General features: G+C 44.5%; 2 protein-coding genes across 3 annotated transcripts; both read right to left on the minus strand.

The window, feature by feature from the left end:
• Positions 1-2,527: 2,527 nt before the first annotated feature.
• LOC129703738 (retinol-binding protein 2-like) lies at positions 2,528-40,663 on the minus strand. The gene is made up of 4 exons (XM_055646426.1): positions 40,504-40,663; positions 8,011-8,189; positions 5,368-5,469; positions 2,528-2,678 (listed from the first exon to the last, which is right to left on the minus strand). Exons 1-4 carry the CDS (start codon positions 40,574-40,576, stop codon positions 2,628-2,630), a joined length of 405 nt encoding a protein of 134 aa, XP_055502401.1. The 5' UTR covers positions 40,577-40,663; the 3' UTR covers positions 2,528-2,627.
• A 9,361-nt stretch (positions 40,664-50,024) lies between these two features.
• rbp1.1 (retinol binding protein 1, cellular, tandem duplicate 1) lies at positions 50,025-69,606 on the minus strand. Of its 2 annotated transcripts, XM_055646428.1 has the most exons (4): positions 69,416-69,606; positions 67,776-67,954; positions 58,305-58,406; positions 50,025-53,587 (listed from the first exon to the last, which is right to left on the minus strand). In XM_055646428.1, exons 1-4 carry the CDS (start codon positions 69,486-69,488, stop codon positions 53,534-53,536), a joined length of 408 nt encoding a protein of 135 aa, XP_055502403.1. In that variant the 5' UTR covers positions 69,489-69,606; the 3' UTR covers positions 50,025-53,533. The 2 variants fall into 2 exon arrangements, with proteins under 2 accessions (XP_055502403.1, XP_055502402.1); XM_055646427.1 differs by lacking the exon at positions 50,025-53,587 and having other exon boundaries at positions 57,966-58,406.
• Positions 69,607-127,954: the final 58,348 nt, after the last annotated feature.

A 127,954-nucleotide genomic window follows, 5' to 3' on the forward strand; every position in this document is an offset into this window, starting at 1 on the left:
ACAGTCCTGACATCCCAGATTGTGGAGGGCAGTCAGCCAGAAGTGATACAATCAGAGACAGGGTCAAGGGTTTATTGAAATTGGGGAATATATTGTTTAGCATTAATCATGGCACCAGATCAGCAGTGTATAGAAGTGTAAAGGATTTGAGTATAGGAGTAGGGAGGTTCTACTGCAGTTGTACATGGTCTTGGTGAGACCACACCTGGAGTATTGCGTACAGTTTTGGTCTCCTAATCTGAGGAAAGACATTCTTGCCATAGAGGGAGTGCAGAGAAGGTTCACCAGACTGATTCCTGGGATGTCAGGACTTTCATATGAAGAAAGAGTGGATAGACTCGGCTTGGACTCGCTAGAATTTAGAAGATTGAGGGCGGATCTTATAGAAACGTACAAAATTCTTAAAGGGTTGGACAGGCTAGATGCAGGAAGATTGTTCCCGATGTTGGGGAAGTCCAGAATCAGGGGCCACAGTTTAAGGATAAGGGGGATGTCCTTTAGGACCGAGATGAGAAAAACATTTTTCACACAGAGAGTGGTGAATCTCTGGAATTATTTGCCACAGAAGGTAGTTGAGGCCAGTTCATTGCCTATATTTAAAGAGGGAGTTAGATGTGGCCCTTGTGGCTAAAGGGATCTGGGGGTATAGAGAGAAGGCAGGTACGGGATACTGAGTTGGATGATCAGTCATGATCATATTGAATGGCAGTGCAGGCTCGAAGGGCCGAATGGCCTACTCCTGCACCTAATTTCAATATTTCTATGTTTCTGCACACATATCACCTGATGGCCTTTAATTCCAACAACAAACAAACAAACGCATCTCAAATCCCAACTTCCTCTCCGGATGGACTCCTGGGTTTGTAAGGACAAGGATCAGATTAATTTGTCCAATAACCATTAATCAGATCCAGCTCTGGCTCGTTTGCCTGTGGTTGAGATAGGTGAATACCTCAAAGAAAACAATGTTATACTATTGGGTTGTTGGCTACCTAAGCGGAACATGACAGCTGTTCTTCCAGTTTGAATGTGGCCTCACTCTGGCAAAGGAGGAGAGCAAGGAAAGAAAGGATGATATGAGAATGGGAGATGGAGTGATCAAAGTGGACCTCTGTCTCACCCTGGAGGTCCTCTTGAGGTCCCGGGATGGAAGTAGGTGGTGCGGGGATACCTCCTGAGATTCCTGGGTAAGGCTCTTAGGGGATGAGGGATGTGTGGTGGGGAGGAATGAGGACCTTGTCTCTGTTTCTCACTCCATGTATATGCTGACTTCATTCAGCACTCTTTAGCTTTTTATTCGGTAAAAGTAGGAATGATCTCGTGAAGCAAAAAAGTGCTGGTGGGACTAGAGAGGCTGCTATGGCTTGCTGGGTCTCAAATGCACACAAAATGAGCCAACATCTTGTTTTATTGATCAGTCTGAAGAAGGGTCTCGACCCGAAACGTCACTCTTTTCTTCTCTCCAGAAATGCTGCATGTCCCGCTGTTACACCAGCTCTTTTGTCTATCTTGTTTTATTAAATGTGTTACTGAGCCATTGTTCCTCTTGATCAGAAAAAGCAATTGGTTGAACCCATTGCTTTCACTTCTTTCATTAAGACTTTATCATGACATTTCACCTTACTTAGAAACATAGAAACATAGAAATTAGGTGCAGGAGTAGGCCATTCGGCCCTTCGAGCCTGCACCGCCATTTAATATGATCATGGCTGATCATCCAACTCAGTATCCCGTACCTGCCTTCTCTCCATACCCTCTGATCCCCTTGGCCACAAGGGCCACATCTAACTCCCTCTTAAATATAGCCAATGAACTGGCCTCGACTACCCTCTGTGGCAGAGAGTTGCAGAGATTCACCACTCTCTGTGTGAAAAAAGTTCTCCTCATCTCGGTTTTAAAGGATTTCCCCCTTATCCTTAAGCTGTGACCCCTTGTCCTGGACTTCCCCAACATCGGGAACAATCTTCCTGCATCTAGCCTGTCCAACCCCTTAAGAATTTTGTAAGTTTCTATAAGATCCCCTCTCAATCTCCTAAATTCTAGAGAGTATAAACCAAGTCTATCCAGTCTTTCTTCATAAGACAGTCCTGACATCCCAGGAATCAGTCTGGTGAACCGTCTCTGTACTCCCTCTATGGCAATAATGTCCTTACTTGTTATTAAAAGTTTAATAACTATAGAAAATGGAAACCCAGACATTTGTCCCCTTAAATATTTTTACCTTCCCGAGTTCTCTCTCAATCTCTCCTGACTAAACCACTAGCTCGGAATAAAGAAGACATATTTTTTGAGAGCTCTGATTGAGCTTTTCTCTGAGGAGAAGCCAAAGAGAGAAGTGTTTGCCTCAGGCAAAGGGATAAATCTGAGTCCTGGTGATGCATTATTGACGGCAGAACATTAAAGATAATACACGGTCTCTTTGGAAACAAGCATTGAGGATGAAGGATGGAAGGCTCCTAATGCACTGCTTTTATTTTTACACAATGTACAATACAAATAAATTTAGTCTCATTTGAGTCACCATTCGTACAGTGTGGAAAAATGCCCTTTATTGTGAAAACACAGCGCACATTAGACATGTTGCATACAAGTCCGCATTCAAACAGACTGACTCGTTTGTTCATTGGCTATTTTTTCTTGAAAATTTGATGGCAGACCTGGTCATCGCATGTTAACTCCTGCAAAACAAAAGAACGATAAATTAAAGGACATTCACCTTGTGTGACTGAAATAGTTTATTTGTGGGACCAGGCTGGGCTCTGATGGTGGCAGAGATAGCCGCTAGCATTGTATGAGAGACTTCCATCTAAACAAGGTATTGTAAGACTTCTGGTGTTAACACAACATGATCCTTGGCAAGAAAATAGTTGGGAGAGGAAAATCCAAATATATAAACAACAAAAGAAAAGTTATATATATATAGAGAAGAAGTGGCTCTACTCGTTCAAATATGCACATTTACCACTGATATGGTATGTGCTGGGTCTGGAGAGGGTCCAGAGGAGGTTTACAAGAATGATCCCAGGAATGAGTTGGTTAACCTATGATGAGCGTTTGTCAGCACTGGGCCTGCACACGCTGGAGTTTAGAAGAATGAGGTGGGGGGGGGGGGACCTCATTGAAACGTACAGAATAGTGAAAGGCTTGGATAGAGTGGATGTGGAGAGGATGTTTCCACTAAGGCATTAGCCACAGAATTAAAGGACGGTCTTTTAGAAAGGAGATGAGGAGAAATGTCTTTAGGCAGTGGGTGGTGAATCTGTGGATTTCTTTGCAACAGAAGGCTGTGGAGGCCAAGTCAGTGGATATTTTTAAGGCAGAGATAGGTAGATTATTGATTGGTACAGGTATCAGAGGATATGGGGAGAAGTCAGGAGAATGGGGTTAGAAGGGAGAGATAAATCAGCCATGATTGAATGGCAGAGTAGACTTGATGAGCCGAATGGCCTAATTCTACTCCTATCTCTTATGACCTTATGACTTATATAAACCATATAACCATATAAACCATATAACAATTACAGCACGGAAACAGGCCACCTCGACCCTTCTAGTCCGTGCCGAACACATAATCTCCCTTAGTCCCATATACCTGCGCTCAGACCATAACCCTCCATTCCTTTCCCGTCCATATAACTATCCAATTTATTTTTAAATGATAAAAACGAACTTGCCTCCACCACCTTCACTGGAAGCTCATTCCACACAGCCACCACTCTCTGAGTAAAGAAGTTCCCCCTCATGTTACCCCTAAACTTCTGTCCCTTAATTCTCAAGTCATGTCCCCTTGTTTGAATCTTCCCTATTCTCAGTGGGAAAAGCTTATCCACATCAACTCTGTCTATCCCTCTCATCATTTTAAAGACCTCTATCAAGTCCCCCCTTAACCTTCTGCGCTCCAAAGAATAAAGCCCTAACTTGTTCAACATATTATTGGAAATCTTCAATGCTTCACTGATGAACTCCTATCATTCAGTGCCCCTATCTACAGCATTGATGTCCAATGTATTTAAATGTACAGGACTCCTGCTGACATAGATATGTGCTTTGGTCAACTGAAAAAATGTGATTGAAATGAGTCTGAGGCAAAAGTGCAGTGAGAAAATAACCCATTTTATTTAAGACTCAAGTTCATATTGGCTTCTTCCCAGAGGCCATTAGGACTGTAAACCCCGATCTCACCAGAGACTAACTTTACTGTACCACTACTGCTTTTTTTTTTTTAATTGCTGTTTTTCCCCCTTTCCCTTCCGCCCACATTTAATGTGAAAAAGAATATGTGATTCTATTGCATTCTGTTTGTAGTTTGTCTGGTTGTTTGTTTGTTTGTCTTTTTGCACAAAGTCCACGAGCATCGCCACTTTTCATTTCACTGCACATCTTGTATGTGTATGTGACTTGACTTGACTTGATGGGCAGAATTAAGTCCATTCGGCCCTTCAGGTTTACTCCGCCCTTCAATCATGGTTGATCGATCTGATCAGCTGCAGTGGAGGAGTGCTGGGTGGGAAGGGGGAAAGCATGGCTGGGGAAAAATCCGGACATATTTGGCAGCCTTGCGTTTGATTGCTCACCCGTTGCTGTTCTCAACATGCCAGCGGTCTTCTTGCTTAAACCAATTGTTTGCCGAATGCCGAGATACAAACACTGCATCATATGTGAAACCGGAAGCAGAACATCGGCAGCACACAAAAATGCTGGAGAAACTCAGCGGGTGCAGCAGCATCTATGGAGCGAAGGAAATAGGCAACGTTTCGGGCCAAAACCCGGAAGGAAATAGGCAACGTTTCGGGCCGAAACGTTGCCTATTTCCTTCGCTCCATAGATGCTGCTGCACCCGCTGAGTTTCTCCAGCATTTTTGTGTACCTTCGATTTTCCAGCATCTGCAGTTCCTTCTTAAACAGCAGAACATTGGCGCAGTATTCTATACATTCCCCAGCAGGCAGCAAGCCATTGCGACGGAAAAGGACTCAAAGTGCTGGAGCAACTCAGCGGGTCAAGCAGCATTTCTGGAGAACAGGGACAGGTGACGTATCGGGTCGGGAGCCGATATTCAATCTGAAGAAGTATCACGTCACCTGAAACGTCACCTGTCCATGTTCTCCAGAAATGCTACCTGACCCGCTGAGTTACCCCAGCACTTTGAGTCCTTCTGCTTGCAAACCAGTTCCGTGTTTCTACTGCTGAGACGTGGTGACACCCTGTTGTGTTTCATACTGGAAAAATGAGCAATTGTTCATTCAGATTTCTTGCAATGCAATCAAATTTGCCGTTTTGATTGGCAAAGAGTTAGACCTCAAAGTTTACGTGAATAATCAGGGGCACAACTTTAATGGGAACATCCAACTGCGAAACATTTTTCATACCAAGTGTAGATGATCGCCCTCAATCCAGTGCTTCCAGCCTCTGTTGGGCTTCTCACCCTTCTGAACGCAGATTAACTTGTCCCCATCCCACTGCACCAGTGTCTGCAGGTAAACAAACAAAGATCAAGAGAGAGCCAAGATTCAAGAATGTTTCATCGCCATCTGCACCGAGGACCAGGGGGATGAAAATCTTGCTTGCTGTAATTTTACAGACACATTAAACACAACACAACCAGTAAATATCCAATAAGATATTGGTTATTCTAGGTAAATTCTAGGTTATTTTAGGTTATTCTCAGAAGGTAGTTGGGGAAGTCCAGGACAAGGGTCACAGATTAAGGATAAGGGGGAAATCCTTTAGGACTGAGATGAGAAAAACATTTTTCACACAGAGAGTGGTGAATCTCTGGAACTCTCTGCCACAGAAGGTAGTTGAGGCCAGTTCATTGGCTATATTTAAGAGGGAGTTAGATGTGGCCCTTGTGGCTAAAGGGATCAGGGGGTATGGAGAGAAGGCAGGTACGGGATACTGAGTTGGATGATCAGCCATGATCATACTGAATGGCGGTGCAGGCTCTAAGGGCCAAAAGGCCTATTCCTGCACTTATTTTCTATGTTTCTATGTTTCTAAACCATTGCAAGCCCCAGAATGTAGTGCAACCTAACTGTACTCTCCACCATACCCTTGTAGAAGTTCAATAGAGCATTTGGAGACTTATGGAGTCTCATAGAGTCAGTCATACAGCGTGGGAAGTGGCCCCTTGGCTCAACTTGCTCATGCCAACCAACATGTCCCATCTACATTAGTCCCACCTGCCTGCGTTTGGCCTATATCCCTCTAAACCAGTCCCATCCATGTACAGTACCTGTCTTTTTGAAATCCTGACATTTCCCAATAATTTGAGTTTAATTTAGTTTATTGTCACGTGTCCAGTGTACAGTGAAACGCTTTTATTGCGTGTTAACCAGTCCGCGGAAAGGCACAGTGGTACAGTGGTAGAGTTGCTGCCTTACAGTGCCAGAGACCCGGGTTCGATCCTGACTACGGGTGCTTGTCCGTACGGAGTTTGTACATTCTCTCCGTGACCTGTGTGGGTTTACTCCCACACTCTAAAGACATACATGTTTGTAGGTTTATTATACATGGTATAATTGTAAATTGTCCTGGTGTGTTTAGGAAAGCGTTAGTGTGCAGCAATCACTGATCGGTGCGGACTCAGTGGGCCCAAGGGTCTGTTTCCATGCTGTATCTCCAAACTAAACAAATACACAATTACAATCGAGCCATCCACAGCATAGAGATACACGATAAAGGGAATACAGTGAATAATGTTTAGTGCAAGATAAAGCCAGCAAAGTCCAATCAAAGATAGAACGAGGGTCTCCAATGAGATAGTAGTTCAGGTGTACTGATTTTAATGTGGAACTGTCGCCTTGAAGACTGGCTGCCAAGGACACAGTTGCAAGTTAAGTGCTGCCCCAGTGACATCTTGTGAAGGATCAGTTCAGTGCTGTATGTAACACAGCGATGGGCAAAATGTTTGGCAGATGCAGTATAATGTGGATAAATGTGAGGTTATCCATTTTGGTGGCAAAAACGGGAAAGCAGACTATTATCTCAATGGTGGCCGATTGGGAAAGCGGGAGATGCAGCGAGACCTGGGGTGTCATGGTACACCAGTCATTGAAGGTAGGCATGCAGGTGCAGCAGGCAGTAAAGAAAGCGAATGGTATGTTAGCTTTCATTGCAAAAGGATTTGAGTATAGGAGCAGGGAGGTTCTACTGCAGTTGTACAGGGTCTTGGTGAGACCACACCTGGAGTATTGCGTACAGTTTTGGTCTCCAAATCTGAGGAAGGACATTATTGCCATAGAGGGAGTGCAGAGAAGGTTCACCAGACTGATTCCTGGGATGTCAGGACTGTCTTATGAAGAAAGACTGGATAGACTTGGTTTATACTCTCTAGAATTTAGGAGATTGAGAGGGGATCTTATAGAAACTTACAAAATTCTTAAGGGGTTGGGCAGGCTAGATGCAGGAAAATTGTTCCCGATGTTGGGGAAGTCCAGGACAAGGGGTCACAGCTTAAGGATAAGGGGGAAATCCTTTAAAACCGAGATGAGAAGAACTTTTTTCACACAGAGAGTGGTGAATCTCTGGAACTCTCTGCCACAGAGGGTAGTTGAGGCCAGTTCCTTGGCTATATTTAAGAGGGAGTTAGATGTGGCCCTTGTGGCTAAGGGGATCAGGGGGTATGGAGAGAAGGCAGGTACGGGATACTGAGTTGGATGATCAGCCATGATCATATTGAATGGCGGTGCAGGCTCGAAGGGCCTAATGGCCTACCCCTGCACCTAATTTCTATGTTTCTATGTTTCTATAAGGGTCGGTTCTGGGAAACAGCCAGTTGAAGATTGCAATCCTCGTGGGAGATATAAAACAAATTTCTCAGAATGAATGTGGACATTCCACAGCACAGGCAGCTGATTGAAAGACACTGGTGTCGGGGTGGAATCAAACCCTCCAACCTTCCTTTCAGTTTGAAGCAGTAAGGCCAAGCAAATTAAATGTAAGATGCAGTAGAGAAGAAAAACCCATAGAAATGCAGTGTCTTCGCAGGGAAGAAATCTATTTGCACTTACCTTCACCATCCTATTATCTAAGCCTTTTGTGTTTTCTTCAAATTCTTTTCCAATTGTGTAATCCAGGTTGTAGTTTCTGAAGGTACTCAGAGTTTTTGTGAGAAACACGTCTCCCTCTTGCTTGATTTCTTTTGTCTGTGTGAGATGGTTCGCGATCTTCCTGGTGGCAAAATCTACGTCTGGTGTTGGAGAGAAGAGAGTCACTTCAGCACGAGGATACTAAAGTGTTTTTGTTACAGTTTTATTCAAGCTGATCCACTGCTTGAAATGTTGGTGCTTGTTATCGGGATGAAGCGTTTATTTATTTATTTTTTTTGTTTATTTTATTAGAAGTTAATACAGCACAAAACAGTACAGTGGAACCTAATTTTAGGTGCCAACTATGTAATACCGTAATCCATTCTATGTACAACCTCTAGTTTTATGTTATAAGAAGGAAGTAAGCAAGACAAGAAAAAGAAAACAATAGAAAGAGGAAAAAGTGGAAAAATAGATGGTAGAGAGTAGAAAAACGTGAAGTGTGTATATAAAAAATAAAAAAAAGAAGAGAGAAAGTGGAAAGTAGAAATACAAGAGAAGGCCCCTTAAAAGAGAATTTTTCAAATCTGTATTTGAAGTCAAGTCAAGTCAGGATGAAGCGTTTATGTCGGAGCTTTTACACACGGAGACTTGGCATTATCTAGCAATAAGAATAAGACTTAAGGCCTGCGGAGCCAAGCCTTTCCCCCAGAGGGGAATTATTAAGATTGTACTTGGTGAGAACATCATTACACACTTGATGTCCCATCCGCATAATGGCATGGGCAGTTACAGCTGGAAAATTGTAGTCTAAGCTTTGTTTCATTTTATCTGTGAGTGGGCTGACTGACTGTTCAATAGGATTTTATTTTACCCAGTCTGGCACTGCAATTTCACATTGCAATTCACAACAAAAGCTGCCGGATGGAACTGCTCATGCTGGTTTGCACTGTAGTTGGACACAAAAAGGGCATCAGGGTGGCACAGCGGTAGAGTTGCTGCCTTACAGTGCCTGAGACAGGGGTTTGATCCTGACTACGGGTGCTGTCTTTACGGAGTGTGAACTGTATGGTCTCCCCGTGACCTGCGTGGGTTTTCTTCGAGATCTTCGGTTTCCTCCCACACTCCAAAGATGTACAGGTCTGTAGGTTAATTGGCTTGGCATAAATGTAAATTCTCCCTGGTGTGTAGGATAGCGTTATTGTGTGGGGATCGCTGGTGGGTGCGGACTCAGTCGACTGAAGGGTCCGTTCCTGCGTTGTATCTCTAAACTAAACTAAAAACTAAAAAGCTGTAGTCACTACACTGGTCAGGCAGCATCTCTGTAGAAACATAGAAACATAGAAAATAGGTGCAGGAGTAGGCCATTCCCCCCATCAAGCCTGCACCGCCATTCAATATGATCATGGCTGATCATCCAACTCAGTATCCTGTACCTGCCTTCTCTCCATACCCCTTGATCCCTTTAGCCACAAGGGCCACATCTAACTCCCTCTTAAATGTAGCCAATGAACTGGCCTCAGCTACCTTCTGCGGCAGAGAATTCCAGAGATTCACCACTCCCTGTGTGAAAAAAGTTTTCCTCATCTCAGTCCTAAAAGATTTCCCCCTTATCCTTAAACTGTGACCCCTTGTTCTGGACTTCCCCAACATCGGGAACAATCTTCCTGCATCTAGCCTGTCCAACCCCTTAAGAATTTTGTAAGTTTCTATAAGATTCCCCCTCAATCTTCTAAATTCTAGCGAGTACAAACCGATTGTATCCAGTCTATCCAGAAAAGGAATAGGTGACGTTTCGGGTTGAAATCCTTCTTCAGAATGTGGGTCAGGGGGAAGGGAAACAAGAGATATAGAAGGTAAAGAGAACCAAATGAATGAAAAGGTGCAAAATGTTCTGCTTTAGGGTGTAGATGATATCAAGAAACACAAACTGCCAGAAGTGCTCAGCGGGTCAGGCAGCATCTATAGAGGAAAATGGAAATGCTGGGATCCTTCTTCACAGGGAAATGTCAAAGAGGGTTTACTATGAGGTGATATCGTGGTGGAACAGGAAATTGGGGCACAAGAGACAGCAGAGATGAGGAGAACCTCTTCAAAGTGGACATACATTGAGGAGGAACAAGGGACTGTGGATAGACACAAAATGCTGGAGTAACTCAGTGGGTCAGGCAGAATTTCTGACAACGATACCTCTTCCTTTCTCCAGTGATGTTGCCTATATCGCCCTGCTGAGTTACTCCAGCAATTTTGTGTCTATCTTGGGTTTGAACCAGCAACACGCATTACCTTCCAAAACGATACCTTCCAAAACGAGGGGTAGATATTGTTTTAGAAGGTAGACAAAAATGCTGGAGAAACTCAGCAGGCCGATCAAGTAGCATCTCTTGAAGAACACGGATCGATGATCAATGTACAGTCCTATATGCCGTTTGACGAAGGATAGTGACCCAAAAACGTCAGCTGTCCATGTTCTCCAGAGATGCTGCCTGACTCGCTGAGTTACTCCAGCGCCTGGGGTGATATTTTGTGGTGGGGCAGTAACACGGGGACTTAAGATAGCAGATAAAGAAGGGCCCCGATTCAAAATGGAGTCTGTTCATGTGTTCACAGATGCTGCCTGATCCACGGAGCTCCTTCAGAACTTTGCATTTTGTGCAAGATTCCAACATTTGCAGTTTTTGTGTCCCCATCATCATGCTGATGACAGTCATCAGCAGATGTCAGGCAATTGGCAATAATGAAAAACCACCGTCTTAAATGGTCAGAGTTAATTGTCAATCATACTTAGCACACTAATGGAAGAGTAGAATAATTGGGAATCTTGTGTCTCTGGGTCATTATAATGATTGTTTGCAACTCTCTGCTAATTAACTCACTGCTATTAGTATAACGGAACTGGCAGCATGCTGTGCTGAGTGACAATATTGAGTTGCAGTTACCAATAGACAAAGCAACATTAAAATAAAATTGCCTTGAACTGTTGCCTTGAACGCACTATGGGAACTTCACTCGCCCCCCTGCAGGAACTATACAACAGGAGGTGCAACTCCAGAGCAAATAAAATCATGGGAGACCCCTTCCACCCCTGCAACGGACTGTTCCAGCTGCTACGGTCAGGCAAACGCCTCCGTTGCCATGCGGTGAGAACGGAGAGGTTGAGAAGGAGTTTCTTCCCAGAGGCAATTCGGACTGTAAACGCCTATCTCACCAGGGACTAACTCTACAGAACGTTTTTCCTTCCATTATTTATTATGTAAAAGAATATGTGTGTTATGATTGTGTTTATAGTTTGTTTGGTTGTTTTGTTGTTTGTCTTTTGCACAAAAGTCCGCGAGCATTGCCACTTTCATTTCACTGCACATCTCGTATGTGTATGTGACAAATAAACTTGACTTGACTTGACTTGACTTGTCACTTTTATTTTTAACTGCTATCATAACTAGTATGTCCTATATACATATATATATGTATATAGTGCATATGAAGGAATTGCAGATGCTGGTTTAAACCAAAGGTAGACACAAAATGATGGAGTAACTCAGCGGGGCAGGCAGTACCTCTGAAGAGAAGGAATGGGTGATGTTTCAGGTCGAGACCCTTCTTCAGACTGAAGGATCTCGACACAAAAGGTCACCCATTCTTTCTTTCCACAGATGCTGCCTGTCCCGCTGAGTTACTCCAGCACTTTGTGTGTATATATATATATATATATATATAAAAATATATATATATTTGTGTGTGTAAATATATGCCAATAAATGATTACAAGGCAAGGACCCAAACAATAGAAGTTGATTTTGAGTCATAAGCAACATATATTAGGAAACAGAATATCAACATCTTAAAAGACCTAATCATTCTTCTCCTTAAATTGTTTTAAATCAAGTGTTTTATTTTACATGGTAGTTTTATTATGGTTTAATCAATATTTAGTGTCATTTGATTAGATTAGAATGCGTGACGCTTTCAGGAATTGACAATTGGGTAGGAATGAAGAGAATTCTACCTCCACCTGTCATTTCATATCAGGAAATTCTATTGTAAGTCTATCTCACAGATGAATAAATCATCATCATTTCTGGTTCAGCTGTCAGTAAAATAAAAGATGCTGAAATCCATTGCCTAATTACCGAGAAAGACATTGCTAGTTATTTCAATGTCGTTGATGTGATTTTTGTGTGCGTGTCTGGTAGGTTTTCGATACACAGACAACATAATTGCGTCAGGATGTTTGTTCAATGCAAAATTGGTTGATTCCTTCACTTTGTTGAGACCTTTTGAGCTGTCGTTCAGAGGCTGAAGCCGGTTGATATACAAGTCTTTATTCATAAATAGAAACACATTCTCTTGGAGACTTCTCGGTGAAATCCCCCAAGCTCAAAGTACATCAAGTTTTTATACTGTAAGCTTGTAGATAACAGCGGGTGATTCAATACAATTTCTCTAGCTACGATAATATTGTTGACTTCAGTATTTTTGAGTTTGACAATAGCATTGAACTGCACATCTACAGTGTAGCTGACAAGTCATCTTTGAATGATCTAACAACTTTGCTGCTTCAATTTAATTCATATGGATGGTATAAAAGCCTCTGAGAATGCAAACACCAAATATTAGTGTTAGAGGGACTGACTCTGGATTATATATAAAGTACCAATTATTAATAAACAAACAAATATGCATATGACCGTATATAGGATAGTTTAGAGATATAGCGTGGGAACAGGCCCTTTGGCCCGTCGAGTCCACACCCACCAGAGATCCCCGCACATTGACACCACCCTACATACACTAGGGACAATTGTTTAACATTTGCGCCACCAATTAACCTACAAACCTGTGCGTCTTTGGATTGCGGGAGGAAACCGAAGATCGCGGAGAAAACCCGCGCTGGTCAAGGGGAGAACGTACAAACTCCGTACAGACAAGCACCTGCAGTCAGGATCGAACCCGGGTCTCTGGTGCTGTAAAGGGCCTGTCCCACGAGCATGCGACTGCATGCGGCAAGCGTGACCTAAAGTGATCTCTTGAGCTGTACGGCCTCGCGGGGCCGGTCCCACTTCGATCGCCGGAACCGTATGGAGTTGTGCGGAGCTGATCCCGACATTGCGCGGGGCTCTGGAAAACTGACAGTGTTCAAAAATTCCGCGCGGCAACGGCCTGCCGGCCCGCAGCCGCATTGAGGTTGACGCCGTACGCACCGTCTCGACGCCGACTGTCACGCGCGAACTTCCTGCGGACTTCGCTCGAACTTCACGTCACTCACTCGACCTCTGCGCATCCCCCGCTTCAGGTTTGGTCTCGTTTGCCGCATGCAGTCGCATGTTGGTGGGACCGGCCCTGTACGGGGATCACTCGACCCCCGCGCGGCCCCCACTTCCGGTTTGGTCGCGCTTGCCGCATGCACTCGCATGTTCATGGGACAGGTCCTTAAGGCAGCAACTCTAATGCTGCACCACCATGGGAGTGGGAGAGCCATGAAACAATGAATATCGTATAATTCAAACCCAGATCAAAGTTCCTTCTCACTGTGTTTAAGAAGGAACTGCAGATGCTGGAAGATCGAAGGTAAACAAAAATGCTGGAGAAACTCAGCGGGTGCAGCAGCATCTATGGAGCGAAGGAAATGGGCGACGTTTCGGGCCGAAACCCTTCTTCAGACTGATGGGGGGTGGGGGGGAGAAGGAAGGAAAAAGGGAGGAGGTGGAGCCCGAGGGCGGGGGGATGGGAGGAGACAGCTCGAGGGTTAAGGAAGGGGAGGAGACAGCAAGGGCTAGCAAAACTGGGAGAATTCAACGTTCATGCCATCCGGACGCAAGCAACCCAGGCGGAATATGAGGTGCTGTTCCTCCAATTTCCGGTCTTGCTCACTCTGGCAATGGAGGAGACCCAGGACAGAGAGGTCGGATTGGGAATGGGAGGGGGAGTTGAAGTGCTGAGCCACCGGGAGTTCAGGTAGGTTATTGCGGACTGAGCGGAGGTGTTCGGCGAAACAATCGCCCAACCTCCGCTTAGTCTCCCCGGTTCCTTCTCACTGTTACTCCTTCCCCCTCAGTCAGTATCTTGATGCCCAAATCTAACCCTGTCTAGCTGTGTTTGGAGCATGGAACATAGAACAGTACAGCACAGGAACTGGCCCTTCGGCCCACAATGTTTGTGCTGAACATGATGCCAAGCTTAACTAAACTCGTCAACCTGTACATGATACATATCCCTCTATTCCCTGCACTTCTACCTATCAAAAAGCCTCTTAAATGCCATTGCCGTATCTGCCCCCACCAACACCCCACCCCCGATGTGGCATTCCAGGCCCCCACTACTCTCTGTGTAACAAAAAAAAACTTGCCTCACACTTCTCCATTGAACTTTCCCCCTTTCACCTCCTAGCTGTGCCCTCTAGCATTGGACAATTCTATCCTTGGTCAAAGGACCTCGTCAGATCCCCCGGGACCTTGCTTGTGGCGAGAGAAGGCACGGTGGCGCAGCGGTAGAGTTGCTGCCTTACAGCACCAGAGACCCAGCTTCAACCCTGACAACGGGTGCTGTCTGTACGCAGTTTGTAACCCCCGTAACCGCAAAGTTGTTCCACCGGCGTACAAATTTGTAGGTTAATTTGGCTTCGGTAAAAATGGTAAATTGACCCTAGTGTGTGGGATAGTGTAGGTATACGAGGATTGTTGTTCAACGTGGATCGGACAGGCCAAGGATCCTGTTTCCGCGCTGTATCTCTAAACCAAACTAAACTAAAAGAAGGCTCTGAAGGACCCCGGTTGTCAGATTCTGTAGATATAAAGTTCCCCAACCCCACCCCTCCTAAATCTCTCCCAAAATAAGCCATCCAGAGCCATTAAAATTACCACTCCAACACAGAGAGTTCTTTCCAACCAGATATGCCAGAGTAATCTTCAGCCACACCACAGTGAGAATATATCACTGCTTCACAACATATTCATTTAAAAGCTTGCTCTCTATCTTCCATTTGTCACCACTAGTGATCAGTTCTGTAAACCAATACATTTACTTCTGACCATGAGATGTTAGGACAATTCCTTAAATTGGTGAAAGAGTGGTGATGATTCAGCACAGTGATGTTCTAATACATCTTGTCACAATGTTGACTGAGGGTTTTAAAAACACGGAAAGAAAATGGGAGCCAAGGCATTGGATAGAAAGATAGAATCATAGAAACATAGACAATAGGTGCAGGAGTAGGCCATTTGGCCCTTCGAACCAGCACCGCCATTCAATATGATCATGGCTGATCATCCTAAATCAGTACCCAATTCCTGCTTTCGCCCCATATCCCTTGATTCCCTTAGCCCTAAGAGCTATATCTAACTCTCTCTTGAAAACATCCAGTGAATTAGCCTCCACTGCCTTCTGTGGCAGGGAATTCCACAGATTCACAACTCTCTGGGATGAAATGGTTTTCCTCATTTCAGTCCTAAATGGCCGACCCCTTATTCTTAAAGTGTGACCCCTGGTTCTGGACTCCCCAACATCTGGAACATTGTTCCTCCATCTAGCCTGTCCAATCCCTTATGGATTTTATATGTTTCTATAAGATCCCCTCTCATCTTAAATTCCAGTGAATATAAGCCCAGTCGATCAAGTTTTAATCTTTCTTCTCCCTTCTCCCATAAGGTCACTGTATCTTTGTTGGTGAATGGTTCCACACAGATAGTAAAGGCTTCCTTTATTTTGTCTGTGTAAATACTTTTCAATAATATTTCATAAAAACATAAGGAAAACTCTAAGGCAATACTTCTCACTTGGTGATTTTTTAAGCGAATGCCGGCGTCTTATCAGGGTCGGCAAAAGATTTTGAACATTTCAAAATCCAGCGGCGACAAAAAAAATGTTGCGACACTTGAGGCAACACCGCGCGTCAATATGCCATCATGCCACATCATGCCACGTCACGCTGCATCATGCCACATCATGCCACGTCACGCTGCATCACGCCACATCATGCCACGTCACGCTGCATCACGCCGCAACTTTTTCAGTGACCAGATACATCAGGCAATTATGCCGGCAGTCGCCGAAAACACCGCCAAGTGGGACAGGCCCCAATATGGAGCCAGAGACACGGGTTCGATCCTGACCACGGGTGCTGTCTGTATAGAGTTTGTACGTTCTCTCTGTGACCTGCATGGGTTTTCTCCGGGTGCTCCAGCTTCCTTCCACACTCCAAAGATGTACATGTTTGACGGTTAATTGGCTTTGGTAAAACTGTAATTTGTCCCTATTGTACAGGATAGTGCCATGTTGGCCGATAGACAATAGACAATAGGTGCAGGAGTAGGCCATTCGGCCCTTCGAGCCAGCACCGCCATTCAATGTGATCATGGCTGATCATCCCCAATCAGTACCCTGTTCCTGCCTTCTCCCCATATCGCCTGACTCCGCTATTTTTAAGAGCCCTATCAAGCTCTCACTTGAAAGCATCCAGAGAACCTGCCTCCTCTGAGGCAGAGAATTCCACAGACTCACCACTCTCTGTGAGAAAAAGTGTTTCCTCGTCTCTGTTCTAAATGGCTTACTCCCTATTCTTAAACTGTGGCCCCTGGTTCTGGACTCCCCCAACATCGGGAACACGTTTCTTGCCTCCAAGCCCCTAACAATCTTATATGTTTCAATGAAATATCCTCTCATCCTTCTAAACTCCAGAGTGTACAAGCCCAGCTGCTCCATTCTCTCAGCATATGACAGTCCCGCCATACCGGGAATTAACCTTATAAACCTACGCTGCACTCCCTCAATAGCAAGAATGTCCTTCCTCAAATTAATTGTCTTCCATGATCCAGTCTGGAGAGACAGAAAGGAACCAAAGTTTCCAGTTCAGGGGCTCATGTATAAAAAAATATGATTAATGACGTCCCATGATCAAATCACTCACATTGCCAATGATGTAGAGGCAGAGAAAATAGCTGGTACCTATGGAATCACACTCCAGGGAGGTTGGTTCTAGCTAACCTGGAGGTCGTAAATTTGCTAGATGGGAACTTAAATCACTATCTTTGAAGTGGATCCAGATTACAATTTTTAAAATTAGATTTATTTAAGCTTTCTCAAACGTGGGTAAATCATTCATATAATCCAGTGAATAATATGCTGAGAGACCTGATGGTAGCAGTTCATAAGTTCATAAGTTATTGGAGCAGAATTCAGGTCTACTCCGCCATTCAATCATAGCTGAACTGGAATGGAATGGAATCATTTATTGTCACATGTGACTAGGAGCAGTGAGATTCTTAGCTTGCGTTCCTAATGTATACGAACAGCCGCCACCTTCAGCACTGACAAAGTTACAAAGCATGCTGGCTCCTCCTTTTAGAAACATAGAAACATAGAAATTAGGTGCAGGAGTAGGCCATTCGGCCCTTCGAGCCTGCACCGCCATTCAATATGATCATGGCTGATCATCCAACTCAGTATCCCCTACCTGCCTTCTCTCCATACCCCCTGATCCCCTTAGCCACAAGGGCCACATCTAACTCCCTCTTAAATATAGCCAATGAACTGGCCTCAACTACCCTCTGTGGCAGAGAGTTCCAGAGATTCACCACTCTCTGTGTGAAAAAAGTTCTTCTCATCTCGGTTTTAAAGGATTTCCCCCTTATCCTTAAGCTGTGACCCCTTGTCCTGGACTTCCCCAACATCGGGAACAATCTTCCTGCATCTAGCCTGTCCAACCCCTTAAGAATTTTGTAAGTTTCTATAAGATCCCCTCTCAATCTCCTAAATTCTAGAGAGTATAAACCAAGTATTTGTTCTCTCCCGCCCCCCCCCCCGCCCCCCCCTCCCCAATTGTCCATTGTCGCCCCCCCCACGCTGGGTCCTCCATTGTTCTTCCCCTCCCCCCTCCTCGCTCTCATCGGCTGTCGACCCGCGCGAGGCATTGCAGCCGCCGCCACCGTTTCACCACCGCCAAGGCCTCACCGCTGTCGACGACCCACTTCATGCCCCTTAGGTGCCGACCCGGACCACAGCCGTTGGCCGCTCTGCCGGCCCGGACTCCGACCTATGAGGCCCCGACCTGGGCTTCCACGTGGCGATCCGGAAGGCATCTAGACCGCGATCTCAGTCCACAACCGTGGCACATCGGGAAGCCTTCTTGCCCAGCAGTTACTTGAAAAAGATGGGACCAGCCATAATGATCTGAATTGTTGAGCTCAAGTGTTGAGACCAGAAGAGTAATACAGGCTAATCTTCTTGGATCACTTAAGGAGAACTCCATACCCCCTGTCCCACTTAGGAGAACTAAACAGCAACCGCTGGTGACCTTGCCCGCCACCCATGGGGTCACCGGAGGTTTTGGTCACTCTCCCTAATGGTCGAAAGTGGTTTCCGCGTGGTAGAGGCTTCATCTAGGTTGCTGCTAGTTTTTCATCATGTTTAAAACCGGCCTCGACTAAAAGTACGTTGCCACTTTAAAAATCGATCATTTTTTAATTAATAATAATAATAATCTTATTTATATAGCACATTTTTAGTCAACTTGCATTGACCCCAAAGTGCTTCACATAATTACATTACATTTACACACAGGCAAAGGTGGGTGAAGTGTCTTGCCCCAAGGACACAGGGATTGCAAATCAGTGTGGACTCGGTGGGCCGAAGGTCCTGTTTCCATGCTGGATTTCTAAAACACTATATTTATAACAAAACAATTGCAACTCGAATTTAACTTTTTAACTTTTAACGCAGCAAGCCAGCCAAAGTTGCTTCACAGAGGTGGTGTCGGTTAAATGTGATATTGACCCCTGTAAGAAGATATTAGAACACAGGATGAAAGGTGGGCAAATAGGTAGGTTTTGAGGAGTGCCTTTACAGGCGGAGATTGAAGGTAGACAGTGAACGTTCCGGGAAGTGGGTTATAGAGCTCAGAGCTTTGGAAACTGCCAATAATGGGGGTAAATAATATCAATGACATGTAAGAACTGTCGGAGTACTGAGATCAGGCAGACTTAAGGGTCTGTTAAAGATTACAGAATTGGGAAGAGATGAGGCCACAAAGAGATTTGCAAACAAGGATGTGAATTTTTAAATGGAGACATCCCTTGACTGGGGCCTGTGTGTGTCTGTGAATGCAGAGATACATGATGAATTCAAATCCTGTACAGAGGGTATTGAGAGAAGGCAGGTACGGGATACTGAGTTGGATGATCAGCCATGATCATATTGAATGGCGGTGCAGGCTCGAAGGACCGAATGGCCTACTCCTGCACCTAATTTCTATGTTTCTATGTTTCTATGTAAGGCAGAAACTCTACAGCTGTGTCACCATGCCACCTAATATATAAATATATAAATGGTAAATGGCTTTTTCAGCAGAAAATCAGCATTAGTTGGTAACAAGAGAGAACAAACAGATCAAATTATTCTTGGAACAGCAACGACTCTCGAATTTAAATTGTTAAGACCTACATTGATGTAAACAGCATCATCTATTGAGGGCTAAACAAAATAATACGGTGTCAGCAGTGGAAAACTAACATTTCCCAATCGACCCAAATGTATTTTATTACCTTGTAATTTTGTGAATTTTGATAAGTTTATGTAATATTTTAATCTTGTTGATTACACTGTGGATTGTGCATAAAATATCACATTCAATCTCCCAAGAATTTTAACTTGAAAGGATTGAATGGCTTAAATATAGATGCTGTAAATTGTCATACAATGATTAATATATTCTTGGGCGGCACAGTGGCATAGCGAGCAGCCTCACAGCGCCTCACATCGCCAGAAACCCCGCTTCGATCCTGACCTCGGATGCTGTCTGTGTGGAGTTTGCATGTTCTCCCACTCACTGAATGAGCTTCCACCTGGTGCTCTGGTTTCCTTCCACATCCCAAGGACATGCAGGTTTGCAGGTTAAGCAGCCTCTGTAAATTGTCTTGAGTTTGAAGGAAGTGTGTACAAAAGTGGGATAATATCGAACTGGTGTGAATGGGTGACTGACTGATGGTCAGCATAGACCTGGTCGGCCGAAGGGCCTGTTTCCATGCTGTATCTTTCAATCAATATTCATTAAGTCTGCAGAAAAACAGTTTACTTTTGACTCCATAGGGGGCGTTGCTCTGGCAGCAGCCATGTCAGCAGCGCGTCAGTTTTTTCAACCTTTTTTTATTTTTTAGTATGTTTTAAAGTATGTATTTAATGTTCCTTCGTGTGTTTTGTGTGGGGGGGTAAGGGGGAAACCGCTTTGGTCGCCTCCTCCATGGAGAGGCGAGTTTTTTCAGTTTGCCTCCCCCGTGGCCTAACATCAAGGATCGGCGCGGCCTTTCCCGGAGACGCGCCCGGGGCTTCAGCGGCGGGCGCAGCGTGGACTCTCGGCGTGGAGCGGGTGAGCCCTCGCTGGGGCTCGCTGGAGGGGAGCGCTCCGTTTCGCTGGCCCGGGGCTGCCGGCAGCCTGAAGCCGCGGTCTGCAGAGTTCCAGCTGGCGCGGCGTCTACAGCCCGGATCCCTCGTGGGGGACCCGGGGGAAGAAGAAGCCACCACTGCCGGCCAGCGGCCAACTTCTCCCGCGGGTCCGGCATGGACTCACCAACACCCCTGGAGGGGAGCTTCGACCGCCGGCCCTGCAGTCTACGGTGCTTCTGGCTGTGGCGGGGACTTTAAATCTTGACCGCCGGCCTGCGGCCTACAACAACTTAAAGTCGCGGTCTCTGGTGAGCAAGAGCCGATCCGGGACTGACTCTGGACTCTGGTCCTGTCCACGGGGGGGAAATGGAGGGGGACTGGCCAAATTTTGTGCCTTCCACCACAGTGATGAATGTTGTGGTGGATGTTGGTGTTACAGTTTTATTGTGGTTGTGTGTTCTTTATCATTGTACTGCTGCTGACAACCCAAATATCACCGACCCTGGTTGTGTGGCAATAAATTCTATCTATCTATCTATCTATCTATATTTGGGAATCATTTTTCCGTTTGCACAACACCAAGATTGCAACTGATCCAATTGTGTGAATTTTCAATAATCACTGTACTATACAATGTACTATAATCTTTTGATCCCGAGAATCTTTGGCGGGAACTGAAAATCCGGGAACCGCAGTGGCGCAGCGGTAGAGTTGCTGCCTTACAGCACCAGAGACTGACGTTCAATCCTGACTGTGAGCGCTGTCTGTATGGACTTGTACATTCTCCCTGTGACCATGTGGGTTTACTCTGGGTGCTTCACTTTCCTCCCACACTCCAAAGACGTACGGGTTTGTGGGTTAATTGGCTTCTGTAAATTGCAAGTTGCAAGTTGCAAGTAGAAGGATGAGAGGGCATCTCATTGAAACATATAAGATTGTTAAGGGTTTGGACACGCTAGAGGCAGGAAACACATTGAATGGCGGTGCTGGCTCGAAGGGCCAAATGGTCTACTCCTGCACCCATTGTCTGTTGTCTATTGTCCCTGGTGTGTAGGATTGTGTTAGTGTACGGGGTGATCACTGGTCAGAACGGACTCGGTGGGCCAAAGGGCCGGTTTCCACGCTGTATCTCTAAAGTCTAAAGTGAAAACGGTGTAGTTATGTTCTGCATTTTCTCTCATTTATTAATACTAGCTCAACCACTTCCAAAAGATTTGCTTACATGAATTTCTTTGATTGTATGGGTGAAGTTTACACTGAAAAGGCATTTCTCTCGGTAGATAGTTTTTATTTTGTATGGCAGGGATGACAGGGATGAAAAGTACCCTCAAGGTTTACACTTAATCTTTTTACACATCACCAAATCTAAGATCTGTCAGGGAACAGCGTAATTAGACAATGCTTTAGAATGGCCTTTTTAAAAACTTTTGCTTTTAAATACTCCTTAAGATATTTGAAACAGCTTCATAGTGTTTCATTCATGTGGCTGAAAATTGATATTGTGCAATAACAATTGTCTTGACATTCATCGAATATTATCCCATGTACAGTAAATGTTTGATACATCTGTGTTTGTGTGTGTGTATATACACACACTTAACTTTTTTTCTCATTTTTTAAATATTGTTTACAGTGTACTATGTTTACATATTCTGTTGTATTGCTGCAAGTAAAACAATTATTGTTCTATGAATGAATGAATGCATGAATAATGAACAAATAAGTTTATTGGCCAAGTATTCACATACAAGGAATTTACCTTGGTGCTCCGCCCAAAATTGACAACATGACATACAGTGACAGTTAGGAATGATACATAAAACATTAAACATTAATAATAAAACATTGTTGATTAAACATGTGAATTAAATAAAATACTAGAGCAAAAGCTACAGATTTTTGGCTGTTGAGTAGAGCTACTACTCGTGGAAAAAAAAACTGTTTTTATGTGTGGCTGTGGCAGCTTTGACAGTCCGGAGTCGCCTTCCAGAGGGAAGTGATTCAAAGAGTTTGTGGCCAGGGTGAGAGGGGTCAGAGATGATCTTGCCCGCTCGCTTCCTGGCCCTTGCAGTGTACAGTTCGTCAATGGAGGGAAGGTTGCAGCCAATAACCTTCTCAGCTGATCGGACGATTCGCTGCAGCCTCCGGGTGTCGTGCTTGGTGGCTGAGCCAAACCAGACCATGATGGAGAAGGTGAGAACAGACTCTACGATGGCCGTGTAGAATTGGACCATCATTGCCTGTGGCAGATTGTGCTTCCTCAGCTGCTGCAGGAAGTACATCCTTTGTTGTGCCTTTTTGACTGTGGAGTCGATGGTAGCCTCCCACTTAACGTCCTTGGAGATGATGGTTCCCAGGAACATAAAAGACTCCACAGATGTGACTGTGATCAGTCCCATCAGGGTTGTGTCATCTGCAAATTTGAGAAGCTTGACAGAGAAGTCAGTGGAGTTACAGTTATTTGTCTAGAGAGAGTAGAGGAGAGCAGAGTACGCAGCCTTGCGGTGCTCCTATGCTGAGCGTTTGCGGGTCTGAAATGCGCTTTCCCAGCCTCACATGCTGCTTCCTGTCTGACAGGAAGCTGGTGATCCACTGACGGAGAGGTTCAGGCACAGTCAACTCAAAAAGTTTGGAGTGTAGTAGCTCTGGCAAAATGGTGTTGAATGCAGAGCTAAAATCACCAAACAAAATCCTCGTATAGGTCACCTGGTGGTCTAGGTGCTGGAGGATGAAGTGCAGGCCCAGTTTGACTGCGTCATCCACAGATCCATTGACCCGATATGTAAACTGCAGAGGCTCCAGTAGGGGGTTTGTGATATTTTTCAGCTTGGCCAGCACAAGCCTTTCAAGGGTCTTCATGACCACAGAGGTCAGTGCAACTGGGACATCTATCTACATGATACTAAAAGTCTCGTCTTGTTTGGACGTCTGTCTGTCTGAGTGAGTGCGTGCGTGCGAGCGATCTCAAGGAACTACGCCAAAATGGTACACAATAGCGTGAACATTTTTGCACCACCTTACTCACCTGTGTCCCGTGGTTGCTTGTATCAAGTTTCATTCAGATTTTATGTTTTATTTCATGTTATTGATATTTAAAGGTTTAAAAATGGAACTTTGAAAATAATAAGTGACTTTTAGAGGAGACTCTTCCAGCAGCCTCCAGTGATGATGTCACAATGGCATCTCACAGTCATCCAATCACAATAGGATCTCACAGTCAACCAATCACAATGGGATCTCACAGTCATCCAATCACAATGGGATCTCACAGTCATCCAATCACAATGGGATCTCACAGTCATCCAATCACAATGGGATCTCACAGTCATCCAATCACAATGGGATCTCACAGTCATCCAATCACAATGGGATCTCACAGTCATCCAATCACAATGGGATCTCATTTACACAAGCTGCCGTGAAGATTCCGGAAACCAAAAATGACATCACAATGGGATCTCTGCTGCCAATACACAAGCTAGGAGAGTGTTTTTACATTGTTATAAGGAGAGGGGCGTAGTGGGGTAGATACAGAATGGACAAAGAACAGTGTAGAATGCGCAGCAAAGAATCGAGCTACTTTGAGGACTTTTATACAATGTTTTCTTTAAATGAGTCGGTTCTGCATTTGTTACAGCTTCACACTCCCTTCCACTTCCTAAATTTGGTTAAGTTAACCTTGGTATCTCACTTTGATCTGCATGGCAGGTACTGCTATACAACGGGTTCAACATTACTGTATCAGTCTATAGTGCAAGGCACAACCGCGTTATCTAACTGTCCTAACATTAACCTTTCATTCCTTTCTTTCTCCTGCATCCTCCCAGTTACTACAAGGGGTGATTGTCACCTGTCCATCCTGATGATTCAAATTCCAAAAGATCTGCACTGAATACAGTAACAAAAAAATAACAAGTTGAAAAAAATAACTCAGGTCAGGCATCTGTGCATAGGAGAATGCATTAATATTACATTGAGAGGAATAGATCGGGTAGATGCACAGAGTCTCTTGCCCAGACTAGGGGAATCAAGAACCATAGATTTAGGGTGAAAGGTGAATAATTTTATAAGAATTTGAGAGGTAACTTTCACAGAAAGGGTGGTGGGTGTATGGAAGGAGCTGCTGGAGGAGTTAGTTGCAGTGAGGACAATCAAAGCATTTTAGAAGCAATGAGACAAGTGCATGGATAGGACAGGTTTAGAGGGATATTGGCCAAAGGCAGATCAGCGGGACTCGTATAGATGGGACAGGTTGGTCGGTGTGGGCAAGTTGGGCCGAAGGGCTCGTTTCCACACTGTGTGACTCAATGCTCATGCTCATGCCATCGAGCTGCATTATGTTATTCTAAGCAAAATTAATTCAATAAATTATAGCATGCAAAGCCGGTTTTAATAAGGGTTTGCTGTTGAGCTGCCTCAGTGACAATATTTACCGACAAATGCCACAACATGAATACTTTTCCATCCCGTGTTTTTATAATGTGCGGCTCTAGTTATTTATACAGTTGTCACTTGAAATGTGCAATTATCCAGGGAAACTCACAGGCCTTATTAAATGACCAAATTGCATGATTTGCTGCATTAGTCTTGCGAGGACAGGTTTATGGGAAAACCGCTGAGAACTACAGGGCAGAATTGTGTTGACATTGTCAGTTGCAGGCTCACATAGGAAAAATCAGAAATAGAGGACTGATTATAAATTCTGATTTAAATTAATTTTGTCCGGCTTTGAAGTTGGGTATTTTTTTCTGGAGCACGTACTTCAGCGCAGTGGGAATCATTCAGCCTAGGAGCAACCCCAGAATAATTGATCAGACCTGCTAACACTGTCTGCTGGGAAGACTTGTATTTCATTTAATAGGCTTGCTGGGCCAGACTTAGCAAATCCAACAATTTATTCATCTCTTAAAGTACAATAGCCCAAAAAATCTTACCAAGGGCATGGTCCGAAGTTCTTCCCAGGCACGTTTGCTAGGGTGAATCTCACCCAAGGCAAGAGCAAAAGCTCCTCAGGCTAAATGCCATTCGTTCTTTTACAATATCCATATGTGCAGATGGGACTGAATTCTGATAGTTACTTGGATGGAAGTAAGGAGTTATGGTCAAAGGTTTCCCCATTCCCCAAAGGTTTTCCCCCCAACCACCACTTTCCCCCTCTCCCCTACACCCTCCCAACCAAACCCATTCTCTAGAAAAGGCCATATTGAATACTTTTAGCAAATGGGCAGCATCAGCGGAAAGGCAACAGATTTAATGTTGCTGTGTTATGTAGCCGAACTTGCTATTTCTGGCACTTATCTTTTTTCTTTTTCTTTTTTCCCCTGATTTCCAACATCTGCAGTTTTTCAATTTTTGTTTTCACTTTTTGAGTTTAGAAAGTGAACAGTTATGAAATTCCTTAAATGCAATTGAGGAGCAATTGAGGTGCAATTGGGTTTGAAGTTGTTAGATGTGGCCCTTGTGGCTAAAGGGATCAGGGGGTATGGGGAGAAGGCAGGTACGGGATACTGAGTTGGATGATCAGCCATGATCATATTGAATTGCGGTGCAGGCTCGAAGGGCCGAATGGCCTACTCCTGCACCTAATTTCTATGTTTCTATGTTTCTATGAAGTATGGATGATTTCTGGTTAATGCTTGAACTTTCACCTGGGATTTTAGAAATATAGAAAATAGGTTTTCACATCCTATTACACCCATTTTCACATCCATTGTCTTGGTCTCCAGATCGTAAGAAGACAGGGGAATGAATGCAAATGCACAAGGATCTCTGGACACTCCCAGAGAGAGTGTATTATCTTCAACTTTGGGTTTATTTGTAGCCCAACTGTGCAGATTGAATAAGTTAGGTCTTTATTCTCTGGAGCGCAGAAGGTTAAGGGGGGACTTGATAGAGGTATTTAAAATGATGAGAGGGATAGACAGAGTTGATGTGGACAAGCTTTTCCCTTTAAGAATAGGGAAGATTCAAACAAGAGGACATGACTTCAGAATTAAGGGACAGAAGTTTAGGGTAACATGAGGGGGGACTTCTTTACTCATAGAGTGGTAGCGGTGTGGAATGAGCTTCCAGTGGAAGTGGTGGAGGCAGGTTCATTGGTATCATTTAAAAATAAATTGGATAGGCATATGGATGAGAGGGGAATGGAGGGTTATGGTATGAGTGCAGGCAGGTGGGACTAAGGGAAAAAAGTTTGTTCGGCACGGACTTGTAGGGCCAAGATGGCCTGTTTCCGTGCTGTAATTGTTATATGGTTATATGGTTATATGGTTAACTGCTAGGACTCCACAATTAAATCAATGTCATCTTAAATAGACTGGAATGCATTGGAATTGCTTTTTAAAATGCCTTTTCTACACTTCATTGTGTAAATTATGGAGTGGGAGATTGCAAACCTTATGTGGTCCGCCCTGTTTCAACAAATGCAATTACCCTGGCGTGCACAATCAAATAAGATCAAATAGAACAAGTTGCCCTGCCAACTTTTGGCTGTGCACGCCATTTGCAAGAAGAAGGCTTAAATTATCTTGTGTTTAATAGTCAATAGTCAATAGTCTATTTATTTGTCATTTGGACCCCTGGAGGTCCAAATGAAATGCCGTTTCTGCAGCCATACATTACACACAAATAGACCCCAGACACAACACAATTACATTTTACATAAACATCCATCACATAGCTGTGATGGAAGGCCAAAAAAACTTATCTCTCCACTGCACTCTCCCCCCCCCGATGTCAGAGTCAAAGTCAAAGCCCCCGGCGTGCGCTCGCATAGTCCCGCGGCCATTCCAAGCCGCGCGGGGCGGTGCTGTTAGGTCCCGCTCCAGGAGCTCTTCAACCACGCAACTCGGGCGGGAGAGAAGTCGCCGTTGCAGGAGCCCCGAAAAGCGGTCTCCCTCCAGGGACCCGCGGGCTCCCGGTGCCGCCGTCCGCAGACCCGCAGCAGCAGCCTCCGACTCAGCAGCAGCAGCGGCAGCGGCAGCAGCAGCAGCAGCAGCAGCAGCAGCGCTCCTCCACCGCTCCACCCGCTCCGGTCTCGGCCAGCTCCGCGACGGTGAGGTGAGTCGGCACCTGAGTCCCCGGCTTCTTCCTGTTGGAGGCCGCTCCTCGTTGCGGCCCCAACGACAACTGAGACCCGACGAGAAAAGGTCCGGTTTCCAGTGCAGAGAGAGATTTAAAAGTTTCCCCCCCCCCCTCCCACCCCACCCCCACCCCCCCACACACACACCCCAACATAAAATAACAAAAACTACATTAAAACACAGATAAAAAATAATAAAAACGCGGACAGGCTGCAGAGGCCGCTGCTGACCAGAGTCGCGCCGCCTACCTACGGATTAAGAAGGAACTGCAGATGCTGGAGAATCGAAGGTACACAAAAAAGCTGGAGAAACTCAGCGGGTGCAGCAGCATCTATGGAGCGAAGGAAATAGGTAACGTTTCGGGCCGAAACCCTTCTTCAGTCTGAAGAAGGGTTTCGGCCAGAAACGTTACCTATTTCCTTCGCTCCATAGATGCTGCTGCACCCGCTGAGTTTCTCCAACTTTTTTGTGTAGCTTAAATTATCTTTCTTATCATCTCTTCAGTCAAGCTTTTGGATGTTCTGTCTATATTTTTTTCTTTGGCTCCTTATCAATTTTTACCTGCTTATGTTTCTGTGAATAACCCCAGCAGATTGTTCCTGAAATGAGAGGCTTTTTTAGAGGTTAAGTTATAAATGATGGCTTGTCACAGTGGTTAATAATTAATCTTCAACAGCCCATATTAGACAATAGACAATAGACAATAGGTGCAGGAGTAGGCCATTCGGCCCTTCGAGCCAGCACCACCATTCAATGTAATCATGGCTGATCATCCCTAATCATTACCCCGTTCCTGCCTTCTCCCCGTATCCCCTGACTCTACTATCTTTCAGAGCCCTATCTAGCACTCTCTTGAAAGTATCTAGAGAACCAGCCTCCACCGGCAGAGAATTCCACAGACTCCCAACTCTATGTATGAAAAAGTGTTTCCTCATCTCCGTTCTAAATGGCTTACCCCTTATTCTTAAACTGTGGCCCCTGGTTCTGGACTCCCCAAACATCGGGAACATGTTTCATGCCTCTTGTGTGTCCAAACCCTTAATAATTTTACATGTTTCAATAAGATCCCCTCTCATTCTTCTAAAATAAGGGACCAAATTAGGGGACCAAAACTGCACACAATACTCCAGGTGTGGTCTCACTAAGGCCACATAAGAGGAGATACTTGCTCATATTACTTAGACTCTTTTGATTGAAAGATAGCCATATCCTAAATATGTAATCGCCAATTCACCTACACTTGAGGCAGGTACTATTGCAACATTTACGAAGCATTCGACAGGTACATGGATAGGACAGGTTTGGAGGGATATGGATCAAATGCAGGTAGGTGGGACTAGTGCCGATGGGACATGTTTGGCCAGTGTGGGCAAGTTGAGCCGAATGGCCTGTTTGTACACTGTAAGACTCTATGACTCGATGACCCTAGTTAGAGGCAGCGTATCGGATTTAGTTGGGAAGGCACTAACATGGATGTGCAAAATTGCTGTGCTTGGCCACAGGAGGTGTGCAAGGACTTAGTTGCTTGCTGAGCACTTGCAAATGTTATTTCTTACTTGTCTTTGCCCTTTGTGGGCTTTCTAAGTAATTGCAGAAGCCTTCAGCTCAGACAAGTACTTCAGCTCCTCTGCAAACCTCAGTGGATTGGATATTTGAACAAGTGCTCATTCAAATGGCACAAACACTATGAAATGTTGCCCACTCTTCCACTTATTTAACATGGCCTGCCGTGTGCTCATGGGCTTTCTCTGATTTGGCATTAAGGAGGACCCACAATATGCAAATACGATACAGACTACTTGACCTAGCTGCAGCATTATAGTCCATCAAAGATAGACACAAAATGCTGGGCGGGACAGGCAGCATCTGTGGATAGAAGGAACGGGTGATGTTTCAGGTCGAAACCCTTCTTCAGACTGGGCCTTCTTCAGACCATAGAGAAACATAGAAACATAGAAAATAGGTGCAGGAGGAGGCCATTCGGCCCTTCGAGCCAGCACCGCCATTCATTGTGATCATTGCTGATCATCCCCTATCAATAACCCGTGCCTGCCTTCTCCCCATATCTCTTGACTCCACTAGCCCCTAGAGCTCTATCTAACTCTCTCTTAGATCCATCCAGTGACTTGGCCTCCACTGCCCTCTGTGGCAGGGAATTCCATAAATTCACAACTCTCTGGGTGAAAAAGTGTTTTCTCACCTCAGTCTTAAATGACCTCCCCTTTATTCTAAGACTGTGACCCCTGGTTCTGGTCTCGCCCGGAAAGTTCATCAGTTCCATAGAGAAAGTCCAAAGTCTGCAATGGGGTAGCGATGAATCAGGCAATAGCCTCGTTCATGGAAAGACTATTCCGAAGCCTGATAACACGGGGGAAGAATCTGTTCCTGAGTGTGGTGGTCTACCTAACTGAAGTGCTGGAGTAACTCAACGGGTCAGGCATGTCAGGAGAAAACGGATGGGTGACATTCCGGGTCGGGACCCATCTATGTGATGAAGCATTTTCAAGCTAATGTTCAATTGTAAAAAAAGGGAACTGCAGATGTGCGTTTATACCAAAGACAGACACAAAGTACAGGAATAACTCAACAGGTAGGGCAGCATCTCTGGAGACAAAAGATAGATTATGTTACGGGTCGGGACCCTACGAAGTGAATAAGGGTCCCGACCCGAAACGTCAGCCATCTTCTTTCTCCAGAGATACTGAGTTAATCTTTCTTTAATATCCAATTGTGCCTGCTCTGGATACACAATTGTAGAAGTCACTGTATAATATGACGTGATTGCATTACATTTTACTCCTGCAATTCCCCGTCATTTTAGGCTGAATGTATTACCCTTTCATACATTTTCCATATTACTATGACCTAATTTCCCCAGTTTATTTGCATGATTATTATAAATAAAGTTTAAGTAGAAATTCCCCTCTCACTCTAAAAGGGTAACGATAGCACCAACTAGGCGGCACGGTGGCGCAGCGGTAGAGTTGCTGCCTTACAGCACTTATGCCCCTGTCCCACTTAGGAAACCTGAACGGAAACCTCTGGAGACATTGCGCCCGACCCAAGGTTTCTGTGCAGTTCCCGGAGGTTTCTGGAGGTTTTAGTCAGTCTCCCTACCTGCTTCCACTACCTGCAACCTCTGGCAACCACCTGCAACCTCCGGGAACCGTACGGAAACCTTGGGTGGGGCGCAAAGTCTTCAGAGGTTTCCGTTCAGGTTTCCTAAGTGGGACAGGGGCATAACATCGCTGGTGACCCGGGTTTGATCCTGACTACGGGTGCTGTCTGTGTGGTGTTTGTACCTTCTCCTCGTGACCCGGGTTTTCTCCGAGATCTTCGGTTTATTGGTGAATTGGCTTGGTGTAAAGGTAACTTGTCTCTAGTGTGTGTAGGATCGTGTTTTTGTGCTGGGATCGCTAGTCGGTGTGGACTCGGTGGGCCGAAGGACTCGTCTCCGCACTATATCCCTAAACTAAACTAAAACTAAACCAAACCTCAATGACTAATTGTTCAAATTTGCCCTTTCATCAATGATTTTGGCCACAGTTCATTTCAGCCAGTGCCAGTCTTCCCTGGATGGATAGATTCTCATTTCACAAGTTCTTAGTGGATGAAGGGAGACTGCCTGGTTTTACATTTGATCCGATTCCCTCAACTACTGTTCATGGTGCTACATTTCAAAGTAAAGCTAATATAATGTAAATTTTCATTTTAATGCAGCTTATATAATGTTAATTTTCATATTAATGAGAAGGCAGAATAATTATTCAATGAGAAATAATGGAGAATGGCATAAGCGGGAGAAAGAAAAATTAAACGTAATTAATATATTCTTAATATTAGCTCCCAATAGCCCATGCTGCCTTACAGCTACGAGCTACAAAAGAAAGTGACTGATGAAGAAATTTCAATCCCTTATTCCAATATTTAGTTTTGATTAGTTTAGAGATACAGCGTGGAAACAGGCCCTTCGGCCCACAGAGTCCGTGCCGACCAACGATCCCCATACGCTAACACTATCCTGCACACACTGGGGACATTATACAATCTTTTATCAAAGCCAATTAACTTAAAAAACCTGTGTGTCTTTGGAGTGTGGGTGGAAATTGGAGCACCTGGAGAAAACCCACGTGGCCACGGGGAGAACGTGCAAACTCTGTACAGACAGCACCTGTAGTCAGGATCGAACAATGGTCTCTGGCACAGTAAGGCAGCAACTCTACCACTGCGCCACCATGCTGCTTTGTCAGGTTTGGCAGGTGAAGGATTGGGCTTCAAAGGTAATTGTAATTGTAATTGTAATTGTAAATCTTTATTGTCATTTCCTGAGTATTCGCATACTCAGAGGAAACAAAAAAACGTTTCTCAACCAGTGTCCATTCAGTTTTCGTTACAAAATAAATAGCAATTAAAATTAAAATACATGTCATGAACAATTTAACCCTCTAATAACATTCAATAACATTCAACAGCCGTTCCGACCGGCAGCGGCACAAAGGTGGTCTTTATTTAGGTAACTTGCACTGGGATATTCAACTTACAGACACTCTTTAAGTGAGTTGTAAATTAAAAAGCCTCTCGTCCCCATGCATTCCCAAGCCTGCCACAGATGTGAAACAACTGGAATCAGTTAATAAGTTGTGCACCCAACCCAACTCCGATAAACAAATGAAGGAAATACCTAGACAATTCCAAGCAACTAGCATCAATAAAAGAGCAGCAGATTTTGGGATACAGATATATAAACAGAAAATGATGGAACTACTTGGCACAATGGAGCAGCTGATAGAGCTGCAGTCTCACCGTGCCAGAGACCAGGAATTGGCCCACATGGAAACTTGATGAAAGTCAAAGAAAAGCCATGTAGAAAGACAGTCTCGCTTCCCAGCCACTCCCTCTTCTCCCCTCTCCCATCGGGCAAAAATCATAGAAGTGTAAAAATGCACACCTCCAGATTCATTTTTTTCCCCAGCTGTTATCAGGCAACTGAACCACCCCACCACATCCAGAGAGAAGTCCTGAGCTACTATCTGCCTCAATAGACAATAGAAATAGGTGCAGGAGTAGGCTATTCCACCCTTCGAGCCGGCCCTGCCATTCTATGTGATCATGGCTGATCATCCCCAATCAGTACCCCGTTCCTGCCTTCTCCCCATGTCCCATGACTCCATTATCTTTAAGAACCCTATCTAGCTCTCTCTTGAAAGTATCCAGAGAACCGGCCTCCACCGCCGTCTGAAGCAGAGAATTCCACAGACTCACAATTCTCTGTGTGAAAAAGTGATTCCTCATCTCCGTTCTAAATGGCTTACCCCGTATTCTTAAACTGTGGCCCCTGGTTCTGGACTCCCCCAACATCGGGAACATGTTTACTGCCTCTAACATGTCCAAATCCTTAATAATTTTATATGTTTCAATAAGATCCCCTCTCATCCATCTAAACTCCAGAGTAAACAAGCCCAGTCGCTCCATTCTCTCAGCATATGACAGTCCCGCCATCCCAGGAATTAACCTTGTAAACCTAGGCTGCACTCCCTCAATAGCAAGAATGTCCTTCCTCAAATTAGGGGACCAAGACTGCACACAATACTCCAGGTGTGGTCTCACTAGGGCCCTGTACAACTGCAGAAGGACCTCTTTGCTCCTATACTCAACTCCTCTTGTTATAAAGGCCAACATGCCATTCGCTTTCTTCACTGCCTGCTGTACCTGCATGCTTACTTTCATTGACTGATGAACAAAGACCCCCATTGGAGACCCTCGGACTCTCTTTGATTGGAGTTTACTGGTTTAATCTTGCGCTAAACGTTATTCATCTTCCCTCTATCATGTATCTGGACACTGTGAATGACTCGATTGTAATCATGTATTGTCTTTCTACTGACTGGTTCGCAAGCAACAAAAGATTTTCATTGTACCTCGATACATGTGACAATAAACTAAACTCAACTTAACTCATTGAATGAATGAATAAGCCTATTTGCCAAGTATGTACACACACAAGGAATTTGCCTTGGTGCTCCGCTCGCAAAAAGCAACGCAACATGCAATAAACCATTAAAACATTAAGAATAAAACATTATAGTTTCCATCTTCTGAGAAGGGACCTTCAACCTGAAATGTTAATTCTGTTTCTCTTTCCATGGGTGTTCCCTGCCCTTCTGAATGTTTCAAGCTGGAGCGATCCTTCATGCAAAAGCTGTGACAATCATCTTTAAATCACTTACATGGTGTTAGATAAAATTGCTACTATGTTACATGATGTAAATGGCATTCCAAACTTCCCAGTAATATCCTAGTTGCTGCATTAATTATAGTCGGTCCATTGAGATAATAACCTACTTACCAAATAAGAAAATGGCATGAGGTATGAAATCATAAAAAGGGGATTCAGTGTTTAATCAAGAATGGACTTTGGGACAATAATGGGCTCATATCTCAAAATGTATAAACGTTGATTACCTAAAAATAAGATTTGTCTTGTTACCTGTTTGTAGGCTTTCAGATGGAACACATTTGTCTATTAAAGCATTTCTGAAAATGGTTTATTTAGTCAGTTTCAATCCTTTAAAATCAAGACCAGACGCACCATTCCTCTTCTAAACGATCCTTCTGTCTCGCTGCACACAAATTATCACACTTCCCCATACTTACAATTTTCACTGCCTACTTCTGCTGTGAAATAGACAAGCAACCACTGAAGCATCTAAAGTGCTTCTTAACTTGCTCAGTGCATTCAATGGGTATTACAGCTGGGGAGAAATGAGCAAGGGGAAAAGGAACTCTTCACGTCCCCTTTCACAAGATGATCTGAAGGACACATTGATTACACTTCCATTCAGTGTTCATTGTAGACAGCACCGTTGCTTTTAAATATAAATTTGATTACGCGATTTATCACCATTAGAGAACATTTGGCAGATTGCGAATACCTTCTGCATTAAACCGAGACCTCTCGTGTATCAATGCAACTTATCTCCCTGTTTGAAATCAGTTATTCAGAACAGATGATCAATGCAAAACTCGATAATTTAATCAATAGAAGCATTTTGTTTGCATTTGAAAAAGGAGACTTTTCTGAAATAAGCACAAGCCACCACTTTCAAATTAACTGTATACTACTTGAACAGAACCAAATAAAAGCAGTATATTCTTCACCGTGTGAGAAACTCATAGAATTATTCATGTTTGTATTTAGTTTTGTTTAGTTTAGTTTAGAGATACAGTGCAGAAACTTTGGCCTACCGAGTCCACGCTAACCAGCGATCCCCGCACACTTAAGAGCCTGTCCCACTTGGCGATTTTTCCGGCAGCGTGATGACGCATGGCGCGGTGATAACGCGCGGCGTTTTTTTGTCGCCGCTAGATTTTGAAATGTTCACTGATATGACGCCGGCAACATTGCCAAGTGGGACAGGGCCTTTACACTATCCTACACACACTGGGGACAATTTTGCATTTATACCAAGCCAATTAGCCTACCAACCTGTACATCTTTGGAGTGTGGGAGGAAACAGGAGATCACAGAGAAAACCCACGCAGGTCACAGGGAGAACGTGCAAACTCCATACAGACAGCACCTATAGTCGGGATCACACCCGGCTCACCATCGCTGTAAGGCAACAACTCTACCGCTGTGCCACTGAGCTGCCCTTGTCTGAGAGGTTAGGATTTTGCCATTGACTAAATCATCTTGAAGTTGATTGGTTTAGGTCTAGGAGCTGTGGCACAAATCCAATGAATGCAGAGCAGTGGCCCAGAAATACAGACATGGCTCTGAATTGTTGGCAGCTCAAGGCTGGTGCCTCTTCATGCAGAACAATTGAGTTACTGGGGTTTAGTAAACAATCAATACATGATGCTACACAAAAAAGCTGGAGAAACTCAGCGGGTGCAGCAGCATCTATGGAGCGAAGGAAATAGGCAACGTTTCGGGCCGAACCCCTTCTTCAGACTGATCGGGGGCCTCCAACGTGACCCCACCACTCGCCACATCTTCCCATCTCCCCCCATATCTGCCTTCCGCAAAGACCGCTCCCTCCATAACTCCCTTGTCAATTCTTCCCTTCCCTCTCGTACCACCCCCTCCCCGGGCACTTTCCCTTGCAACCGCAAGAGATGCAACACTTGTCCCTTTACCTCCCCCCTCGACTCCGTTCAAGGACCCAAGCAATCGTTCCAGGTGCGACAGAGGTTTACCTGCACCTCTTCCAACCTCATCTATTGCGTCCGCTGCTCTAGATGTCAGCAGATCTATATCGGTGAGACCAAGCGGAGGTGGGGCGATCGTTTCGCCGAACACCTCCGCTCGGTCCGCAATAACCAAGCTGACCTCCCGGTGGCTCAGCACTTCAACTCCCCCTCCCACTCTGTCTCCGACCTCTCTGTCCTGGGTCTCCTCCATGGCCACAGCGAGCAGCACCGGAAATTGGAGGGACAGCACCTCATATTCCGTTTGGGGAGTCTGCATCCTGGGGGAATGAACATCGAATTCTCCCAATTTTGTTAGTCCTTGCTATCTCCTCCCCTTCCTCAGTCCCCCTGCTGTCTCCTGCCATCCCCCAGCCTTCGGGCTACTCCTCCCTTTCCCTTTCTTGTCCCCGCCCACCCCCCGCCCCCGATCAGTCTGAAGAAGGGTTTCGGCCCAAAACGTTGCCTATTTCCTTCGCTCCATAGATGCTGCTGCACCCGCTGAGTTTCTCCAGCTTTTTTGTGTAACCTTCGATTCTCCAGCATCTGCAGTTCCCTCTTAAACACAATACATGATGCTGTTGCAGGCAAGATTTTCCACCTAACCCTAAAGGGCCTGTCCCACTTGCATGCGATTGCGTGCGTTTGGCGCGACCAAACGGAAGCGGAGTTTACGCGAAGTTCGCGCTAAGTACACGCTAAATTCGCACGTGACGTCATCTGCGTCATGCTTACCAATCAGCTGGGCAGGGGGCGGGTTGACTAAATTTGGGCGTCGCACGGCGTCGGGCGGTGACGTCATCACGCAACGCCATGCGCTAGGCATACGCCGTCAAGATGCTGCGTACACCGTCAAGATGCTGCATACGATGTCAATACGCTGCGTACGACCGCAATGCGCCTGCGTGCCGACAGTCCGTTGGCGCGCAAAGATTTCGGCCACTGCAAGGATTTCGGAGACCCGCGCGATGTCGGGAACAGCCTTACGGTGCCCGTACGCCTCAAGCAACCGCGAGGTCACGTAATCTACGAGCCAAGGTCGCGTAAGTGGGACAGGCCCTTAACCCTCAATGTTCACATTACAATAAATTCAACTCGACTTGACTTTATGTCAGGTTAAGTTAATCGACTACAGGATCGACGGGCAACACGGTGGCGCAGCGGTAGAATCGCTGCCTTACAGCGCCAGAGACCCAGGTTCAATCCTGACTATGGGTGTTCGTCTGTATGGAGTTTGTACGTTTTCCTGTGTGGGATTTCTGCGAGATCTTCGGTTTTCTCCCACACTCCAAAGACGTACAGGTTAAATGGCTTGGTGTTAAGGTAAAATTGGTCCTAGTGTGCATGGGATAGTGTTAATGTGCGGGGATCGCTGGTCGGTACAGACTCGTTGGGCCGAAGGGCCTGTTTCTGCCGTGTATCCCTCAACTAAATTAGAAATTTAGAAAAAACTACAGTTCAAAGTGAGATCCGGTTTCAATCCTGACTGCGGATGCTTCCAGTGTGGAGTTTGCACGTTCAACTTGTGAACTCGTGGGTTTTCTCTGGGTGCTCCGGTTTCCTCCCACACTCCGAAGACCTAGAGGTTCGTAGGTTAATTGGCTTAGATAAAGATTGTAAATTGGCCCTAGTGTGTAGGATAGTGCTAGAAAGGGGATGATCGCTGGTAGGTGCAAAACATGGTGGGCCGAAGGGCCTGTTTCCACTCCCTATCTCTAAAGTCCAAAGTCTAAACATGCAGCGTAGAAAGTATCCCAACTGGTTGCACCATAGCTTGGAATGATAATTCCAGCACACAGGAAAACGAGTGGATACTGAGAGTGATGGACTCAGTCTGGTCCATCTTGTCACTGTAATTTGTAGCATCAGAAACATCTGCCTCAAGATGATGGCATCAATCATGACTGGTAGACTATGCTACCATTGGTTAGGAAGTACAGAAGCCTCAATTCCAACATCACTAGGTACAAGATCAGCAACTTTCCTCTCACCATCAGGCTCTTGAACGGACCAGCACCAAACCCAATCCTACCTCAGTAATGGAACTCTACAGATCACCTCCAATTAATTGTCAGCATGACATTTGTACCTTTGGCAAATTAAACAGATCATCACCAGCTCAATATTTAGCTCAACAATATTTTCCTTATCATTCCTTACCCACTAACCCTGAAGTTAACACACAAGTTTACACTTCAGACCCAATTCTCCAAGATAATGAATCTTATCCAACTATCTAAATTGCCACGGATCCAAATCCTAAAGATAACATGTCTCTAACTTGGTCATAAACACATTAATACGTCTATAATATGTCTCTAACCTTTAACGCTTCCAATTTAAATTAATAATCTCCACTCTTTCCATTGGTTTGACCTGGTTCTTATTCTTCCCCTTCAAGCTGAAATAACACAAGGAACTGCAAATGCTAGAATCTTGAGTAAAACACAAAGTGATAGAATTAAGGGCCTGTCCCACTTACATACGATTGCGTGCGTTTGGCGCGACCAACGTCATTTACGTCATGCTTACAAATCAGCTGGGCAGGAGGCGGGCCGACTGAATTTGGGCGTCGGGCGGTGACGTCATCAAGCAACGGCCGCACTAGGCCTATGCCATCAACATGCTGCGTACGACGTCAAGATGCTGCGTATGACCGCAATGCGCCTGCGTGCGTATGTGGGCCGACAGGCCGTTGGTGCGCGAAGATTTCAGTCACAGCAGGAATTTCGGAGCCCCGCGCGATATCGGGACCAGCCCCGCTCAACTCCATACCCCACCACGCTTCTTAGCGGGACCGGCCCCGCGTGGCCATACGGTGCCCGTACGCCTCAAGCGTCCACGAAGTCGCATAATTTGCAAGCCAAGGTTGCGTAAGTGGGACAGGCCCTTAACTCAGCAGGTCAAGGCAGCATTAGAGGAGGGAATGAATAGATGACGTTTCAGGTTGAGACCTTTCTTCAGATAGAAATTACTTGTAGTTTCAATACAAGCAATAGTGCATAGGGGAGGATATTCCAGCTTCGTTGGGGGCTATGCATGATTGTGGCGGTCAAAATGCTAAGACTTGACTTGTTTTAATTTTGAAAACAACTTTTTGTGATGTAGTTCCTTTGAAACATCCCAAATTGTTCTATAGGTTCATTAGTTCATATGCTATAGGAGCATAATAAGGCCATTTGGCCAATCAAGTCTGCTCCGCCATTCAATCATGGCTAATTTATCCCCTCAACCCCATTGCCAATTGTGCACCCTCTGTTGATGGTCTGTCGCTTTGAAGGCAAACATGAAAAGCAAAGAATCTGCAAAACATCGGCAATCCTCCACAAACAGCAGATGAAATAAATCATCAATAAATATATTATTTCAAATATGGCCCCATAGCAGAAGTGTCCACCTGGCGGGGCTGTAAACTGGAAGTATCCTGAGCTAATCCTCCTACAGCCATCATCTATTGCAACAAGTGATGGCTTCCACTGATTGATGCCGGAAGCTTGCATCCTTTTCAGCAATGATAGCGAGGTCAACACTTTTAACAAGATGGACACGAAAAGAAGAAGAATCTCAAATACAAATGATTTAGTGATTCACAAATAGATTACAAAAACTGCAAATGCCACCCACTGTCATAACCTAGCGGAGCAAAACCACCAGATTCAAAAACATATTTTTCTCTCAGGCCATCAGACTACTCAACACACTTAAGAAAATCCCATGAACAGTATCCAAACAAAGACAAACAAACTGTGAAAATAACTTTGGCTCAATGTCTCCAGTACGAAATTTGCACTTTTTCTATATTGCACCTTTCATTGTTGCACCTTTTTTAAAATACCTCAACGTTTTTGCTACATTTTGGCACACTGTGAATATTTTAATATTTTAAATAATGTATGTCTATTGTCTATTTTTATTGGTATGTTGTCTGTCTGTGTTTTTAATATTACTGCACATTTGGAGTTTGGGGAAACGTAATTTCAATCCTCTGTGTAACTACTGTTGCATAATTGAATTGACACTAAAGTTTACTTTGAACTTTGAACTTTGAACTATCGCTGGAGTTTAGAAGAATGAGGGGGGATCTCTTTGAAACTTACCAAATGGTGAAAGGCTTGGATAGTGGATGTGGAGAGGATGTTTCCTCTAATGGGAGAGTCCAAGACTAGAGGTCGTAGCCTCAGAATTAAAGGACGTTCTTTTTGGAAGGAGATGAGCAGAAATTTATTCAGTCAGAGGGTGGTGAATCAATGGAATTCTTTGCCACAGAAGGCTGTGGAGCCCGATATTTGATATTTTTAAGGCAGAGATAGATAAATTCTTGATTAGTACGGGTGTCAGAGGTTTTGGGGAGAAGGCAGGAGAATGGGGTTAGGATGGAGAGATAGATCAGCTATGATTGAATGGCATAGTCTTGATGGGCCAAATGGCCTAATTCTACTCCTATTCCTTATGACCTAATGACCTTATGAACCTACCTGATAAAATATATATGCAGTGCTCATTTATCACCTTTACCAAGTCATATATCATCGCACTGCTTTGAGATTCAAATGTTATTCAACTGCACTATTGGCTTATCCCAATATTAGGCATTTTACCTCAAATGAAACAAGAACTAAGGACACTTTTTATTGAAGACATTAGATAGATTAGTAGTCAGTCAGCACTTAAAGCCACATGCAGGTCCTGGGTTGTACTTGTGCTATTTTTGAATAGTTTGTAGTTCCCAGTTCCATTATTCTTAAGCAGAATATTTCTTAAGCAGAAACTAAAAATATTACCAACTAAATCATGATTGCCTACAAATAATCATAGAACAGTATAAACTTACCCAAAGCTTTCATGTAGCCATCAAAATTCTTATTTTCTATCATTTCCCATGTGCCATTATAATCTACAGGCATTTTGTTCGATTCCCAATTACAGATGCAGGTAGAGAGAATATTTTTCTTGCCTGAGGTTCAATTAGTACCGTTTTTTGAGTGCACTTGATCTTATATAGTTCCTAGTTCTATCATGAAAGTCCATAGTTCAACTGATTAGATAATATTATCATGAAAGAGAACTACAAGACTTTTACCTATTGCACAAGCTCTGTTTGTCTTTGCTTAAATGGCAAATTTAACTAACCCAGCACGCAAAGGCTGAGATCTGGATGTTCAATTTGCAGAACTGTTTTGTTTTCAGCATTTGGGGACCTCGGTTGTGCAAAAAATCAATCACGAATTGCAATCACATTGCCTTCTCCCCGAAACCTTTGATGCCTTTTTCTAATCAAGAACCTAACACAAGGAATGGGTGACGTGAAGGGTCTCAACCTGAAACGTTACCCATTCCTTATCTCCAGAGATACTGCCTGTCCTGCTGAGTTACTCCAACATTTTGTGTCTATCTTCGGTGTAAACCAGCATCTGCAGTCCATCTTACATATCTTAATTCCCCCAAGATTCTTCTTCTCACAGTAAAACTCCGGAAGTGGCGGCGCTGTGAAACGGCTGCGGCTCGCCTGCAGTCTGTCTCTTTTTACTTTTTTTGTGTTGTTTTTTTTGTCTAGTTCACTTTTGGTTATTAGGTAGTGTTATGTGTGTGGGGGGGGGGGGCTGAAACAAGGCTTTCTGTCTCTCCCTTCAGGGGAATGCGACTTTTTTGTCGTATCCTCCTTCTCTTCCCCCGCCTGAGCTGAGGCCTCCAACCTGCGACTGACCTCGAGGCTCTGGAGGTAGAGCCAGCCAGGACTTACCAACGCGAGGCTGGCCGTCTTCGAGCTGCGGCGGCGTTCGGGCAGCGGCACGACTCGACGCTCTGGTGAGGGCGGACGGCGCGGGGCTGAGACACTCCTGTGTGGGCGGCCCAGCTCCCGGCTGGAAGGCGCTCCCATGTGGGCGGCCCGGTGCGTGGCTGAGACGCTCCCGTGAGGGCGGCCCGGTGCGGGGCGGAGACGGTGCTCCGGTGGCTGAGGTGGCGTTCTGGCGGCGGTGACCTGAATCCGGGGCTTGGCCGCGGGCCAGTGGACGACCTTGTCGGGAGCTCGCGGGTCACAGGCTGGTGCCTGTTTTCCGGAGCTCCCGTGGCAACAGCTGCGTCCGATGGACTGGAGGGCGGCAGCTTCGACCACCCCCGGGCCGCGGAGCTTGAACCGCGGGACTGACTTACCATCGCCCGGTGGGGTATCGCCTCAGCGCAGAGGGAGAAGAGGAGGGAAGAGACAGTAACTCTAAGACTTTTGCCTCCATCACAGTGAGGAGGTGCCTGGTGAACTCACTGTGGCGGATGTTAATTTGTGTTTATTGTGTGTTGTTATTATTACATGTATGGCTGCAGGCAACAACATTTCGTTCAGACCGAAAGGTCTGAATGACAAATAAAGGATTCAATTCAATTCAATTCAAATCTCATATTTCTCAGGTGAGGGATAAAGTCACATTTATCCACATGTGCATGGAGCAATGGGCACTTAATTTTCAATGTGAGTGGTCTCTGAGCTGCTTAAGCTAGAATCCTCTGCCCTTTTGCACTGCTGGGCAATTATGTTGTGCTTGGGGGGAGAAGAAAGAGAAGCAGGTTTAAAAACCTGCTAGAGTCACACAGCTGTGCCTCACGACAACTGCGACTGTGAAGTTGAAGTTGAAGTTGAAGGTGCCAATTCTTCTCAACATCTTGGGCTCCAGGTCACCTCAGGGCATTGACGGATGACACATCTCGCACTTTGCAGCCCACTTTTACAGTGCAAGGTGGTCTCCACAAATGACTACATGCTGAGGGATGAACATGAATGTTCAGGCATCTTCCACAAGTGGTCTATGGGGAATGGCCGTAGTTCAAGGCACTCCCACTATTACACACTAAGGGACTGGAACCCTAATTGAAAACCTCTGAGACGTCGTAGATGAAAGAAAAATGGTACCTGGCTGACATAGTGTAACTTTAATAAGCGAATGGAAAGATACGACTTTGAGTGTGACACACAAATCTACTAAATTATATATTGGACATTTTTCGAAAAGAACATTTCTGGAGAGAAAAATAAATCACTGTCCACTGTTGTATCCACAACTTGGCAGAGACAGGGAAACTCATGCCCTTTCCTTTAAGCAGTGGACAGCAGGCAGCACATGAATTGGCCAAGGTAACAAGCTTCCTTCGTGCTCGGGGAATTGTGGACAACACATGAATTCTGATGAATTTGTAAAGGAAAGCAAGAAACATCAGGAACTTTGTGCATCTTCGAATGCAACACAGGCCTTTCAGCTGAGGTTACCTGTGCATGCGCAATACCTCAGCTACTGCACTGGACCAAAGAGTAGCATTTGGAGGGGAAGATTTATCCACCAAATCCTGTGCTCCTGGAATGTGTATGAAGGAACTGCAGTGCTGATTTACAACAAAGATAGGCACACAATGCTGGAGTAACTCAATGGGATGAGCAGCATCTCTGGAGAGAAGGAATGGGTGACGTTTCGGGTCGAGACCCTTCTTCAGGCTGAGAGTCAGGGGAGAGGGAGACTAGAGATAGGGAAGGGTAAGATGTGAAAATGACATACGATGATCAAGGAGATGTAGAATGGTTCATTGTTGGCTGAGGGGCAACGAGGCACACAATCAGTAAAATTAATCAGGAGGATAGTGAAACTTGTCAGAGAACTAGGTTGGGGGAGGGACGGAGAGAGGGATAGCAAGGGTTACTTGAAGTTAGAGAAATCAATATTCATACTGCTGGGTTGTAAGCTGCCCATGTGAAATATGAGGCACTGCTCCTCCAGTTTGCGTTGTGCCTCACTCTGACAGTGGAGGAGGTCCAGGACAGAGAGGTCAGTGTGGGAATGGGAGGGGGAGTTTTGACAGGATTGTGCTATTACAAGCAACTGGGGCCAGTTGGAGCATTCTGGAAACCATCTTCAGTTTCCTCATGAGGAGATTTGGATGCTCATTTAAGCCTGGGAACATCCAGCACTGCACTCCAGCAGCATAATAACAATAGAGGGCCCAGCGTGTGGGGACCACCATGAAGGCGAGGGGGAAGAACGAAGGGGGACCAGGCATGTGGGGTCCGCCGGGAGGAGAGGGAAGGAGGGAGACCAAAGGTGCACCTGGCACGGGACACGTTGTAACTTTGTCCGCGTCCTTTATGTGGTGACTATTTGCATACCTTGGGAATGCAAGCAAAGAATTTCACGGTGACTTGTCACATGTGAGAATAATGTATTCATTCATAGTGGCACCGCCGGCAGAGTGGGTTTTGACCAAGTTTATGGTCATTTGCCTGAAAGTCTCCAGAGCTGGCTCATGGCCAAGCTGTGATTATGGGCCGTGATTATGGGCCTGGAGACACTGAGGCAAATCCTTGCGTGTTTTTACAATGTTGATGGTAGCCCAGAGGGCAAATGGATCTCGTGTGGGAATGTATAGGAACTCTGTTCTCCAATGCTTTGAATATCCTTGGATGTTCACCAAAACCCTGAGAATATCCTTGGCGAATGGTAAAATGCTGGCGGTACAAGCAAGTAGACCTTGTGTAAGAGTATATGGATAATAATAATAATAATAATAATAATAATAATAATAATAATAATAATAATAATAATAATAATAATAATAATAATAATAATAGTAATAATAATAATAATAATAATAATAGTAATAATATAATAATAATAATAATAGTAATAATAATAATATAATAATAATAATAATAATAGTAATAATAATATAATAATAATAATAATAATAATAATAATAATAATAATAGTAATAATAATAATAATAATAATAATAATAATAATAATAATAATAATAATAATAATAATAATAATAATAATATAATAATAATAATAATAAACAATAATAATAATAATAATAATAATATAATAATAATAATAATAAACAATAATAATAATAAATAATAAATAATAATAATAATAAATAATAATAATAATAATAATAATAATATAATAATAATAATAATAAATAATAATAATAATAATAATAATAATATAATAATAATAATAATAAATAATAATAATAATAATAATAAATAATAAATAATAATAAACAAATAATAATAATATAATAATAATAATATTAATAATAATAATAATAATAATAATAATAGTAATAATAATAATAATAGTAATAATAATAATAATATAATAATAATAATAATAATAATATAATAATAATAATAATAATAATAATAATAATAATAATAATAATAATAATAATAGTAATAATAGTAATAATAATAATAGTAATAATAGTAATAATAATAATAATAATAATAATAATAATAATAATAATAATAATAATAATAATAATAATAATAATAGTAATAATAATAATAGTAATAATAAGTAATAATAATAATAATAATAATAATAATAATAATAGTAATAATAAGTAATAATAATAATAATAATAATAGTAATAATAATAATAGTAATAATAGTAATAATAATAATAATAATAATAATAATAATAATAATAATAATAATAATAATAATAATAATAATAATAATAATAGTAATAATAATAATAATAATAATAATAATAATAATAATAATAATAATAATAGTAATAATAATAATAATAATAATAATAATAATAATAATAATAATAATAATAATAATAATAATAATAATAGTAATAATAATAATAATAATAATAATATAATAATAATAATAATAATAGTAATAATAATAATAGTAATAATAGTAATAATAATAATAATAATAATAATAATAATAATAATAATAATAATAATAATAATAATAATAATAGTAATAATAATAATAATAATAATAGTAATAATAATAATAATAATAATAATGTAAGGCAGCACCTCTACCGTTGGGCCATTGTGCCGCCCTACCTACTGCAGGCACCTCCCATGGAAGCTGAAGACAATGACAATAACTGGTGTAACAGGCCTTGTTGCAAAAGCCTGGCTGGAGATAAAATTACTCCAAGTTGTCCTTGGATTTAGAAAAACAAAAAATTCTGAGCTCAGCAGGACAGGCCGTATCTCTGGAGAGAAGGAATGGGTGACGTTTCGGATCGAGACCCTCCTACAGACTGATATCAGGGGAGTGGGTGGGACAGAGATAAAATGTAGTCTTGTTGCAGAAGACTGGTGGGAGAAGTGGGAAGGGGGAGGGGATGGAGAGTGAGGGAAAGCAAGGGCTACTTGAAGTTAGAGAAGTCAATGTTCACACCGCCGTGGTCTAAGCTACCCAAGTGAAATATGAGGTGTTGTTCATCCAATTTGCGCTGGGCCTCACTCTGACGATGTCCTTGCATGAATCTTGGATGGGAATCTCTGGGTTGTGTACAGCCCCCCATTGCAACTCCGACACTGCTCTCCCTTCTCTCGACAAACACTGTTGTTCCTGGGAGTTGAGGCTGGTGTTATTCCTCTTGCTATACACTCTCACCATCGCCAAATGTGCTTCCCACTCTCACCATCCAAACGAATGGCACGTGTAACAAGCTGTTAGAGTTTAGTCACGGAACATAAAGCAGGACATGCCGGGATGAGCAGTCTGGAAGCTGAAACCTGTCCCAGCGGACCAACAGTAGAATTACACACATATCCCTATAGTTCGCTCATCTGCAATTTGAATGGCTCTTTAATTAATCCTTCCAGAGTCTTAGAAATAAGAATAAGCTCAGCCCAAGTGGACTGTTTTAGATTTTGAATTCCTCTCACACTTCAGTGTTGAAGACAACATTGCACTTGGATTTGAATATATTCCTGAGGGCACTGCCTGGTTCTGTTTAGTTTTGTTTAATTTAGTTTAAATATACAGTGCGGAAACAGGCCCTTCAGCCCACCGAGTCAGCGTTGACCAGCACACTAATACTATCCTGCACACAAATGTACAATTTTACCAAGACAATTAGCCTACATAGCTGTACATTTTAAAAGTGTGGGAAGAAACCGGAGCTACCGGTGAAAATTCACGCAGGTCACAGTGACAATGTACAAACATCGTGCATGGAAACATAGGAACATAGAAAATAGGTGCAGGAGTAGGCCATTCAGCCCTTCGAGCCTGCACCGCCATTCAATATGATCATGGCTGAACATCCAACTCAGTATCCTGTATCTGCCTTCTCTCCATACCCCCTGATCCCTTTAGCCACAAGGGCCACATCTAAATCCCTCTTAAATATAGCCAATGAACTGGCCCCAACTACTTTCTGTGGCAGAGAATTCCACAGATTCGCCACTCTCTGTGTGAAAAAAAAAGTTCTCATCTCGGTCCTAAAATACTTCCCCCTTATCCTTACCTTGTTCTGGACTTCCCCAACATTGGAAACAATCTTCCTACATCTAGCCTGTCCAACCCCTTAAGAATTTTGTACGTTTCTATAAGATCCCCCCTCAATCTTCTAAATTTTAGCGAGTACAAGCCGAGTCTATCCAATCTTTCTTCATATGAAAGTCCTGCCATCCCAGGAATCAGTCTGGTGAACCTTCTCTGTACTCCCTCTATGGCAAGAATGTCTTTCCTCAGATTAGGAGACCAAAACTGTACACAATACTCCAGGTGTGGTCTCACCAAGACCCTGTACAACTGCAGTAGAACCTCCCTGCTCCTATACTCAAATCCTTTCGCTATGAATGCTAAGATACCATTCGCTTTCTTCACTCCCTGCTGCACCTGCATGCCTACTTTCAATGACTGGTGTACCATGACACCCAGGTCTCGTTGCATCTCCCCTTTTCCTAATCGGTACAGACAGATCCTCTAGTCAGGATCAAACCCGGGTGTCTGGCGCTGTACAGTAGCAACTACCGCTGCGCCACTGTGCCGCCCTAGGCGTCCCAGCTGATTAAACAAAGATCCAAGCATAAAATGGAAGTCATCTAGGAAGCTGCTGAAACAAATGCTATGTAGTTTGAAGCATTTTTAGCAACAGACCAACTCCAAGCCTGTTGGTTAGGCCTGTTGGTTAGGCCAGGTGAACTCACACCTTTAAAGCTGTCAATATAAAAGGCGATAAATGCATTCACCTTGAGGATGTGAATTGATTTTGACCTCTCACGAGGCGCTTTTGTTGTATGTGCATTAAGTCTGCCCTATTTAATTGGATTTTCACCTTAATTATTGCTTGAAATACCAATCTACAATATTCGCTGTTAACCAAAACATTGTACAAAAGTGTTTGATTCCTCCGAGAATCAATACAGCTGGCAGAGATTTTATTTTTTAACTGCCTAGGAAGATTTTAAACTATAATAGTTATCTCAAAAGCTGTAGGGAAACATTGGAAATAGTCTGACTGGAGTGTAAATTGAAGTTCAATTTGCAGCACAATAACAAAACTCGGTTCACCAATCCCATGACCACTCTGGAACGAGTGTTTATTTAAACGTCAATTTTTTGCTCATTAAATGCCTTGAACACTTTTGTCTCATTATAGGCACTAAACACGTGGAAACTGTTGGTTTGTTATTTGTGTTCATTGTGTTCCCGTTTTGATAATATATTGTTGAGCAGCGACAACTGATGCGATTGCTTGAGTCTCCTTGATCATTAAATGACATGGCTGCATGTCTATACCAAACCAACTTTCTCTACCATCCCCATATCCCTTAATTCAGCAGTGGTTGGCAGAAAAATAACAAAACCACCGTTCAGTGGTACAAAAACATCCCCCCCCCTCCCCCTCTCCCTCTCCCCCACCACCCTTGTACAAAAAAAACATTAAAGGGCCTGTCCCACTTACGTGTCGTTGGCACGCAAATTACGCGACCTCATGGTCGCGTTGAGTCGAGACGGTCAAGCGAAGGTCGGGTGCGATTACATGCGTACGCACAGCCGTCTGGAGCGCGAGACGTAATTTGAAGATGGACACAAAGCTGGAGTAACTCAGCGGGACCGGCAGCATCTCTGGAGAGAAGCAATGGGTGACGTTTCGTGTCGAGACTTCTTCAGTCTGAAAGAAGGGTCTTGACCCGAAACGTCACCCATTGCTTCTCTCCAGAGAAGCTGCCGGTCCCGCTGAGTTACTCCAGCATTTTGTGTCCATCTTCAATTTTCATGGCCCCGCTCTGGGAGTAGAAGTGGGGGCGGATCCGGACCGCAACGGCCGTGAGCCCCAGGCCGAGCTCGGCTATCGTTTGCCTGCTTCTGCTGCTGTTGGAGGTGAGACGTTGCGTCACGCCAGTGTCTTGGGCCTGTCCCACTTTGGCCGTCAGTTCCACGACAGGCCGTTGGCGCGTGAAGATTTTGTTCACTGCAAGAATTTTGGAGCCCCGTGTGATGTCGCACACAACTACATACCCCTCCACGCTTCTAAGTGGGACCGGCCCGCGCGGCCATACGATGCCCTTGTGCCTCAACGCGACCATGAGGTTGTGTAATTTGCATGCCAAGGACACGCAAGTGGGACGGGCCCCTGAGAGTTCTGAATGTACCCAGTTGATGTATTGGTGGATTGAATGCAAGTAGCAGCATGAAAACAGGCCTATCGGCCCATCAAACCCATGCCGACCATAGCTCACCATCATCTCACTTTTGCATCAACCTCCTGTACATCAGAGGACAATTAACCTACAAAGAGGATCCGGAGGAAACCCATATGTTCACAGGAAGAACTTGCAAACTCTGGGGGCACCTCAAGGTCAGGCTTGATCCTGGGTCTCCAGTGCCAGCTGTGTTGCCCAGTGACAAAGCATCATCAACACTCTCAGGTAGAGCTATCCAAAGATTCACAAGAACCCGAGTTACCCAAACTTCCCCTCATTTCAAGGGCCAGGTTTTACCTGGATATTTCCACTAGTGGGAGACTCTAGGACTAGTCAAGTAACTTTTCATTTTTCATAATTCCAGCAGATGTAAGCCTAGCCTGTCCCATCTTTTTCCATGACTTAACCATGCATTCTAAGTATCAGTCTAATAAACCTTCTCTAAACTGCTTTGAACATATTCTAATCTAAGGCACCACAACGCACCACACTAAAGGTAGACAAAAGTGCTGGAGAAACTCAGCGGGTGCAGCAGCATCTATGGAGCGAAGGAAATGGGCAACGTTTAGGCAACATCAATGGAGCGAAGGAAATAGGCAACGTTTCGGGCCGAAACCCAAAGGGTTTCGGCCAGAAACGTTGTCTATTTCCTATTGCTCCATAGATGTTGCTGCACCCGCTGAGTTTCTCCAGCACTTTTGTCTACCTTCGATTTTCCAGCATCTGCAGTTCCTTCTTAAACACTACCATGAAGTCTGGTTTGGAGATTTCTGAATGCAAGGTCATTGCTATTTTTTTTCCTTTAATATCGAGAAAGATACAATTTAAAAAAAACCCATAAGATTCTTGATTAGGAAGAGTGTCGAAGGTGTTCATAGTAACATAAGCGGAGGCAGTTTCAAATGGCTGTTATCTATATTAATTCGGATTCAGCAAGAATGTAGGAAGTGTCGAAATGTGCAGAAAATGTTGTTTTTTTCCTCGGTTTTAATTACTTTGATCATTGCGAGCCAAATGCAGGGAATGTTTGCGTGACACCATTGCATGCAGTAGCGGGATGCATACTTGCTTTGCTGCATCTAACTTTGCAAGTGACTAGCTGCAAAATGCCAAAGCCAGCTTTCAGTGGTACAAAAATCGCTGCAGTGTATATTACATTTCCATGGACTTTAACCCGAGGAATATTCCATTATGTGCTTAATCCCTGCATAATCACAAGAACAATCTTGCCATAATTCAGAGAGGGCTATTAAAATAAGGGACCTCAGTAAATTAAAATAGCAATAAGCCAATGGCTTTTCATTTGGGGACTCCACAAATCTGTCACATTTGATCAAAATTCATCAAAACACTTAATTAAGTTATTTAATATGGATTATTGTTTTCCAAATGTAATTATCAAGTGGAAATAGGAATTGACTACACATATCAGGTTTAAGCATAGAATGTCAATGCACTAAATCAGTTGCTGTCATTAAATACGATTCCCTGTTGAGACAGAAAACTTCAATATGCAATTTCGTTCAAAGAATAAAGCGTTACCCAATTATTCACATTTTCAAATTCTAATTGGCTGGAACCAGGGCTATCATTCATGCCTATCTGGCAAGATATAATTTTACTCCCACTGATAACAGTAGGAACCCTGCATTATTAAAAAATGCATTCCATTCAAAATGTCCTATGTGGATTTTAGCGCTACTGTAGGATAGTTTCATTCAGATTTAATCTTCCACCAGTTCAATTGCTTCAATGCATTACTAACCATTCTCACCCTGTTGCTTCAGATTGCCTCAGTGTGGGTTTTTTTTTTGCCAGCAATCTTGGAAAGCAAACACTTCCAAACAACTACTAATTCTCTTATGGGAGCTACAGAATAAAGGCCGTACAGCATTTCTGCCCTGGGATTACTTTTACTGGAATGAAACCAATGAAAATATGTACAAAATCATGAGAGGAATAGATCGGGTAAACGCACAGAGTCTCTAGAACACAGTTGGCAAATTGAGAAACTGAGGATATAGGTTTAAGGTGAGGGGGGAAAGATTTAATAGGAACCTGGGGGTGTAGGTAACATTTTCACACACAGGTTGGTGGGTGCATGGAACGAGCTGCCGGAAGTAGTTGAGGCAGGTACTATCACAATGTTTAAGAAACATTTAGACAGGTACATGGGTAGGACAGGTTTAGAGTTATATGGGTCTAACACAGGCAGGTGGGACTAGTGTAGATGGGACATGTTGGTCGGTGTGGACGAGTTGGGCTGAAGGGCCTGTTTCTATGTTGTATGAGTGTAGGACTCTATATACAAAAGTATACATATCTTTGAACATTCATTACTATCATTTACTTTAGTGTTGATGATATTTCTTCTCCCTACAGTCCCTTTCACAGCTTCCCTAATATAATACAATAACTGCCGGGGGGTGGTGTTTGAGGCAGATATGGTAGTGGCATTTACAAGACGTTTTGGGTAGGCATAGGAATGTGCAGAGAATAGAGGGCTTCGAATTATGTGCAGGCATATCAGAGTTGGCCTTGGCATTAAGGGGTCAAAACACCATTGGGCAGGGGCGGCAGGGCCGGAGGCTGTGGCTTTAGCTCAGCAGCAGGCCTGACTTTCCCGCCACGGAACTGGGAAATCAGTCTGAAGAGGGAAGCCCCTGCTCGGTCCCAGAGACCAGAGAGAAGGCAGGAGGGAGTCAGCAATGGCACACGCAAGGGCTAAAGGGCTGGTGAAAGGAACCAGGGCCTTGTCATCCATGCCTTCGAGGTCAGCTGCGGGAGACACCCCCTGATCACTGAGGCTGAAGGTGGATGGGTGACGAGAAGGACAACGGTTCGCTGAACTACAATGGGCCTTTACGACCAGCTGGAGCTTGGACTTCGAAAATAGTACCAAGGCTGGCCACTTCCATACATGGTCTCAGTGAGCTGTTTCTATACAATTTATACTCAATCTAGGATTGTTAAGTTGAGTTTAGCTTAGTTTAGAGAAACAGCGTGGAAACAGGCCCTTCGGCCCACCGAGTTCCCTGCCGACCAACGATCCCTGCACACTAACACTATCCTACACACACTAGGGACAATTACAATTGTACAAAAGCCAATCAACCTGCAAACCTGGATGTCTTTTGGAGCGCGGGAGGAAACCAGAGCACCAGGAGAAAACCCATGTAGGTCATGGGGAGAGCGTATAAATCCCGTACACGCAATACCCATGGTCAGGATCGAACCTGGGTCTCTGGCGCTGTAAGGCACCAACTCTACCGCTGTGCCACCATGCTAATTGTACTTATGTATATTAATAATTTCCTGAAATGTATGCAAAACAAGCTTCGGTAAGTGTGATCTCGACCTGAAACGTCACCCATTCCTTCTCTCCAGAGATGCCGCCTGTCCCGCTGGGTTGCTACAACTTTTTGTGTCTATCTTTGATAATCAAGAACCATTGAGCCGTTGAATGTCCGGCTGAAGGGCCCATTCACGTGTTGTGCTGTTCTATGTGTTAACTTTATTTCTCAGTTTGGTGGTGGATTACAAGCAATAATGGCATGGAGCATATTTAGCAGTGTATTTTTCACATCACACAAGGCAAATATAATAAAGGACTTGGAAGGACCTATTTATATATGGATGAAATTTTCCAATTCAATTGCAATCATACGGATCAAGAGTCGTTCTCATATATCAGCCTTTTATAAACAGATAGAAATTCTGAACAAAACATATTAGCTTGAAATGAATAAAAAAAGCTGCACTCAACCTATTGAAATATGCTGACCCATAACGTATATTTAATTATAATGTGTTATCTTGCCAGGTTCGACGTGGAGAAGTAGGGGAAAGTGCGGAACAGAGGTTAAAGTGCACCAAATTGGCACTGGGGATTGAAGATCATATTTCCCAATAAGGCAGCGCTAGTAAATGATTTCCTGGTTTATATTTACTGGCGAGGAGTGAGGAGAAATCCTATTGAGACCGAGGAACAAATACGGAAAGGGAAGGAGAGAAAATCGGCACAGCAATGGAGAACGCGATAAAGGGGAAATTAAAAAAAACATAGAGATAGAGCTGCAAATTAAAACACAGTGAACTGAATGCTGGTTGATGTGCCAATAGTTATAGAGAGACAAAATTACAACTAAAATGTGTAAGATAATAAGTCACCAATCAAAGAGAAATACAACGGGACAAGTCACTACCAACAAAACATTTTTTTAAGCGATTTAGACTCAAATGTCTCATTTCCTTGAAACATTTGAAATGGTGACGAGTTTATCGTTTCCACTGATGTTGGCAGCGGGATTTAGTCTTCAATGTTTAGAAGTTGTTGAGGTTCTCTGGCTTTAGTCAACGTCTTCTTTTGTTTTGCCTCTGGTCATGTTCTTCACTCCACCTTCTTAAAGACTTGCTTACTTTTGACATCTTCAACCCGTAGTTCCTGCAGAGTGGGAGGGAGAGAGAGGGGGTGAAAAATAAAGATACTGTATTAGCTGATGCGGAGCATATTTAAAATTTCACTGGATTTAGAATATTGCAAATTATTTTCAATGATATTATTTTGTGCTGTTTCATAATTGCCCTTGAGAACAAATTCATTGCTTGATGTCTAAAGGAGGGGGATTCAGGAATGTTTACATGGAAGTCCGCTGTTGGCTGCAGATTTGGATAAGGAATCCACAAAATGGAAACTGCATGAAATGGGTTTGCACAATGTTACACACGTCGCTTAGAATAAGATAAAAATGGAATAGAATCGCAATAGAATTTGGAATTAATTATCAGTTCAAGTGGGTCATTGCTTTTTCTCAGCTCTCTCCCTTAATAATATAATATAGGGCAAAGCCTCGTTTCGCTTGGATGGGGGAGGGGAATGAAAACTTAATGAGGCAGTGCACTTGCATAGAGTCTCCACAGGTGGCACAATGGTGCAGCGGTAGAGTTGCTGCCTCACAGCTCCAGAGACCCAGGTTCAATCCTGACTATGGGTGCTGTCTGTAGGGAGTTTGCACATTCTCCCTGTGAATGTGTGGGTTTCCTCCGGGTGCTCTGTTTTCCTCCCACATTCCAAAGGCACGCAGGTTAATTGTAGGTTAATTGGCTTCTGTGAATTGTCACTGCTGTGCAGGATGCAAGACTGGGATGACATACTATAGAACTAGTGTACAGGTGATCATTGAGAATGTACAAACGTGTCATTTGTTTGACTATTGTCATGCCTAAGATCTTTCCCTTGGACTTACAATATATGAGAGAGAGCTAGATAGGGCTCTTAAAAATAGCGCAGGGGATATGGGGAGAAGGCAAGAACGGGGTACTGATTGGGGATGATCAGCCATGATCACATTGAATGGCGGCGCTGGCTCGAAGGGCCAAATGGCCAACTCCTGCACCTATTGTCTATTGTCTATTGAAGATAAAAATGCATATTTGCTACATTGCAAACTGCTATTATGATTTATAAAATTGGATTGGAAGTATGCATCCTAAATTCTTGTCTTTGTTTAGCCACCACTTTAGGGTTAGGGAATGCAGTAATTCATGCAATAATTTTTCATCTCTAAATGTAAATCCATGAGAATAAAGAGCACACTACTTTGAGAAACGTTTCAACTTTAACCAAACATGGATTCTTCTTTTTGTTTTAGCTTCTTACTCAATTTTGCAGGAAGCGAAATTTCAATCTGATTTTTCAATAACCTGGCACAGCAGAAATTAGACACAAAATGCTGGAGTAACTCAGCAGGACAGGCAGCATCTCTGGAGAGAAGGAATAGGTGACGTTTCGGGTTGACCTGACTCTCAGTCTGAAAAAATGTCACCCATTCGTTCTATCCAGAGATGCTGCCTGTCCCGCTGAGTTACTCCAGCATTTTGTGTCTATCATCGGTGTAAACCAGCATCTGCAGTTCCTGCATATACAGCAGAAATTAGGTTCTGTTGGAAAAGAGGTCATGAGATTTGACTACAAAATAAAACGTTATCCGATTCATACATCACCATTCCATGCAAATGGAAAGAGAGTAATTAATGGTGGAGTAGCAAGATGGATTCAACAGTGGCTGAATGGGAGATGCCAGAGAGTAATGGTGGATGGTTGTTTGTCAGGTTGGAGGCCAGTGACGAGTGGGGTGCCACAGGGATCTGTGTTGGGTCCACTGTTGTTTGTCATGTACATCAATGATCTGGATGATGGTGTGGTAAATTGGATTAGTAAGTATGCAGATGATACTAAGATAGGTGGGGTTGCGGGTAATGAAGTAGAGTTTCAAAGTCTACAGAGAGATTTATGCCAGTTGGAAGAGTGGGCTGAAAGATGGCAGATGGAGTTTAATGCTGATAAGTGTGAGGTGCTACATCTTGGCAGGACAAATCAAAATAGGACGTACATGGTAAATGGTAGGGAATTGAAGAATGTAGGTGAACAGAGGGATCTGGGAATAACTGTGCACAGTTCCCTGAAAGTGGAATCTCATGTAGATAGGGTTGTAAAGAAAGCTTTTGGTGTGCTGGCCTTTATAAATCAGAGCATTGAGTATAGAAGTTGGGACGTAATGTTAAAATTGTACAAGGCATTGGTGGGGGCAAGTTTGGAGTATGGTGTACAATTTTGGTCGCATAATGATAGGAAGGATGTCAACAAAATAGAGAGAGTACAGAGGAGATTTACTAGAATGTTGCCTGGGTTTCAGCAACTAAGTTACAGAGAAAGGTTGAACAAGTTAGGGCTTTATTCTTTGGAGCGCATAAGGTTAAGGGGGGACTTGATAGAGGTTTTTAAAATGATGAGAGGGATAGACAGAGTTGACGTGGAAAAGCTTTTCCCACTGAGAGTAGGGAAGATTCAAACAAGGGGACATGACATGAGAATTAAGGGACTGAAGTTTAGGGGTAACATGAGGGGGAACTTCTTTACTCAGAGAGTGGTAGCGGTGTGGAATGAGCTTCCAGTGAAGGTGGTGGAGGCAGGTTCGTTTTTATCATTTAAAAATAAATTGGATAGTTATATGGATGGGAAGGGAATGGAGGGTAATGCTCTGAGCGCAGGTATATGGGACTAGGGGAGATTATGTGTTCGGCACGGACTAGAAGGGTCGAGATGGCCTGATTCCGTGCTGTAATTGTTATATGGTTATATGGTTATATGGTAATGGCTTATCCAGAACGTTAGTTCGAACAGAAGTTAAAGGCAAACTAGCAATTGCTGCTTTGGGTGATCTCTTATTAACTGGGTTGATTACAAAATATTCTGTTAATCAGTTTAATTGTGTTTCCTTGAATCATTTAATACGATGACTCACGTCACCGGTGGCTGTATTTAATGTGTATTTTCTTCTGCACAAACATAGAAACATAGAAACATAGAAATTAGGTGCAGGAGTAAGCCATTCGGCCCTTCGAGCCTGCACCGCCATTCAATATGATCATGTCTGATCATCCAACTCAGTATCCCGTACCTGCCTTCTCTCCATACCCCCTGATCCCCTTAGCCACAAGGGCCACATCTAACTCCCTCTTAAATATAGCCAATGAACTGGCCACAACTACCACAACATACATTCCAAATAAAGAAATTACTAAAATTTCCATTTCTAGAAACTAAAAGTACTTAGTAACTGCTCGAAAGTATTTGCAATTATTTACTGCAAAAGAACTTCAAAATATTTTACTACTAGGCCGCAGAATGGCAAATGGCATTTAATTCAAATAAGTACAAGGTGTTCCATTTTGAGAAGTCAAACTAGGGCAAGACTTCAGAGTGAATGGTCGAGTTTGGTGGTTTGTATAGAGGGGTCATAAGATCATAAGTGATTGGAGTAGAATTATGCCTTTCGGCCCATCAGTTTTTCACTGACTGGAGAATAATCTGATCTATCAGTTTTAAGTTAGTGTACTCAACAATCCATCAATTGAAGAAAACATTTTCTCCAGATTTGCCCATTCATTGAATGTATATGTTTTCAATCTTGTCTCTCTCTGCCTCTTTAGTAAACGTAGCACCTTATTCTATCATCTGAATTAATACCAGATGGGATGATTCAACAGCACCAAGTTGAGGACATATCTTTTATATTTAAGATGGACACAAAAAGCTGGAGTAACTCAGCGGGTCTGACAGCTTCTCTGGAGAAAAGGAATCGGTGAAGTTTCCGGAATTAGGCCATTCGGCCCATCAAGTCTACTCCACCATTCACTCATGGCTGATCTGTCTCTCCCTCCTAACCCCATTCTCTTGCCTTCTCCACATAACCTCTGACACCTGTACTGATCTAGAATCTATCTATCTCTGCCTTAAAAATATCCATTGACTTGGCCTCCACAGCCTTCTGTGGCAAGGAATTCCACAGATTCACCACCCTCTGACTGTAGAGTTCAAGTAAATGGTTCCCTGAATGTGGAGTCACAAGTAAATATTGTGATGAGGAAGGCTTTTCTCCTGCTGGCCTTCATCAGTCAGAGTATTGTGCATCAAAGTTGGAAGGCCATGTTACCGTTGGTGAGGCCACACTTGGTGGACTGTGTTCTGTTTCGGTCACCCTGCTTCATGATAGATGCCATTGAGTTGGAAAGAGTGCAGGGAAGATTTACGAGGACGTTACCAGGAGTTGAGAGCCTAAGGTATGGGGAGGGATTGGGCAGGCTAGGATTTTAGTCCTTGGAGCACAGAAGGCTGAAGGGTGATCGCATAGAGATGTATAAAATTAGGAGAGGAATTGATAGGGTGAATGTACCCAAGGTCGGGGAATTAAGAACGAGAGAGCATTGGATTAAGGTGAGAGGAGAAATATTTAATTGGAGTCTGAGGGGTAACTTTTTCACACTGCGGGTGGTGGGTGTATGGAACGAGCTGCCCGAGGTGCCAGAGGCAGTAGTTGAGGCGGGGACGATAACCATATTTAAAAGACATTCGCAGAGGTACATGGATAGGAAAGGTTTAGAGGGTCAAGTACGGACTAGTTTAGAAGGTGCGTCTTGATTGTCATGGACAAGTTGGGCTGAAGGACATGTTTTTCCTTGCTGTGTGACTCTAGGGTCCCACAGCTGCTTATATTAATGAAGTCATTTCATATATAATGTGTGTTAAATTTATAATGGTTAAATTATAATTTTGTAATCATTTTGTAAATACAGTCTACAAATATCATGAACTTGCCTACCAGGTGTAGCTCATCCCCCTCAATCCAGTGAGTCCAACCGCGACCTCGTTTCTCTCCATTTTGTACACACACAAGTCTGTCCCCATCCCAATTCACCGTAGTCTAAGATAAAAACAAAAATCAAACACATGGAATAACCATAAAGCTCAAGGTATGTTTCACATTGAGATGATTTAATAGCTGGTCATAATAGAGTCATTTTGTCTCGTACTAATTAATTCCAAGAACACCCGTAACAGACTCTGCATGCATTAATATCACTAATTACAAAATCATGGACCACTCGCTCATAATCAGCTGCAAAATACCAATATTTTATTTCAGCTAATAATCAAGCAACATTTCCACAATGTCAAGATTGCTATAGTATACACACACACACACACACGCACACGCACACGCACACGCACACGCACACGCACGCACACACACACACACACACACACACACACACACACACACACACACACACACACACACACACACACACACACACACACACACACACACACACAAATGAATTAAGGGCCTGTCCCACGAGCATGCGACTCCATGCGGCAAGCGCGAACTAACGTGGTCGCTTGAGCCGTACGGCCTCGTGGGGCCGGTCCCACTTCGATCGCCGGAGCCGTATGGAGTTGTGCGGAGCTGGTCCCGACATCACGCGGTGCTCCGAAAAACTGACCGTGTTCAAAAATTCCACGCGGCAACGGCCTGCCGGCCCGCAGTCGCCTCAACGCCGTACGCACCGCCCCGACAGGCGTGCGCAGTTTTTCGACGCCGTACGCATGACTTGACGCCGTACGTCACGCGCGAACTTCCCGTGGACTTCGCTCGAACTTCACATCACTGACTCCACGCGGCTCCCGCTTCTGGTTTGGTCGAGCTCGCCGCATGCAGGTCACATGCTCGTGGGACAGGCCCTTTAGGTATTTTAATACTCCCTCTGTTGCAAGAAGTTGTATGTAAATATTTTCAATATTTATTTTAAATATTTGCTGAGGTTTTCAATTTTTTTAGTTTCAGCACGGAAACAGGCCCTTCAGCCCACCGTGTCCATCGCCGACCAGCGATTCCTGCATGGCAACACGATCCTGCACACACTAGGGCCAATTTAACATTTTACCAAAGCCAATTAACCTGTAAACCTTGGAGTGTAAGTGGAAACCGTTGCACCCGTGGAAAACTTACACAGGTCACGGGGACAATAGACAATAGACAATAGGTGCAGGAGTAGGCCATTCGGCCCTTCGATCCAGCACCGCCATTCAATGTGATCATAGCTGATCATCCTAAATCAGAGAGGACAAGAGATGATGCAGTTACTTGAAATTAGAGAAATCAATGCTGGGATTCACTCATCTTGTCTATAAGCGGAATATTACGAGGTTCAAAAGAGGGATTTGGTGGATGCAATGAACAAAAGTAATCTCTTCACAACCCCATGACTGCGCAAGCCTCCCTCAGGTAATCCACACACAGGTCACCAACCTGAAATGTTACCTCTGTTTCTCTCTTCACAGACTCCTTCCAGATACTGATTATCTTAGAAATGTTCTGTGCTTAATATTTCTATCCTCCTTTGATAATTTGAGCTCAGCCCAGACTTTCAAGTCACTTTTGATTGCTTAAGAAGAGCCTAAGGGAGGGAGGGCGATATGTACTTTTTTTTCTCTCGTGCAAATTCAAATATCAAAAGAGTTCAAAATCAAAAACTAAGTGGATATCCTCCCAAGACACAATGAGGGATAATGCAGGAATAGATGATTAAAGCAGGAGCTGCAAAGAGATATTCTTCAATTATGGAGTACGGTTCTATGGAGGATTTCTTCTATACACAGCCTGCAACTGCACGACTATTTCAGCACAGACTCACAGAACCTGTTGCCGATTGACCTCTGGAAACAAAAAGAGTAGGAAGGAAAACTATCCAAAAGTGTGATAGCTTAGCGTTGTTTGTGTATCGAATTTGGCTCCCAAAATCCGTTACAATCAATGGCACCAAATTTCAGTTTGAGAGCACATCACGTATACATTACTATGCTGCACATTCATCACATATTGAGGGCAAGTTACAGCCCCCGGGTTGTTTGCCTGCCCGACATCCTTCAGCTTAATGAGAACCAACATTACCACAGAATACAAATCAATTGTCGAATACAAGCTCATTTACAGGCATTCACTGATAGCAACGCCAACAGCAGTAACTGATATCAGTTGGACACAAAAATGCTGGAGCAACTCAGCGGGTCAGGCAGCATACCTGGGGTGGCACGATGGCACAGCAGTGGAGTTGCTGCCTTATGCCCCTGTCCCACTTAGGAAACCTGAATGGAAACCTCTGGAGACTTTGCGCCCCACCCAAGGTTTCCGTGCGGTTCCCGGAGGTTGCAGGTGGTTGTCGGAGGTTGCAGGTAGTGGAAGCAGGCAGGGAGACTGACAAAAACCTCCAGGAACCTCTGGGAACCGCACAGAAACCTTGGGTGGGGCGCAAAGTCTCCAGAGGCTTCCGTTCAGGTTTCCTAAGTGGGACAGGGGCATTACAGCACAAAAGACCCAGGTTCGATCCTGACTACGGGTGCTGTCTGTACGGAGTTTGTGCATTCTCTCCGTGATCTGCGAGGGGTTTTCCCCGGGAGCTCCGGTTTTCTTCTTTACACTCCAAAGGCGTACAGGTTTGTAAGTTAATTGGTTACATTGTAAATTGTCCCTAGTGTGTGTAGGATAGTGTTAATTTGCAGGAATCACTGCAGTGGGGCCGAAGGGCCTGTTTCCACGCTGTATCTCTAAGCTAAACTAAACCGAAAAGGAATAACCGCATTGCCACTGTGCTGTTATCGACATTCTACATTCACATCTACATTCCAACAAATATTTACTTTCAAAAACGGTACTTAAAGTAATAATGATCATTTTGAAGTTTGTATTGGAAACAAATTATAATAATGCATCATTTAAATCTGGTTTTCACACATTTGCCTGCGGTTCCAAGTGATCACGTGGGTTTGAAGGATTCGTACTGAACCATATGATCTTAGAATTCAGGACTAGCTTTAAGACAGCTGCACTTAAGGTAGCGCCTTTACCACCTCAGGCAATTGAGGAAATTCAGAGTGTCTCCGAGGATCCTCCAGTGCTTCTACGCAGCGGCGATGGAAAGCATCTTGTTCGGGAACATTACCATTTGGTTTGGGAATTGCTCTGCCAAGGACAAGAAGGCTCTGCAGAGAGTAGTGCGTTCGGCCGAAAGCACTATGGGAACTTCACTCACCCCCCTGCAGGAACTATACAACAGGAGGTGCAACTCCAGAGCAAACAAAATCATGAGAGACCCCTTCCACCCCTGCAACGGACTGTTCCAGCTGCTACGGTAAGGCAAACGCCTCCGTTGCCATGCGGTGAGAACGGAGAGGTTGAGAAGGAGTTTCTTCCCAGAGGCAATTCGGACTGTAAACGCCTATCTCACCAGGGACTAACTCTACTGAACGTTTTTTCTTCCATTATTTATTATGTAAAAGAATATGTGTGTTATGATTGTGTTTATAATTTGTTTGGTTGTTTTGTTGTTTGTCTTTTGCACAAAAGTCCGCGAGCATTGCCACTTTCATTTCACTGCACATCTCGTATGTGTATGTGCAGCGAAATATAAGATGCTCACATTAACCCAAGCACTGATTTGGTTTCAGATGCCAAAAATACTACCTCCGTTAGTTCAGCACACACACACACACACACACACAGGAGTGTTGGAAGACGCTATGAGCTGCAGCTCTGGAATCAGACCCACCTTCCTTCTGTTCAAAACAATTTCATACAAATTCATGTCTGAATGATTTCTGATAACAGCACACTATGGGAAAGAGGCATTTAATGCCTGAAGGTGTGCAACAAAACCTGAGTGGTCAATAAATAATGAGGTTAAGAATAAACAGCTGAAGAACTGAGAACTCTGAACTGAAGGCATGAATGCAATGTCAAATTAGAAAATAAAGAGAGGGAAATATATTAAAAGGTGAACAAATTAAAGAAAAAAATGATACATGCAAGATTCTTTTTAAAGTTTGACATTTCTAAAAGAACACTTTGCAAATCAAATGACTGAAACTCAATAATCTAATTAGAGTGCCAAAGCTGTAGATTGGCATGGATTAATGTGGCATTAATAAGTGTATATAAAGATGCCAATACTAATCCTAAATTATTTTGCTGGAGTTTATACGCATCTATCATGCATTTTAAATAGTCATGTCATTCCAAACATGTCTCTAATGAGCAAGAGTGCTAAATTGCTAACAGCATAATGGCGTAAACTATGTTGATTTTATTTTGGATGTTGCTATTCAACTGGGCACCTGCCCCTTGTCTGAAATCTCAGTACTATTCGTACATAACGATAAATGCTGCAAATCTGAAGTAAAAACAAAACTAAAAAAATGCTGGAAAAACTCAACAACTGTGAAAAGATGATGAGCTTATGTTTTTAAGAAGGAACTGCAGATGCTGGAAAATCAAAGGTACACAAAGATGCTGGAGAAACTCAGCGGGTGCAGCAGCATCTATGGAGCGAAGGAAATAGGCAACGTTTCGGGATGAAATTCTTCTTCAGACTGAAGGGCTAACAAAATTGGGAGAATTCGGGGAGAAGAAAGGATGCAGACTCCCCAGGCGGAATATGAGGTGCTGTTCCTCCAATTTCCGGTGTTGCTCGCTCTGGCCATGGAGGAGACCCCCAGGACAGAGAGGTCGGATATGGAATGGGAGGGGGAGTTGAGGCTGAGCCACCGGGAGGTCAGGTTGGTTAATGCGGACCGAAATGATCGCCAAGCCTACACTTGGCCTCACTGCTGACATCTAGAGCAGCGGATGTAATAGATGAGGTTGTAGGAGATGCAGGTGAACCTCTGTCGCACCTGGAACAACAGCTTGGGTCCTTGAATGGAGTTGAGGGGGAGGTAAAGGGATGAGCTAATGTTTCCTCAATAATGTAACATACTTTGACTTTGACTTTCCAAATTTGAAAGAATAAAACCCCTGTTGGTTGTAATCTTATTTTCTAACTCTTGGACACCAGAATCCATCATGGTAATCTATATATATTTAAGAAGGAAATGCAGATACTGGTTTATACTGAAGATAGACACAAAATGCTGGAGTAACTCAACGGGTCAGGCAACATCTCTGGAGAAAAGGAATAGGTGACATTTCGGGTTGGAGCCCTTCTTCAGACTGGAGAAGGTTTCCAACCCGAAACTTTACCCATTCCTTTTCTCCAGAGATAATAATCTGTGGGTCTTTCTTAAATGTATCTTTTCTGTAATGTGATGTCTTGTATTCAAATTCCTTTTACATTAGCCTTTTTAAATTTTAATTTTGTACTTTTCTGTAACATTTCATGGTCATGCAGCTTGTTCCTTGCCTTTTTTGGAACAGGCACTGTATTCAGTTTTTCACTGGCTAGAGAACATAGAAACATAGAAAATAGGTGCAGGAGTAGGCCATTCGGCCCTTCGAGCCTGCACCGTCATTCAATATGATCATGGCTGATAATCCAACTCAGTATCCTGTACCTGCCTTCTCTCCATACCCCCTGATCCCTTTAGCCACAAGGGCCACATCTAACTCCCTCTTAAATATAGCCAATGAACTGTGGCCTCAACTACCTTCTGTGGCAGAGAATTCCAGAGATTCACCACTCTCTGTGTGAAAAATGTTTTCCTCATCTCAGTCCTAAAGGATTTCCCCCTTATCCTTAAACTGTGACCCCTTGTTCTGGACTTCCCCAACATCGGGAACAATCTTCCTGCATCTAGCCTGTCCAACCCCTTAAGAATTTTGTAACATAGCAGGTCAGACAGCATCTCTGGAGAAAAGGAATAGAGGTTCCTGGTCGAGACTCTTCTTCAGATTTTCTTTTCAGTGAAGGCGTGGAGGCCAGGAAAATGGAAGTAATTGAAGAGATGGAGGGCATGTGAGGCATCTTGGACATAGGTAGCGAAGGATTGGACTCAGGAGGGGAGGGGATAGGATGGATTTGAGGTATGCGGAAATTAATTCAGTGAGACTGGAGCAATATATTTACTCTTTACTTCATGTGCTCAGCTGATAATTCAGAAACATAGAAACATAGAAAATAGGTGCAGGAGGAGGCCATTCGGCCCTTCACCGCCATTCATTGTGATCCTTATTCATTGTGATTTCTCCTAAATTTCAAATACAGATTGACATCAAACTCCTTCTGGAAGTCTATAAAAATAACACCCATGAACATAGCTTCCGATCTTGGTTACTTCTGTGAAATAATTCTGAATAAGCAAGATTTCCCTCTGATCAGACGAGATTTGCCCTTAATCCAGGCTCACTTATTATCGCAACAGCAGATGTTAAGCCAAAGATTCATAATTCCTTTGTTATCTTCTATCATCTTTCTTAAATAAGAGAGAGACATGTGCAATTTTCCAAACTATGGGCCTGGTTACTGAATTGAGACAACATTTAATGATGTGGAAAAGACATCTGCAATGTTCAAATCCACTGCCTTTGAAATCTTGGAAAGAAAACTAACTGGTCCCAGTGGAATGTCTTTTACTAGATGTTTTATTTTGTTTGTTACTATTATTGGGTTAGATTATTATGAGTCCCCTTTTATTCCTGATTCAATATTAATTTTTTTGGGAACTCAAGTACGATATCCTTTTCTTCAGACTTTAGACTTTTAAGGTCAAGGTTTCAAGATCAGTTTATTGCCACGTAGCAATTAAGGCACAGTGAAATTTGAATTACCATACAGCTATACTAAAAAACAGCAACAAGACACACAACTACATAAAAGTTAACATAAACATCCACCACAGCTGATTCCCCACGTTCCTCACTGTGATGGAAGGCATTAAGGTCCAATCTCATTCCTGTTTATTCTCCCGCAGTCGGGGTAGTCGAAACATCCGCAGTCGGGGTGATCGAAGCTCCCGCAGCTGATGGCCGAAGCGGATCAAAATTCCCGTGTCGTGCGGTCGAAACTCCCGGGTCGGGGCTGTCGAAACTCCTGCGTTGGGGCGATCGAAACTCCCATGTCGGGGCGGTCGAAACTCTTGCGTTGGGGCGATCGAAACTCCCGCTTCGGGGCGATCGAAACTCCCGAGTCAGGGCAATCGAAACTCCTGGGTCGGGGCAATTGAAACTCCCATGTCGGGGCGGTCGAAACTCCTGCGGCTTGGAGTCCCCGATGTCAGTGTCTATCCAGAAACCGCAGGACGACCCCCGACAGGGATGGTGAACTCCGTGACAGTAATTCCGTTTGCTCCCACGATGGAGCTCCCGATCGATCTCCAGCAAAGGCCGCCAACTCCACGACGTTAGGCCGTAGTGCAGACGGAGATACGATACGGAAATAATCGCATCTCCATCGAGGTAAGAGATGAGGAAAGGTTCCCACACCTCCCCCCTCCACATTAAACAAGCTAAAGAACACTAAAGAACACATACATTTAACACATACAAAACTGACACAAAGAAAGAAAGAGCTGATAGACTTTTGGTGAGGCAGCCATTGCTGGTGCCACCTGGTGGACTAGAGATACAGCGTGGAGACAGGCCCTTCGGCCCGTTGAGTCTAGACCAACCAGGGACAATTTCACAGTTTTACCAAAACCAACTGACCTTCAATCTGTAAGCTTTTGGAGTGTGGGAGGAAACCAAAGTACCTGGGGAAAGCCCACATAGTCACAGGGTGAATGTGCAGACACTGTACACGCAGCACCCAAAGTCAGGATGGAACCTAGATCTCTGGCGCTGTCAGGCAACAACTTTACCACTGTTCCACCCACCAAAACAATAATGCAATGTTGCTCAACATGTTGTCAGCTTGCTTATTTTGATTATAATATTGTCATGTTATTTGCAACTTACATGCTTTTAATTAGTTTAATGTTAACATGCATGAGTGTTTCCATGTAAGTCGACGTTCTGCTCCTCACTAATGTAGTTTGGTTCATCACTACATACAATTCTTTCAATAACTCCCACTGATCTTCTGTCAAATAACTCATCTACAATTGTTCCAAGATTACGGTGAGTCATCTCTGACTAAAACTCATATTAGCTGGTCTTCAGCCATTTTCCCTTCAAATGCAATATGGAATTTGATTATTTTGCCCTTTGATGAATGCTTTTGTTTTATTACGCTGATAATAGTATTTGGCTCATTTTTTTACTGTTACATCAAATGTTGCCCGTGACTACCTGTTTGTAGTTCAGTTTAGTTTATTGGCAGTGAAAAGGTTATAGTTGTGTTCTATCCAGTCAGCAGAAAGACAATGCATGATTTAAGGGCCAGTCCCACCAGCATGCGGCTCCATGCGGCAAACGCGACCTAAAGGGCCTGTCCCACCAGCATGCGCCTGCATGCGGCAAGTATGACCAAACATGGTCGCCTGAGCCGTATGGCCTCGCGGGGCCGGTCCCACTTCGATCGCCGGAGCCGTATGGAGTTGTGCGGCATCGCTGGTCCCGACATCGCGCGGGGCTCCGAAAAACTGACCGTGTTTAAAAAATTCCGCGCGGCAACGGTTTGCCGGCCTCCTCGCGGCTCCCGCTTCTGGTTTGGTCGCGCTTGCCGCATGCCCGCACATGCTGGTGGGACCGGCCCTTTAGGTTGCGCTTGCCGCAAACAGGCGCATGCTGGTGGGACCGGCCCTTTACTTTTTCTCCAGAGATGCTGTCTGACCCACTATACTCCAGCTTTATGTGTCTATCTAATGCTGGACATGTGGCACCTCAGGCTTAAGTTACCCAGCACAAACCAATTCACGTGAAGGTTCCAGTCTCAAACTATAACCCCTCTAGAGTTTGTGATATCCTCCTCTAACTTTTACTTTTATACATTCTGCCAGGCCGGGGGATGGGGGTGGGGGGGGGGGGGGGGGGGGGGTGTTCAGCTCTCTCATACAATAGTTGGTGCCACCCTTTCTAAGCTCCAGGGATCATCTTAATCTGCAATTCTGCTGGCACAGAACTTGCACATTCTTTCCATTGCAGCGGGGGTATCACTCAGCTGATCTGGTTTCCCCCTCATCCTTAACTAGTGCAGGCAGGTAGGCTATGTTGCTGCTCAACGTAACCCCTCGGTGTAGGTGATGTTAATGATACAATGAATCAAAGCAGAGTTGACGCGCAGTTTTGAGTGAGCACAAGAGGAAGGGGTGCAGGCACAGAGGAGACAGAATCACATTAATGGGATTACTCCTCTGGGCTTCTGACCTTCATAGACCCAATGGCCCAAAGCTTCTCACATGTTCGTTCAAGATCTTTTAGTTTTCCCTTTACCTCCAGAGATTTGAACAAGACATCATTGTTGTCATGCTACTAATTGGCCAGAGCTTCATCCTGCCAACCTTTCTAAAGTTCATTCACAATAATTATGGGCAAAGTTACACTGAATCCTCTTAGACCATGTGATCTGATGACAATGCTTACCATACACTTGCGATCGTCTATTCCAGATAAGTCCTCAGGAAACTCTTTGCCAATATCGAATTCCATGATGTAATTACGGAGGCTGCTGATGGTTTTAATGATCATGTGGTTGCCCTTATGAGTAATGTCTTTGTCCGCTTTCAACAGGACTGCAATTTTCCGCAGAGCAATGTTTACATCTGAGTAAAAAAAAAAACAGAAAATAAAACAACATTTACTTTAAACCAGATCTAGATGAAACAAAGAGTTTCAGCTCCGCACGTTATTCATAGTGCAAGGTGAAAACCAAATTATTAATTAATTCTCAACAAATTTACAAAGTTAATCTCACATACATATCTACTGTATTTTATGTGTAGGAAGGAACTGCAGATGCTGGTTTAAACTGCAGTCGCTATCGCAGTCACTGCCTCAAAAAGGCTGGCAGTATCATCAAAGACCCACACCATCCTCGCCACACACTCATCTCCCTGCTACCTTCAGGTAGAAGGTACAGGAGCCTGAAGACTGCAACAACCAGGTTCAGGAATAGCTACTTCCCCACAGCCATCAGGCTATTAAACTTGGCTCGGACAAAACTCTCAACATTAATAACCCATTATCTGTTATTTGCACTTTATCAGTTTATTTATTCATGTGTGTAAATATTTATATAATAGTATATGGACACACTGATCTGTTTTGTAGTCAATGCCTACTATGTTCTGTTGTGCTGAAGCAAAGCAAGAATTTCATTGTCCTATCAGGGACACATGACAATAAACTCACTTGAACTTGAACTTGAAGATAGACACAAAAAGCTGGAGTACCTCAACGGGTCAGACAGCATCTCTGTAGATGTTTTGGGTCGAGACCCTTCATCAGACTTGGACTTCGTGCAAATGTACCCGTTAATTTTACACCGTATCTCACCAGCAGTTTAACAATGACAGTCAGAGCTCAGACAAATGTCAAGATCCAAGTTCATGCTTTAAACTCCAAACTTAATCTTCTGTAATGGTTTGATAGTGGTCACCCTTGATTAAGTGCTTGCTTTAACATTGTGCTTCCAATACTTTGGCGAGGTTTAAAACTGTGCAACAAAGAAGTTCTTTTTCAGATCTTTAATAACGCTTTTTACTAAATATCATCAAAATATTCCTTTTAGACAATAGACAATAGACAATAGGTGCAGGAGTAGGCCATTCGGCCCTTCGAGCCAGCACCGCCATTCTATGTGATCATCCCCAATCAGTACCCCGTTCCTGCCTTCTCACCATATCCCCTGACTCCGCTATCTTTAAGAGCCCTATCTAGCTCTCTCTTGAAAGCATCCAGAGAACCTGCCTCCACCGCCCTCTGAGGCAGAGAATTCCACAGATTCACCACTCTATGTGAGAGAAAGTGTTTCCTCGTCTCCGTTCTAAATGGCTTACTCCTTATTCTTAAACTGTGTGGCCCCTGGTTCTGGACTCCCCCAACATCGGGAACATTTAAAAAGTAAACCTACTTAAGTTGGCCTTTCTTTAAAAGTACACACCTAAAATTTGAAAAAAAAAGTGATGATTCAAATGAACATCATTATTAATTCTTAAGGATAGGTTTTGATTACTGAGTACAAAACTACACATTTCTGGCTTACATAGTTCTACAGGTTTTACCTAGTGCTTTCAAGTATTCTTCAAAGTTCTCATTGATCATCATTTTCCAGTATCCGCTGAAATCAATTGGCATTTCTAAGTCTTCAGCTGCAGAGACAAAACTGAGTTGGACCACACTTTGCAGGACCTGTTTTCACTGAGTTTAAAATCCTGCTGCAAAACTGTTGTCCACTGACCTATATTGGCCTGTGTACCATTTGATCCGATTATTTTTGAGAATGCTGCAAATCCCCTTCAGTTGAAATCAATTGCATCTATTGTACAACTGCTTATGACGGTCCTCAATTTGTCCGAACTGGCTGAGTTTATGTGTTTAAGAAGGAACTGCAGATGCTGGAAAATCGAAGGTACACAAAAATGCTGGGGAAACTCAGCGGGTGCAGCAGCATCTATGGAGCGAAGGAAATAGGCAACGTTTCGTGCCGAAACGTTGCCTATTTCCTTCGCTCCATAGATTTTTTTTTTTTTTTCTCTCCATAGATGCTGCTGCACCCGCTGAGTTTCTCCAGCATTTTTGTGTACCTGGCTGAGTTTATGCTTTGATGGCCTGCTCCCACTCAAGTCAAGCCAAGTCAAGTCAAGTCAACTTTATTTGTCACATACACATACGAGATGTGCAGTGAAATGAAAGTGGCAATGCTCGCGGACTTTTGTGCAAAAGACAAACAACAAAACAACCAAACAAACTATAAACACAATCATAACACACATATTCTTTTACATAATAAATAATGGAAGGAAAAACATTCAGTAGAGTTAGTCCCTGGTGAGATAGGCGTTTACAGTCCGAATGGCCTCTGGGAAGAAACTCCTTCTCAACCTCTCCGTTCTCACCGCATGGCAACGGAGGCGTTTGCCTGACCGTAGCAGCTGGAACAGTCCGTTGCAGAGGTGGAAGGGGTCTCCCATGATTTTATTTGCTCTGGAGTTGCACCTCCTGTTGTATAGTTCCTGCAGGGGGGTGAGTGAAGTTCCCATAGTGCGTTCAGCCGAATGCACTATTCTCTGCAGAGCCTTCTTGTCCTTGGCAGAGCAATTCCCAAACCACTCGCCTTAACGTTAGAAAGTTCACAGTGTTATTTAACTAAGAATTTTAGGTGGTCCACAAAATTCTAAAATGTGCTGTGCCACAACTCCAAAACAAGAGGAGAGCCAGACTCAGATGTTTCTGATGAGGATGACAGACTCCACCACCAACTTTCATCTATTTTGTTTAATTTACATGCTAATTTCTGATGGTAATGCTCTGTGACCAAAGGGGATTTGAACATTTTGTCCTATTTGCTCACAGTTTTCAGTCAAATGTAACAAACTTGAAAATGAGCCCAGATTGTATATTAGCAAATTATAAAAGTGCTGCCCAATTTGCATACTATGGTCGATGGTTGTTTTTCTAGTAAAGTTTGCAAATTATGGCAATATTACAGAAACAATTTTTGCCTTGTTTAACTTATGAAAACCCTTCCGCATTTTAAAACCTTTAATATATCTCTTGATATTGCCTGTCAGACAGAAAATATTGTTCATGGCTTAATGACTAAAGTCTTATTTATGTAATCACCTTTGTAAATGTTCCCTGATTCTCTATGCATTGTTGCTTGCACAGAAGCTAACCGTAGGCAGAGCTGCACAAACTTTGGAAATGCAAGGAACTGAGGAGACTGAAGAAGGTCAATCTGTCTCCTCAGATCCTGGTGAACTTCTACTGCTGCACCATCGAGAGCATCCTTACCAACTGCATCACAGCATGGTATGGCAACTGCTCTGTCTCCGACCGGAAGGCATTGCAGAGGGTGGTGAAAATTGCCCAACGCATCACCGGTTCCTCGCTCCCCTCCATTGAGTCTGTCCAAAGCAAGCGCTGTCTGCGGAGGGCGCTCAGCATCGCCAAGGACTGCTCTCACCCCAACCATGGACTGTTTACCCTCTTACCATCCGGGAGGCGCTACAGGTCTCTCCGTTGCCGAACCAGCAGGTCGAGGAACAGCTTCTTCCCGGCGGCTGTCACTCTACTCAACAACGTACCTCGGTGACTGCCAATCACCCCCCCCCCCCGGACACTTATTATTATTTATTCAAATCATTTGCTATGTCACTCTTCCAGGGAGATGCTAAATGCATTTTGTTGTCTCTGTACTGTACACTGACAATGACAATTAAAATTGAATCTGAATCTGAATCTGAATCTGAACTGCAGATGCCGCAAACCTGAGCAACAAAAAAAAACACACACAGTGCTGGAGGACCTCTACGAGTCAGGCAGCATCTGGGGAGTTTTGGACAGGTGACGTTTCGGGTCGAGATCCTTCTTCAAAATTGGAAGCAGTAATTCTACTCATTGAGCTCGCCATGCCTTTCAAATTGATCATAAACGATCTGTACTTGCCCAATATAGGGAAATCTTGTCTAGGGCAAGGGAATCAAGGACCAGACGACAGGTTTAAGGTGAGGGGAAAACGATTTAATAGGAAATTGAGGGGTGACTTTTTCACACAAAGGGTGGTGGGTGTATGGAACAAGCTGCCAGAGGAGGTAGTTGAGGCAGGGACTATCGTTTAAGAAACAGTTAGACAGGTACATGGATAAGACGGGTTTGGAGGGATATGGGCCAAATGCTGGCTGGTGAGACTAGTGTTGCTGCAACATGTTGGCCAGTGTGGGCAAGTTAGGCCAAACGGCCTGTTTCCATGCTATTTCACTCTATGTATGTGCAGTATTGCCATCTATCCATAATGCTAAATAACATACGCAATCTAACATTTACAATGCTAATATTTTCATGATAACATTTTGCATCACACACAGTAATGCATATAGAGAGTTGTACCTTGTTTCAATACAGATTCATAGTGGCAGCTAATCAGAAGAACTTGGGACCTTGATTGATCTTGTCATTGTTATACTCAGGACTCCAACTGGGCTGCAAGATGACCAGCAAGAGGGGTAACACAGAGGGGAGCGGACCTGGGATGCCAGGTGTTGCTGTTGAACCCTCTGGAGATGTCATGGACCTATCAACGATACATCAAGGAGGGAGGGTGCCCACCTGATGCCCACAATGAAGTCTTTACCCTCACCCCCTACTCAAGATAGGAAGAAGGTGCCGATTATAGCAAGGATTGTAATATCAAGTCCTATAAACTCAACTGATAAGCTGGAGAAATGCAGTGACTGCTGTGAAAGTGTCGCTGATAGCAGAATCATAAGTTGTACATTCCTCTATGTAATCATATACATCAGAAGAGACGGAGCATATTAATGTCTTGAGTCTGTCTAGTACATCATTGCCACACTCATCAAATAAGTTATTTAGTATACAAAGCCAGAGCTTCCAATTCTTTGCTGTAGCAGGTGAGGTGGGATCCAGATCCAAGCATTGTGGTTTCAATAGATTCTCCATCCCAACTTCGGACTGTTTGACTTCTAAGATAAGTTGTTTAAATTACGAACAGTGTAAAGTTTCATTTGCCTCACGACAACTCGGTAAAGACCATGTGACGGTGTGGAAAGACAGCTGACAGGAGGAGGAAAAGAGCCCAACGGGGCTGTCATGGGCTAGCTAGCTATCAATGAGGGCAGGCTCCGTCACTGTGATTTGTGAATAGGAGTCACCCATATAACCATATAACCATATAACAATTACAGCATGGAAACAGGCCATCTCGACCCTTCTAGTCCGTGCCGAACACATATTCTCCCCTAGTCCCATCTACCTGCGCTCAGACCATAACCTTCCATTCCCTTCCTGTCCATATAACTATCCAATTTATTTTTAAATGATAAAAACGAACCTGCCTCCACCACCTTCACTGGAAGCTCATTCCACACAGCCACCACTCTCTGAGTAAAGACCTCTCACCCCTCATAGCTATGAAAAATTCTAAGAGGGAAATACCCTGTAAGCCTGCTAGAGTGGGGGGCAGAAGATGACTTATCGGATGATAACCCGGTCACCAGCCCTGGCATGAGCACGGCGATGAAGAATATAATCGGCACGTACAACATCAGTTGCTGGACAAGAACGCCAAGTGTGTAGCTGTGGCTGGTCCAAGGTAACATCCATCAGGGGCCTAAAAATACATCAAGGGTGGAGGAATTGCTTGAAGGAGGTGAGGCCGGGACCTCGCATTGATCAGTATCTCCTGAGAGAAAGATCAAATCAGTGGAGTGAAGCTCAACGGCCGGGTACAAGCCACAGTCCAGCGAGCATCAATACCCCAGTGGCTAAGGAGAGTAATTGAAGTACAACATCTGAGAACACGGACTCCAGCCAGACGCAGCCTGCTTTGGAGAAGACGATGCAAGGCACAGACATCATGCGAGGTGGCCAAAGTCCAGCAGCAAGAAAGACTGGGCAACAATCGGTTCAGACCTGAGTAAGATCCCAGACGGGCTTCAAGGAACAGTGGAGAAGAAACTGGAGCAAATGAGTGATATGATCTACTCCTACGGGGCAGAAAGGTTCAGAACCAAAAAGAAGGAAACACCAACCCCTCCCAAGCTCAGAAGGCAGCGAGAAGGGACCTGAGGGAAATGGTGGAGGAAATCCTCACTGGAGGAAAGAGTGGGCATCAACCTCCTGCAAGCAGATCTAAAGGAACGCCTGGGAAGACTGCGGAGAGCAGAAACATTCAGAACTCGACGCAAGAAGAAGGAGAGAGCAAGAACATCCTTCTACAAGGATCCCTTCAGATTTGTGAAAGGACTCTTCACAAAGGAAAAGAACAGGTCACTTAAGGTGTCAATGAGGGAAATGGAGGACCACCTGAAATCAAAGATTTGAGCAGAGGGGATACCTCCAGACATGCCACCCACTCCTCAACCAGAACACCAGTTGGACGACAACCTCCCAACCAAGGTGGAGCGAAGGTGAGATAGCCGTAAGGAAGGCAAGGGCAGCTTCAGCTCCAAGACCAAATGGAGTTCCATACCGGCTGCACAAAAATGCTCCAAATATTCTACAGTTCTTATGGAGGCAAATGAAGATAGCATGTAGACAGCAAACCATCCCACAAGCATGGCGAAGAGCAGGGGGAGTGGTGATCCCCATGGAAAAAGATGCCTCAAACATCGACCAATTCCAGCAACTCAATCTCTTGAATGTTGAAGGGAAGATCTTCATTAGCATTGTTGCTCAAAGGATGATAACCTACCTGAAACAGAACAACTGATTGACGTTGGTACAGAAACCTGCATTGATGGCTAGAGCATAGGTACAGAAACAAGACTGGTAGACCAGGCATTCGGCCCTTCGAGCCTGCACCGATGATCATGGCTGATCATCCAACTCAGCATGATACCTGGCATCAAATCCCCTGATGATCCCCTTCAACAATGGAAAACTCCCTCTTAAATATAGCCAATGAACTGGCCTCAACTACCCTCTGTGGCTTAGTTAGAGAAACAAATTCTGGTGAAAAAAGAAGTCTCATTTTTAAAGGATTTCCCCCTTATCTTAAGCCTGCCCCGTCCATTCAATCGGGAGCAATCTTGGCTCTATCCTGTCCAAACTCAGTAATTTCTATACCTCCCCTCTCAATCTCTAAATTCTAGAGAGTATAAACCCTCTGATCCCCATTAGTCCCATCCCAGGAATCAGTCTGGTGAACCCACACTCCCTCTAACTGTCCTCCTAAATATCAGAACACACAAGCATGATATGGCATCAAATCCAGTCTTCAAGAATGGAAAGAAGACATCTGCACGTCTTATTGCTGGACCTAGCCAATGCTTTTGGATCTCTGCCCCGTTCTCTCCTCTAGACAGCCTTCAAGTTCTTCCATGTGCCAAAGACCATTCTCCACCTGGTCAGCCACTATTTCCAAGACTTGCAATTCTGCATTACTCTGTAACAGAATACACAACATAATGGCAATCGTTGGAAGTGGGAATAATGGCAGGTTGCACCATCTCCCCGCTAGCCTTCACCAGGTGTTGCTGTTGAACCCTCTGGAGGTGTTGTGGGCCTATCAACGAAACACCAAGGAAGGAGGGTGCCCACCTGATGACCCCAATCAAGTCTTTACCCCGATCCCCACTCAAGATATTAAGAAGGTACCAATTATAGTAGGGATTGTAATATCAAGTCCTATAGGCTCAACTTTACTGCCCACTGCTTTGATCTATAATTTTGCTTATGTTTTTACATCTATTAGCTAGCGATCGTCATTCACTGCAATACATATTTATCTCAACAAATGGAGACAACTTCTCCATGCAGTTTAAAGGGATCTTTCCTGAGGGATCAAAATCAGGCATAGATGTTTCACCATTAAGCATATATCCTTCTGCATTTTGAAGTTCTCCATGAACGCAGAGTACTGATCTGGAACAAGGAACTGGAGATGCTGGCTTACAATAAAAAAAAGATACTAAATGCTGGAGTAACTCAGCGGGTCAGATAGCATCTCTGGAGAACATGGATAGTTAGTTTTACGCTCTTCAGTCTGAAGAAGGATCCGACCTTATCCATGTTCTCCAGAGACGCTGCCTGACCCGCTGACTTACTCCAGCACTTCACATCTTTATTTGCAGAGTGCTTATTGTGGCGTACAGACAGGAAGTTTAGTAGTGCAACTGACAAAGGATGACATATCTCTGAACTTCATGGTCGAATCTTTATTGCAAGTAACTTTATGTAGTTTCCCAAATGCAGAGCTTGTTGAAGTCTAAGATTTAGACAAACCTAGGACTAGTTGTATGAACGCTTGCTTCATTGCTATATTTTCTCTTCAGCCGTCTGCAATCTGTATTTAGAAAATACCCACTAATTGGACCCAATGGATTTTAATTGATTTTCCTGGTGAAAACTGAGTTAAAGTGCATCATAGTTCTTCAACACCTTCATGACATTTTAGGCAGCTGTATTTTTATTATGAATTACAATGTATTTGTTGACCCCACAAATTAAATTATTTTATGATAATTATCTCTTTCATCATTTAGCATTTGCTATCATGTTGCGCTGGGATTTTAGTAGCTGTAAGAATTAATTAATATTCCACTTGTTTTCCGTGGAATAAATATTGTGCTGTTCAATGTAGTCGATGACATTTTCTAGGAGCAGATATTTCACACTCCTTCCTCTGTGCAAAGTATGGTGTGTGTGTGTGTGTGGATGGCATTTCTATCATTCAGCACCCACTCCTTCACTATGTGCACGTGGTGCTAATATTTAAAGAGGTGATCAGGTTCACAGTTAACTCTCTGTAAAATCTACGTCCTGGCGGGCTGGTACTAACGAGACCAAACCCTTCCGCAGATTAGGAACATGAAGTGTTCTCAGAGCGACTACTCCACAAAGCAATGTTAACCTTGGTGTGACTACAAGGAGATAAACACTAGACTCAACCATCTACCAATGTGTCAAATATGCAAGATACAAATCTTCTACCTGGAAGCCAATCTGTTTAAGACTGATAAGCAAAATGGGCTTCAGCAGATTCGATTATAACATAATATACAATACAGCTCTGTGGAACAAATGAAAATAATGACTAACATATGTGGTTAATGTATTCTGGGAGCACATAAGTCACACTGTTCTCTATGTGTCAGAAATTATTCCATTCCCTAAGAGATTAGCTAACAAAGAACATGGTGTGGTTTTTTTGAGTGGTTTACTTAGCTTGTGGAGTGGGTCAAATCTGCAGAAGTCTCTCTCTATCCCTCTCTCTCTATATCTCTCTCTTTTTTTTTTCTTTTGCAAAGTCTTTATTCAACACATCAAATAATACAACAGATCAAGTCATACACAAAACGAACTTACAATATATCGTGTCATTATAGTACAACATTACAATCATTATTCACAATAATCTCAACCCCACGCGGTGACCAGCGCCCACGGAATACCTCCAAAGTCCCCGTGAACACCGCATGTTCCCTCTCCAGGGACACACTCTCTATCCCTCTATCTCTATCTCTCTCTCTTTCTCTCTCTCGTCGACCTGTTTTCCTCAGCTACTTTATTTTCCATCAAATAGAATGGGGATTACAAAACAATCCATCTTGCCTGACGCAATGCAAATAAAACAAATAAACCATTCGACCTATCTTTCATCATTTGCTCGAGAAAATTATTTACGGCATGGAATTCTTCATCATCTGCAGCACTCAGCATGACTGAGGACTACAGTGAGGTCTCTGAAGTTTTAATGGGCGAGAAACCTTTAGAGGAACAATGACGAATCACCTTGGGAACTTATTAGTTTTCCATCCTTCCGAAAGAATCTTGGCCAGCCAGCCAGCGGAGGAGTTGCACACCACGGCACACTGCAGCACACCCCCACTCCCTCAGATCCCAGTCCCACAGATATTACACTGGCTCACAATCCGGTGGGAGTTGGCGGAGTTCTTGCAACGTGAAGATTTCCACAGAAAATACGCTCTAGCGCTTAATTGAGCTAGAGAGGCCAAAGGTGCCAGTCAGTGTTGGATAACTCAGCTAGATGCAGGAGTCAATTTAGCCAATTCAGCCTGTGCCATCATCTGAGGAGGTCCTATGTGACTTGCTATCTTGCTTTACATGCTTGCCTTTGAGCCATATCCCCAAACAGCAGATTAATAGGGTGCGGCACGATGGCACAGTGGTAATGTTGCTGCCTTACAGAGTTGCTGCCTTACAGAGTTGCTGCCTTACAGAGTTGCTGCCTTACAGAGTTGCTGCCTTACAGAATTGCTGCCTTACAGAGTTGCTGCCTTACAGAGTTGCTGCCTTACAGAGTTGCTGCCTTACAGTGTTGCTGCCTTACAGAGTCGCTGCCTTACAGTGCCAGTAACCTGGGTTCGACCCTACCTACGGATGTTGTCTGTATGGAGTTTGTTCATTCTCCCTGTGACCACATGGATTTACAAGTTTGTAGGTTAATGGGTTTTGGTAAAGATTGTAAAGATTGTAAATTGTCCCTAGTGTGTAGGATATTGACAGTGTACATGGATTGCTGGTCAACACTGACTCAGTGGCCGAAGGGCCTGTTTCCACTCTGTAACACAAAAATAATTGAATTGAACTAAACTAAACTAAACTAAACTAGTTTCTAAAACATCATTTTCTGCATTAATTTTTTTATTTTCAAGAGAAAAGTATCCCTACCTGTTTATTCTTCTGGAGTCAGTCATAGTCATAGAGTGTGGAAACAGGCCATTCGGCCCAGCTTGCCCACACGGACCAAAATGTCCCAGCTAAACTAGTCCAACCTGCCAGCATTTGATCAATATCCCTCCAAACCAGTCCTATCCATCTCAAAAATGATAGCCTCGCATTGCCGTTAAATCGTCCTCTCCAATGAATTGAAGGAACTAAATCATATTGTTACTTAGGAACTGCTTGGTGAAGAATTTATTGAGAGTTTCCACACTGAAATTTCCAACAGGAGGAATGTTCACAGCATGTCCAATATATAAATAATTTTTGAGAAATATTTTCTCTCCCTTCTATTCGTAATTATAATAATTGATGATGCACATCGGCCAAGGAAATGGGACTATTTTGCCGTACAGCATTATAGTGGATCTATAACCCAATGTGGCTCTTAACAAATGCCCCATAAAAGTGAACTTAAAACAACATTTGTTTGAAAAGAACATTATCTTGACTTAATCGTGTCTCAACACAATTTACAAAATAAATGATGTTTTGAGTGCAACGTTTATTGATGAGTACACATTCTGCACAGGCAATACAAATGTAAAATTAAAAAACAGTTTCCGAAAGAGAATGTTGCAGGGCCAAAATCTATCCAGTGTAGAACAGTATAGGACAGGAACAGACCCAGAGTCTGTGCCAAATATAATGCCAAGATGAACTAATCCAAATCCCCCCATCAGCTGCATATCTATGTGCCCATCCAAACGCTTCTTAAATGCCACCATCTTATCCAGCTCCGCCATCATCCCTGCCATCGTGTTCCAGGCACCCACCACTCTATGTAGAAAAACATGCGCCACACATCACACTTTCCCCTTCTGACCTTAATGCCCCTGTCCCACTTAGGAAACCTGAACGGAAACCTCTGGAGACTTTGCGCCCCACCCAAGGTTTCCGTGAGATTCCCGGAGGTTGCAGGTGGTTGCCGGAGGTTGCAGGTAGTGGACGCAGGTAGGGAGACTGACAAAAACCTCCGGGAACCGCACGGAAACCTTGGGTGGGGCGCAAAGTCTCCAGAGGTTTCCGTTCAGGTTTCCTAAGTGGGACAGGGGCATAAGGCTATGCCCTCCAGTCTTTGACACTTCCAACTTGGGAAAATGTATTGGTTGTCTACCCTATCCATGCCTCATCATTTTATATACTTGCTTCAAACTTCCCCTGAACTCTCCGATACTCTGGAGAAAACAATCCAAGTTTGTCCAGCTTGTGGTTAATATCATCTAATCTGGGCAGCATTCAGATAATCCTCTTCTTCAGTTTCTCCAATATATCCCCAATCGATCCCTTTAGGCCCTGAGTGGATATCTTCATTAGACCACGTTTACAATATCACAAATTTCTGCTTGAATCAGTCGATGAAACATATTTCCGCTGGATTTAAAAACCCATCAAAAGGTGAACGCACTACAGCCATGATTCAATGGCGGAGTAGACTTGATGGGCCGAATGGCCAAGCTAGAAACTTCCAGTGTCAGGCAGCATCTGATGAGGGGTCTCAGACCTGAAATATTAATTCTGGTCTCTTTCCACTGAAGCTGTTTGGCCTGTCAGGTGTGTTGGCCTTTTCTGTTTTTATTTCAAATTTCCCGCAACTGCTGTTGTTTCTGCTTTTGTTCCAAATCCAAGTCCTTCTTTCAGATATTGGTGATGGAGTGGAGGAGAATCCTACATAATTAATTTGTTCAGAGGGGAGCGAAAGGAACCTGAGAGCAGGTAACTGGACTCATCCTGAAGAAATCCAATGAAGCAAGGAAATCCCAGTAGGATCTCGCAACCTGGTGCAAAGACAACAATTAAACCTCTCCCTCGTTGCTTTGTTGCTACCTTCTCCGAGCTAACAATGATCTAATCTACATTTTTCGAGATCTAAATCCCCTTAAACTTGTCTTCACAACTTACTTTTCCTTAACTCTGTATCTCCCTCTCCCCACATCTAAACATACAGGGTCTTGGTGAGACCACACCTGGGGTATTGCGTACAGTTTTGGTCTCCTAATCTGAGGAAGGACATTCTTGCCATAGAGGGAGTACAGAGAAGGTTCACCCGACTGATTCCTGGGATGCCAGGACTTTCATATGAAGAAAGACTGGATAGACTCGGCTTGTACACGCTAGAATTTAGAAGATCGAGGGGGGATCTTATAGAAACTTACAAAATTCTTAAGGGGTTGGACACGCTAGATGCAGGAAGATTGTTCCCGATGTTGGGGAAGTCCAGAACAAGGGATCACAGTTTAAGGATAAAGGGGAAATCTTTTTGGACTGAGATGAGAAAAACATTTTTTTTTCACACACAGAGAGTGGTGAATCTGTGGAATTCTCTGCCACAGAAGGTAGTTGAGGCCACAGTTCATTGGCTATATTTAAGAGGGGGTTAGATGTGGCCCTTGTGGCTAAAGTTATCAGGGGCTATGGAGAGAAGGCAGGTACGGGATACTGAGTTGGATGATCAGCCATGATCATATTGAATGGCGGTGCTGGCTCGAAGGGCCGAATGGCCTACTCCTGCACCTAATTTCTGTTTCTATGTTTCTAACTATGGCCAAGAAGGCACACCAAGACCCCTACTTCCTACGAAGGCTTAGGAAGTTTGATATGTCCCAAACCATTTCCACCAACATCTCCAGAGTCGGCACCAACCAACAATCACCTGTACACCACTGTAGTCCTATCCTACACACTAAGGACAATTTACATAATCCAATTAACCTACAAACCTGCACATCTTTGGAATGTGGGGGAAATCGCACATGGTCGTAGGGAGAACATGCAAACTCCACACAGACAGTACCCATAGTCAGGATCGAACTCGGGTCTCTGACCCCATAATGCAGCAACTCTCCTGCTGCACCACTGTACAGCCCACAGGTTGTGTGCTACGCAAGGCTCCAGCTTCTTGTTTCCTCCATCGGCTTCTTGTGCATTATTACTGTCCTGCTGGGTTTGCAGGCAACCCCAGTACAAAATCGGCAACATCTGTCCTCCAGCGCTCCTCAGATACATACGAGACATTCTGGGGCATGAATAGCTGACCATTCCCTTTGGAACCACAGGTTACCCATTGACACATTTTGGGCCACAGACAGTACAGTCACAGAGCATTGAGAATAGTGAAAGACTTGGGTAGGGTGGATGTGGAGAGGACATATCCACTAGTGGGAGAGTCTAGGACTAGAGGTCATAGCCTCAGAATTAAAGGATTTTCTTTGTGGAAGGCAATGAGGAGGAATTTATTTATTTATTTATTTATTTATTTATTTTTTATTTAATTTATTTAGTCAGTGGGTGGTGAATCTGTGGAGTTCTGTGCCACACAAGGCTGTGGAGGCCAATTCAATGGATATATTTAAGGCAGAGGCAGATTGATGCTTGATTCGTACAGCAGTCAGAGGTTGCGGGGAGAAGGCAGGGGAATGTAGTTAGGAGGGAGAGATAGATCAGCCATGATTGAAAGGCGGAGTAGGCATGATGGGCCAAATGGCCTAATTCTGCTCCTATCACTTGTGATCTTACGAACAAAATCAGTGAAGCCCGAGTCAATGAAATTATGGATCTAGCTGCTGCCTGGGTCCCTTGTTCTGATAATTTAATTTTCCTTTCCAAAATTGCAGGCAGCTAACACAGCTGCCTGTTAAATTGATTTGCTAATGTTGTGCAGTAAATACAGAAGCTAATCTCTGGCAGATGCTGACAATTCAACTTCAATGTGATTCTATTCTCAGCGATAAATAAAATGCAGAAAATGAGCAAGGAAATCAAAGTAGTGGAATACAGAAATATGTGTCCTAGCAAGTAATTTACTCTTCACCCTGTTAAACATAGCTCAGTAGATTATACATCTTCTCAAGACCAACATCTGCCATGTGGCACGTCCTCAGCCCATTTTCTCCACATCAGTTCAAAAGACGTTAACTAGATTCACAGATGTAGGCCCTACAGAGAGTGGTGAGGACAGCGGAGAAGATCACCAGATCACCCCAACCAGCAATCCACGACCTATACTCATCTCGCTGTCGCCAGAGAGCAAGCAATATCATCAAAGACACCACCCACCCAGCACACAAACTGTTCACCCTCCTACCTTCCGGTAAGCGCTTCTGCAGCATGCAGAGCAAAACCACCAGATTCAAAAACAGCTTCTTCCCTCAGGCCATCAGACTACTCAACACACTTAAGAAAATTCCATGAACAGTACCCAAACAAAGACAAACAAACTGTGAAAATAACTTTGGCTCAATGTCTCCAGTACGGAATTTGCACTCAATGTTTTTTGCTACATTTTGGCACACTGTGAATATTTTAATATTTTAAATAATGTAATGTCTATTGTTTATTTTTATTGGTATGTTGTCTGCCTGTGTTTTTATTATTACTTGCACATTTGGAGTATGGGGAAACGTAATTTCAATCCTCTGTGTAACTACTGTTGCATAATTGAATTGACAATAAAGTTTACTTTGAACTTTGAGATGTAGCGTAAGAACTGAAGCATGCATTCTTTGTTCCCACCCACACACACACAATCTACAAAATCTTACTTCCAGCGACTACAATATTTTTTTTACCGTCACTAGCTATCAAAGCCTCTGCACTGACATTAACCATTAAACTTAAACATTTCTGCTTTAAATCAACGGTATAGGGTGATTTCACGAAAGGTCACTGGAGCGTAGATCCGCACCCACGTGACCGAAAATCTCAAGTGGAGGACATGCTATACATCCGGTACATGTTAGTGAATGGGAAAACACGCACTTTCACACCCGTTAAAAACATCGAAAACGGCCAGTTTTTGAGCTGCAATTTACTGTGCCAGTCGGGGTGACCGTGAGGCACAGCTACCTAGATTTACAGTCCTAAAAAAAGATAGAAACTAAGGTAAATTCAAGAGGGAGCTGAAGGTGCAAATCCAGCGGAAATGACCAGCGGACATTTGCCGTGGAGATTTAAAGGTCCAAAATATCGGGAATTATCGCGTTTGCTCGCTGCATTTCATCAAAAGTAAGGCATTATTGACTTTTTTATCTTTATTCATTTGTTATATGAAAAGTTTTAAAAGTGAAAAATCCCTCAGTAAAATTGCAAAATCGCCCATGGTTCTCAGGTGGGTTTTAACATGCAAAATGAAAACGCTTCTGAAGCTACATTTACCATTTAAATAATCGTAAACTATCAATGCCTTTTGAAAGAAATTCAAAACACATTGATAGTTTACGATTATTTAAATATTGTGGAATGTATAATTCAGCAGGAATGTGTACCAGGGAGGCACAGAGGTAAAGTTGCTGTCTAACTGCGCCAGAGACCCTGACAATCCTGACCTTGGCTACTGTCTGTATGGAGTTTGCAGGTTCTCACTGTGACCGCATGGTTTTTCTCCAGTTGCTCCAGTTTCCTCCCACGCTACAAAGATGTACAGGTTTGTTGGCTTAAGTAGCTCAGGTAACACAAATTGTAAATTGTCCCTAGTGTGCAGGCTAGTGTTAGTGTATGGGGATCGCAGCCCACCAAGTCCGCACCGACCAGCAATCCCCGCACACTAACACTGTCCTAGACAATTTTACATTGATGCCAGGCCAATTAGCCTACAAACATGCACGTCTTTGGAGTGTGCGAGGTAATCAAAGATCTTGCAGGTCACGGGGGGAGCGTACAGGCTCCACACAGTCAGCACCTGTAGTCAGGATCGAACCCGGGTCCCTGGCGCTGTGAAGCAGTAACTCTACCGCTGTGCCACCGTGCCACCCTGAGTTGTTCTAACAGCTTACTTACTTACTTACCTCCAATTTTCTACAGTGGCCTCATATTATGAACCTTTGAACCTGCACCTGTGAAGCACTTTGGTTATAACTTTGTGAAAAAAGCACCACAAGATTCATGCCATCATTACTAACCCAATTACATACCCGAGTGCATTAACATTTCATTGTTGACGTGCATGAGTTGGCATTTGCCACAGGCAACCTTCCTTGCTTGCATCCTCCCTTGCCAAGCAGCCAGCATGCCACTGTTCAGTCCTCCTTCTGTTGATTACTGAGCCTAAGGCACTACTTTACTTTGTTCAACAATTTAGACTTTACTTTAGACTTTAAAGATACAGCACGGAGGCAGGCCCTTCAGCCCACCAAGTCCATGCCAACACAGCGAATAGCCCACACACTATCACTGTCCTACACACTGAGGACAAATTACTGAAGCTAATCAACCTACAAACCTGCACCTGTAGGTCTTTGGAGTGTCGGAGGAAACCGGAGCACCCGGAGGAAACGCATGCGGTCACAGAGAGAATGTGGAAACGCCACATACATGCGCAGCTCCCGAGATCAGGATCGAACCCGGACTCTGGCGCAGTGAGGGAGTGGCTCTACCAACTGCGCCACTTTGCCGCCTATTTATGGACAAGTACCTTTCACAAACAAAAAGTCAAATTCCAAAGCAGCCTTCAAAGAAACATAGAAAATAGGTACAGGAGGAGGAGGCCATTCGGCCCTTCGAGCCAGCACCGCCATTCAATATGATCATGGCTGATCGTCCCCTATCACTAACCCGTGCCTGCCTTCTCCCCATATCCCTTGACTCCACTAGCCCCTAGAGTTCTATCTAACTCTCTCTTAAATTCACCCAGTGACTGGAGGACAAGTCACTGAATGGATTCTAATTGTATGATGAATCCTAACAAGTGCTGATTAGCTGTTCAGTAGAGAAGTTAAACTTTTCCTAGCGCGGGGACTAGTAACGCTCTAGCTCAGGACCGCAGATTAAATGAAGGCTAAATGGGCGACTAATTGCTGAACGCACAGTGTAAAGATCCACTTCGTGGAGAGTTGAGGTTCAGTAAAACAGTAAACTGATGAAAACAGTAGAAAGATTAGTCTGCTTAAATGATTTATTCTTCATCATTATTCATTGAAACGTTATTCCCCAGTGAAAAGCCACTCTATAAATGGGCTACATACGTCTTTGGGACCGGGGTTGAAGATAGGATCAGAACTGACGGATATTTGAACAGACAATGTAATTCTAGGCACTTGAGAAGTAAATAACATGGAATCATCATGAAGTGGAGAAATGGGAGGGAGCAATTGAATTAATTTCAGATATTAGCAACTTTTGATGATTCAACAGAATTTCAGACGACCACAATGCACCTTGCATTATTAACTAGACGACATATGGGCAAAAAGGCACTAAAGTATAGATGGAAATTTAAAAATAGGCTGGGAAATTGAAGAGGCAGTAAAACTCGAACATGGTTTAAATAATTCAAATCAGGGCCCAGCGCGCCTGTTTGCAAAGGTTCATCATCTGCACTACAAGGAACCTTGGCCCGTTGCACGAATTCACTCCAAGTTGGGTGAAGTTTTGGCACAAGTAAAACCAAAAGACAAAACCTGCAACATTTGCTTCCGTAGTGCTTCCTGGTCCGAGAACACTGATGCAATTATCAAGAAAGCACGTCAGCGCCTCTACTTCCTGAGAAGATTACGGAGAGTCGGTTTGTCAAGGAAGACTCTCACTAACTTCTACAGGTGCACAGTAGAGAGCATGCTGACCGGTTGCATCGTGGCTTGGTTCGGCAACTTGAGCGCCCTGGAGAGGAAAAGACTACAAAAAGTAGTAAACACTGCCCAGTCCATCATCGGCTCTGACCTTCCTTCCATCGAGGGGATTTATCGCAGTCGCTGCCTCAAAAAGGCTGGCAGCATCATCAAGGACCCACACCATCCTGGCCACACAGTCATCTCCCTGCTACCTTCAGGTAGAAGGTACAGGAGCCTGGAGACTGCATCGACCAGGTTCAGGAATAGCTACTTCCCCACAGCCATCAGGCTATTAAACTTGGCTCGGACAAAACTCTAAACATTAATAACCGATCATCTGTTATTTGCACTTTATCAGTTTATTTATTCATGTGTGTATATATTTATACAATGGTATATGGACACGCTGATCTGTTTTGTAGTCAATGCCTACTATGTTCTGTTGTGCTGAAGCAAAGCAAGAATTTCATTGTTCTATCAGGGACACATGACAATAAACTCACTTGAACTTGAACTTGAAGATACACACAAAAAGCTGGAGTACCTCAACGGGTCAGACAGCAACTCTGTAGATGTTTTGGGTCGAGACCCTTCATCAGACTTGGACTACGTGAAATGTACCCACTGATCTGTTTTGTAGTCAATGCCTACTATGTTCTGTTGTGCTGAAGCAAAGCAAGAATTTCATTGTCCTCACTTGATAATAAACTCACTTGACTTGACTTGAACTTCATTACGTGGTATCGCCAGGGTCCAATCTAGTGCAGGACGCTATGCTTGTAGTACCATTAGAACCAACCACCATATCGAGAAAGACAGAAAAGTTTAGTTTAGTTTAGATAGACACAAAATGCTGGAGCAACTCAGAGAGTCAGGCAGCATCTCTGGAGAGAAGGAATAGGTGGCGTTTCGGGTCCAAACCCTTCTTCAGTTGAGTTTAGTTTAGTATGTAGATACAGCGTGGAAACGGGCCCTTAGGCCCATCGAGTCTGTGCTGACCAGCGATCACCTGTACACTAGTTCTATCCTACACACTAGGGGCAATTTATAGATGCCAATTAACCCAATAATCTGCACGGCTTTGGAGTGTGGGAGGAAACCGGAGCATATGGAAAAACGTGGGAGTATGTATAAACTGCGTACAGACGGTACCCCTTGTCAGGATCGAACATGGGTCTCTGATGCGTAAGCCGTCCAGTTTTGGACGTCCCAACCCTGGTTGTAGCTATCACCTTTTCTATGCCTCTCATTATCGTAAAAACCAAAGATCCTACAGCGAGCAAGATAGATCACTCAACGAAAAAGACATAGTATGGTCATGGGCAGATTCACGGGTAATTTTCGGCCCCATTTCCATAACCGGCTTCCGTCTCCGCACCAAAGATCCCTTAGCGGGGCAAAGATAACTAGCGCGGAGACGGGAGACAGTTACGGAAACATCCTCGTAAAAATAAAAGTTATTTGGTAAAAATCTTCTCCTCATTTTCAGAATTATAATTTATTAACACAAACTGTTCCCCCACAACGTTGATTACACTGCGAGTCGTGTCGGGTTGGGTCGGGTTACTGAAATGGATGAAAAAAAGGCCCACGTTCCGCTCCGTTGCGTTCTACACATCAGCCCATTGCATTTAGAAGGAGTGGTCTATCTTGCTCCGCTATAGGATCTTTGGTAAAAACCAACAGCAGGAAGACATCCATCAGTGGAAACAATGAACTGGTTAATACACAAAATGATACAAAGTGCTGGAGTAACTCAGCAGGTCAGGTAGCATCTCTGGAGAACGTGGATAGGAATCCTTCTCGGCATTAATCAGTGCTGTCTAACTTCAATTGCTGTTGGCCACACGTAAGACTGGCCCCATTGTTGGACACTGAAGCAACAGTTAGTTGTAGCTGCATGGTGTCGTGCTGCAGGATATCAATGGATACACTTGGCCAGGCCGACCCTGCAATGCCGCCATGACAATGAGCCTTCATGGCCAGGTTAAGAACTCTACACCTCTAGAAGAACTCTACAACAACTTTAGGTGACACGGTGGCACAGTGGTAGAGTTGCTACCCTACAGCAACAGGAACACAGCTTCCATCCTGACTACGGGTGCTGACTGTACAGAGTTTGTACGTTCTCCCCGTGATCTGCGCGGGTTTTCTTCGGGGTCTCCGGTTTCCTCCCACATTCCAAAGACGTGCAGGTTTATAGGTTAATTGGCTAGGTATAATTGTAAATTGTCCCCAGTGTGTGTAGGATAGTGTTAGTGTATGGGGATCGCTGGTTGGTGCAGACTCAGTGGGCCAAAGGGCCTGTTTCTGGAACTCTGGAACTCTCTGCCACAGAGGGTAGTTGAGGCCAGTTCATTGGCTATATTTAAGAGGGAGTTAGATGTGGCCCTTGTGGCTAAGGGGATCAGGGGGTATGGAGAGAAGGCAGGTACGGGATACTGAGTTGGATGATCAGCCATGATCATATTGAATGGCGGTGCAGGCTCGAAGGGCCGAATGGCCTACTCCTGCACCTAATTTCTATGTTTCTATGTTTATGCGCTGTATCTCAAAACTAAACCTATAACAACCTGGATTTGAAAATGGAATCAAACCTGGTGACTCTTCTATATATTTTTGGTGTATTATTCCTATACATTGTACTGAATCTAAGATGGACTTATGTATAGTAACACTTTTATTGAACTGTGTGTAAAAAATAATTTCACTGCACTTTGGTACATGTGCCAATAGATTACAATTGAAACATTGAGTATTGGCAGAAAACTGAAGGAAGGGTCATTAACAGTCAGGATAAAACATGTGTGCTCTGCACCAAATGAGGTAGACGCTCGGTAATCCTAAATTGCAATTTTATCTCTCAGTTTCCACCACTTTTCAATTTAATGGTTCTCATTGATGCACTTGTTGAAACAATGCAGCAACCTGCAGTGAATACAATGTCCTCACCAAATTACTATCTCCGAATTGCTGGAGAATTTGTAGCATCCATTGTTAGCTTCGGAAAAATGACTGCTCATAGCTGTGTGTTTCATGGCCATGCCAGTTGTTGTTATTAATTAACACTATATCTTTTTTAATAAGGACATTAATGCTCCTGCAATGTCTCAAACATTTACACTTGGGATTCTTCTTCTCAGAAATGCAAATGTACACCACTACTTATAAAGATTTACAAACTTAAACATTTTTAGACAATAGACAATAGGTGCAGGAGTAGGCCATTCGGCCCTTCGAGCCAGCACCGTCATTCAATGTGATCATGGCTGATCATCCCCAATCAGTACCCAGGTTTTCATATTTTCTCCTTTCCATATTTTCCTCAACAAAAAACACCTTCCTCCTTCATATTTATTTCTGCTCTCTCATTTTCCGTTCCCTAATCTTTAAATCTCAAAGTTTCTTTGCTCATTTGACCTCAGCCACGAGGCACTGTCCAACTCGCCAGCTTGTACACCTGGCCTCAAGGAGCGCTGGCATCTCCCCCGTCAACTTTGGGGTCAATTTCTTTTAATACTAATAGATTTAACCTTTCATCAATTTAATGTGGTAACAAACTATTTTCAATACTAATATCGATGACAAATACAAATGTTACATCTCACCCTTCAACATTGTGGTTTCATTTACGTGTCTGTCCACAGCATATAAATGAAAATACAGTACTATTAAAGCCAGTTAGATTTGCCTTCATTTAATTCAGCAGAACATTTCCCATATATTTTCCTTCAATACTCTATTGCATTCGATTTGAATTCTGTTAATGAACTTTAATATCCATATAAAGTTTTATATTAGAATCAATTAATGGTGCTGTTGCTTTCCACTTTAACCTCAACACCCAGAAACTAGGATTCTGTCTCGTTGCCTCTCGCTGCGTCTGGGAGACTAGCTCCGGCGTCTGGCTACAGGTGGCCTATCCCCGGCTACAGGGCTTTACCTGGGCTACAAGGTATCTATCCTGGGCTACATGGCTATACCTGGACTACAGGGCTATACATGGGCTACAGGGCTATACATGGGCTACAGGGCTTTACCTGGGCTACAGGGCTATACATGGGCTACAGGGCTATACATGGGCTACAGGGCTATACATGGGCTACAGGGCTATACATGGGCTACAGGGCTATACATGGGCTACAGGGCTTTACCTGGGCTACAGGGCTATACCTGGGCTACAGGGCTATACCTGGGCTACAGGGCTTTACCTGGGCTACAGGGCTTTACCTGGGCTACAGGGCTTTACCTGGGCTACAGGGCTATACCTGGGCTACAGGGCTTTACCTGGGCTACAGGGCTATACCTGGGCTACGGGGCTTTACCCTGGGCTACGGGGCTTTACCTGGGCTACAGGGCTATACATGGGCTACAGGGCTATACATGGGCTACAGGGCTATACCTGGGCTACAGGGCTTTACCTGGGCTACAGGGCTATACCTGGGCTACAGGGCTATACATGGGCTACAGGGCTTTACCTGGGCTACAGGGCTATACCTGGGCTACAGGGCTATACCTGGGCTACAGGGCTATACCTGGGCTGACTCTCTGCCTTGTCTCAGAGAGTTGCTCCATCAGGGAGGCGAACTCCCCCTTCAAAACAAAACCTTTGTCGCTCTTTCGATTCCTGTTGCTGGCATGTACTTCATCCAACTTAACTTCCAAAGCAATGTTTTTTACTCTTTTGTTTCCTGCATAATAACTCAGCTCCTGCAGGAACTTCAGCAAACCATCTGTACTTCTTGGCTTCTTTAAATTAGTCACTGAGCGTTTGTAAACTGTTGCTCAGGCCCTTCACGGATTGCTGGCCACAGTGCACAGTCAAAGGATAATCGGTGCAACATTTAGTGCAAAGATATAACATTGCAGTCCTATAAAGTCTGATTAAAGATAGTTCAAAGGTCTACTCTGAGGTAAATAAGAGGTAAGGGCCACACTAGCTGATGAGAGAACAGTTAGTTCTATTGCCAGATAACAGTGGGAAGACCCAGCCCTGAATCTGGAGGTATACGTTCCCAAACCTTCTGTATCTCCTGCCTGATGCGAGAGGTGAGAAGAGGGAGTGACAAGTCTCAGTGTGAGACTTGTTACTCGATTATGCTGGTGGCCTTGTCGTGGCAGTGTGCAGTGTGGATGGAGTCAATGGAAGGGAGGCTGATTTTTGTGATGGCATACGTCCACATCTCTCAGGTCTTGGATGGAGCTGTTCCCAAACCATGCTGCGAATATAGATAGACAATAGACAATAGGTGCAGGAGTAGGCCATTCGGCCCTTCGAGCCAGCACCACCAATCAATGTGATCATGGCTGATCATCCAACTCAGTATCCCGTACCTGCCTTCTCTCCATACCCCCTGATCCCCTTAGCCACAAGGGCCACATCTAACCCCCTCTTAAATATAGCCAATGAACTGGCCTCGACTACCCTCTGTGGCAGAGAGTTCCAGAGATTCACCATTCTCTGTGTGTGAAAAAAGTTCTTCTCATCTCGGTTTTAAAGGATTTCCCCCTTATCCTTAAGCTGTGACCCCTTGTCCTGGACTTCCCCAACATCGGGAACAATCTTCCTGCATCTAGCCTGTCCAACCCCTTAAGAATTTTGTAAGTTTCTATAAGATCCCCTCTCAATCTCCTATAGGTGCAGGAGTAGGCCATTCGGCCCTTCGAGCCAGCACCGCCATTCAATGTGATCATGGCTGATCATCCACAATCAGTACCCCGCCAAAAAAATCCTTACAGATATTCATCAGCTGCAACTGCATTGTATTATAGACACAAAAAGCTACAGCAACTCAGCAAGTCAGACAGCATCTCTGAAGAAAAGGAACAGGCGACGTTTCGGGTCGAGACCCTTCTTCAGTCTGAGAGTCTGGGCAGAGGGACAAAGGATCAATACTCTTAAAAACAGGAGTGAGTGGGATGAGAAAATTCAGTACGAATAAAAAACATACTAAATTCAGAGGCACTGAAAAAAGGTCTCTGGAAATCAACAATTCCCAAATGCATGCACCTGGCTGAGGTATGAATGGTACTCCTGCTTCACTGTTTTGTGTTTGCCTTTGATAATTTATTGCTGGTGAACAGCATATTAGAACAGTGCCAGCAAAAAAAAATAATGTGTTACAGCAAGGTCTCTGTTTATGATAATCCTATCAAAAATATTTCAGGAGATTTGCTCCTACGTTTAATTAATACCAGGCATAATCCTAGCAAGGAACACAAGGGAACACTTCAGGTTCCAGTAAGTATTTTCCTGGCTTCAACTACATGCTTGCTGATTGAATGGGAAACGTTACAGAAAATCATCAACATATTTTCTCGCCTGTTCCTGGATGCAGGCTCTGAGTGCAGCAAGCTGTTTGGAAGCCGATATTCTTGTGAGAAACACTTTCTACTGCTGTCCCACAGTGTAATGGAGTCAACAGGACTTAGCCTTATTTTCAGATAAAGTGGCCAGTGTGAAGCCACACGTAAAGGAGAGGAACAGCACCTCATATTCCGCTTGTACAGCTTACATCGAAACATAGAAAATAGGTGCAGGAGTAGGCCATTCAGCCCTTCGAGCCTGCACCGCCATTCAATAGGATCATGGCTGATCATCCAACTCAGTATCCTGTATCTGCCTTCTCTCCATACCCCTGATCCCTTTAGCCACAAGGGCCACATCTAACTCCCTCTTAAATATAGCCAATGAACTGTGGCCTCAACTGCCTTCTGTGGCAGAGAATTCCACAGATTCACCACTCTCTGTGTGAAAAATGTTTTTCTCATCTCAGTCCTAAAACACTTCCCCCTTATCCTTAAACTGTGACCCCTTGTTCTGGACTTCCCCAACATCGGGAACAAACTTCCTGCATCTAGCCTGTCCAACCCCTTAAGAATTTTGTAAGTTTCTATTAGACCCCCCCTCAATCATCTAAATTCTAGCGAGTACAAGCTTACAACCCAGCAATATAAACATTTGAATTTGCCATTTTTAGGTAACCTCGGGGAGTCTGAAGAAGGGTTTCGGCCCGAAACGTTGCCTATTTCCTTCGCTCCATAGATGCTGCTGTGCCCGCTGAGTTTCTCCAGCTTTTCTGTGTAACCTTCGATTCTCCAGCATCTGCAGTTCCCTCTTTAACACAGTGGTGCAGCGGTAGAGTTGCTGCCATACAGCACCAGGGACCACGTGGGTTTTCTCTGGGTGCTCTGGTTAGCTCCCACATGTCAAAGATCTACATGTCTGCCGGTTAATTTGCTTCAGTGAATATTATAAATTTCCCCTCGTGTGTAGGATAGTGCTAGTGTACGGGGTGATCACTGATCAATGTGGTCTCCGTGGCCAAAGGCCCTGTTTCTATGCTGTATCTCCAAAATCTCTAAATTCCCCCCAAAAATCTTCCAAATGCCTCCCCGCCCTTCCTTCCCATGTGTCCCACCAAGACTCCCACCCATGTCTCCCCTCCCACCCCTTCAATCTACCCCACACTACCTTCCTCCCTCTGGATTCACAGTCGAGAATTCTTCGAACCGGACTCACTCCTCCAGTTCTTCTTATCTCTGGCCTTTGTTCCATCCATCTGCTTATCAAAGAACCTCCTCACCCATGCTGGCCCATGCATTGTCCTGTCTCTTGCCTCTTCCAGCTTTCTTCTCCCCCCCACCACCCCTCCCCCTACAATCAGTCTGAAGAAAGGTCTCGACCCTAAATATCGCCTGTACGTGTTCCCCAGACATGTTGCCCGACCTGCTGAGTTACGTACTCCACCACTCAGTGTCCTGTGGATCGCCGGAAACATCTCATTCAATGTTAGAAACATAGAAACATAGAAATTAGGTGCAGGAGTAGGCCATTCGGCCCTTCGAGCCTGCACCGCTATTCAATATGATCATGGCTGATCATCCAACTCAGTATCCCGTACCTGCCTTCTCTCCATACCCTCTGATCCCCTTAGCCACAAGGGCTACATCTAACTCCCTCTTAAATATAGCCAATGAACTGGCCTCAACTACCCTCTGTGGCAGAGAGTTCCAGAGATTCACCACTCTCTGTGTGAAAAAAGTTCTTCTCATCTCGGTTTTAAAGGATTTCCCCCTTATCCTTAAGCTGTGACCCCTTGTCCTGGACTTCCCTAACATCGGGAACAATCTTCCCGCATCTAGCCTGTCCAACCCCTTAAGAATTTTGTAAGTTTCTATAAGATCCCCTCTCAATCTCCTAAATTCTAGAGAGTATAAACCAAGTCTATCCAGTCTTTCTTCATAAGACAGTCCGGACATCCCAGGAATCAGTCTGGTGAACCGTCTCTGCACTCCCTCTATGGCAATAATGTCCTTCCTCAGATTTGGAGACAAAAACTGTACGCAATACTCCAGGTGTGGTCTCATCAAGACCCTGTACAACTGCAGTAGAACCTCCCTGCTCCTATACTCAAATCCTTTTGCAATGAAATGTTTGAGGATACGTTTCGATTCTTGACAAGGTTGCACATGGATCCCAATGACCCACATGGCAGAAGGATCCCGGTGAACAGCGGCCACACCACAACATCTTGTATTCACTGGAGTTTAGAAGGATGAGGGGGAATCTTATAGAAACATATAAAATTATAAAAGGACTGGACAAGCTAGATGCAGGAAAAATGTTCCCCAATGTTGGGCGAGTCCAGAACCAGGGGCCACCGTCTTAGAATAAAGGGGAGGTCATTTACGACTGAGGTGAGAAAAAACATTTTCACCAGAGAGTTGTGAATTTATGGAATTCCCTGCCACAGAGGGCAGTGGAGGCCAAGTCACTGGATGGATTTAAGAGAGAGTTAGATAGAGCTCTAGGGGTTAGTGGAGTCAAGGGATATGGTGAGAAGGCAGGCACGGGTTATTGATAGGGGACGATCAGCCATGATCACAATGAATGGCGGTGCTGGCTCGAAGGGCTGAATGGCCTCCTCCTGCACCTAGCTTCTATGTTTCTATGTAACATCAGGCCTGTCTCACCTGCCCCGGAACCGGGGAAACCCGCCGGGAGAGAAGGAACCCACCGACACTGGTTCCCGTTGTAGCAGGAGGGAGTCAAGAGTCAGAACAGAGGGCCCTTCAGCAGATGTTGTGGGAGGCAGTGCAACATACCTCCACGGTGGAGTGGGCCGCTGGAGGCCCTGCAGCAACCTAGGACACGGCTGTATCGGGCGCCGCTCCAAGAAGCCGAACGCATGGACATGACGTGACCTGCAGTTGCACAGAGCAATTGAGCAGTGGTGGAGGACTCCAACAGCCACGCTTGACCAGGCCGACCCTGCAACACCACCTGGACATCGATGGTCAAGTTAGGGAACTTTGGACATACAAGAACTGGGACTTGAAAGTTGCATCAAATCTGGTGACTCATGTGTACAGTCTCAGTGTACTATTACTACACACTTGTACTGCATCTAACATGTGTTTGTGTCCAGTAATACTTGTATTGAACTGTATGTATGCAAAAATGAATTACATTGTACCTCAGTACATTTAACAATAAAGTGTCATTGAACCATTAATTGGTATAAATGTTGGCCAGAGGAAGCAACAAACTGGAGGGACTGGGAGAAATTTAGAACTCAACACAGGAGGACAAAGGGGTTAATTAAGAAGAGAAAAAAGAGCATGGAAGAAAGCTTGCGGGGAATATAAAAACGGACTCTAAAAGCTTATTTAGAGATGTAAAGAGGAAAAGATGTAGGTCCCTTACAGTCAGAGACAGGTGAATTTATAATGGGAAACAAGGAAATGGCAGAACAGTTAAATGCGTACTTTGGTTCTGTCTTCACTAAGGAAGACACAACAATCTCCCAGAAATACTAGTGGACCGAGGATCTAGTGGGAGGGAGGAACTGAAGGGGAATCTACATTAGTAATATAAAGGTATTTGGTAAACTGTTGGGACTGAAGGCAGATATGGTCTGCGTCCCAGTACTCAAGGTGGCCCTAGAAATTGTGGATGCATTTGTGATCATTTTCCAATGTTCTCTCGACTCTGGATCAGTTCCTGGAGACTGGAGGGTAGCCAATGTAACCCCACTTTTTAAGAAAGGAGGGAGAGAGAAAATGGGGTATTATAGACCAGTTTTGCCTTACACTGGTAGAGGGGAAGATGCTTGAGGCGATTGTTAAAGGTGTTATAGCAGCGCATTTGGAAAGTAGTGACAGGTTCGGTCAAAGTCAGTATGGATTTATGAAGGGGAAATCATGCTTGACTAATCTTCTGGAAATTTTTGAGGATGTAACAAGTAGAATGGATAAGGGAGAGCCAGTGGATGTGGTGTATCTGGACTTTCAAAATGCCTCTGACAAGGTGCCACACAAAAGATTAGTTGGCAAAATCGCTTGTGTGGAACCTTATTGAAACATATAAGATTATTAAGGGTTTGGACACACTAGAGGCAGGAAACATGTTCCTGATGTTGGGGGATTCCAGAACCAGGGGGCCACAGTTTAAGAATAAGGGGTAAGCCATTTAGAATGGAGACGAGGAAACACTTTTTCTCACAGAGAGTTTGTGAGTCTGTGGAATTCTCCGTCTCAGAGGGTGGTGGAGGCCGGTTCTCTGGATACTTTCATGAGAGAGCTCGATAGGTCTCTTAAAGATAGCGGAGTCAGGGGATATGGGAAGAAAGGCAGGAAATGGTGAGGGGGTACTGATTGGGGATGATCAGCCATGATCACATTGAATGACGGTGCTGGCTCGAAGGGCCGAATGGCCCGCTACTGCAACTATTTTCTATGTTTCTAAACTATTGAACATGTGCTGGGGGTAATATTTTGGTATGGATTGAGAATTTGTTAACAGAGAGTTATAATGCAAAGAGTGGGAGTAAACAGATACTTCTCAGCTTGACTGACTGTAAATAGTGGAATTGTGCAGAGATTGTGCTTCAGATCCAGCTATTCACAATCAATAGCAATGAGTTGGCTGAGGATGTTGAATGTCATATTTCCAGATTCATAGCTGGTAACTGAGTGAATGAGAACATGGAATACAATCAGTATCAATATAAAGTCATCCACTTAAATGCATAAAACAGAGAAGCAAAGTAGTGTATAAGTATGAGAAACAAAGAACTGCAGGTGCTGGTTTATACCAAAGAAAGACACAAAGTTCTGGAGTAACACAACGGGGCTCTGGAGAAGAAGGATGATTCACTTCATCAGTCTGAAGAAGGGTCACGAACCCGAAACGTCATGCATTTATTTTTCTCCAGAGATGTTGCCTGACCCGTAAAGTTATTCCAGAGCTCAGTTTACAAGTTGTACCGGTTCTTGTATGAAGGGACCCATATGTCTTTGCATACAGTTTTTAAAGAAGGAACTGCAGATGCTGGAAAATCGAAAGGTAGACAAAAATGCTTGGAGAAACTCAGCGGGTGCAGCAGCATCTATGGAGCAAAGGAAATAGGCAACGTTTCGGGACGAAACCCTTCCGGGTTTCGTCCCGAAACGTTGCCTATTTCCTTCCGAGTTTCGGCCCGAAACGTTGGCAATTTCCTTTGCTCCATAGATGCTGCTGCACCCGCTGAGTCTTTGCATACAAGCCATTGGAAGTGCAGCAAACAATTTGGAATGCAAATATTATGTTAGCTTTTATTACAACAAACTTTTCTTATACTAGGTAGAATCTGGCATTCACCATAAAGACAGCATTTCTTGCCAATCAATAATTGCTGTTTTGCAGGAGAGGGGCAGCCACCCTCTGTACCCTTTAAGTGACAGGCCTGGATGGAGTGGACATGGAAAGGAACCCAACCCATGTCTCTCTTTTCTTCTGACCAGAGTCACAGTTGGATTATTGTCACGAAATACCGAGGTACAGTGAAAAGCTTTTGTTGCGTGTTGACCAGTCAGCGGAAAGACAATACATGATTACAATCCAGCCACTTACAGTGTATAGATACAATGATAATGGAATAACGTTTAGTGCAAGGTAAAAGCCAGTAACATCCAATCAAAGATAGTCCGCGGGTCACCAATGAGGTAGATAGTAGTTCAAGACTGCTCCATGTACTAAACATAGTCTTGAGTGTTCAATCAACCATGGGATTAGATTAAGAAACAATGAACAATTAAGCTCTTAAAAGAAAGTTAGAGGCTACAAATGGCTCTGATTTTTAGTGGAAGGTTTAGCACTTTTCTCCCTGAACACAGCTACTTCAACTTCATTCGCTCACTCCAAATGCTTGATGCCCTCTGCTGGAAATCACATTGAATAACTTAGCAACTTGAATTGAATTGAATTGAATTTCCTTCTATTGTCATTCAGACCTTACGGTCTGAACGAAATTCGTGCCTGCAGTCATACATACAATGATACCAATAATAAACAACAATAAACACAAATTAACATCCACCACAGTGAGTCCTCTCCAAACACCTCCTCACTGTGGTGGAGGCAAAAATCTTATCCGGAAGTTATCCGAACTTAAACACATCCGTTACTTTCCTGTAACCTTTGCCAAAGTGCATGATAAATTGGGATTCACTTGTTTTTTACTTCAGTGGGTGAGCCTTTTTGGTGTTTACCTGCGATTGATGTAAAATGAAGTCTTTTGTCCAAAAACTTCACTTAGTAGATACATACATTTCAGTCTCTGATAATTTGCAACTAAATCAATGCTGGTAATAAGAACAATCACAGATTACGTTTTACCTCCATTATTTCCGTAAAGATGCGTTCAATTTCCTTTGTTGTAATTACTAACATCATCGGCTCTGACTCCCTACCATCGAGGGGACCCTATCGCAGTCGCTGCCTCAAAAAGAATGGCAACATCATCAAGGATCCACACCATCCTGGCCACACACTCAGGCTCCCCGCTACATCAGATTCAGGTAGAAGGTACAGGAGCCTGAAGACTGCAACAAAACCAGGTTCAGGAATAGCTACTTCCCCACAGCCATCAGGCTATTAAAACCTGGCTCGGACAAAACTCTCAGCATTAATAATCCATTATCTGTTATTTGCACTTTATCACTTTGTTTTTTAGTTTATTCATGTGTGTATATTATTTATATAATGGTATATGGACACGCTGATCTGTTTTGTAGTCAATGCCTACTATGTTCTGTGTGCTGAAGCAAAGCCAAGAATTTCATTGTCCTATCAGGGACACATGACAATAAACTCACTTGAACTTGATCTACACCGTCCTGGCGACACACTCAGCTCCCCGCTACCTTCAGGTAGAAGGTACAAGAGCCTGAAGACTGCAACGTCCAGGTTCAGGAACTGCTGCTTCCCCACAGCCATCAGACTATTAAACTCATCTCAAAAAAAAAACTGAACTTTAATAGCCTATTGCATTTTATCTGCTTATTTATGTGTGTATATATATATAGATATAAATTCAATGGTATATGGACACACTGATCTGTTCTGTATTTATTCATGCCTGCAATATTCTGTTGTGCTGAAGCAAAGCAAGAATTTCATTTTCCTATCTGGGACACATGACAATAAACTCTCTTGAATCTTGAATCTTTTCAAACCCCATTTCTTATTAATTTTTATCAGAAAGAATTAAAAAAAAAAGATTTTTTTTGAATAAGATTGACTCTTCACCAAATGATCTATCTTTCCACATAAGTGGAGATTAAAACTGATTTACTGTCCCATATATTTCATTTTTAACGGGAAGAGCCTAGATTTTATAATTAGAGGCTCATTACCCATATCTGTGCACTGTAGGACTTCTCAATCAAACACAACCTCAACTGAACACTAATTGCTGGAGCATCTCAGCGGTTCAGGCAGCATCCCCGTGTGTGAATGGGTCACCTCTGTTTTGGGTTGGGACTCTCCTCTTGAGAAATTTTTTTTTTTCAATATACCCACCACCCTCTGAGGGAATAAAAAGCATTATCGTTAACAAAAAAGCTAAAAACTCACTACTCAAAGAACCATGAATGATCAAAAATGGAGCTTATTGGATTCTGAGCCACGACCCTATTTGCTGGAAGAATTCAGCCTAGAATCAAGACAATGAACAAGTGGGTCTTTACGAAACAAGGTCCAAAACGCCATAGGCCCCACTGGAGCGAGCAGAGCAAACTCAGAGCGCAGTGGTATTCCGCACAGATGCTTAGTCCTGGCCCTCTATCTCCACCATGATCCACGCTCTGCTGCCCCGGAGGGCGATCGTCAGGGATTGCACTAGCCACTCGTTGACAAAAGATGAGCACCAGCGAAGGCTGCGTGCCTCGATTACTTGCACTTAGCCCTGAAGATAGATAACAATCTTGGCCCGAAAATCCAACGATGCACATGTGTTCACACTTACAACAGCACTTACCCAAATGGGCCCGTCAAATACAAACGAACAGGTTAGACATTAACTAGACTTAATAAATCCCGATTAGTCACTACGTACATCTACAATAAACCATGGGACTTCAGGCCACATGTCCTCTGCACACCACAATGACGCCCAGTATGCGAACAAGGCTGGGCGCCGAAGGGTGACCTAATCTGGTGCTGACTCAAACACCACGGCTGATTCTAACGGGATTTTACAGTTTATCTTTACGCCGGATAACACACGCCTTGGAAGACCAGGCCACTATCAGACCACACACAGCGGTCCTCGTCACCGAACCCGCGGAATGTCTCGGCACCCCTAATCACACCTCTCACCCACCTAAGGGCTCGTTTTACCGATGTATACCAGGCCCCTTCGCCTGGAACCCCTGTCTGCGCGTATCGGCAGTTTAGAGGGCAGAAAGGAGGAAAAAAGCCACCTCAGGCAGGCTAGGCGACCCCACCACGTTGCCTCCGGTGAGAGAACGGACCAAAACCCATACCGACCCGGCCCCCGTAGTCAGGGGCGAACAGCAGTCTCTGGCGCCTGTCCGGCCGCGTACCATCCGCTACGCTGAGGCCATCTTGCCTGCTCTCTCTATTCATCCACCGCCACTATCCCCCCGCCCCCCTTTTATTATCGACGGAGAGATTTAGTCAATAATTCACCCTAGTCTAATCACGTGCCCACACTAGTTTCCTCTTTTAAGCAGATCGCGTGTTTGCGCGAATCACAAATATAACCGTTTACCACGCGCCCCAAGCAAACACCTACAGAAAAGATGACAGTAGTGAGCGAGACGTAGGGACCAAGTGAGCCCTGTACCGGCGCTACACCATAGATCATGGTACGCCATTCCCCGACTCAACGTACCCTGCGGGCTGCTCACTGCGGGCGCCGCCGACCGTCTCACACCACCTGTCGTCCGCGATCACACGTCGCGTCGTCCCGCGCCACACGGCTAACGTGCGAAGTTCGCGCAGGCGAAGGAAAGACAAACTGAAGGGCTGGCCCGCTATCTCAACTAGACACGGCCGGTCGGTGAGAACAGAGCGCGTACGACAGAGGCAGAAAACGAGAGGCCTGGGCGATGCCTGAAATCATAGCCATTTGCCAACTAGATGGACGAGGCTAAGAGCTGTAGCCTTAGGGCGAGATGTCACCACTTGTTCTGGATTCTAGCATCTAGCTGATCCAACAACCGCTATAATGAATCTAGGCCTGTCACAGGCTTCAGAATATGAAGTCCCGTCAGTTCCACTCTCAATCTACAGAATTCAACAGCGGGAGTACACGTCGAGTTCTGTCCTGTCTTTCCTTCATGTGACAGTCCTGACACCCCGTGCCCTCAGTCTGGTTGACCCTTCGCTATACTTAATTTTCCTCAATTAAGTTGTTCTTAACAAGTATACAAGAATTTCCTGTGTCTCACTTTATTATAATAAGAAGAGCTAATACTGGCCACAAATTACGTGATGAGGACACACTTGGTGTGAAGCCAACTGAAGAAACGTAGGGTAACTGTCTTGAATGGGACGCGAGACAACTTGACAGAACACATATGCAACAGCCACGGTTGGGCCATGTGGCACTGGAGGTGAGATAGTTGGGCCGTGCCTAAGTACGATTTCGGGCCAATGGAAGGGATGTTCGGGAAATGTTGCAAGGTTTTTTTACACAGGTACGGTGGTGCGTGCCTTGACCAGTGTTCGTAGTTACCCATAGGACACTATCGCCACATAGCTGAGGCCATGGCTGTGTCCTTGCTAGCGACCAATCGCAACAGGAGCAATCATGGTGTGGCAATCCGTGGTCCTGGCCCTCTGATCGCTCCACATTATCACATCAACCACGACTATCGCCTCCACCCTATCCTTAGCCTCAAAATCACGCAACCTAGAGCGCTACTATCTAACTCTACAAGCGTTGGAGGTCCGCTGCATGTGTCTCACATGAGCACCCTGTTGGATGGGAGCCCGGATGGATATGCAGGCATGGAGAGAGCGAAATGTATGTCGTTATGGCCAGTCAGACTTCTATCTTGGCGCCGTACTATGGTCATTTACCGCTACTAGACAACAGGGTTACAAGGCAGGTCGGAGGGATCCTCGACGCGAGGGTCACAGAGGATAATGAGAACAATAGAGGCAACACTGGTGCTACGTCGTGGACGGGATTGAGTAACGCCCAGCCAGTCCGTACTCCTGATGAACACGAGCATGGGCATAAGACATCTGGCTGCAACACCACAGAGACTCCAAAAGTAGCCCCCTCCTTTGTCTGGAAAGAAACCCTCAGTGCTGACACAACAGAGCAGGACTGCTGTGCTGGTAGAGTGCTGACCGACCCCACGCACAGCTCGATTTGTCTGCAAAAGCGTGCCCCTGATCTGCCAGTACCCGCGGAGTTTGACCGCGATTCCATCGACCAGCCGACCTGCGTGATCCACGAGTGCATTTCCTACTCCGGGATCTTGGTTTCGTCACGCACCAAAGAGCATACCGGTTGCCGGGCTAATCCGATTTGAAGTGAAGCGATCACCGCTCAAAATCGTACCTCGCCAGCTTGTGTGTAGGATAGGTGAATTACAATGGGAGGACAGGTAAAGAAGACAAGCTGAAAGAGAGGCTAATTCGTGCGCGGGGGAGGGGAGATCGGGCTGGGTGAGCGCAGAAGGCCGAGGCTTTAAGCGAGATCTCGGTAGGTCCAAAGGCAGCTCGAGGCCAGGAAAACCCGGGGGGGATCCACAGGGGTCACGTCCCCCCAATGTTTTGAGAGGCGCCGAGCAGCACGGTGACGTCCCAGCCCCACGGGAAAACCTGCCTGGGCTCATTGTGGCGGACCCCCCCTACTGGCCCCTAGTTGAGGAGACGCAGCGCTGGTCGTCCCGTCAGTCCAGTACCGAGGACGTGGAGAAACCCAGGGAGATTGAGCACGAGCACCGCAGTTGCGCTGCATATCCGCGGCTGGAGTGGAGACCCTCCAACCAACGCAGTGTGTAGTATGCGCTACACTCGGGTGTGTGGTGTGTGACGTGTGTGTGGTGTGGTGTAGTGTGTGTGTAGTGGGTGTGTTGTGCTGCCCCTGTGTGTAGAGTGTGTGCTGTGTGTGTGCTGTGTGCCAGTGTGTGTGTGTTGTGCGACCCACCCTTTACCGGCACCCGCCCCCGTGCCCACACACTGTAGATGACACATGCACCGACGCACCCACCCGCGGCCGCCAACAAATTATGTCCCGTCCGGTCCATTTGTTGATATGGTGGAGCCTTCCACCTTGGCCAAAGGGCCCTGTTCCCACACTGGGATCTCCAAAACTAAATAAAAAACTAAACTAAATTCACCCAAAGAGATCAGGCCTTTGGCTAATAACGGATACAGTAACTCTATGTTACTTGGAGGTCACGTGAAGTGGAACAAGTGAAGCACACGAAAAGGCACGCCGATGCGTTTGTTTCATATCGCTAACACGCAATTGCAACGGAGTCACAGCAGGGGGAACAAGAAGTTCCCCTTGTAGCGGGCAACATTGAAAGCCGGGGAACAGCAGTTAGGAGACTCTGCGTTCCTCTCACTTACCTTACAGGTGGACGACATATGAGACCCAGATCATACGAAGAGCCTGACGGGAAACCTAGCGGGGAGTGCGGGGGAGAATCGCGCAGGAGTTGCGGGCAGCGGCAGCCAGCAACGCAGAAATACACGCAAGCAAGCCTGACAAAATCAGAACAGCCTGTGCAAGCATTGACTCATCAACGCGAAGCAATAAAACTAATCAGTCGGTAGAGAGAACGAATGAGTCCGACTCTGAATAAGACCGTCAGAATAGACTAATCAAGCAGCGCCAGTGCCAGTGAGGCATTGGGATCCGGTTGGAGCGGCTTCTAGGAGACTGGAGCAGGAGCCGACTTCCGCGGCAGTGCCCTGCGCAATTGCGCACTTCCCACCCCATCTCCAAGTTTGAATATGTATCGTACTCCACGCCCCCCCCCCACCCCCCAGGAGCAACACCCCCCCCCCCCACCCCCCACTCCCCCCCCCCCCCAGTCCCACCAAATTAGTTTGTTTTTTCTCTCATTCTGTGTTCAATGTTCTTTTTTTGTCTTTTTTTTTGCAAAAAAAGTTTTGAAAGTAACTATCCGTCTTATCCAGTCTCCTCCGGCTCTACTCACCAAGATCCTTTCTCCCAAGACTGGGTTCAAATTACCCCATTATGAAGGTTACATGCTGGTGCAGCCGCCCTTTTTTTACGTGACCCTGACCCCGTTTCATTGCAAACCGCCCAACCCCACCCAAACTCGAGGTTACCCCCCTCCCTACTCCCGCTACCCACACCACTGCCGCTCGCTTTTAGATGTTGGTCTAAAGATCTGGGGTTCTTTTCCCCCCCGCCACCCAGGCAGGCCGCCCCCCCCCCTCCCCTGACGATTCCCGTCGCCCAGAGCTTCCCACCTCCCCACCCCCCAGCCCCCCCATTCTGTCCGTGATCTCCCTTCCCGGCCCCGAGTTTGGATAGGCGCCTCGGGCCCGCGGCAACCAACCGAAGGCAGACCGCAGGCCGGCTCCACCCCACACTAGCTCACTGGAGCATCTACGGACGGTCACAGCTGTTGGACGCGGCTGCAGGACCCATGAACGAGCCGAGAGAAACTTTTTTCACGCAGAGCCGCGGAGCATTATCTGGACCGGTCCGCCCCGTCGAGGCCTGGAGCCGAAGGCGCCTGGTCAGCGGCCTCGCCAGGACACTGGCAGCCCAGCCCGCGCTCCGTGAAACCGACGTTCCCCCCGAGCGCAGTTGGGCGCACCGTTGGAGAGCAAGAGCTTGCTGGCACAGCAAACATACTCAAATTGAAGTGTTCCCGGGAGAGGATATACTGAGTCATTCTGCTTTGGCCGGAGCTATGTAAGTCTCTCACAGCACGTACCTCTTGTTGGGTTTTCTTGCTAGCACAGGAGTCTCGGTCTCATCAGAGGGGCCCCCGACAGGGCAGCGTTCAAGAGCACGGGGCTGACCCTGAAGGAGGGGCATACAGACCCATACCTTGAAGGCACATGGCCCGCGGTGCCAATTCAACAGGCGGGACAACTCTGTAAGTCATACAGCAGTACACTCTTCGTAGGGCTGCCCACAGTGTTGGTCTCCTAAATCCTGAGGGGAGTCTAGGGGTCAATTCTGGGATGAACTGAAGAGGGGTGCAGAACCATACCCCTGTGCACCATGGGGTTGCAAGAAACACCTATTGGAAGGACACGTACCATCAGGGGAACTGCCAAACACTGAATGTTCCAGTGTCAACAGTGTATTTGCAAAACATGGCAGAGACAGGGACTTGAAACAAAACAGAAGTCTGGAAAGTGAAACAGCGGGACAATTAACGGGTTTCGGCCCCGCACAATAACAACCAAAAATACCATGACGCAAGATCCCCCACCAACAGGCTGCACTAGGCCTTATTTTGCAACTACCCATTGACGAGTAAACAGCATTAGAAAAGTGCCATCCAACTGGCGTGTACACCCTAATTTGCAGGCCAGCAAAACCTCGGAAACTTTCCAAAGAGACCAAATATATTTGGAGGCAATTTATCAAAAACAGTAAAGAACTGACAAGACGGGTAAAACCCTGGGGCTGCATTAAAGACAACGTCCCTAAAAATACTTCCTGGGGAAGCGTATTAACCTCAAACGACCGGACCCACAGCTAACAGCTCCAGACTACGGCGGCGCACCTCAACGTCCCACGGAGGGTGCCGAAAAAGTAACAACCTACTCAATAGTGAACCATGGAGTGATGTTGCAAAAGCGGGGATTTGCTGGTTCCCTTACAGGGGGAGGTTGTTGTGGGGTACGGAGGATATTACAATTCTAACTCTGGATGCATGGTAATAAAAAAATATAGACACTAAACCCGCCCCACTTATATTTTCAGAATTAATCGAATTGACCCATCAAATAGTGTGGGGGGAGGTGACGACAAAGGGTTAGAAGGGGGGGAAGGGGAAGTGGGGCTTTATAGACTGTATACAACATAATCCTCCAGTTTCAGCATGTCCGACAAACGAATGGTTCAAGTGATTACAGAGCAAAGAAAATCAATCACAGCAGCATGCTGAAAGAGACTACAGTATGCCATATAAAAAAGGGGTTGGAGGATATCACAAACGAATCTACACGGACTTCGGGTCCAAATCATTTATCCTCAACTAGATGGCGTGGTCATAGCCAAAGCATCAGAGATTTGACTAATTTAATTCTGAATACTTTCATACTATATATTCATTACTCAGATGGGAAACCTATTGTTACTGCTAAAGAACAATGCTGTACCTAGGTGACTACAGGGCAAGCATCGTATTAAAAGATGACTTACTATAACAGTACCCACTTAAGAGGTTACCCACATAATGATTATTTTAACGACAATGGACTCCATGCCTGGCGTTAACACAGTCATTAAACACAGTTCACAATGTCCAGTGACTTTCCGAAGCAAAGGGTACAGCCTAAGTGGAGCTGCCGCAAAACTGTAAACCTCCATCAGACTGGTTTAGCACGAAATAATTGGCATTATAGTGGCTGCGTTTCCAGACACACAACTGGACTTCAGTATCAAAAATTACGAGGGGCAAACATTGGCACTCAAAAAAATTGATGGGGGTCCCATTTGACAAAACACTATTATATCATGGGAGTATATAAGTCTCGAGGGAACGAATGTCACGTAATCAGCTACAAACAGCCAATTCAAAAACATTGACGTCAGACCTATCTCTAGATGGCTAAAAACGGTCATCAAAAGGCTGTAGTAGACATAGCATTTTAAATTCACGCCCCCGGGCTGCAGCTACAGCGGCAGAGCTATGAAGTTGGACGTTCCTGTGGACCAAATCCGCAACACAGGCAGGATGGTCAACGGAGGAAACTTTCAACGACTTTATACGAAAAACCAGTCATTGAACCGGAAATTGCAGAAACAAAATTAGTTCTGAATATAATTTACCCCTAATGGGGCCAAACAATGGTGTTTACGATAATTGATCGTCGGGTTCATATCGTATTGAGGTCTAAGATGTTAACTCTAGTTCTCCCATATATCAAGGCAGATGTTGATTCATGGACTCGTTTCACTGCATGAAATCACAGAGCTTAAAATCTTCACGTCGTCACTCACGTGCTCCGAAGTAAAACAGTAAGATTAAACGAGAACGTACCAGTTCGAAGTGTGATCGTTATTGTATGAGGAGTAATGTTGAGGGGAATCACGTGCCCGCCGCTACCACCCTGATCATATACTCAAACTGGTTATCTCTTATCTAATCTTACTATGTTTAGTCATTACAGTTAATCTGTGATTTCACCAACGCGGATTTGAAGAAGCACGCGTGCGTCCCTGCGGGGTTCTTAAGTATTCCTCAACGTTACTCCTCATAAAATAACGATCAAACCTCAAACTGGATAAGTTCCAGTTTTAATCTTATTATTCGATTGGCCTCCGAAGAATGATATTTAAACGGCTGGCTCTTCGGCACGCTGCCTGCCAGGATAAAGCAGGAGAAGGGTTATCTTAATGACTGCCCATGATTGATTATGCACACCCTCCAGTAGCACTGTTCTAGTCACCACTTTAAGAAACTGATGTCGTGCCATAGAGAACTGGAATCAAGCCATGCCACAAAGTTCCCCACTTACGCACTATTCAGCACTTCTTTCAACCCCACTGAACAATAACAATTTTAATCTGCATTAGGATCAAAACTGGGTCATGCAGCCCCAGCTTGTTCAATCAAAACGATAAAAAGCTCAATTTAAAAAATTATTCACTAGACACAAGCCAGTGTTGTTCTCAACTCGTTCAAAGGGCAGCTTACAATCTAATGCCTGATCCAGCTATAACAAAATGGGGAAAAAAGAAAATTGCTCGACCACTTCCTCACAGTAAGAGTCAACAAAAAAGGTCATTAAAATTTGAGTTCCATTCAGTGCAGAACACCATAGTCATCGTGTATAACAGCTAGACAGTGGTGGGCAGCTGTGAAATGGTTATAATGCAGCTCGCTGGTAAGTTCCTTCCTGTAGGAAGGAGGAAGTTCTCATTGATCGTGGTTAAGTCGGCCATATACAACAGTACAGTTCTGGTTCTAAAGCAGCCCGTTCTGAGACAGAACCCAGAGCAGTCCAATTATACCGCTGTCATTACTGACTAATTAATTTGTTTCTGAAAGAAAAGTACAGATTCAGTTATAAGGGGTCCTGTGGAACGAGGCTGTTGCCAATTGAGTCACGGAGGTCAAAATTCTCCCAGCTTTAGTATTTTGAACAGTTCAGATGGGAGTTACTCTTAGCGTGCAGAGGTTAAAAAAAAAGGGCTCGAGTTAATTTAAAGGCATGGCGCGCCAAAGTGGTGGAGTTGCAGCCTTACTGCGCCAGAGACCGGGTTTGATTCTGACCAGGCGTGATGTTTGTACAGACGTGTTCGTCCTCTGTGACAAACAATCAAGAATCTATCCATCTCGCCTTAAAAACATATCCACTGACGGCATCCACAGACTCTGTGGCAAAGAACTTCCACTATGAGTCCTCTGACCAAAGAAATTTATCTACATCTCTTCGAAAAGAACGGTCTTTAATTTGAGCTTTGACCTCTAGTCCTAGACTCTCCCAATGTGGAAACATCCTCTCACCATCCACTCTACCCAAGCTTTCCACTATTCTGATGGTTCTAATGAGATCCCCCCACCTTCTAAAATCCGCGAGATACAGGCAGTTGCGACAAAGACTCAGCATAGGGTACTATGAGAAAGGGGGACAGGAAAGAGGGAGCTGTGCGGGAGGCAGGGGGCGCAGCTGGTAGAGTACTGCTTCAGCACTTGAGCTAAAGGTGCTCTATACGGAGTTGTTCGTTGTCCGTAACCAGTGGGTTCTATCCGAGATATGCAGTTTCCTCCCATGCTCCAAACTGTCCAGGGTATGTCGGTACTGGTGGTGTATGTGTAAAAATGTCTTCTAATATGTGCAGGAAGAGCTGTTAGTGTGCGGGGGGAACCATGGGGCGCAGAATCGTGGGCCAAGGGCCTGTTGCCACGGTGTCTTCTAAACTAAACTAAACTAGATTCTCAACATGGAACACACGAAGGAGTATACCAATATCAGCAAATCCCTGCCTTGAATTCCAAGAGTTACATAGGTACAGAGGAAAAAAGCACCACCACAAGTATATTTTTCGCAGTGATTTAGAATTAATGGCTATTCAGACACAGGCAACTGCTTCCACACACAGGTCTCGGGAAAATTTTTTTTCTTTTCCTGAGAGCTGAATTCTATTATAAAGTTGAATGAATTCCGAATCTGCCACTTTTTTGCGTTGTTCTTCACACGAAATACTTAAAAGGGCACATCCTGTCATAAAACATTAGGGCGCATTCTGGAACCAGCCAAAACTATATACAGAAATTATGGGACTGCACATCAATGTTAAGTTATGAACCAAGTATATTTTGAACAATGCTGCCCACTTTCGAGAGCAGAACAGGGTTCTGATCTATCCGTTGTAGGAGAAACTCGCAGATGCTAATTTAAACATAAGATCAGACCACCCAAAATTGCTGGGGGTTCTTCTTCCTCGGGGTCCCAGCCATTCTTTATGAGAACGTCTTTTCCGGTTAGGTCAGTAACAGTTGACGCGTCAAGGTAGTTTAGTAGTGCACAGCATTGGCTACTTCACAGTCAGTCACGGTGGTACAGTTTCTGTCATCAGCATTTTGCCCGGGGACGCTCCACGTAGAAGAGTCTACTTTGCATCCCAATGCTGGGGTAACTCAGAAGGACAGGCAGCCAGATCTTAGGAGGAGAAGGAATTGAGTGGAGTTTCAGGCCGAGGGGACCCTTGTTCAGTCCCGACCCCCAAAAAGGTTTAACCAATTCTTCGCTCCAGAAGAGGACTGCTTGTCATGCTGAGCTTAACCCATTTGGTGTCTATCTCCTGATCCACCAGGTTCCTGGCTAATGAGTGTTATATTGATCACTAACGGAACCTGCTAAACAGAAAGCAAACCAACAGTTTCCAATATAGAAAGAGGTCCCGTAACACCTTATGGGTGTCAGTGATCAAAACGGTTTGAAACGATACAGTCATGGAACCATAGCCACTGAGTCAACGTGGATCATCGAGAATCCGTACACACCTATGTTACGTCATACCACTCCCATTCCCTACACAAGACGGGCCAAGTTACCATATAACCATATAACCATATAACAATTACAGCACGGAAACAGGCCATCTCGGCCCTACAAGTCCGTGACGAAACAACACTTTTTTTCCCTTAGTCCCACCTGCCTACACTCATACCATAACCCTCCATTCCCTTCTCATCCAATTGCCTATCCAATTTATTTTTAAATGATACCAATGAAACTTGCCCTCCACCACTTCCACTGAATAAAGATCATTCCCACAATTACCACTCTCTGAGTAAAGAAGTTCCCCCTTCATGTTACCCTAAACTTCTGTCCATTAATTCTGAAGTCATGTCTCTGTGTTGGAATCTTCCCTATTCTCACAAGGGCAAAAGCTTGTCCACACCAACAACCCAACGTCTCAACAACCCGACAAACCCCCATTTTGCCCAGCTGCGGGGGATGCTGCGGGAGGGGGATTATAAAGCCCAGCACCCGGAGGAAAGTTTCGGAAAACCCACGTGGATTCACAGGGAGAGGACGAGGAGAAAGAACGTGCCAATCCCTGTGCAGACAAAACCTTCAATTAGTGAGGATGGAACCGGGGTCCTCGGGTGATGTGAAGGATGCAAAACCAGGTCCTAGACCGAGTGTCACCCTGTCAGATCGAAATCTGTCTGCACTTCTTCCAGCACATTTTTACCCGGTGCCCTGCCCCATGTTCACTGCTGCTGCACACTTCACACAGGCTCAAGCGCGCTCAATGAACCCCCCCCTCCCAGTGCTGGGCTCCCATTCAGTCCTTTCCTTTCTCTCTGTCACATACTGAGGGAAATTATGCCTGTTTAATAAATCCCTCAATCCATTAAAAAAACAAATAATGATGCAAGATAATTTTGAAACATCTGTGCCACGTAATGAATGGTGTCCCCAAAATTCAGCGTCAGTTGGCTTTCTGTAGCTTAGCTCTGTGAATGAGCTGTACTAAGAGGCAGGTTTTCAGATTGTAATTTTGTTCATCCATCCATCTTTCTTGCAGTGTGATAAGAAAACATTGTTTATTCTGTGGAATTTAGCATCTCTGGGAGTTATTGTGCAGAAAAGCATTATTGAAAAAGTCTGCATATTTTTTGGATATAGTACTGTCACAGGATGGAACACAAGTACCCAAATAAGCAAGGCATCCCACTCATACAGAGTGCAGTTTACCTGTCAGGGGTACTACGAGGTACAGTCTAAAGTCTTGCAAACACATGCCACACCAGTCAGCCGGGGAAAGTCGACATATAGAATAGAATAGAATTAAAGACAAGAATATGTTGAAAACTAGTCATTGAGCAACACAAATGAGCAAACGAAATCTATTTGCTTCTCCTCCGTTTAAAAGAAAACAAACACGACACAAATGGCACATATGATACAGTGAATAGTAGTAGAAACATAATTACCATTTTAAAAGAGATTAAAAGAATTTAGCGGGATTCCCCCCCCCCCCCCACCCGAAGGGACTTACTTGATTACCAGTGTTCACTATGGAGTAAAACTGGACTGTTATCGCACAATGGTAGAAACTATGTTTTAGCCCTACCAGTGCGAGCCTGCAGAGTCCTGAATCGCACTCCAGGGAGGGTAGGAGAGTAAATATGTGGTTGGAAGGGTTGGGATGTGGCAGTGTCTTATAAAAAGCATTTATGGCCATGGCCAAGAATCGGGGGCCTTGCATATTATCACACAAATACAATCGAGTCTTAAAGTCTGTAGATGGCTGATAAGGGAAATCTAGCTACAGGTGCAATGGTAAAGCAGATCAAAGATAGTCTGAGGTGTCTGTCACCCAATGAGGTAGATAGTAGTTCAGGAATCAGCGAGGAATATGAGAATCAATGGGATGAAACATGGACTTCTTGTCGACCATTTGGCTCGCACACTGGTTTCTCTGGCATAGCTGCAACAGACTGGATATCAGTTTCACTGCTATCGATTAAACTCCATCTGCCATCTTTACATGAGCGTCTACTGCTCAACGTTGCTGAATATATACGATCCAATAATACTTGACTTTCACCCCTGACCTATGCCACCTAACAAGTTCTCACTTGAGATTTTTCCATCACACTGACATCTCAACCAGCAACAAGAGACAACGGTCTAACATCGCAAAAGAAGAAAAATAATTTGTGTTAAGAACACACAAAGAGCGTGATGAGAACTCACCTCAATTCATAATCTATGTGAACATGGGCAGGGACCATTCAGGTCGGGGACCCTTCTCATCAGATTGATTTTAGCGAGGGGGGGGGGAGGGAGGGGGGTTAGGTGAGGGGGAGCAATGGACGGGAGGTGTACTAGCAGGTACGCAGGGGGGACAGCACAACGTGGATGGTGGTGGATTACAGGTGAGAGCGGGTTCTTGACTGGGTGGGTGGTGGGAGGGTTATAAAGACTGGAGCATAAAAAGGTATAGGCTGTGGACAGAGAGTTCGAAGACCCGTAACTCATGGAACTCGTTGAATCCTTTTAACATATTGTGGATAAAAAATTTATATATAAATATTCCACCTGAAACTTGTCAAGACCAAAAACCTGGTGTTTTTTGAAAAGAATGGGGAAAACTTTCCAATTTTCGGAATTAGTAATTGTCCAATCAATGCACAGTTGGACATGAGGGCGGATGCAAAATTGCCAATCCCGCACTTTGGGTTTATGGGCACTAGGCAGCGAGGGGCCCTGGGATCATGGCTGCCTACTAATTGAATCAAAAACATAGGGCAAGGTTTCAATGCGGACCGAATGAAGGTAATGCTACCTTGATGATCATTTTGTTTTGTAATGGATGTATCTTTATAAAGTCTTATGATGGGAACGTTAAATAAAAACTGATTTAAAGAACAACATGTAGAGCTAGGGTTAGGATTAGGGATTAGGATGAGGGTTAGGGTCAGGGCCAGGGTCAGGGGTGAGTAAAGCCAACGTGTAGGCTTGTTGGTTGGCCGGGAGAGTGGTCGGGAGGGGTCGATACGGGGGCTATCGGAAGGCAGGGGTGTAATCCCAGCAAAGCAAGTGGCTTATGCGTGGACTGACACGAGCCGGCGCATATATGTGGGTACTACTGAACTCAGGCGGCTGCGGCAGCGTGCAAGGCAGTGCTGCTCCCACATAGATCTTTCTTCACGGTTGATGCAGAAGGGCATGGCTGGGCCGAGGTGGACGTGCTGCAGGGCCAAACAGTCACGGAGCCCTCCAGCCGTGTCTCCAACCAGCTCCAGCTCAGCCGTTGGGCTCTCCACTCACACCCCTCGAAGTGAGATCTGTAGGTTTATTTTTCATTTATGTCAGGGAAGAGGCCTAGCCTTTCTCCAGCCTGGACACTACCCAGTACCACTATGGCCGTGACCCCCACTCTGACACACTGCAGTCAGTGGGGTTAAATAACACGGGGGAACCCAAAGGAACTGCCTCACCATAATTAGAATGGTTCAGGAGCCGGACCTCTGGGCAGCATTCAAAAAAAAAACACTCAAATTGTAATATAGCAACATCGAAACTATGTCGCCCGGAGTAGGCCATTCGGCCACTTGAAGCTGCACCGCAATTCAAATGATAACGGGCTTGCATCTGGTATCCAACTCAGTATCCTGTACACCTACCTTCTCTCCAGACCCCCCTGATCCTTTAGCCACAAGGGCCACATCAAATCCCTTTAATTAAATGAAAATGAAACTGGCCTCGCCTCATCTCTGTGGCAGGAGAGTTCCAGAGATACCACGCTCTGTGGTGAAAAAATGTTTCTAATCTCAGTCTAAAAGATTTCCATTTATCCTTAAAATGTGACCTTGTTCTGGACTTCCCCAACATCGGGAACAATCTTCCTGCATCTAGGCCTGTCCAAACCCTTAAGAATCTGTTAAGTTTCTATAAGCTCCCCCCGCAATCTTCTAAATTCTAGCGAGCTGCAAGTGCAGGACATCATTCGTTTCAATGACTGTGGACATCCAGGACACCCAGTCTGGTTGATCTTCCCCCACTCCTAAACGGCACGAAAGTCTGCTAATACGGGTGGGTTCTTGCCACAACAGTATGATAATACTCAGATGTGGTCCGCCAATTATATTGGGAAATGCCAGTAGAAGATCTCTGCGACTAATATCAAAAGGGGTAACATGGGTATCAATCTACATATACAGATTGTGGAATCAAAGCTTCGCAGTGGTGCTGGGGGAGAGGATTCTTGGAATGTATGTATCATAGTTATCTAACTACAGTGTGGATCGGCCTTATGGATGGATTAGGATCATATTAGAGGTTATATGAGTAATGATAGATGAGGTGAGTTAGCTGATCTTGTGTACGTGATCCCCTATGGGAAAATGACCATAAATGTTGAGTTCTGTCCATAGGATGTGAGCAGTGACATTGTGTAATTCAGAAAAACAAGGTTTCTGAACTTTAACGTTGTTCAATTGGTAACTGTGAGGGTGTGAGACTGAATGGCCAAGATTGACTTGCAATTAAGTCTAAAAGGGTTGTGTCAGGTGGATATGCAATGGAAGACATTTAAAGACTGCCCCCCAGCTGGATGATACTACAAAAACTGGAGATGTTCATCCCAGTTTCGGCAAAAGAATAAATCAGGGAAGAGTGTAAATCCAGGGGTACACAAGGGCATCAGGGATAGTATCAAAGCGAAAGGCTGCCATGCGTACAAGTATAGCCAGGAAAAAAAGCAGCATAACGGGGACTGGGAGCCAATTCAAAGACTCAGCAGAGGAGGACAATAGGGTCTTGCTTAGGAAAGGAAAAATCGATTATGAAAGAAAACTGGCATGTCCGGGAAATAAAACAAAAAACTGACTGCTAAAGTTTTAGTAGGATATGTGGAACAGAACCCGATTATTAAAAAACAAAAGTCGGTCCTGCAGTCAGAAAAAAGGGGAGTTGAATCACGGGAAGTGGTGTTGGGTCAATTGAATGGATTAAAGCCCGATAAATCCCCAGGGCCAGATGGGCTGCATCCCAGAGTACTTAAGGAAGTAGCTCCAGAAATAGTGGGTGCATTGTTTAAGTATAATCTTTCAAAACTCTTTAGATTTGGAAGTAGTTCCTTCCTGTCTGACGATCTTTTAGACCGTTTTCGCGCCTCGCCGACTCCATGCCTAATAGTAGCGTGTGATAGGGGAGACCAAGGGGATGTGGGTTATCTGACGCTGCAGACTTCAGAATGGCTTTAGACAAGGTCCCACATACCGAGTTTAGGATAAGGCTACAAAATAAAGCACAAGGCTACGGGGGTTCAGGATGATGTGGAGGTAGAGAACTGGCTGGCAAACAGGAAGCAAAGGAGTAAGGCGTTAAAGGGTCCATTTTATCACAATGGCCGGCAGGGACTTAGTGGGGACATGCAAGCATCAGTGCTGGGACCCCGAGATATTTACAATATTATATTAGGATTCGGACCGCGGGAATTGAAGGCAATAATCTCTAAGTTGCGGAGGACACTGAACTGGTGTGGGGCAGTGTGAGCTGTAGCGGAGGAGCTAGGATTGCCTTTGGAGACGCAAGGGGAGTGGGATCAGGGTGGGGAGTGGGCAAAGTTTGGCGAGGCAGTATATTTGGATAAATGTGGGTTATCCATTTTGGTGGCAACAAATAGGGAAAGCAGACTATTATACTAAATGGTGACGATGGGAAAAGGGGGAGAGGCGCGGAGACTGGGTGTCCTGGTCGCACCAGCATTCAGGTCGGCATGAGGTTGCTCTCCCATAGATCCTGTTCCACGCTACGCCTTATCCCTTTCCAACTCAAAGCATCTCACCCTCTAAGGACCAGCCACATTCTTCACCACTCCCCCTCTCTCTTGTGAGACCGCTCTGTGAGTTCTTAAATATGCTCTTTTGGTCTCCAAATATGAGGAAGGCCATTCTTGCCATAGGAGGGAAGGCAGGACGGCTCTACCAGGTGTGATTCCTGGGTATGTCAGGGATGTTTTATGACGAAAGTATCTCTCTCCTCTCTGCCTCTCTACTCGTCTCTCTCTCTGAAATACTCACTATGGTTGACATCTCTATATTCTCTCTCTCTCTCTCTTTAAGGGGTCTGATTTCTCTTTAGCTCGAAGAGGTTCCGGTTAGGGCACTCTCTCTCTGTACACTCCCCCGCGCACTCTTAAGGAGAAGGTACCTCTATATCTGTCTCTCTCTCCCTCTATTGTGAGAAGCACTCGCCCTCTCTGTGTATTATTATATATCTTTCCCATTGGCTCTCCTCTTCACTCTCTCTTGAGGCCAGTTCATTCTCTCTGTCTAAAATTCTTTTCTGGAAGTCTGTCTCTTGTCTCTCTCCTCTTCGCCAAGGTATGGACTAGTTTATGGCAGGGACGGGATACTGAGTGGTGATGCCATGATAATATGAATGGCGGTGCAGGCTCGACGGGTACATGGCTACTCATGAACCTAATTTCTATGTCTATGTTTATATGTTTCAGATATGCTATAATAATATAGTATTGCAAATGACTGTAACACGGATCTCTAGGCTCACCATGGAATGTCTTTTCTCCCCCGCTTCTACCCTCCTTGTCCCCCCCCTCTTCTCCATCTCATGTCTCTATCGCTGTCTCTAATAAAAATAGCTGCTGTCTTTTGGCAAATGACGACGTCTCTATGACATCATTTCAATGATCGTCCATCTCGCAGGCTGTGAAAATTTATGTAAGTTCGAGACTCTGGGTCTGTGAAAGTGATTCATTAATTTTTTTGACCACAATTTGAACAGGGAGACAAGGGAGCTAAACTGGTTGCCAGATAAGAGAAAAAGACTGAAATCTAAAACTCCTGCCGTGGAATGAACTAGGTATAAGTGATGGGGATGGAAAAAAATGCAGTGTGTATATATATGTATTTACGCTATATTTACTGATTGATGACTTTGAGTCTAGATCTCCAATATCCCCTGAACTCCCGTATCTTTAACAGCTCCATCTAAATCTATCGTCAAGCATCCAGAAGAATTGTCTCTCCATCACGCCCCCTTTTTTCTGAGCAGCGAATCCCACAGATCTCTCTATCAACCCTCTGTTGAATTCAAGTATGCTCCTCGTCTCCTTTCTAAATGGACTACCCTTATGCTGTAAAGCATAAGACCGACCTACATTCAGCCTCCCAACTCGGGAACAATGTTTCCTTCCTCTAGCTGTCCAAACCCTATAATCTTAGATGTGTTCATTTGCAAGAGATGCCTCTACTTCTAAATATTCCAGGCCCATACAAGCCGAGCCGCAAAGAAATTATAGCAAACTACTAGCTCAGGATAAAGAGGGCGATCAGAAGAGTGGAACCCTAATCTGGATGTGCATGTTTTTCAATAATGCTCAGCAGCACAATAAAAACAGTACCCATACGGTGTAAAAAATGAGATTTACTATTTAACAAACACATGTCATGAGGAGCTTTCTTCTGAACATGGGCCAGATGAAATAATAGTGTGCATTTGCAGGAGGCTTCTAGATAGCCACCGTGCATGCACAGGCAATGTAGGGATACTGTGACCATTGTAGGCCCAAGGGCAGAGAGATAGTGTAGCTTAGAGTGTCATATGACAGCCAAACAGTATGGGCTAGAGGAGGCCAGTTCCTGTCCTTACTTTTCTATGTTCAAACCCCCATCTATGTCATAAAGTAGAAAGTGACTAGGAGTAGAATAGGCAAACGATTCGGTCTTCTGCATCAAGTACCTCCTACCATTGCAATCAGAGCGATGTGGTATGGTAGTAAAATAGACCTACATTCTCCTGCCATGATAGTAGGAGGTTGTATTAGAATGATACTAGACATAGGGTAAAAAATGGAAAGGTCATCTCTCAAGTCGTGCCAAGGATATGGCCTTTGTATTTGAGGCGTGGGAAGTGTGTGTTAGAACTGTGTCAACCAATGGCAAATGTAAAGATGCAAACCTCTAAAAATATTGACTGTAGTAGAGTTGAGTAAAGATCATCACAAACTGCTTAATAACCTTGGAAGGATTGCTTAATACTCACATTAAAATTGGAGGCCATAAGGTACATTTGCCAGTATTAGACAAAAATCAAAATGAAAAAATAAACAACCACAAACGAGCAAAGGAAAATAAATCACCCAATACCTCACGAGCAGTAATAAATTTAAAGGACAGTCAAATGATGCACCATGTGGAGGTGTGGAAAGAGCCTCAGCATTGCATGCCTTCTCTCTCCCCACACTTATGCTTTCACCACAAGCCGCAGGTAAGAATTGGTAGCTGTCTTTGTTCAACGGCATAACTGGCCTGCTGACAATGACAGAAAAGCAATCCAGTCTGTCGTCATAGTGCTTCATTAAACGAAGCAATACCAGGTGTGGCAGCAAGGAGCCCAAGCAAACAAAAGCAGAAAAAATCACAGATTCACAGCAGTCTGCAGCTATATAACCAAAAACCATATAACATCTACGCACGGAGGAAAAGGCATCTCGACCCTTCTAGTCCGTGCTGACACCTAATCTCCCTAGTCCCCTACACCTGCGTTCAGACCAGAACCCTCCATACTTTCCCGTCCATCTAACTGATCCAATTTATTTTTAAATGATATAAACGAGCCTGCCTCCACCACCTTCACTGGACGCTCATTCCACCCGTACCATCTGTGAGTAAAGAAGTCCCCGCATGTTAGCCCCTCTAAACTTCTGTCCCGTAATTTCAAGTCATGCATATATGACGCAATTAACAAAATTAAACCGGTCAAATTTTTTAATAACGTATCCTCTCCAGTCTCCTTTTACCCATCTCTTACTGGAAATAAAAAGGATTTATTTTTCGTTCTGACAAAGTGTAGGACATAGATCATCTGATGTTTCTATCTATATAAAGGTTCATGACCACTGTGCATTTATACACACTTGGTTGTGTGAAATGTGGGATGAGAAGTTTCTATCCATGCTGAATTCACTGACCTACTCTGTGGTAAAATGAAGCAGCGACCGAGACCACTGCTGATCGAGATAGACACAAACAGCTGGATGAACTCAGCGGAACAGGAAGCATCTTGGAGAGATAAGGAATGGGTGATTCGTTTCGGGTCGATACCCTTTCTTCAGTAGCGAACGAAAAGTCCATTCATTCCTCTCCAGAGCAGATGTGCATGTCCCGCACTGAGTCTACTCCAGCTGTGGTTGTGTATATCCTTTGCGTTTTAAACAGCATCTGCATTCTTCGGCACTCCCACTGTGATCACTGGGTTGTGGATGCAAATTTTAGAAATGTAACTTTTAAAATTGTTACTAAAGTGCCTTGGGCTAAAAACAATCATGGTACAAACATTACGGTAGGCGGCGGCGAACTCTCGTCGCAGCAGGGCTCTGCAGCCATAGTCTGCGTTTCTATTTTTTTTGTCTATGTTGTAGGTAGTTTTTGTTATATTTTGTTGGGGAGGGCTGTGGGTGATGGGAGGGGTGGGGGTGGTGCGGGTGGTGAGGAGGGGGTAAATTTTAAAATCTCTCCCTGCCTATAAGACTGTCTTTGTCGGGCTCGCCGTGCGTTGGGGCTGCAACCGAGGAGCGGCCTCCAACAGGAAAGAACTAGGGGGGGCTCTGGTGCCGAGACTACCTCCACAGTAGCGGGCTGGATGAGTCGGAGGGGTGGTAGCGTGGTGGTGGAGACCACTGACTGCTGACGGCACGGCTGACAATGAGGGGTTACTGGCGGACGGCGGCACCGGGGAACGCACCGATAAAAAAGAAGTGTGGGAAGATCCATGGAGGGAGAGACCGCTTTTCCAGTCAGAGAGCTACAGATGGAAAGCAGGGCAGCGCCTGGGAGAGACGCGCCGGCTTGGAAGGGCAGCGGGGAGGTAACCGGAGGAGGGAGAAGGCATTTTAGTACAGTCTGCGACGGCGAAGCGGGGGGCTCCAAAATCCAAGAACCGGTGTGCCGACAGCGCATCACCCCCGGAGTGGCTCTAATAGGCGCGTGGGACAATCGCCATCGCTCAGCACGGGGGCATTTGACTTCTTTGAACTCTTTGAAATCGGAGGGGGGGGGGAGAGTGCAATGAGAGATAAGTTTTGTGGCCTTCCATCACAGCGATTGATGAGTTTATGGGAAATTTATTGTTGTTGTCTTGGGGTCTATTTGTTTGTAATGTATGGCTGCAGAAGAAACGCGCATTCGTTTGGATCCTCAAGAGGGTGTACCAAAGCCAAATAAATTGAATCTTGATCTTAATCTTGAGATACCAGTTACAAATAACAACTTGATTAGTACTGGTGTCTAGGGTTCTTAAGGAGGGGGATTATTTGTAGTGATATCAATGCACTCTGAAGGAAACATGTGGCTTTTTGCCTCTTGATTACAACCTATTTATCAACTGCCCAACATTAAAAACACAGCGTTTTTTGTCTATGGGTTGTTGTTACTTCATATTTCCAAAATTCTCTTTCAAGAAATAAACGATTTTAGACTTGTAATAGCCGTGGGTCTGTCCCAATGGTGTCGCTCCACAACCCAATAGTCACCGTCTCTCCACGTAGAAATGAACCCATTCCCAAATGTAAAATCCTGCATCCAATCGCAGTGGGATATTTAAACAGGAAATCCAATTTCACCTTACCTGCCTGCTGCAGCAGTTCTCCAATTGCAATACGATCTTGGCTCCTCCCCTGCCTGTGACAGCACCTTGCTGTGATTTATCCCATGAGGTGAAAAGTACAGAGTGTTCCCTGTCTTGCAACGTTTGTATGAAGTGTGTTGGAAGCTGCATAGGAAGGAAGCAGCGAATCAAAAAGGAGAAACAGGCAGACCGGACCGCCAGGTGGCAAGACCACACAGTTTTTAATTATTAATAGATGGAACACTATCTAAGCCGTCACAAATACCAAGGGTTCATTTTTGATACGGCAGGAAATTCTCTTTGGCACCACTATCAACTAGCATGAACAGGCGGCCAGAAACACCATTTCATAGAAGAAAAATAGAAACTAGAAAATTATAAGAATAGCAGAGAAAGAGAAGCCATCGGACTCCTTCGAGACCTGTCCCCGCAATGCATGATATTGATCATGGTTGATTATCCAACTCAGTATTATGTCCTTCTCCCATACCCTTGATCCCCTTAGCCACCACGGGGCCATGGATGTCTTAACTCCTCGTAAATATAGAAATGAACTGTTGCTCGCCTACCACCTCACGACCTGACTGGCATCGAGATGGACGTTCTAGAGTAATCACACTCTCTGTGTGAAAAAAGTTCCCCATCTCTCGGTTTTTAAAGGATTTCAACCTTAGCCTTTAGCTCGTGAACCTTGTCCGGGACTTCCCTCACCAAACATCGGGACGCAACCTTCCGGCATTCAGCTGTCCAACCTCTTTATATAGCGTGGCGGCGGACCCTAATCTCTAAAGCACCATAATAATATTAATTTGCCAAAAATAATGGTGAAAATCATGACAATGAAAACCATCACATTTTCATCTGTGAGAATAAAAACATCAAAACTGAATGAAAAGCCAAGTTTTCATTTCCAGTAGGCTTGGAGTAACAATGGTAGAGGGAGCTTGGAACGGGAGATGCAAGGTTTTATAGACAAATATGACTGATTTTTTTGTGTAATAGATAGCTGCAGACTGCTGTGGATTTGGACATTTGATGAGCTTTAGTTCACAGCACATGACTTTTTCTGTGTTTACAATGAGCACCATGAGACCAATTTGACCCCTGGCGCATACACAAAAATGGACGCAGATACATATAACGATGAATGTTCTAAAGAATTGTAACTTAAACTTTAGATAGATCAATGACGCAAGCACGTTTAGTTGAAACGGACCTCTTAGCAGTTCTTTGCGATCTTGCAAGGAAAAAATGATGTTAACTGTTATAGCGGGTGGCCTATATTCTATGGTAGGACTATTGGAAAACATCATTGCCATTTTAACCATCCTTATGGACCATGAAACCAGTAGGCAACTTTGTTAGTTTTGCATGAGTTAATTTAAACATTGAACCCAAAAGCCGTTATCACAAAGTGCCCGATATTGTCCTCACGCAAGGACATCATGCGCATAATAATGGCAGCCTATAGTGGTATGTCCAAGTCAAGTCAAGTCAAGTCACGTTTATTTGTTCACATACCCTCCGAGCTGTGCAGTGAAATGTAGTGTGTAGTGTCTTGTGGGGTGGGGACATTCCGGATACAAAGTAATTTAGGAGCACGCAACAACTCAATGTTTGTAGTGTGTTCAGTAAACCTCTTACCACCTCGCATTCCGTTCTTATGGTCAAATATCTCTGAGGATAATTACGGAGGGTTCCATATATACACATAATCCTAAAAGAAAGCAATGGTTGTTGAGATTTAGCAAAAGGATGTGACGTTCTTAGGAGCAGGAGGTTATTAACTGCAGTTGTATCAGGGTATTGGTGAGGACACACCTGGAGTATGCGGACAGTTTTGGTCTTACTAATCTGAGGGAAAGGATTGTGCCATCGAGGGGAGTACAGCGAAGGTCCCCAGATGTTACTGGGATGGCGGACTTCATATGTAAGGAAAGAATGGATAGACTCGGCTTGTATCGCTAGGAATTTAGATGTTTGAGCTGGGGGATTCGTATAGAAATTACACAATTCTTACGGGTGGACAATTGAGCGGTATGTGAAGATGTTCACGAGTTGGGGAAGTACAAGAACAACCGGGGGCACAGTTTAAGATAAGGGGGAAGTCTTTAGGATCGAGATGAGAAAACACATATCACCCGAGAGAATGTGGTGATGAATCTCGGAATTCTCTGCCACAGAAGGTAGTTGAGCCCACAGTCATTGGCTATATTTAAGAGGGCGTTAGATGTGGCCCCTTGTGGGCTAAAGAGAGCAGGGGCTGTATGGAGAGGAAGGCAGGACTTATGGGATACTGAGTTGGATGATCGACATGATCATATTGAAATGGCTCAAAAGGGCCCGAATCGTTTTGCCTACTCCTGCACTACTGTCTATGGGTCTATGAAGCATCCATTTGTTTTAAGTTAATAACTTGTCAGCTTCTACGTTACAAACTCTTGTGTGTGGCCATTTCACTAAATGCCGAGATAGATAGTTCAAGGGTAGACGGGTTCGTGAAATTTAAGTGTTACTGGTGGGATTTACCAGTACTAGTAATTTTCCCTGCAAATATTTTGGATTACTGACTCTAGTGTAGGGAGATTCAAGCAGACATTGGCAAGTTCCATCACTTGTGGGGGACCGCATGGCTGGCCAAAAAGAGTGCTGAATACTGCCAAGGACAATAAGCATTGATGTGAATTAGGAGTTGGGGAGGTTGTATAGAAAAGAGGTGGGAAAGAAAAATGTCCTAATTTGCATATGTGGAGAGATCATGATTTAAATGTTAAGTTAATTAAGTTTAACGTTTAACCTGTGAAACGGCACCAAACGTCGTGAATATAAATGAGGTCGTTATTCAGGCATTGTAGCGTAAGATATACAATGGCAAGTTTACGCACTCTAAAGGGGCCTGTCCCAACAGCAAGTGGATAGCCTAAAGTGTAGTCTAGCGGACCAGAGTGGTCAATTGAGGCGTACGGGCAACGAGGGGCCCAGTACACATCGCGAACCAGAAGGCGTATTGGAGTTTGTGCAGAGGCTGGTCCGAATCGTGCGGGCGACCGAAATTCTGCGCTGTCCCGAAAACTCCTATAGCAGCCAAGGCCTGTCGGCCCGAAGCGCATGAGGGTGTACAGCGAAGCGTCGTGACATCGTACGCAGTGTCTTGACGGCGATACGCCTGAGCACGTGGAAAAATTGCGCCAATGACGTCACCGCCCGGCTCGCATATAGGTGCCCATTGAGTGATGGCCCTCACTGCCGACGATGTGCAATGTCCAAATTCAGTCACGGCCCGCTCCGGCCAGCTCGCTTGTGAGTTATGCAAGTAAATGGACGTCACTCGCGAAACTTTGCGCGTACTTACCGTAAAATTAGCGCGAACTCCGCTTCCGCTCTTGAGTCCGCTAGTATGCATGCATCGGTGCTGGGGGACAAAGCCTTTACTTGTTGCCACTGATGAGGCTGTTGCCTCATGGGGCTCAACGCTGCGCTCCTGCTGATTCGGTGGCCCCGACACTTCATGAAGAGACGAAATGGAAGAGGAGCGAGAGGATGGGAATGTTTTTATGCCATAGGAACACCTACACACTGTGCCCCTTGCCCCTGGGACTGCGAGGGCGCATATCACGAGTGGCTAAACCATAGGTGCCACAACAACGCTATATAGAATACAACAAACAATATTTCACACGACTTGAATTGTCAATCATAGTCGATTGTGTTATGCAAAGACACAATGAAGTTTGTTATAGCAGAGACCCAGGACACAGGTACGCTTTTGGCACCGCACCCTGAGGAGAGGAGTCCGACCACACAGACTATCGATCCAACACGTATCACTAGTTCTATCTTATCCCACTCCTATACAATCCTATACACCAGGGGCATTTATTAAAAAGGCCAAGTACCTTACAAAACTGTGGGACTTTAGGGATTTAGGCAGAAAATGGAGCACCCCTGAAGGATGAGAAAACACGCATCGGTTCATATCGGAGGACATGTACAGATAAGTCTGTATCACACGGGTCTCTGGCACTGTGACTGGCAGCCAACTCCATAAGCTGCGATTATTTCAACTGGAATGTTCAAATGTTGTGGATTCGGTGAACAGTTGTCTCTGCGAATTCATCTACTTTTAATCACTGCACAATGCTAGAACACTCATGTTATAAAATCTCTGAATCCATGTCCCGAGACCTACTCTTAAACTTAGCATATCACTCAGCTACTTCCTTAGCGGTAATACAACTCTCGACAGCCAGTTATGTGAATGATCCCGCACTTCTGAGTGGCAAATCCTAATCTCAGATCCCCAACACTCGATCAGCAATCACCAATGCTTGGAGTGTTGTAGCACGGCAAGAATTTGTTCGTAATCGATGTTCACGCTTGATGGGAAAAATAACTTCAGGCCAATAGCACTCGGATCAGCTATATACTGTTTAAAAAAATACAGAATCTTGTCCAACCTGCCCTTGCAAGATCTGGAAAAATACTGTATTCAAGTAATGATAAGGAGACTAATAACCAATTAACGAGAGTAAATAGTATTGGCAAAATGATATCATCTTGTATTACAAATGTTGCAGAGGTTGATCAATGCACAGAATACCTCATTTTTTTGCACGGTATGGTGATATTTTGAACTTTACACGTAAAATTATCAATTAATCAATCAATCACTCAACCATCAATCACATCAATCCTATTATAACCCGCAAAGCAAATATAAAACAGCTTAAAAACATCCGAAAATATCGGCCTAAGTTAACCAATATCACAAAGGTGCAGACAATGAAAATGGATTTGAGAGAATCCCAAGGTCAAAATGGTAACGACATGGGAATCAGGTTTAATTTATGCTGATAGATGTGATTAACAATGTTGCATTAAACATGTGGAATGCACCACAAGGGCAAATGCTTCTTTTGAAGGAAAAAATATAATTTTCATACATACAAAGGGCTGGACCTGGAATGCAAAAGATGCAAATACCTATGAGACAACACATTTCTATTTTGTTCGGGGAAAATATACAAAAACAATGACACTTCGTGTGTCTACACCACCCCCAACCCCCCCCCCCACCCCCCCCACCCCCCCCCCCCCCCCCCCCCCCACCCCCCCCCCACCCCCCCCACCCAACTTCCATACCCTCCCCACGCTCCACCTCCCTCAGCTTTCTTACCACCATTCCAAGGAATTTTGAAGAAGTGTCCAAAGCAACGTCAACCTATCATGTTCTCCAGAGATGCTGCTGACTGGTCTGAGTTCATCCGCACATTTGCGGATTTTTTGTGAATGTAAGCATTGGCACCGACTAAGAAATAATTTGAACATGGCAAATTTGGGAAGTTGGTAAGGGGTTAATGTAAGTGCAGATTGAGATGGTCAAGAAAGTGTTAGCGGCATCCACTGCATTACATAGCTCACCAAACACTAAGGGGACGAGCAAGGTCAAATAAAACAAGTGTCCAAAATGTGTAGTGGCTGTGATTAAACTTTGAAAACTTAAGATAGATTTCCAGAGGAGAAACGTCCAACTTTCCACAGTTATAGCTAAACATGGTGGCTGAGGTGAGATTCTATATTTTTAAATTCTCATACCACTGATACTCAATTCGCATCAATAAAAACACATAAGGGTCTGACGGAGAAATAGAAATGCCAACGAGAACACATACAGCTCTTACCAAAGTTTAAGGCAAAATGCACCAGGACCGATTTAACATGACCTTAACTGTGGCAACATGTCAATGGATTAAAGAGTAAGAAGCGTAGTCTGTGTTAACGAAAATAGATGGGAGGTGGATCTGCATCGAATCATGAGCCAACGGCAACATGGGAGCTTATTAGGCATGAGGATGCATGTGGTTTACAAACGAAAGGCACAAAGTGCTGGAGTAACCCAGGGTGCAGGCAGATCTCCAGAGGATGGGAGGGTGATATTCACGCGGGACCCTTCTTCGGAATGGTCGTTAACTAGGGCGGAAGAAAATTGGGCGGGTGGACACAAAGCATGGTGCAGTGATAGTGGAGATGTGGGAGGGGGGGGGGGGGGAGGGGGGGCGACTTGACAATTAGTTGACATAGGGCCAAAGTGCAAGAGGAAAGGAGTGCGAAAAGGAGATAACGATTATAAGTGTGTTGCGCAAAATGGAAGCCAATGGCAGGAAAGGAAGAAGGGACACGGGAAAAGAAGAAGAAGATAGAACGGGGTTCACCTACTGGGGGGACACCGCGAAAGAGGACGTGGGGAAAATGGGGGGGAGAGGAGGGGGGAGGGGGAGGGGGGGAAGCGTGTTTGTTTGTGCAGTACCTAAAATTGGAGGATTCAAATCGTCACTATGGGGTTGAAGTACATCATGTGAATATGAAGTGTGTTATTAAAAATTTGTGTGTGGAGGCTCTTTGGATATGGAGGAGGACGCAGGACTGAAAGGTCAGGTGGGGACATGAGGCAGGGGAGATAAATTGTTGCAACCGGGAGACTCAAGGCTGAGATATGAGTGCGACAGTTCGATGTATTAGAAAGATGAAAAAAGTTGGACCAAAAGTGGTGAAATCTGGACTCTCTGCTAAAGAGCAGTAGTGGAGCCAGTTATTGGGTAATTATGCAGGCGTTAGATGGGGCCTTGGGGCTAAGGGATCAGAGGGTCTGGAGAGAAGGCAGGTAGGGATACTGAGTTGGTATGATAAGCCCTGATCTATGAATGGCGGTGCGGCTCGAAGGGCCCCGACAATGGGCCTACTCCTGCACCTAATTT

Source organism: Leucoraja erinacea, chromosome 14 (assembly GCF_028641065.1).
Source record: "Leucoraja erinacea ecotype New England chromosome 14, Leri_hhj_1, whole genome shotgun sequence".
Lineage (NCBI taxonomy): Eukaryota > Metazoa > Chordata > Chondrichthyes > Rajiformes > Rajidae > Leucoraja > Leucoraja erinaceus.

Bases quoted from the DNA above. Each gene is read 5' to 3' on its own strand.
- LOC129703738 (XM_055646426.1), bottom strand. From the start codon at position 40,576: ATGCCTGTAGATTATAATGGCACATGGGAAATGATAGAAAATAAGAAT. The intron at 5,470-8,010 runs GTAAGTGCAAAT...GTTTACCTGCAG, and splicing joins TAGATAATAGGATGGTGAAG to ACACTGGTGCAGTGGGATGG. The intron at 2,679-5,367 runs GTATGAAAAATG...TTTGTTTTGCAG, and splicing joins AGGGCGATCATCTACACTTG to GAGTTAACATGCGATGACCA.
- rbp1.1 (XM_055646427.1), bottom strand. From the start codon at position 69,488: ATGCCAATTGATTTCAGCGGATACTGGAAAATGATGATCAATGAGAAC. The intron at 67,955-69,415 runs GTAAAACCTGTA...TTTTTTACTCAG, and splicing joins AGAATACTTGAAAGCACTAG to ATGTAAACATTGCTCTGCGG. The intron at 58,407-67,775 runs GTAAGCATTGTC...TTTTTATCTTAG, and splicing joins TAGACGATCGCAAGTGTATG to ACTACGGTGAATTGGGATGG.